Source organism: Miscanthus floridulus, chromosome 17 (assembly GCF_019320115.1).
Source record: "Miscanthus floridulus cultivar M001 chromosome 17, ASM1932011v1, whole genome shotgun sequence".
Lineage (NCBI taxonomy): Eukaryota > Viridiplantae > Streptophyta > Magnoliopsida > Poales > Poaceae > Miscanthus > Miscanthus floridulus.
In genome coordinates, this window is record NC_089596.1 from 96291267 (window position 1) to 96433407 (window position 142141).

Below are 142141 nucleotides of genomic sequence, written 5' to 3' on the forward strand. Positions count from 1 at the left end.
AATACAAACGCGGCCCACTAGGCCCGTTTAAACACGGAATGAGAACGCAACGGTCCATTTCCCAACACAACTGACACAGCTGAAATGATGGATGGCACACTTCTACACAAGGGTACAGTTCAACGGACAGATTTCAGACTTATCCATCCAGCACCACGGTAGAGTTATTATATTGTTACAAAAAGAACTCATCAACCACGAAGCAATGAAGGGTTACCTCACAAGGAACACAAGAACTCGGTTCTTATAGAAAGAACTCGGGAATCTCATAAACAAACAGGACATTAGCAGAAAAAAGAAAGACAACTCAGAAGACAAGATTCTTTCTATTATAAATAGCTTCAAAAAATACAAGATTACACATCTTACAAGACCCAACGAACTCGGTACTACGACGAGCAAGGTAGCAAAAAGGAACTCGGACACAACTAGGCTCTGGAACGACTACGTGTTCTAAATTGCTACTCGGTAGAACAAACCGCACTCGGCTACACTATTTTCTTCAAAGAACGAACACAGTACATCCGAGGTGGAAGTCAGCAGCACGGTAGGACAATATGGACCAGAGAAGGCCAGCAGGCATCTGTCTATCCAAGTCCGATGTGACATCGGATCAGGCATTGATCTGCACCGGACAGTCACAGGGCAGGCAAAGGGGATCTACCCAGAACTGCTGGATAAAGGAACGTATCCCACATCACAAGACTTCCTCCAACTACCATCACGTACCTCCTGGTACAATGTCACTGCGAGATTAGTCTACCTCTAATCTCTATCACAAGACTCCCTTCAGCTACGACAAGATATACAAGAACTACAAGATACGCTCAGGGGCTGCTCTACTTCAGAAACTATCATATTCATGACTACGAAGATTTCAGACCACGTAATAAAATGCTCGATGAATCAAAATAGCACACCGGGAGGGTATTTATAGACCAAAGAAGCGGTGCACATGGATCAGGAGCACCAACAGAACAAACCTAACAAAGGACATAGTGAAAAGACAGAAATCAATGAAAGATAACTCAGGCGTGAAGAAACAGTACTCAAGGACAAGCATATTCGAAAAGATATACCAACACTGTATAACTCATGAACAAATAACATTTACACTCAACCACCACCATACAACTACATCTGACAACAGCAGACTACCAGAGAATATGCTAAGACCCTGCATCCGAGTTCTTTTGGAATAAAAGAACCCGGATAAATACTCGGGGGCTGCAACAGGAGAGGTTTTAGTTCTTTGAATAACTCAGATTAAAGACCCTCCAACTTTTTGTTCCAAATAGCAAGAGGCTCGGGGGCTACACTCAGTGAGTGCACTTTTTTTAAAAAAACGCACATCACTCAGAAGACTTCTTCAAGACAGCAGTTTTCAAACAACATAAGATTCAAGATCCTCCAACTTTTTGTTCCAAATAGCAAGAGGCTCGGGGGCTACACCCAGTGAGTGCACTTTTTTTCAAAAAAACGCACATCACTCAGAAGACTTCTTCAAGACAGCAGTTTTCAAACAACATAAGATTCAAGACCCTCTAACTTTTTGTTCCAAATAGCAAGAGGCTCGGGGGCTACACTCAGTGAGTGCACTTTTTTTTCGAAAAAGCGCACGTCACCAAGAAGACTTCTTCAAGACAAACCACTTCAAGGACTCACGACAAAAAGAAAACGGACCGAGTTATATCCGAGTTCTTTTTTATAAAGAACTCGGGTATATGCTCTGGAGCCCTTCGACGAAGAATCAGAGTAATTTCAAGACAAGACTCTCCAGCTCCTTGTTCCAAATAGCAAGAGGCTCGGGGGCTACATCCAGACGGATGTACTTTTTCTTCAAAAAAGCACATACCACTTGAAGATCCCAAGAAGCGATACACGGTTTTACTCAGGAAAGCACTCGGACAATGCTTGTTCTTGCTCGGCAAGACCTGAAGGAACAAGATGAGGCTTCCAGAGCTCAACCATGAAGTGCTCGGGGGCTTGTCGATACGGGACCCACGGGATACCCTACAGGAAAGGGAGAAGATCTAGTCTAACTAGGATTCTTTCCATGTAATATTAGTAGTAGTATTACTCTGTAATCCTACTATGAACTCTAATTGTAAACTGACTAGGACTCTGGTCTCCTGACTGTATAAAGGAGGGTGGAGTTTCTGGAGAAGAAAGATAACACAACACACTTTACAATCAATCCAACGCAAAGACTAACGCTGATTAGACGTAGGGCTATTACTCGATTACGGTCGAGGGCCTGAACCAGGATAAATCGACTGTCTCTTATGTTTACCGTCGAGTTCTACATACGCCGAAGCCCGAACAAACTGCCCCGGGTACCTCCATGACAGGCTATCGGTGGTGAAACATCGACAATAACATACTGAGGGCTTAGGACGGTACATCACAAATCTTATGTGTTCAGATCAACACATTTGGTATCCTCTGTTTCGAAGTACCGGGACACTTTTGACTAATCCTTGAGTACGAAATGGTCAAAAGAAAGACCTCTGCAAAGTTATTTTAAGCGCATGTTTGGCTGGGAAAGAAGCTGGCTTGTTCGGTTCCTTTTTTTTAGCTAAAACAGTGTTTTTCTCCCACATATTCTAGCATGAATAGTATTTTCTAGCCTCAACAGTAAAAGATTTATCCCAGCCGAACACTGCCTCAGTGTTTCTATGACATCCATGTACTATTTTTATATGGGAAAATGACATACCTTTCGAGAAATAAACGTGAAGCGTGCCAGCTGGTACTTTGAAGTTTGAAACAAATAAAACGGCCAAAATATTGAGTATCATTTGGAAACAGAAGTTTATAAACTTAATTTTATTTTGTGACGTGGTAGTTTTATGTGCTAAATATTGAATTGAGAACTTGCTAAATGTTATTATTTAATGGCTAATAACTTATCATTTGTGAGTGTACAAACCCGATTAAAATGCTAATCGTGTTGGTGTGTGTTAGCCGCAACATGGACTCCAAGATTATTATGTGCAATGCTTGCTATTATTTGTATTCACTTTGCTAATTCTCGGCGAGCATTTCCAACATTCGGAAAATCACTTTCGCATCCGTATCTATATAAGTATGTATATATCCGTTCCGTTCCGAATCTAAGAAAGAGAAAGAAAAATAGGGTACGGGACAGACATTATCTGCTCCAATTTTAATTTTTAATTTGTTAGTATCCCTGTCCAACGAAGTGATACCCAACCTACCAAATAACGTAACGTCTCTTTCCAGTAGCTTTCTTAAAACTACCAGTGTTTTTCTTAAAATAGGGTACGGGACAGACATTTCCTGTTTGCTTGCTCGTAAACGATCGTAAATTTCTAGCTGGGAACATTGTTTTTCTCTCACACCGAACCAGTCAGCAGTAAATAATCCACGATCGTTTACGGCCTCCCGAACATGCGTTAATTTCTCGCTGATCGATTGGACAGGCGAGAACAGTGAATACGTGAAGCGGATGACGTGCTACCCCCCTGCGGCGCTGACAATGCAACCGGGCCGCGTTCGTGGCAGGTTCCGTTGGAGAGCAATCGCGCGCGTGGCCAACTTGGAGCCCTGAGGTGGATGGATGGTTGCCCGGCACCCCAACGGCCCCACCCCATCCGTAACGCCACGGACAACGCCGCGATCGAAAGCGAGCGTTGCGCCGCCGCCGACCCGCCGTTCCCCTCGAATGGCGCCAAAAGCGCGGGGCCGGACACTCCGGAAAGGAACGGAGGCTAACGAGGTAAACGTACGTACCCCCGCCGTCCTGGACCCTGGTGCTGCTGCTGCGGCCGTGCGGCCGTGCGCGCGGCTGGATCGGCGGGGCCGCGGGGAGGCTTCCAAGAAGAGATGGAGGAAACGGCGACGCGCGACGGCGGTCGGATCGTGCCGAATCGCACGGCACGGGCCGTTGGCGTCGGCCAACCGAGGTTACTCGTAGATTCGGCTGGCGCGGGCGAGAGCGAGCGGACCGGGTGGAAGCTTCTGAAATCTGTAATCAGGAAACGGTGGTTGTCGTCAGCTGCAGAGCAATAGTAGTATTTTGGATGCGTCACGCCACGCGTACGTTGCTGTCCCTTTGCTCTCTGTCGCTTGGGTTATCGGGTAATGGAGGATCACGGTATTTTGTCTGTAGTAGTAGATGCTTTTTGGAGCATAGTATGACATAAGGCCAATCTCAATGGAGTTTCATCAGCGTTTCATGGGCATTAAATAGGCTGATGTGGCACCGTATTGATGAAGAGAGAGATGATAAGAGTTTCATGGGAGTAGAGAAAGTTTCATGGGGTGAAACTCTTCTGCATTATTTCCAAAATATGGATGCATTGGTAACAGGGCCATGAAATCCCCATTGAGACTGGCCTAAGGAAGACGATGTTGATTTGGGAACATACGCTTTTTAGTTTCAGCCAGGGCTTATCAGTCAGTCAATAATATTTTTCTCTCACAACAAACCAGTATCAGTCGGACTTATCAGCTCAGAAACTAACTAGCGAACAGGCTCACGTAATCATACTTCCTTTTTTTTGTCATAAAGAGCTTTACTGGTGTATAAACATAAACATGTGCAGCCAGCAAGCAAGAGTAGCATCTAAGGATTTTTTTTCTTTCTTAAAGTTGACCTCGTGCTTGTTAGATACTCTCTGTATCTTTAAATACGTGATGTTCTTGATAAGCTAATTACACTTGTGCAGGTTCTGTTGGCTACAGCTACAGCCGTTGCTGCAAAGAGCGAACTAAAGTCTACTGTAGCTATAGTAAAAAAACAGAAGCGAACAAATTGTATATCTAAATGTCATATATATATATATATTTTTTTAAAAGAGAAAATATCATGAAGCATATATTGGAATGGTGCTGAAATTGTAGAAGCAGAGCATCGAATTTGTGGTCACCAGAGTAATCGATCTTCTTCACACCAAATCGGTGGTCACTAGAGTAACCGATCATCTTCACACCGAATTTGTGGTCACCAGAGTAATCGATCATCTTCACACAGATGAGAAAGCCATGCCCTCATTGCCCCATCTCACTACCCAACTTCTCCATAGCAAGCTTGGTTCCTAGTTCCCATCTTGAACAAGAATGGGAGGGGACTGAAGGAGAAGATGTCCACTCGCCATGACAACCGAAGCATCATCGCTAGAAGGGACAAACTTCTAGTAGGCAACAAAGGCTAAAGTGAGTTGTTAATGGCGGGACCTCCATGAAAGAAAATGACATCGACAATATTGTCATCGTCCATTGGACAAGGTTTTCATTCAAACAACCTAGCCGAGAGAAGGTGGAAGACACCTCGATAAATAGCCCATCTCCCAAGTGAGGTCGTGGCTCCAAGAAATGTTGTGTGCTTTCAGTTCAGATAAATAGATGAATAACACTTTCGCTTAGGGCCTTCTAACCCATCTAGCCGTCACACACAAGGCTAGCAACACGATCGCCATCCTTGCACTTATAGGGCTTTCGTTGGAATGCTTGAGCGACGGCTAGGTGGGAGAATGGGGTGGTCTAGGGTTTAGAGGGTCCGCCCTAAGTTGGCCCTAAAGAGCGACACGTGGCGAGCCTACGGCCTCTGTGCTTGTTTCTTATACTCTTTATTTTTTTATTAGGTGTATTCTCTTGTAGGTAAAAAATACTTTGATGTGCATATATAGGAGTAATTTCATGGGCATGATGTCATTAGTACAGACAACATTTGTACTGGCGGTTCTAAACCTATTTTCACTTGCGTTTTTACCGACCACCAGTGTGAAAAGCTAGTAAAAGTCACGAACTTCACATGCGCTTAAAAAAATAGCAAAAAAATTATCCAAAGAGGCTCGCATGAGGCAACCACGTTCTAGGTGTTTTCTTTCAATTTCGCGATAAATCCATGCATATGCGACCTGCAAGAATCAAACTTAGCACATCAAGCCTCGCACGCTACAACCCTTACCACTGCGCCTAGTCACGGTGACTAAATAGCAAAAATATTCCCTTTGTATTCATCCGGCAGATTTTGAAATGAAAATTTAAAGCCCTAAATGGATTAAAATGGAAAAGGTTTTAACTACAAAGTTGCTTTTGATCGTTTTTTCCATCCAAGGTCATTGGAGAAATTCAAAAACGATATAAATTTAAAAATCATTAACCTTAAAACATAATTTATGTGCCTTAAATGATTTTAAATGAAAAAAATGTCAACTAAAATGTTGTAGATCTTTTTGAATCCTATAACTTTTGTGCAGACCATTTCTTCATCCGAGATCATTTGAAAAACTTAAAAAAAATCAATTTCAACTTATTTGTAGTGGTGCTAGGTTAAGAAAAAACACCAGTATAAATGCATCTGTACAGGTTGTTATCTTAAGAATACCGCCAATAGAAATCATATATTTTACTGGCGAAACAGATAGTAAAAATAAGTTTACATTAGCAGTTCATGACTTAGGCCCACAGTTTTATTTCTAGTGGCGTCTATACAATATGAATCACTAGTAAAAAAAAATAGCAACTATCAGTGAAAATTAATTGTGTACTGGTGCGTAACAACTGCATAAGCGAAAAAAGGTAGAGTTTACATACACCGAGTAAAGTGTAAACCTCCGTGAGAATTGCTGGCACCACCGGCCGCTCGCTGCACATATTGCGATAAGCATACACAGCAAAACAATTTGGTTCGGTTACGTTTCGAAAAAATTAGTGAAAACGACCCAGCTTGATTGCCACTAGCTAGTTTGTTTCCATCTTCAAAGGTCGCGTGCTTCTTTTGTCTCACCCGCACAGGTGCACCGCCCCTACGTAGGTTCTGTTCGTTTGGGCTGTTTTTCCTTATAAGCCATAGCTGAAAGTACCGTTGGCTGATTTAGTATAAGAAAAATACTATTTGTTGACTGATAAGTCATGACTTATAAGCCAAATATGATCAAACAAATAGACTCAGGTCGATCGATCAGCTCAGTTGCGTCTGCGCGCTCTCAACTCATATCTTTAAACAAGGCTAGCTTTAGCTTAAGCTTCGACGGTCATCGATCTAGCCCTTGATTAGTTTCTCTTCTTAAAATTTAGTCCCTATCACATCGGATGTTTGACATATGCATAGAGTATTAAATATAAACTAAAAAATAACTAATTGCACATATTGGCCCCGTTCGCTTCGCTGAAAAAACAAGCCGAGACACTGTTCCGGCTGATTTGTTGTGAGAGAAAAATACTGTTCTCGCTGAATAAACAAGCCGAAAAAGACGGATTATAAGAGAAGTGAATAGGGCCATTGCGACTAAATTGTGAGACAAATTTTTTAAGCCTAATTAGTCCATGATTTGACAATGTGATGCTACAGTAACATATGCTAATGATGAATTGATTATGCTTAATAAATTTATCTTGCAGAGTACTGATGACTTATGTAATTTATTTTATTATTACTATCCGAATACTCTCATGCAATAATCCGATGTAACACCCCTAAATTTTAGTCTCTGGATTTAAACACCATCCTATTCACTTGAGTGGGCAGAGATGTTGATCACTTATCGATGTGTCACGTGTGCGTTATGAGGTAGCTAAGGGGATGTTTGGTTTCTCCTCTTAAACTTTAGTCGCTATCCCATCGGATATTTAGACACATATATGGAGTATTAAATATAGACTAATTACGAAACTAATTCCACGGCCTGTGACTAATTTGCGAGACAAATCTTTTAAGCCTAATTAGTCCATGATTTGGCAAAGCGGTGCTACAGTAAACATACGCTAATAATGGCTTAATTAGGCTTAATAAATTTATCTTGTGAAGTACTAACAGATTCTATAATTTATTTTTTTATTAGTATCTAAATACCTTATACGATATCCTCATGTGACGTCTCTTAAATTTTAGTCACAGATCAAACCCGCAACACACGACGCCTGCAAGCGACGGCAGCGACGCCGACACATGCATCTGCACCCGCCGCCACGCCACCGTACATCTATCGGCGTCGTCTCTGCCCGATGCCGGCCGACCGACGGACCGATCGAGTGAGGCCACGTACAAAGTTCAGAAGAAAACCGCAGGCGGAGCGAGCTGGAGTACGTCCTCAGTCCCCAGCAGAAGTCATCACCCGTACGTGCCCGATCTTCAGCGGGGCTCGCGCCAGCCACAGGGCGGATTCGGCCGGCCGGCGACGACGACACCACAGCTTCGCTCGGGAATCGGAACGGATCGGCCGGCGACGCAGCAACGCACGGAGGCCGGCCGCGAATAAATTCACCCACTGCAGGAAGCTGCGCCGAATCAGACCACCAGTCCGTGCCTTCTAGATCGCGCTTTGCAGGGGAGATAGTTCACGGCGCACGTTTCAGCTTAGCCTGCGTTGGTTACGCAATTTTGTTCTGTTTGAGATCGATGAGGAATGAAGGCGACGTGTGGATCCGAGTTTAATATGCGGTGAGAACAGCCGAACAGCGACCTTGACATTATGAAAAAGGCGTCGTCTTGGACGTTCGTTCAGCTCCATCACCCGAATGATTGTACTTTGCGGTGGGCCTGCCGTCGTCCGCCGGATATGATCGGAGGACGGTGTGGTGAGAACGGCTGTCGTCCTGGCCTCATGAGCCATGGGGGGAGGGGAGGTGCGCTGCGTTCACAGTTCACAGAGAGCGCCCGGTTTCCGTATGCGGATGGCCTTTGCAAAGATTAGCCTCGAACTTTTGATAGTCTGATGAAGAGGTAACAAGTTCATTGTCTCGACTGTTGACATTCTTAAATATATAAACAATATTACTAATATTCTTAGAGATATTAAATATACTAGTAATAAAATTGCTTAAAATGTGAAAACATAAATTATTCTATAGATTAATAATGTGCACTTTTAAAGTCCGATATGTAAAAAATTATTTGTATTATTCTCTGTCAAAGCATTCTTAAAAAGCCAATACTTTTGCTTGGAAATATAAATATTATTTTAATAGTAAGCTGGTACATTTAATTAAAGACTAGGAAGAGAACTAAAAATGAAATTCATTTTTGACAAGACTTGTTTATTGTGTTGATCGACAGAACCGTGTTTTGTTTTAGAAAACATAGTGTATAAGCAGCCCTGTGATCGGATTAGTTACGTGATGACTTTTACTAACGCAGGCAGCTACACTTTTAGCCCAAGCGTTCACTTTTGTCTGCCTGGCTGGGGCAAGGGTTGCCTGGTGCTGCTAATGTTTCAGGATACTAACCAAACAGCACATAGGTATCATACAGTTATTTGTCTTCAAGCTTGCAACCAAACAAGTGCTCACATATGAGAGGCAAGAGAAACGGAAGAAAATCGGTGCGAAACTACCTTCGACCGATTCAGAAACCCAAGCAAAATAAAAGAAATGGTTATCGGCTGATACGTTTCGCTCATAATCCATTTGGCATCATTCCACGAGATTCTCAGAAGAATCGGAACCGATTCAATGAACCAAACGGCCCCTTAATTTAATTAAATTATCTATGAACTTATGATTTAATAAAACATTTACTCAAACTTCTAGATGTAATATATTTTTTGAAAGTGATCAAAATTAGAGGATTTTAACCGGGACATTGGAACGGTGGAAATAAATCATACTAATACTCTATCTATAACTAAAAATTATGTAAGTTGCTACTTTAGGTGGATCTATTATACTTTGAACACTTAAGTTTTAATTGTAGCACTTGAATCTACACTCAACTTCTTTGATGGAGAAGATTCGATATCTCAAGTAATGTGGTCAAGGATGAAATGTTTGTTTTTTATCAATGTAGTAATTGATTGTGCAGTAAGTACTTAGAATTTAGATTATTAATAGAATAAAAAGATGTTTTAAAGAAGAGGTGCAATAGGGGCAAATCCAAGCTAGAAAAAAACTCGACCTGCGGGGTAAGATAGCCCTGGGCATTGCTTAAGAAGAAGATTTTCTCACGCAGATAGAGAAAATCCTCGAACCTCTGCTCTACCCATACGCAGCTGCACCGCAACTCCCGTGAGACTAGGCTAACCTTATTAGACCTATGCTTTGACGTGGGACAGATGAGGGATTTTTTTTCAACACGCAGATATACTGTATCTTCTCCGGCCAACAAATCCACCTCCGAAGGGGTTCGAATTCTAGACGACAGGGTAAAGACACAACCAGACAACTAGTCTAGCGTTCGCTTGCAAATCCAAGCTAGAACACCGCCGGTCTTATCTGAAACACAGAAAGAGGGTGACTCATTAGGTACTACTTCGCCTGTGGTACAACAAGGACAGAAGTTTGAACTCAACATGTGGGGACAATATTTCTTGCAAATATCAACTATGATTAAAATTAAAATTGGGAAGCCAAGAGCAACGGAAAAATAATTCCCAAGTACATGATGCGCACACATATATAAGTGAGGAAAAACAATAAAACTAACTTTGTGCAAGACTAACTTTGCGCAAGGTGTTGGTGCAAGCAAGACCATTAACATAATAAGTGGCCGCTAAGTCCTTCCGTAGATCATAGTTCTGCATAGATTTTCTTTATTTTACATTCCGAATGCAAGCACATGGTGCAATTCACCCGTCCATCCATGCAACATGCATATACGGTCAGCGGCGGATCCAGTAAATATTTCAGGGGACTGAACAACACTACTGCTCGATCTTAAGTCTCAGACCCCCTACACTATAGAACTTTATCTAAAAATTTATAGAGACTCTACAGGAGGTTCTACTGTTCTGATATGGGCGGAGCTTGCGCCCCCTCCCCACCGTTGGATCCGCCCCTGCGTACCGTCGCCTCACCAACCAAGTCCACTGTTCCGGGCGCAGTCGTCGTCCACAATCCCAGGCTCCCAGCAGAGCAGAGCGAGCACCCGCAAGCGGCAATTGAAAACTGCTTGAATCGGGCGGACCGGACACGGGACATCAGACCGGCCCACCCCGCACGGCACTACGTGGCGAAGACCCCTTGAAGTCGTGGCTCCGCAGACATTTCCGCCCCAGCTATAAGTGGCGGGGCACGCCGGGCGGGCAAGCGGCGGCGCGCGGCGACCCCCGCAGCAGCTCCGAACCTTCTCCCCAGCCAGCGCAGGAAGCTCACCGGGAAGCCGGTGCAAAAACCCCCAAGATCACATCCCCCGCTACAAATCCACCCGCCAGACCCCGTCGACATCCCTCACTCCCCCATGCGCACCGGCAGCTCACCGATCCCCGGAGCGGCTACTACTATAAATACAAAGCTTCCCCGGCGGTGGTCTAGCCGGCCATGGCGGCAGTCGGAGCGCGCCCAGTGCTGTACCACCACCCGGCGCCGGCGGGCGACGCCGCCTCCATGTCCTCCTACTTTTCCCACGGAGGCAGCTCCACCACCTCCAGCTCCGCGTCCAGCTTCTCCGCCGCGCTCGCGCCGACGACCACGGCGCTCGCCGAGCAGTTCGACATCTCCGAGTTCCTCTTCAACGACGCGGGGGCCGCCGGCGCGCCAGGCGTGTTCGCCGATGGCGCGGCCCCCGTCGTCGTGTCGGATGCCGCCGGCGCCGGCGCCGCTGGTGGTGGTGCAATCAGCGCAGCCGCTGGGTGAGTGGCGTGAGTGCGTGCGCGTCGATTCAATCGGCACTTGCTTAATTGGCACCTGTTTCTGCTTGGGGCTTTCATTGGTCATCTGAAGTCTGAAGTCTGAACCGTACCCGCCGGGCTGTTTGCGCTGGGCATTTCAGGAGCGCGGCTGCGGCGGCGGAGGCCATGCCAGAGCGGCCGCGGACGGAGCGGATCGCGTTCCGGACGAGGTCGGAGATCGAGATCCTGGACGACGGCTACAAGTGGAGGAAGTACGGCAAGAAGTCCGTCAAGAACAGCCCCAACCCAAGGTATATAATTGTATATCCCAATTACTATCCACCAAGAACACCACACAATTAGTAGCACTAGTACACGCATTTCGCGATCTGGCTGGTGGCTGCAGTCATCTGGATGGATGGATCGACGTTGGCTGAATGGCAGATGACTCGCTCACTTCGCACATGACATTCGTGTGCGCGCCCGCAGGAACTACTACCGGTGCTCGACGGAAGGGTGCAACGTGAAGAAGCGGGTGGAGCGGGACAAGGACGACCCCAGCTACGTGGTGACCACGTACGAGGGGACGCATAACCACGTCAGCCCCAGCACGGTGTACTACGCCAGCCAGGACGCAGCCTCCGGCCGCTTCTTCGTCGCCGGCACGCAGCCTCCGGGTTCCCTCAACTAAATCCCGGTGGCGGCCATCGCGACGATCCGATCCGCACCGGTCCACCGCACAGTGTTTCAATTCCCAGATGGCAGCTAGCTAGTCGATATACACTACTAGTGCTACTGGTAGTAGGATTGGCCGATACCCGATAGGTGATCAGCTGGGTATGGTCGGTTTCCGGAGGTGGATTTCTCGTTTGGGTTTCTAGCGCACCTCTTCTTTTCATGTTAAGATCATGGAAAGGCCCGGCGGCTGGCTGTTGCGATCGAATAGTAAGTGGTGCTGCTGCTGTTCATGCTGGGCTCAATAGAGGTTTAATTTCCCATTGCTTTGAGCTCACCTAAATTAGTCCGGGAAATGTAGCATATACTGCATTGACCGTGCAATAAGATGTACAGAGACTGATACTTATATTAGATTACATCTTGTATGTAGCGCAACGGTGCAAGTGTGGAATGTGCTGTGTGTGTAAGATTGCATATATATATGCAGAACGCACACCGAGCCAGGCATGCCACATACACGAGAAGCATGGTTTCCTAAGGAATTGCGAATCTATTGTTTGTTTCTTCAGATGCCACTTGATTTTTCCTATCGGGTTATTTGGATCCCGTAGTGGATCACACTTAAAATTATAGGTTGGACGAGCGTAAACCTGATAGATCACACGGGCGTATGAAATTTCAGGAATATCTCTTATCGATGCAGCACAGGAACTTGAAAAACAGATCTTCAAATCTACGTGATAAGAAATTAAGAAAAAAATCGTTACATTATGCTATACTTAAATGGATGTGTAAACAATAAATAAAAAAAATGTATAAAACCACTGATCGCACCTCTAATTTTAAATTTCTTTCCCAATTGCGAAACTATCGTGGCTATTGGGTTGATTTTGGGGCACTAACATGCGAGCATGCCTGATGCCAAATTCGCTTAGGTTTAGAGCTTCGGAGAAGGGGAGGTTCCTGCTAGAGGGTAGCTTGGGCAGCCATCCCTCTGGCATATGGGGCAGTCCATCTCTACTAAGATCAAAAGATTGGGGCCATCGTGTTTTCCTTGGTCAGTTGCGTCCTAACACGGGCTCCGTTAACCCCACTGCTGTCGAGACCATCAACCACCACCTTATCATGGTGTGGTAGGTTTTTATCGGAGCTGTGCGCCTATGATCCATTGACATGGAACTTTGATGAGACTATTACACCCGCGACAACCTTTTTTGTACACTTCTTGCCACCGTCTTTGTCCTACTCTCGACTCTATCATAATTCCTAACCACATCCTCACATGTCCTCTATTATATTGTTGTGGTCCACATGTACATCCCACCGTCGAATAAATTGAATACTAGATAGCTCTAAAAATACCTGAATATCCTTTAGTTTACCATATTCCTAATCATCGTAAATGCAAAGTCTTATAATTAATCAATTGAATATGCACCAGGGGCAGATCAAAACAATGAAAAAACAGATGTTGTTGCGATTAAACACTTCCATTTCATATTGGATAGTTTATTGTATCATTCTTGGTTCTAGTGAACCCACCAGATATCTCCCATTTTTTATCTAAGTTGTACCCCATCGGTTTACCTTAGGTTTCATCATATGTGCAAAGTTGTGGATTGATGACGTCAGTGGCTGTTTTTTCTTTTAGCGGATCTTGTTTTGTAACTTTGTTGTGTGTGTTATTTGCGCCTGTGATCTATTAAAAACACCGTTAAATTTTAGAATAAGATTAGAAAAATGTGAACACATGTGTAGTATTTTAAACGGGCTACGAAGAATCCACCACAAATGATCTAATAGACGGAGGTAAAGCTCAGTTCGGTCTTGCAAGTCATCAAGATCAGCGTAACCGTTGTTTCGGACGACATGGGCCCATTTGGATCTTCTCTGGCTCTAACTTTTGAGCTAAAGCTCAAAACAGGTGGCCCAAAGTTAGAGCATCTCTAAGAGTACCATATTTCCCTTCTTAATTCTTGGTTTTTGGTAAGATGAGAAAAAATCCATCTCCAACAACTCATAATCATTTCTCCTAAAAATTATGCAATTGTGAAATCCTCCCCCGTTGCGCGTAACTTTGCGCGGAGTCGCGGTCGCGCGGATACATGCGTATTCTTCAGCCAACTAAAGGTGGAAGGGCAAAAAAGAATAAAGAGTATGAAAGGGTTCCAGATGCAAATGTACAAGAGAGAGAAAAATATAAAATTGATTAAAATAATTTAGAAATAGCATATGATTTCTGATGTAAAATTATCTTCTATATTTTAGGAGTGAATTATTGAAAATTATTGGAGATTATTGGAGATTGCCTTCTTTTTTTCTTCCAATACATTTTTAGGAGTTGAAAAACATGGACTTTTTAGAAGGAAAAATTAAAATACTCTTGGAAATGCTCTTAGTTCTAAACTTTAGTCACCTCACATTAGAACTTTAGATCTTAAAAATGAGCTAAAGTCCTCTAAAATTTTTAGAGCTCTGGACTTTGGAGCATGAGATCCAAATAGGCTCATAGTTTCCTAATGGGTGAGCTGAACCACTAAAATAAGCTGTAGTCTTAACTGTGAAGGACCGGTCCATGCCAGAAGCGATTTTCCGCACCTCAAACCAAAACAAATTGGTACGTTTTGGTCTTAGGATCGGATGGCTCCGTAGCCAGTTCACGGAGCAGTCCAGTTATTCTCGTGTTTATATATGTAATTATATGTACCATGCTATTGTATTTTATCTCAAAATATGTATTTAATATATTTTCGTCCAAGAGAAATTGTGGACGATGCCAGTGCAACACGTGAGCAGTTTTGAAATTCATTTATATAGCTAGCCATTTGCCGTGGCATAGATTTCGAAAGGATTAAGTTTACTTTTGGCCCCTCAACTATCATGTTGGTCTAATTTTGACCTCTAACTATAAAATCGTCAGATTCAGGCACTGAAACTTTCAAAACTGTTCAGTTTTAGCACCTCGGCGCGATTGAGGCGGTTTGTGCTGGCGTGTGTCTGGTTTTAACTCGCCACGCTGGCGTTGACCGACGGACGCGCGGGTCAAAACAGGAATTTGGAGTTGTTGGCCAACGGTGCCCAAGTGGAAGACTCCACTCTCGCCGTACGCTGGAAAGCCGAGCACGGGGAGGGCAGACCTGGCGAGGTAGGTGGTGTTGCGCGCAGGCAAGGATGGGTACGTGGTACCAGGGCCGGCCGCAGCTCAGCGGGAGGCGGTCCATCGTCTGCTGGCCACGCGCGCAGGCCCTGCTGCAGCGGCGCAGCATGGCCGCGCAACGGCGGCGGGGAAGGTGAGAGGGAGGCGGGAGGTCGAGCAAGGAACCGTACGCAGGCTCGCCTCCTTCTTAAGCGCGGCGCAGGGGTAGGGAGCAGCCAACATAGCGGCATGGGCGCCATGGCGAGCCATGTGCCGCACGCACCGCTGGCGGCGACGGGGTCGCTGGGGCCACTGGGGCACCCACCCACGAAGGGATGGCCTAGACCGGAGCCACGCCCGCACCCCGCCTGCACCGGGCCGTCGCGGCCGCTGGGGCCCCCACTCGCGCCGGGATGGCTGGGAGTCCACGTGACCGCAGCGACGACGACGGCGCCTGCTCGTAGCGGCAACGCCAACCGCTCGCACGACGCCATCGTAGCAGCCGCCCTGGTGCGGAGGGGACTCCGGCAGCGACTCCACTCCAGGCTGTGCGGTCCCACGACCCGCTCATCCTCCGCGATGCGCAGCACAAGATCCTCACCACCCCCGCGCGGATCCGTTGTCGGTGGCGTAGGAGCACCCGAGGAGGAGGAGGACGAAGCGCAGAGGGGACGGAGATGGAGATGAGATGGGCGAGCTCTAGCCGTGCGAGCGAGGCCGCCCTATCCGCGGCGTCCGCGAGAGCTCCGGTCGGCGTCCGCGTGAGTCCGCAGCAGCCGCGCCGGGAGGCGGGCGGTGGACCTCCACGGCGTTGAGCGGCCGCGCACTGCGCCCAGCGGCCACAGCTGGAGCACCATGGCGTCAAGGCCGCGGCCGGACCTCCACCTCCGTCCTAGAGAGAGAAAGCATGAGGGAGGAGCAGAGCAGAGCAGAGCGATGGCGAGGAACAGAGGGTAAAAGAAGAGCAGAGCGACGGTAGGAGCTTCGGCTCGGTGGCGCGGCTCCGGCGGGATTCTCGTCCGTGCGGCCGTTGCGGCAAGTCAAGGCGCCGGAGGCGAGGTCAGGAAGCAGCTCCGACGGCGTGGCTTCGGCGAGCATGGCGTGAAGTGCTCGGCAGCTTCGAGCTCCGACGGCGGCAGGGATGGCCGAGCTCCGCGGGCGGCCCTGGTGACGACCGTGCGTGAGCTCCGCATGCAACGGCGCGGCCGTGGCGAACTGGGGCGGATACGACGAGCCGACGTCGAGGCAGCCGTGTGGATGCGACGAACCGGGGCGGAAGACAACGCGAAGGAGTCAGATGCGGCGAGCCCCACGGACGATATCGCCAGGCGGCCTGTCCTCTACCGCGAGCGACGATGCACGCGGGGCATCCACGCACGAGCCGGGGCTCCACGGGTAGTGGCGCGTGTGCAGCACGACGTGCGACGGCATGGACGAGGCGCGCCGCTGGGACCGTCATGGGCATCGCGGCCTCCGTGCTGTTGGTGCCTGCCGAGGGAGATCCATGCGGGCTCCTTAGTGCTACCGTCGACGTTGTCGTGGGGGACGGTTGCGGGCCACCATGTTGTGCGAGGTACGAACAATACTGGGGCAGGCGTACGAGGGATGACAATGAGATCCGACAGCGGAGAGGGCGGAGAGGGTGAACGCGGCGAACCGGGGCAGACGCGAGCTCCGTCGGGCATGGTGGTGTGGCTGCGCTCGGCATCGACGACGAGAAGGAAGTCTCCATCCCCGTGGCAACATCAACCTCGGCTGCTACTACGTCGGTGCTGTTCGGTTGAGTCGATGATGCATGGGCCCCACATTGGACAAAACCGCTCCACGTTGGATAAAACAACCTCACCCGCGGCCAGGTGTTAAAAGTGAATGGTTTTCAAACTTGAGATTCCTGAACCAGACGGTTTTGTAGTTGAGGGTCAAAATTAGATCAACATGATAGTTGAGGGGCCAAAAGTGGACTTAATCCATTTCGAAACTATAGTTTCCCACACGCCAACGGGCAACGGCACAATGCCTGCTGCAGCGCTGCTGCCTGCAAGCCAGCAGTCCGCTGGGGCCGCAACCGCAACCATCGTGTTGTTCTTCCTCCCCCTCACCTATAGGCCATGTTCGCTTGACTTATAATCTGTACTTTTCAACTTGTTTTTTCAGCCGGAACAGTATTTTTCTCTCATAACAAATCAACCGGAACAGTGTTCCGGCTTATTTTTTCAGCGAAGCGAACGAGGCCGGTCTAGTCCAGTACGACACAGGCACGGGACAGGCACGGCCCACAGGGCTTTGGGCCGGCACGACACGTCGTGCCTCCCGTGCCGTGCCCTTACGAGCCTCGTGCCTAGCCTTCGGCCCAAGCACGGCACTACGGGCCGAAATTCATGTCGTGCTGGCCCGCTAAGCACGGTCAAATCTACGGGCCGTGCCAGCCCACAGTCTGGCAACCTAAAAACACCTAAAAAATCATCTCAACCAACGCTTGTCAAAATTCACAGTTTCACATATTCATTCATCCATCGTATCAATTCAAATCACAAATATAAAATCTAAGTTGAAATGACCAAATCCAATAAAAAAGGAACCAAAAAGAGACAGAATTAAGATAAATGAGCTTTGTGCAATGCTGTCTCATTAAAAACCTTTCTACGTAAAACTCACCCTTGTGAGAAACCTTAAAAAGAGAAAAAGATTGCAACACAACTCTTATAAGTCTTTAAACATTGTTCAGAGGTTCACAGATCACAGTCACAGATACACATAATGACAGATCACTCTCAAGTCTCACACTCTCATAACTCTCAAGTCTCACACAGACACTAAGGGTTTGTTTGCTCGAGGCCTTGAGACCCTAGCAAAGCTGCCTGGTCCATGCAGCAAATCCAGCTCCTCGCCGCTTCGTCTGCCTAGGGTCTAGATTGCTGCCTGGCCACAGTTGCCTGGCTCAAGCCACCATCTAAACACATCCTAAGTACCAGCAGAAGCAACAGATGCATATGTGCCAGCCCAGATGTGCCAGCAGAAGCAGCCCTAGATGCATCTTCATCAAGATAGAGACTTTTGAAGGAGTCTTCCAACTATTGGTTGTCAACAGGGTGCTACAATATTCTTTCTTCTAACTCCCAATCCTTTATGCAGGCTAGCATCTCCACAGTTTCAGGCAACAGGCGTCGTCGTCGCTCTTCAATTATCTTTCCTGTTAAGCTGAAACATGATTCCGAAGAGACAGTAGAAATAGAAACAGACATAATATCTTTAGCCATTATAGATATGATTGGATATGTTAGTTTGTGGTCACGCCACCAGAGAAGTAAATCAAAATCATCCTCAGATGGATGAAGGAGGATGAAAATATCACATCAGAATACATCAATGGAAGAAGATAGAAGATGAGGGTTAGGGTTAGGGTTAGGGTTTTACCTGCGCAACTGGAGCCCGGTTCCGGAGAAGACGGCGGCCACCCAGAGAAGACGACACACCGGTTAGCAAGGATGGCGAGCGACGAAGGAGGGACAGACAGGGACAACGAACTCACATAATCACCGAGATCTAGAGGGGAGATAGGGAGACGAAGATGGGAGAGACAGAGAGGTTGCCCACGGCAGGCGGAGGCGGAGTCGGAGTCGGCGAGATCGGACGCCAGCAGACTGCAGACGAGACGGTGAGGTGTCGACCGTCGAGTGGTCGAGACGAGAGCTAGGCGAGACCGCGAGAGGCGAGAGCGGTGAGGCGGTGGCCGGCCAGCTGGGAGGAAATGATTTAGGGTTAGGGTTGAGGAGGGACGCCAGCGGCCGTCGCTTTTATACGTGGCGCACGGGGGGAGGGGGGTTGGTGACGGGTGCGGGGGTGGGCTGGGCCGCTTCGCGCCTTCGCCTTTGTCCACTGCGCGCCGACGCTGGGCCCGCGGGGCCGACCCCTTAAAATCGGCCCGTGTCGTGCCGGCCCATGGGCTTGAGTATCGGCCCAGACATGGCCTGCTCTACCGGCCCGGGCCAGCCCAGGCTCACACACCACCGGACCAAGCCGTGCTTGAGCCGAGCCAAATTTGTGGGCTTCGTGCCGGGCCTCGGGCTACCGCGACATCTATACCCTCACCTTCCGTCTTTCGGCGAACGCCAGGCCACCTCGAATCGGGCGCTCGTGGCCCGAGCGATCAGCCTCCTACCACCCCTCCACCCCAACCCACCAGCGCCAAAAATAGACAGGGGGATGAGGAATCGCCTCTGGTGCATGGTTCGCGCCCCATTCCCCTCCGCCTCCTCCGCTGCTGGCATCGCGCGCCTCCGCACGCGCTCGAGACGGACCGCACGGCGTGCCTACTTGGCGGCGAGGCGACCGGCGACCGGCGCAAGGGAGGGAGACAACGCCGCTGCCGAACCTGATTCAACCTCGCCGACGACAGCCGTAGCGTTTTGGTGATCGCATTACGCATGGTGGGTGTCTTACTGTTTGTACTCTCGTTTTCTCATATGAATATGGAGTCCCGCTGTTCCCTTGTTGGTGGTGCCGTGTGCCGGTGTCGGTGCGCGCGCCCCGTCATGCAGTTTTGCAAGTCACTAGGTTGTCAGACCGGGTTGAGGCAGGATATTGTGGGCTTGTGGCTATTGGTTGTGTACCTGTGTGGCGAGTGCGAGGTGAACTCGTTGGATTCTGGATCCTTCATCGTAGGGCGAGAGGTTCGTTTTGGAGGATTTTGTGTAGGACTGACCCAGTTGATTTGAATTTCAGAATTTCCCAAGTTCACTTGATCATCAGCCTCATTTGATGTAGTTGAAGTGTTGATCGATGGGTGAGCATTTAGACTATCAGTAAGCAGAGCCACATGTTAAAATGCACTTTGAGTTAAAACCTAACCCACTTTGCTCGCACTGGTTGATCCAATTTGACGAGAGGAATCCATATTTCTAGGCATTGTTATGGTATGATGGACTTAATAAGTGTATATGCCAGCCAGAACGAGTAATATCTGAAATTTTAGTTTGGCCATGAAATTAATGGTATACTAGTAGTAGTAGTAGTTAATAGTCTCATGAGGATAGGTATCAACATTCACCAGTCAATATTGTTGTGGGCAAGTAGTTATTGACTGAATGCTAGCATTTTCTTGTTCATGACTGGTTGTCGTTTTTGCTAATCTGTGACCTAGATTCTATGGTGTAAAGTTCATCATTATCCTTACAGTATAATCCAGTTTCTTAAAGTATATCTTTCATGGTTTTATTCTGACTTTATGCTTTTTGGCACAAAATAATTCTGCAATCTGTATCATTTGGTCTTTTTCTGAATCGCAACCTTCTCTCATCATTTGACGTGCCATCCATAGGGTCAGCCAATTTCATCAATGATCCATGCATCATGCTATGTGCTATTCATTATAATATGTAGTTTTTGTCAAACACATTGTAATATGTACTCCCTCCTTTCCAGATTATAAGACATTCTGGCTTTTCTAGATACATAGCTTTTACTATGTATCTAGACATAATGTATATCTAGGTGCTAGCAAAAGCTATGTACTTAGAAAAGCTAGAACCACTTACAATTTGGATTGGAGGGGGGAGTCTTTTCCTGAATTTTATGGTGTTTTGTTCTTTTGCACTTTTTGTATGGAAATTTAACAGAGATGTACATTCATTGTCTATCAACATAGACTTTTCAGACATGCTGGGTGTTTTGACTTGGCTTGTGTGCAGGCTGCCACATTAAAGATTGTTGTAGGCTCCCATATATGGCTGGAGGATAAAGATTTAGCTTGGATTGATGGCGAGGTTTTCCGGATTGAAGGTCAAAATGTCCATGTCCACACTACCAATGGAAAGACGGTATGTGTGTCTGATATTGCTTGTTGATCTTACATGATTCAGTAGTGCATCCATTTCCGCATAATAAGACTCATCTAATTTGTGTCTGTGTCCTATAACTTCCATGGTCTAGCACCCCTCTCTCTCTCTCATCATTCATAATTGCATCACTAACATAACATAATTACTGTGATGTGCAACAGTGCTCCATGCAGCATATATTCTATTATTTTTCATAGAGATCAATGTCTAAACCTAGTCTATACATGATTTGGATCTTGAGCAATCAAACTGGGTGTATCATTTACTGAATTTAAGAGTTAATTTGACAAAACTATAATTATAATTTAAAGAATAAAATAATTAGAAGGGATTTTTCATATTTTGGTGTGAGCTGCATCAGGGTATGCAAACCTGATCCTGTTTATTTTGGGTTGATAGGCTTATCTATATTCATATGTTATATGTTGCACAGCTCATGCCATTTCTTCTATTGCATGAAACCAGGTTATTGTGAGCATATCAGGCATTCATCCAAAGGACACAGAAGTGCCATCTGATGGCATTGATGACATGACAAGGCTATCATACCTGCATGAACCTGGTGTTCTAAATAATCTTGCTGTTCGATATGCAAAAAATATAATTTATGTGAGTATTTGTTCACTCAATCTTATTGTCACTTGGAAATGACTAAAGCAAAATGAGTTTGCGCCCCCATCCCTCTTCTTTCCTAATATTCCAATTTTTCTGAGTTACAGACCTATACTGGCAATATTCTGATTGCAATTAATCCGTTCCAAAGTCTGCCCCATCTTTCTGAACCCCGTACCATGGAGAAGTACAAAGGTGCAAATTTTGGTGAGCTAGACCCTCATGTGTTTGCAATTGCCGATGTTTCTTACAGGTGAACGCCTACAGTAACAGACTAACAGTGGTGAATGATTTCTTAGAATGAAGTACAATGTGGCTGATGGAACCTTTTGTGACATTCTTTTGGATAAGGAAACAGGCAGATGATGAATGAGGGAAAGAGCAACTCCATTTTGGTGAGCGGTGAAAGTGGTGCTGGTAAAACTGAAACCACAAAGATGCTAATGAGATATCTTGCTTTTTTGGGTGGACGGTCTAGAACAAGGGGGAGGACAGTTGAACAACAAGTTTTAGAAGTAAGTTAGGAAACATAATTTCTTATAAGACTTGTTGTTGTTGTTAGTAACAGTGTCCTGCATGTCCAAAAGGCAGTGGAGGCCTTTAAAGTAACGTGCCTGTAGTTTCACTTGAAACTGATCTGTTTTATCTGATTATAATTTTTGTGCAGTCTAATCCAGTCCTTGAAGCTTTTGGCAATGCAAAGACTGTCCGTAACAACAACTCAAGGTCATCTTTTTACACTACTTTGAGTCTTGCAAGAAAATGGTTTGAAAATTATTCAGTATGGCATATTAAACTCTTTAAGTATGGAATAGAAATAAACCTTCATATTTAAGGAAACACTTGTTTGTTTAATATTTCCTCAAACACTTGTTTATTTTCTATGACATGATGAAGTCGATTTGGAAAATTTGTTGAAATCCAATTTGACAAGAGTGGGAAGATATCCGGTGCTGCCATTAGAACATACTTGCTTGAAAGATCTCGTGTTTGCCAAATCAATAGTCCAGAGAGAAACTACCATTGCTTTTACTTCCTATGTGCAGCACCATCGGAGGTAATTTTCCAAGTTCAATATGATTGGCTGTGTCTCTGATTCATTTGCTGATGAATATATACCCTGCTGGCAGGATATCAAAAGTTATAAGCTTGCTGACCCATCATCATTCCACTATCTCAACCAATCCACGTGCATTAAACTTGACGAAATTAGTGATGCTAAGGAGTATCTTGCAACACGAAGTGCAATGAATACAGTTGGCATTACTGAGCAGGAACAGGTTTCTAGCTTGTGAATCTTTCAATTGACTGTAGAACATGTAGATGTGTGTATAGATTTTTAAGCAAACACGTTTGTATTACAGGAGGCTACATTCCGGGTAGTTGCTGCTGTGCTCCACCTCGGGAACATCAGTTTTGTGAAAGGGAGAGAGGTAGATTCATCTGTAATAAAGGACGAGAAAGCTAGGTTCCATCTTGATGCAGCAGCAGAGCTCTTGATGTATGCCTAATATTTCCTCCATGTTTCTATAATTTTCTACAAATTCTGTTTCGTTCTTGTAAAAGATAGAACAGGAAAGGGAGCACGATAAGGAAACAAACTGTAATGCGCATACATTCACATTTATAACCTATGATGCACTATGCCATTCTTATTACAGGTGCGATTGTGGGAATCTGGAGAATGCATTAATAAAGAGGAAAATAAATACACCAGAAGGAGTTATAACCACAACAGTTGATCCTAATTCTGCTACTGTTAGCAGGGATGGCTTAGCAAAGCAAATATATTCTCAACTATTTGACTGGTAGTGAATACAACTGTGTACTTCATTCCTAAATCATGTATACAGTGCAGCCTTGTAAGTGTATTTGATTGTACCATGTGCAGGCTCGTAAACAGACTAAATGCCTCCATAGGACAAGATACATCCTCCGACCGGTTGATTGGAGTACTTGATATCTATGGTTTCGAAAGTTTTAAGACTAACAGGTAAATTATTAATTAAAATATGATTCCAATGTACAATTGAAGACCATTTATAAATGTCTCTTGTCTTGAACTCTTTTTCATACTATGGAAACAGCTTTGAGCAATTATGCATCAATTTCACCAATGAAAAACTTCAACAGCATTTTAATCAGGTATCTGTGGATGTTCAGGATATTATATTTCTCTTTGTTTCTATGGGTTGGTAAAAGAGTTAGTATTTGTCTTGGCAGAATGTCTTCAAAATGGAGCAGGAAGAGTATAACAGGGAGCAGATTGACTGGAGCTACATAGAATTTGTCGACAACCAAGATGTTCTAGACTTGATTGAGAAGGTGTGGGGTGCTCTTGACTCTTTTTTAGTTAGTTTTAAGCTGCTTAGCCATGCATCTTTCCAGTAATATAATGGTCATTATCACTAAAACATTACTTTGTTTCAAGATGGCTTGTAGAATTGGGTAGGGAATAATGTTAGAGGAAGGTGTCTCAACTTGGTTCGAGCCAAGCAGGAGTCTCTGAGCTGGCTATTAGATGTACCTTTGAGGTTTAAGTATTGCTTAAAATCATAGCCAGCTAAGTGCATCTTATCTTTTAACTCGAGGTAAAGCAACTAAAAAATATCTAATTGAGGAGAAAGCAGTCCCTATGTTTCTGCATATATGGGCACTGTGAAGGGTGTGATGGTGCAATTGGACTGCTGTTAACCCTGATCTGACTTTTTGAGAATAAACTTTCCCACAAATTCACTCAAAAGTCAAAACAGTTTTAAGAAAAAAATTGGCCTATGAATGGGCTATTTTGGAGCTTTGTGAATGCAGTTCTATAATCTTCCTCTCTTTTTCTTATCAAATGTCAGTAAACTATCTTTGTTGTTTTGGGGTTTCTCGTAACCTTTTTCCCTTCTTAATATAAAAGATATGCAGCTTTCCTGCGTGTTTGAGAAAAAAAATTATAACGTCATTGAGTATAGTGCCGTTATGTAAATACAATGTGCTTATGTGTTCTAAAAAACTTCATTGAATTACCAAATGTGGCTATAATATTTACTCAATATGTTTTCTCTGAACAATTCTGCGGTACTATGGTTTGTGGACTTGGAGTTATTTGGTATTTTTGAACTTTCATTATAAGAACTAGAAATGTTGTGAGAAGTGCTTTGCAACAGCAAGTGGTGGTCATCTAAAATAAATAAATGTGGGCAGGCTAGGGCTAATGTAAATGTGTACCCTTGTTATACTATCATATCAAATTTTCTTTTCTAATGGTTCAAAAGAATTTTTCTTTTCTAAAGTTCAATGTTCCTATCTCCCTTTTTATTTTTCAGAAGCCTGGTGGAATTATTGCACTTCTTGATGAAGCTTGGTGAGTTTGAACTTCTGTTGCATGAATGTAAAAGGCAGCTGCAAATTGTTTATTTCATGCTATAAAAGAGCACTATTTATTTCTATTTCCAAATCAATTCTTCTAATATAAGTTCTTTGGTTTTTGGTTTATCCTTTGTGCACCAGTATGTTTCCTAAGTGCACACATGAATCATTTTCTCAGAAGCTGTATGAGAAATTTAGGAATAACAAAAGATTTTGCAAACCAAAGCTTTCTCGCACGGCATTTACCATACAACATTATGCAGGAGAAGTAAGCAATTTTCACAACATCGCATTCTTGTCAGTACATTTGCTTGAGTACATTCCTTTCAATTTTGTTTTATTTTCCAGGTAACTTACCAATCTGATCATTTCCTGGACAAAAACAGAGACTATGTAGTTGTGGAACATCAAGAATTACTTAATGCTTCCAAGTGCTCTTTTGTGTCAGGGTTATTCCCATCAGTACTAGAGGAGAACACAAAAGCATCAAAGTCTTCCATTGCTACTCGCTTCAAGGTATGATTCTCCTACCCGATTATTATGCCTGCAATTCCTTACCAGGTCGGTTGGAGAAAAAATCCTTACCAAAGTCCCATTTTTTCAACCTGAAGTTTGGCTTTGGTTCTCTTTTGATAACTAAATTTCTCAGAGATCCATTTGGCCCCAACTCTAGACTTTAGGGTATGTACTTCAGATTTTTTTTTCTCTTTTTACTGAAGATGGTTCTTTTGGCATATGCTTTTATCAAAATGTGTTTATGAGGCTAATTTCCTTCTGTATATTCAAGAAAACAAACTTTCTGTATATTAGAGGAAGGCCAACAGGCTTGTACTACTTGAAATTGATTTACAGGAGGGATTACATATATATAGGGAATACAGGAAAGCCCAAAGGGCCAAGCCAGCCTGGGAGGCTGCGCATACAGCTAGGGGACTAGGGGTAATTAGCACAAGTACCTAGGACTAATAAAAGACCAGCAATGATTAACACAAGTACCAAGGAGATATTCTAACACCCCCCCGCAGTCGGAACGTCGGTAGAACGAACGTTCAGGCTGGAGCGAAAGTCCATAAAAACAGAAGAGGGAAGCCCCTTGGTGAAGATATCGGCGAACTGCGACGTGGTTGGAACATGAAGAACACGGACGGCTCCAATGGCGACCCGTTCCCGGACGAAGTGGAGGTCGATTTCCACGTGCTTGGTTCGCTGATGCTGAACAGGGTTGGTGGAGAGGTAGACGGCGCTGACGTTGTCGCAGTAGACGAGGCAGGCAGACTCCAGAGGGTGATGAAGTTCCTGGAGAAGCTGCCGTAACCAGGAGGCTTCAGTGACACCGTTGGCAACGGCACGGTATTCCGCCTCGGCGCTGGACCGAGAAACGGTGGGCTGGCGCTTGGACGACCAGGAAACAAGGCTGCCTCCAAGAAAGACAGCGTAGCCTGAGGTGGAGCGGCGGGTGTCGGGGCAGCCGGCCCAATCAGCGTCGGTGTACACGACTAGCTGTGTTGGAGTAGATCTGGGAATAACCAGGCCATGGCTGAGAGTGCCCTGGAGGTAGCGAAGAATGCGCTTGGCAGCCACTAGATGAACTTCCCGAGGATCATGCATGTGGAGGCAAACTTGCTGTACTGCGTATGCAATGTCAGGTCGAGTGAAGGTCAGGTACTGAAGAGCTCCCACAAGGCTGCGGTAGTCTGTAGGGTCGGTTACAGGAGGACCAGCATCTGCAGGCACTTTAGCACATGTGTCAACAGGGGTAGAGCAAGGTTTGCAATCGCTCATGCCATGTCGGGCAAGAATGTCCAGAGTGTACTGTCGTTGTGAGAGAAAGAGAGCATCCCTGTGTCGCTGAACTGCCATGCCGAGGAAGTGGTGCAGGGGACCGAGATCTTTCATGGCAAACTCCTTCAGGGCATCAATCACACGGTTGAGGAGCTGCTCAGAGGAGGCAGTGAGGACAATATCGTCCACATACAGAAGCAAGTAGACAGTCTCGGTGCCACGTCGATATATGAACAGAGATGTGTCTGTCTTGGCTTCAGTGAACCCCAGTGATAGCAGAAATGAAGCAAACCGGCTGTGCCATGCGCGCGGTGCCCGCTTTAAGCCGTATAGGGATTTGTTGAGCTTGCAGACGTGTCCAGAAAGGGCAGGATTAGTAAAGCCAGTGGGCTGAGAGCAGTAAACTTTTTCTGACAAAGTCCCATGGAGGAAGGCGTTCTTCACATCAAGTTGATGGATGGGCCAATCCCGAGAGTGAGCCAAAGTGAGGACAGTACGAACTGTAGCCGGCTTGACGACGGGACTGAAAGTCTCATCGTAATCCACTCCGGGGCGTTGTGTGAACCCACGGAGCACCCAACGAGCCTTGTATCTGTCCAAGGTGCCATCTGCATGAAACTTGTGTTTGAAGATCCATTTCCCGGTGACGACATTAGCCTTGGCAGGCCGAGGTACTAAATCCCAAGTATGGTTGTCCAGGAGAGCGGCAAATTCTTCTTCCATGGCCCGACGCCAATGAGGATTGGCAAGAGCATCCCGACAGGACCGCGGCAGAGGGGACAGAGCCTCGGTGTGTAGAGCAAGGCGAGGCTGTCGATACCCAGACTTCGCGCGGGTCGCCATGCCATGAGAGTTGGCGATGGGCGGGATGGAGACAGCTCCTGTTGGCAGTGCAGGGCCACTCTTGACATAGCGCGGTGGAGAGGGAACCATGCTGGAGCGTCGAGGAGGAGCCCCAGCCCCGGAGGGGGACTCGGTGGCGTGCTGGATGTAGGAGCACGTCGATTGTAGACATGGACGACGGGTGGCTTGCTGAAGGGTGGAGCCGGGGGCGCCTGCACAGGGGGCGCCATGGGCGCCTGTACAGGGGGCACAGTGGGCGCCTGTACAGAGGGCGCTGGTGCTGTTGACGCCTGTACAGCGGGCGCCGATGAAGGGGGCGCCGTGGGCGCCGGTACAGGAGATGGCGTGGGCGTGGTGAAACCGGGTGGGGGTGATCTGGACACCGGTGTGCCTAGTCTGGACACCGACAGAGAGGGGGCACGCAGTGGTGCAAGCGCTGGTATGGTGCCAGTAGCTCCAGGGAGACCTGCAAGAGGAACAGGGACTGATGGAAAATCGTCATCAGTTAGAAAATCCAGTTCATGTGTAGGTGGCGAGGGCCGGTGAAGGGAGAAAGGAAACGTTGTTTCGTTGAAAACAACGTGGCGAGAAATGATGACCCGGTTGGTAGTGAGGTCGAGGCACCTGTACCCCTTGTGATCAGGAGAGTAGCCAATGAAAGCGCATAAGGAAGAGCGCGGGGCAAGTTTGTGAGGGGCAGTGGCGGTGAGATTGGGGTAGCAGGTGCATCCGAAGGTTCGGAGGTCGTGATAGGATGGATGAGTGCCATAGAGCGCGAAGAAAGGAGTGCTCATGTTCAGCGTTGTGGTGGGGAGGCGATTTATGAGGTGGGTGGCAGTAGCAAGAGCATCAGCCCAGTAAGACGGGGGCATGGAGGCTTGGAAGAGCAGCGTGCGAGTGACATTGTTGGTGGTGCGAAGCATGCGTTCGGCTTTGCCATTTTGCTGCGAGGTGTAGGGGCATGACATGCGGAGAGAAACACCTTTGGCAAGGAAGAAAGCACGAGAGGCAGCGTTGTCAAATTCACGACCGTTATCACATTGCACGGACTTGATGATACAGCCAAACTGAGTGTGCACAGAGGCAAAGAAGTTGGAGAGGACAGTGAAGGTGTCAGACTTTAGGCGAAGAGGAAAAGTCCAAAGAAAATGAGAGCAATCATCGATAATAACGAGATAATATTTAAATCCAGATACACTGATAATAGGTGACGTCCACAAATCACAATGTATTAGATCGAAATTTTTTGATGCTCTAGACAAGGAACTAGTGAAAGGCAAGCGAACATGGCGCCCAAGCTGGCAGGCATGGCAGAGGGAGTCATCTTCAGACTTGCTGCAGATAATTGAAGAGGACTGGGCGAGGTTCTGAAGAACAGCCTTGCCGGGGTGGCCGAGGCGACGATGCCAGGTAGTTGGAGAAGGAGTGGCCACAAGAGCACAAGGGCCAGAAGGCGATGACGGGAGCTGCAAGGTGTAGAGGGGCCCTGAGCTGTTACATCGAAGGAGGGTGTTCCTGGTACGAAGATCCTTCACAGAAACACCCAGAGGGTCAAACTCCACAGAAACAGAATTATCAGTGGTGAATTTGCGAACGGAAAGGAGGTTTTTAATAATGTCAGGAGCTATGAGGACATTGTTGAGATGGAAAGGGCCAGGAAGAGTGGAGTATCCGGTGCCAACAACCGGGAGAGTGGCGCCATTTCCCACAACAATGGAGGAAGGAAAGGAGGAGGATGGAGATGCGGTAATCATACCAGGGTTGGAGGCGATGTGAGACGAAGCACCCGAGTCGATCACCCAGTCCGATGAGTTCGGTGGCGGGGTGAGGGTGACGGTGCTGAAGGCGTTGGCGAGGGACTGAGGGTCCCAAGGGGACCATGCAGGGGGCGTCGGGGGTGCAGCAGGCGTCCAGGCAGGAAGAGGCGCCTGAGGGGGCACCTGGTGGTAGTAGCCTGGAGGCACGCCGGCTGCCAGCGCGTGCTGCTGCATCTGCGCGTGCTGCTGTACCTGCTGTGAGGAGCTAGGGCGAGGTGGAGGACCGCGAGAGCCACCAAACGTGGACCCGGGCCACATGTGGATGGACCCGGTCCACGGGTTGAAGACGGAAGGCCACTGCGAACCACCAGGTGAGCCGCTGTTCGAGCCGCCTTGGCCACGGCCGCCGCGACGACGTCGGCCACGGCCACTGCCACTGCCAGCCGAGCCCCCCCCCCCGGTGTTCTGTGGAGAACGTGGGGGTGCAGGTCCGGAGGCTGGCTGTGATGCAGGCGGCTTGCTGGACGTAGAAGTAACGAGTGCCGATGGAGGTGTAGAAGGCGCCATGTTCAGCTCGGCCAGGCGCAGGTCGGCGCGGACGTCCGCGAAGGAGGGGAACGGCTTTTGGCGCGTGATGAACTGCGCCATGAACTGGAAGCGTTCGTTGAGGCCTCGCAGTATGTTCAGCACCAGAGTACGGTCATGAACAGGCTCGCCCAAATCAGCCAGTGCATCAGCCATGCCCTTCATCTTGCGGCAGTAATCGTCAATGGAGAGAGCGCCCTGGGAGAGGGTGCGAAACTCAGCATCGAGAAGCATGGCGCGGGACTCACGGTTGTTGAGGAACTGCTGTTCAATGCCGAGCCATGCTGCCCGGGCGGAGATGCCGTCGCGCTCGTGGATGACGTCCAGAAGGTCGGGGGAGATGGTGTTGAAGAGCCAGGAGACGACAACACAGTCCATCCTGGACCATGCCGGGTCGTCGAAGCGAGAGACGTCACTGAGGACGTGGTCCTTCAACTCGAATCGGCCGAGGATGAGGAGGACGTAGCCGCGCCACTTGCTGTAGTTGGATGACTGAAGATCAAGAATGATTGGAATCAGGTTCTTGATGTTCTGGATGGCAGCGGCTTGGCTGTGTAGATGAGCAACAGCCGCGGCTTCAGAGATGATGGAGCGGTCGTCGTCGTCGTGGGAGTCATCATCGCGGAGAGACTCAGCACGAAGGCGGTCCCTGAGAGCAGCAGCTTGCTGTTCCAGGGCGTCGGCCTGCGCTCGCTCCTGCTCGAGGGCGGTAGCGGCGACGCGAACGCGCTCCTGGGCGGCAGCGGCGGACTTAAGGAGTTCAGCCTCGGTCTGGAGCTGTGTGCTGCGCTCGGTGTTGGAGGAGCGCAGGGAGGCGGCCTCATCCTCCAGCGTCTTGGCGGCAGCGAGGGCCTCGTCACGGAGCTTGGCCGCGGTGACAACGGCCGAGGCTCCGGAGGAGGAGTTGCCGGAGGGAGCCATGGACGCGAGGGAAGGGCGCGCGCGCGGCCAGGGAGGCGTGCAGTCGCGACGCGAGGAGAAGGGGCGCGCGCGGCCAGGGAGGCGCGCAGCGCGAGAGGTCGGGCGCGGCTCGAGACGAGCACGCACGCCGAGGGGTGCGGAAGCGGGTTTAGAGGTCCAGGATTAAGCTGATACCATATTAGAGGAAGGCCAACAGGCTTGTACTACTTGAAATTGATTTACAGGAGGGATTACATATATATAGGGAATACAGGAAAGCCCAAAGGGCCAAGCCAGCCTGGGAGGCTGCGCATACAGCTAGGGGACTAGGGGTAATTAGCACAAGTACCTAGGACTAACAAAAGACCAGCAATGATTAACACAAGTACCAAGGAGATATTCTAACACTGTACAATACAGAAGTGCTAGAACAGAAATGTGACTGTCATTCCATATCTTGTTTTTGGGTTTACTTCCAGGTATAGAGTTCCATACATCATCATTTGAGAGAGGGAGGGAGGGAGGTGACAATGAAATTATAGTACCCCAGCCTATTAATAGTTACCTTGTCAAGTTCAGATTAATCCATGGGGATTTTAGGTAGGTAGGGTCAGCTTATAATCCTTTGTGTTCGTAACATAGCGCCTCTGAGTTAACCCTTTGCACGAAGTGAGGACGGATGTGATAGAGGTGCTATGCATGTGAGGGCTCACCTGTTGGGTGCTGAGAGCTATAAGTGGATTTTGGATGTGTGTGTTACAGAAATGGTACTATATTTGCAGAGTATGAAATGCCATATATAGAAAGTAAATGCATATTACTCGATACTTTATAGATAAAGAGAAGAGAACATATGAGTTTGTTCGACCACCGAGTTATGTTTCATGTGAAGTTGTTGGTATTGTGTGCTAGTGCCATTTATATCTGATATACTTCCGTGTTATTCTCAGTGGCAACTCCAAGAACTAATGGAGACTTTGAGTTCTACGGAACCTCATTACATCAGATGTATTAAGCCCAATAATCATCTTAAGCCTACTACTTTTGAGAACGTCAATGTTCTGCAGCAACTTCGGTGTTCAGTAAGAAACAGATCACTAATGGTAAAGTTTCCATAAAACAAAACCCCATTGTATACTCTAATGTTTCGTTGGCATTTCAGGGTGTTCTTGAAGCTATTAGAATCAGCTGTGCTGGATATCCTACAAGAAAAATATTTCATGATTTTCTCTGTCGATTCTGCATTCTTGCTCCTGAAGTTTTCACAGAAAGGTGAACTCACCGTTTGGTAACAAAGTATTTTTCATTGGATCTGCTAATTTTGCCATTCTATCCCGTGTTATAACTCTTTTCTTATATCTGACAGAAACAGTGAAAAGGTGGCATGCCAAAAGATTTTGGACAAGATGGGACTTCATGGTTATCAGGTGAAGAATGCTATAACTAATCCTCTATGTATGTTATATGCCTACATTCTTTTCATTTCCAGTTATTCCAAAAAAAGTCAGTCAAGTAACACACGCAATGCTTCCTCTTGTTGAGTACCTACACGCAATCCATGAGATTTTTTTTTCTAAGAGCTGTTTTATACCACCAACAGATTTTGGTTCAAACCACTGAAAAATTCATCTGTTAACTAATAACTACTCCATCAGATGCCATTACTCTTTTGTTGATTTTCATTTCGTTTGCTTGCCAACAATCACAATATGTAACACCTAACTACTCCTCTGTGGTTTGTTCTTCTACACAATTGCATGGCAGAGGTGTCTGCTTGCAGCATACCCAGAGAAAATGAAATTTTCTTGTGGTATTTAAGTTATTGATGTCCATGACAGATTGGAAGAACAAAGGTGTTCCTGAGAGCTGGTCAGATGGCTGAATTAGATGCTAGAAGAACTGAAGTGCGGAATAAAGCAGCTATAGCCGTTCAGAGTAGATTTCGCACTCATGTTGCTCGTGAGCAATTCCTTGCATTACGCATGACATCAATATCATTTCAATCTTTTGTTAGAGGTAAGCTGTTTTTTTTTTTTGAATCCTATTAGAGGTAAGCTGTTGCTAGTTGGTATCGAAACTGGAAACAATGGTCATCTCAGGTGGAATTATATACTGTCATACTGAGAGTACCATTATCTATTGCAGTGATATTGGCCTGTAAGTTGCATGTTTTCCTCAGAAGACAAGCTGCAGTACTGCATATGCAGAAAAGCTATCGCTGCTATTTTGCTTGGAAGACTTATTCGGAGCTATGTTCTTCAGCCATTACATTGCAGACAGGGTTAAGGGCCTTTGGTGCTTATAACAAATACATTATCAGAAAACAAAATAGAGCTTCTATTTATGTCCAGGTAGACTACAGATTCATTCTATTCTTTTTATCTAAAGGGAAGTCTGGTTATAACTTCCAATTTACACAACAACAACAACAACAACAACAAAGCCTTTAAGTCCCAAACAAATTGAGGTAGGCTAGAGTTGAAACCCAACAGAAACAATCAAGGTTCAGGCACGTGAATAGCTGTCTTCCAAGTACTCCTATCTAAGGCTAAGTCTTTGGGTATATTCTATCCTTTCAAGTCTCCTTTTATTGCCTCTACCCAAGTCAACTTCGGTCTTCCTCTGCCTCTCTTCACGTTACTATCCTGACTTAGGATTCCACTACGCACCGGTGCATCTGGAGGTCTCCGTTGCACATGTCCAAACCATCTCAACCGGTGTTAGACAAGCTTTTCTTCAATTGACGCTACCCCTAATCTCTCACGTATATCATCGTTCCGAACTCGATCCCTTCTTGTATGCCCGCAAATCCAACGCAACATACGCATTTCCGCGACACTTAGCTGTTGAATATGTCGTCTTTTCGTAGGCCAACATTCTGCACCATACAACATAGCAGGTCTAATCGCCGTCCTATAAAACTTGCCTTTTAGCTTCTGTGGTACCCTTTTGTCACATAGGACACCAGACGCTTGCCGCCACTTCATCCACCCTGCTTTGATTCTATGGCTAACATCTTCATCAATATCCCCGTCCCTCTGTAGCATTGATCCTAAATATCGAAAGGTATCCATCCTAGGCACTACTTGACCTTCCAAACTAACATCTTCCTCCTCCCGAGTAGTAGTGCCGAAGTCACATCTCATATACTCAGTTTTAGTTCTACTAAGTCTAAAACCTTTGGACTCCAAAGTCTCCCGTCATAACTCCAGTTTCTGATTCACTCCTGTCCGGCTTTCATCAACTAGCACTACATCGTCCGCGAAAAGCATACACCAAGGGATGTCCCCTTGTATGTCCCTTGTGACCTCATCCATCACTAAAGCAAACAAATAAGGGCTCAAAGCTGACCCTTGATGTAGTCCTATCCTAATCGGAAAGTCATCTGTGTCTCCATCACTTGTTCGAACTCTAGTCACAACATTGTTGTACATGTCCTTAATGAGCCCGACGTACTTCGTTGGGACTTTATGTTTGTCCAAAGCCCACCACATAACATTCCTTGGTATTTTATCATAAGCTTTCTCCAAGTCAATAAAAACCATGTGTAGGTCCTTCTTCTTCTCCCTATACCGCTCCATAACTTGTCTTATTAAGAAAATTGCCTCCATGGTTGACCTTCCGGGCATGAAACCAAATTGGTTCATAGAGACCCGCGTTATTGCTCTCAAGCGATGCTCAATAACTCTCTCCCATAGCTTCATAGTATGGCTCATCAACTTAATTCCCCGGTAATTTGTACAACTTTGAATATCTCCTTTATTCTTGTAGATCGGTATCAATATACTTCTCCTCCACTCATCAGGCATCTTGTTCGATCGAAAAATATGGTTGAACAACTTGGTCAACCATACTACAGCTATGTCCCCGAGGCATCTCCACACCTCGATTGGGATACCATCCGGTCCCATCGCCTTACCTCCTTTCATCCTTTTCAACGCCTCTCTTACCTCAGATTCTTGGATTCTCCGCACAAAGCGCCTATTGGTGTCATCAAAAGAGTCATCCAACTGAAAGGTTGCGTCCATATTCTCACCATTGAATAATTTGTCAAAATACTCTTGCCATCGATGTCGGATCTCATCCTCCTTTACCAAGAGATGCTCCCTTTCATCCTTAATGCACTTAACTTGGTTGAAGTCCCGTGTTTTTCTCTCACGAACCCTAGCCATCCTATAAATGTCCTTCTCTCCTTCCTTCGTACTCAAATGTTGGTAAAGATCCTCGTATGCTCTACCCTTTGCCACACTTACAGCTCGCTTTGCAGTCTTCTTTGCCACCTTGTACTTCTCTATGTTGTCCACACTCCTGTCATGATACAAGCGTCTATAGCATTCTTTCTTCTCCTTAATAGCCCTTTGGACTTCCTCGTTCCACCACCAAGTATATTTAGCCTCGCGTCCCCTTCCTTTGGTTACTCCACACACCTCTGAGGCTACCTTCCGAATGTTGGTTGCCATCTTGTCCCACATATTGTTTATGTCGTCTTCTTCCTTCCAAGAGCCCTCTTTGATAACCCTTTCCCTAAATACCTCTGACGTCTCCCCTTTCAGTTTCCACCACTTTGTTCTTTCAATCTTAGCTTGTTTATCCCTACGGGCACACACCTGAAAACGAAAATCTGCCACCAAAAGCTTATGTTGAGAAACAACACACTCCCCTGGTATCACCTTGCAATCCAAGCATGCTCGTTTGTCCTTTCTTCTTGCGAGGACAAAGTCAATCTGACTACAGTGTTGTCCGCTACTGAAGGTCACTAGATGAGATTCTCTCTTTCTAAAGAAAGTGTTGGCTATCATCAGGTCAAAAGCTACCGCGAAGTCCAGAACTTCCTCCCCCTCCTGATTCCTACTACCATACCCAAAACCTCCATGAACTGCCTCGAAACCTGCGCTTGTAGTACCTACATGCCCATTAAGATCTCCTCCTATAAAAAGCTTCTCACTACTAGGTATAGCTCTAACCAGGCCATCTAAGTCTTCCCAGAACTGTCTCTTAGCACTCTCGTCGAGGCCTACTTGGGGGGCATACGCACTAATTACGTTCAAGACCATATCACCAACGACAAGCTTGACTAAGATAATCCTATCTCCTTGCCTTCTCACTCCCACCACACCATTCTTGAAGCTCTTATCAATCAAAACTCCTACTCCATTTCTATTCGCGACTGTCCCTGTGTACCAAAGCTTGAAACCTGTATTGTCCACCTCCTTCGCCTTCTGACCCTTCCATTTAGTCTCTTGAATGCATAATATATTTACACGCCTCCTAGTCGCGGTATCAACTAATTCTCTTAACTTACCTGTAAGTGACCCTACATTCCAACTACCTAAACGGATCCTAGTTGGTTCGACTAGCTTCCTTACCCTTCGCACCCGTCAACTCTGATGCGAAGACCCTTGCTCATTTTTCACTACACCCGGGCGCCGATGTAGCGCGCCACTAAGGAAGCGACGACCCGATCCTTGGTTACTTGACACCATGCCCAGATCACGACACGGCGCGTCACGGGGGTGACGACCCGGCCCTTGCCCATTTAACACCATACCCGGGTTCCGATATGGCGCGTCGCTAAGAGGGTTACGCCCCAACGATTTTCTTTCGGGTTTCATCTCCATTTAAGTGGCTAAGTTTTTACATTGGCTCGCCACGCCTAACACAACCCTCCTCCTTTACCAGGGCTTGGGACCTGCTATGCTGGGACACCAAAGGCGCCCCACCATAGGCGGAGTTATAACTTCCAATTTACAGATTCATATTTTACTTGTTCATCTCTGAACTGACCCTCTGAGAATGGTTGCCTGCAGGCTTGTTGGCGTTGCCATAGAGATCGTTTGAATTACCTTAAAATGAAAAGATCAGTGTTAATTTATCAGTGTGCATGGAGAAGACGAATTGCTAGAGGAGAACTCAGAAAGCTCAAAATGGTACTTAAGTAATTGTATCATTGTTTTAATCATGTTGATTCTTCTGTATTTCACTTGTACACCCTTTTATTTGTTGATACCTTTTGTAGGCTGCAAGGGACACAGAAGCCCTGAAGGTGGAGAAGGAGAAACTTGAGGAGCATGTGGAAGAGCTGACTAGCCGTTTGGGCTTGGAAAAGAATCTTAGGGTAGATGCTGCTCTTGAATTACGAATTTAAGATAATGTTGATAAATTAACTGATGAATTTATGCTCACATAGTATCACTTTTCAGATTGATCTAGAGAAGAACAAGGCAAGAGAAATTTCAAAACTACAGGCCGCTCTTCGTGAGATGGAGCAGCGGGTTGAAGAAGCCATTGAGATGCAGGAAAGAGAATTAGCCAAAAAGGCTATTGAGGAAGCTTTAGCTCAAGAAAGAGAAAAGATCACTGTATTGACTAATGAAATTGATGAGTTGAAGGTACTTTTTTTCCTAAATCAACTTATGAAATATCCCAACTGTAGATATCTGCAAGGATTTCAGTATTGCATTGTTAACTTAATCAAATCAGATACAGTTATAGCATTTGTTTCAAGCTGAACAGTAAAAAGAATAGCCTGGTTACAACATTTTGATTAGAGTCTGATGGTAGAAGTTATTTATTTATCTGTGTCATGATATTTTCTTTTATGGATGACTGTAACTGACAGGTACTACTATTAAGAGAACGAGAAGAAAACAGTGCAACTAAGAGTGCACTCGTTGTTGCTCGGGAAGAAAATGATGTGCTGAATAAGAAAATTGTGGTTGCAGATGTAAACATGGAGCAACTTACAGATACTGTTAAGAGGTTAGTTACTCAATGACTTTAGACCTTAGTAGACTGTGCCATGTTTCTTTGGCTCTAGCCAAGGGTTTTTGAATTAAATATCTTTAAGTTGCCAATACTAAAAACTAGCATTACTTTCAGAATAGGACTTGAAAATTCTAAACCTTTCACTATAATAGGACGTATCCCTTAATATTGTTGCTTTTATGCAAAGGTCCGACAGAAAAGCGACTGTTGTGAAAACCTCATATGCAATTTATCCACAAAACCTTTCCATGAGCACATGTATCACACATGGATACTGATGCAGTCACACATATTTAAATGTTGACGTTGCATACTGTTAGGATCTGATTTGCCATTGCTAAACCTCATTGCGATACTAAGATAACAGTTGGACGCACTCTAGATTTGTTGGTTGATTGAATTATGTTAGCAGTACTATAGTGGAACATTACTGTTGAATTGGTATAGTGGTATGTGCAGCTACTATTTTCTGCTGCACTTCACGTGAGTGGGGAGGTGAGAGTCTGTTTTTTTGGGCCTGATAAAAGCTACAGCTAGCTGGTTCAAGACTTGCTTGTCTTGACTAAAACTTGTAGCCTAAGACTTAACTAACTTGCAATCTGAGGTAGAGACCTGACTCGTTGACTTGACTCACAGTAACAGAAAACTAACAGCAGCAAGGATTATACTTACAATTACGGACTATCCGAGCTCTTTCGTCATGTTAATTCAGATTAAAAGTCAATGTATGTAAAGAAAGAGGAAGTATGGTTTCCAGCTGAAAGATATAACATGTACAGTTGTAAATAAGATCACACTAGCTGGAACTCAAAAGTGAAATGAAGTGCTAGCAAGGAAATGTAATACTCTGGTAAACAAATGTCTGCTTCAGGAAACTGTTCACATGCACTTCATTATCCTGGTGATTGTTGTGATAGAGTGAGGAGCTCCAATACTAGTTTGTTTCTTTGCTGATCTCATAATATTCCATTTTGTCACATCCTCAGACCTAAAGAATGCAAATATAACTGATGTCTGGCTTTCAATTACTCGTTGAAGCTCAAGGCATAAATGAAGAAATAATAGAGAGTTGAAATTCAGGAGAACATATTTTCTATTAATTCACAAAGGACCACAAATACAATTAAACAACCTTTCTTTTAGTTCCATTTTGCATGCTGTAGAACGTGCTGGTACTTTCCCATATACTTGACCATAACCAAGTAAATCCAGTCTCATCCTTCCTATTTTGGAAAAAAACAACTTTCCTCCTGCCTGTTGAATACAGATTTGAAAAGAATGTGATAGAACTGGAGTCTTCATTGATGATAGAAAAGGAACAAAACACTACAATTAGAAGGGAACTAAATGAAGCACACCAGAGGGTTGAAGAATTACTGAGACAAATTGCAAATGCCAACGGAAAATCCACAGAGCTTCAGACTGCTGTGCAAAGGTCAATTTGGTTTAGTAAGAAATATAAGCTTGCCCTAACTCATGATCTTAACAAAAATTTCAGTCTTATTACCTGTGCAATTCTTGGCAACCACAAAGAATTGTAGGACATTTGGTTGACTTAAAGCTCATTATTTTTTCTTCTTCATGATCACAGGCTGCAAGAAAGTTTAATTGAGGGAGAAACTACTTTGCTTGCAGAAAGAAAAGAAAGTGAAGCAACCAAGAAATCACTCACTGAAGCTCATGTAAAAAATGAGGAACTACTCAATAAAATTGAAGTAGCTGAACATAACATTAGTAACTTCCAAGACGACATCCAAAGGTGATTCATAATGTTGCTTTTTCCTGTCCTTGATTTCACTTCATGCTTTTTCTCAAACACGCAGGAGAAACACATATCATGTTAAGGGGCTGTTTGAATCCTTTCATTTGGGAGAATTGAAATCTACTTAATAAGTTAGGCTATTTGGCTTGGAATTTGACATTCCACCACTTTCCAAAGTTCACATATAAGCCTATCTCAAATTCATAGGGTGGGACATAGAAATTGATTCTATAAATCACCATTCTATGTTTCTACTTTGCAACTTATAACACGCTCTTCAACTCGCTCCCCTACGGTAGAAATGCAACACATAAGTATCTCTCTCGTATAGCCAACAATAATATACAAATATAATCCATATACAACCATATTAGCTTAATTAATATGTGTCTAAATTATGATTATTAAAATGAATTCAATTCCAAGGATCCAAAAGGGGCCTAAGGAGAAAGGAGCCTAGATGACTCGTACAACCCCTATAGGGGTAAAGAAGTTACAAAAAGGATCGATTCACTAACGAACTTTAACCACAACCAGCGGCCGTGAGCAAAACAATTATGGCCCTTCGGATCCCTTTGGCTCCCGTCATACACCATAACATTGCCTCACCTCTAATACCCCACAAATGGCAGCAAGATTAGGAGAAAACCCCTCAAAAATACAGCCATTCATATGTTTCCAAATCCACCATGCCACCAAAACAACCAAGGAGTTGAAGCCCTTGCGAGATAAATTGGGAACCATCTGTAAAACTAAAGCATGACACCACCAATAAACTTGTAGTTCTCCAAGCCTGGGGCTAAGTGCTGCAGTCTGACTATTCATAGCACTGAAAACCACACACTTCTTGCAAACACACAAGAAGTGAGTAAATGTTGCACCGTCTCTTCCTCGTGGTCGCACAGTGGGCAGCGCTCCAGGTGATCAAGTCCATGGTGGGACAAACGATCAACCGTCCAACAACAGTTTAAGGAGGCCAACCAAACAAAGAATCTGCATCGAGGTGGAGCCCAGGCCTTCCATATTTCCCTCCATGTCCCAAATTTCACTGATCCCACAAAGAAATGATGGTTGGCTGATTTTGTTGTGAACTCACTGGATAAGGATGGCATCCATATATGCTGGTCATCTATTGCGGGAGTGAGCTCAAAACTGATTAGAAGGTACCAAAGTTGGAGGTATTCAGATGATGCCAACGCTGACAGCCCACCTCTAATGCCACGAACCCAGGTGTTATCTCCTACCGCCTCCTTCACTGTTCTTCGATTAGCAATTCTTTTTCTCACAGATGCACAAAGAGTAGGTGCAAGATCAGGTACTTGGTCGACTCTGGGTTGGTGTAGATATCCAAGTGCATCCAAATGCATTTGCTCTGTGGTTGGAAAACTATTTTTTAGAGTGACAAGTGGTTTCACTTCATGCTTGACTTGAGTTCGAAACTGATTGCAATTTTGTTACTATTTTTATACTATCATAATCCTAAAACAACAACGCTGATTATTCTTTTTCATTAACGTAGACTTGAAGAAACTGCAGCAGCATTGGAGACTTCATTGTTATCTGAGAAACACCAGAGTACTGCAATCATTTCACAATTAGCTGAAGCACAACAGGGCGTCGAAGTACTGCAGAAGAAATTTGCTGATGCCAATAAGACAATTGATCTGCTTCAAGATTCTTTGAAAAGGTTGACTTCTCATGTTACGTTAATTACTTGATGCTACCATACTTCAACAATTGCTGATGGTATGAGTTGTTTTTCTTTTGCTTGAATGGAATGTTATTAACGTTCTAGTTATTCATATACACAATTTGCATGCATCTAAACTCTACCTTTCATGTTGCTGCATCTCCTGAACCCCCATCCCTCAACATACACACATTCACAAAATGGTGCAACAACAAAATCTAAAAATATCTGTGAGCAAGGTATTTAAAATCTTGATGGATGTTGCAGTCTCTGTGAAACAGCAAAGGAATTTCCATAGGTTCAGTATCAGCGCCTCTTTGAAGATAAACGATTAAAAAGTATATTATAAAACTTTTTTTTCTCGAACATGCAGGAGAGCTGCGAATCACTATATTAAAAAAGAAAAAACCAGGTAGAGAAACCCTTACAAAACACACACTAACACCCCACCACTCTCAAACAACTACATCGCCCATGATACACCACAAAACACCCTTCCTGATCACATAATGGGCATCGAGGGGGATGCTGCAAAACCCCAGGGAGCCAGCTGGTCAGCTGTCCAACATTTGTTATGGGAAACCAACCACATGAAGAAGCAACATTTACCCTGAGCCCAACTCTTCCAAATGCGTTCCCAAAGGCCAAAAGAAACTGAAGAGAGTCATGGCAATTAGGTGTACACAGTATAGGGGATTGATCATAGTTTGGTGGGGGTGCTGTCGTGTACCTGTTGGCATCTCTTTAGCAATACAGGCTCTGCCTTTCTTCACATCTTTATTCCTGTCTTAAATATAGCAAGCTGGTAGTGTTAGAATTTTCACTCGCTGAATACAGGTGTGTGGACAATGCAACCACAAGGGATGCCTTATATGTAGCAGAAAAACAGGAGCATGATCAAACCAAACAAGCACTTTCCAAAGCTCAGGAAAGAAATTTGGAATTGCTTAGGAAAGTTGATGATAGTGAGAAAACTATAAACAAGATGCTGGAGAATGCTCAGAGGTTCTTATCTTGCTGCCACTATCTGTAGCTGAGCTTTCTTTACTCAAGCATAATGCCATATCTGCAACTTAAAAGAGCTACTCCTTTCTTTCAACTTTGTGTGCTAATACATATTCCCTTTTCCTTAATGAATTTAGACTTGAGAAACATGCAACAGCAAGGGAATCTTTGCTTCTTAAGACAAAGCAGAATCTTGGCTGCACTACAAAAGCACTAACTGAAGCACGAGGGAGAAACCGAGATTTAGTGACAAGTTTTGAGGATTCAGCTAAAAAAGTCAATATGCTTGAGGATTCACTTAACAGGTTAGATTTCATTTGTTACAAGCATTTGTGATCTGCCCTTTGCTTGAGGATTTTTTTTCTCTCTTTACTCATAGACTAGAAGAATGCACAGCAGAGAAAGACTCTTTGTTGGCAGTAGAAAGACAAGAAAACAAAAGGACCAAAGAAGAACTGGCCAATGCCCAGAAAACAATCAATGAATTAGTACACGAGTCACAGCAGTCCCAGGAAATAAGAAAACAATTGGAAGATACCATCAAGAGGTCTGATGTTTCTTCAGAGGATGTGTCCCAACTTCTTTCTCGATATCATCATTACTCTGTGATAGTGATTTTTCTGTGTGATTTTGAAAGGTTTGAAGCAGAATCTACTACCAGAGACACAATATTGTTATCAGAGAAACAGGCACATGAGACGACCAAGAAAGTTCTAACTGAAATTCAGTGGAGAAATGAAGAGTTAATCAAGAAAATTCAGGATTGTGATAAAAATATTCTTCAGCTTCAGCTAACTGCGGAGAGGTCCATAATCGTTCCTTATTGTCTACCTAGCAACCTCTAGGACATGAATTCTGTCAGAAAATTATCTGTTTTAATCTTTGAATCAATTCCATATCTCTACCATGAGTATAGGCTTCAGGAAAACACATCTACTACAGACGCTTTACTGTTGAAAGAACGAGAACAAAACAATGCAACCATGAAGGCACAAGCTGAAACTCAAGAAAGAAATTTGCTGTTACTAAACAAGCTTGAGGACGTTGACAGAAAAATTGGTCTTCTTCAAGGAAGTGTACAAAGGTACTCTATAAGTCTGTTGTTATATTTGACAGATAAGTAATCCCTGTGTTCAGTCAACCTCATTAGTGCTAGTAGTTGCTGCTTCTATCATGTAGGAAGGACAACACCTTACTCTTTTGTTTGACAAGCTTTGATCAGCAAAAGTTGGCAGTAAGGAGTAGAGTAGTAGTTGGTAGATGATTTAGCTACAGTAGGAAGTGATATACACCATACCTGGGAAGGTATACAGCTGCCCCTTTGTATGTATGTGTATATATGTATGCAAGGATGCAATGCAAGAGCAGCTTAACAGCTCTAAATTCCTTAGTGTTGTGCCTCCTACCTCCATTGCCAACATTATTAAGCTGTGTTTGGCACTGGGGATGCTTGCTTATAGCTAGTGAGCATGTTTACATAATGTAGATGCTACTGCTAGCCATAATAACTGATGATCAATTTCAGGCTTGGTGATAATACAGCGAAAGACACTTTGCTGCTATCTGAGAAACGTGAGAAGGATGCCCTGAAGGAAGCACTTACCGAGAGTGAATACAAAAATGAAGAGTTACTGATGAAAACTGAAGAAGCCAACAAAAAAGTTGAGCATCTTCAAAACACTATAAATTCGTATGTACCTTAAACAATTTTTTATAGATATTATATTACAACTACAGGCATGTAGTTCTCCCTTTTCAGCATGAGATGTTTTTTTTATTTCCTGAAATTAAATTCAAAATGTAAAATAAAGGTGTTTTCATATATGTTTAAAATGACCGCCCCATTTTACTAAACCTTCTAACTATCTCAATAGTTGTGCCAAATTCATCGTTTTTTTTTTTTGGAATTTCTTCCCATGCTACAAGATCAGTGGTATGAGGCATGTGGTTCCATACTAAAAACTGCACCTATTTGACCGCACATGCTGTTAATATAGCACCTAGTTGTGTCTCTTCATACTAAACATAGCTTGACGGTTATATTGCCATGATCAGACACTCTTATATCACACTACCTTTTACATAACATTAGAATGGATCAAGGTCACATGTTCTAAAAAGATATACATGCAAAGGGAGACATTGATGTCACATATGTGCCACGTGCATGCAGAATGTCTTTGGGTCTCACAAGAATATCAAATTTCAAGGAATGGTAACAGCATAAAGTAAAAATAGAAGTGCATTTATGAATATCTGAGATAGATCGAAACAGTTCATCAATCTAGGGCTATGTGGCATGCATCACAATACCTAGGTTTTGTGCATTTCCCCCTTTTTTTGCTTAACCCAAATAGTTCTTCCTTTTGTTCATTACTACTATTCAACATTATGAAGTTGTAGTGTTGTTTTTGCCCCATAACAGGCTTAAGGAGAATATGGCAGCTTCTTTGGAAGCTGAAAGACAAGAAAATGAAGCAATCAAGAGGTCCCTTGTTGAAGCTCAGGAGAGAAACGATGTATTATTTAAGAAAGTTAGGGATAGCGAATACAGGGCTCACCAGCTTCAAGATACTGTCCAAAAGTTGGTATCTTAAATATCTTTCTCTAATTGTCGACTACAATGCCATCATTACAGATCATTTGTCAGAGACTAATGTCTGTATCAATTAGGCTTCAAGTAGATGCCATATCTAGACTGTCTAACTTTGTAATGGAGAAACAAGATGGCGATGGTGTCAAGAATGCATATACTGAGGCTCATGGAACGAATGAAGATCTAATGAAGAGAAATGAAGACCTCCTAAAAAGGAATGATGACTTGGTGAAGAAGATTGAAGATTCTGCTATACTTGTTACTGAGCTTCGAGGGAACTTAGAAAGGTATTTTACCTAGACAAATAACTCTCTGTTGTGGTAATTCATTTCCTTTGTCTACATCTTGTGCTTATTTATGGCCAATTTTAAATTGTTTCTGTCCTTCCACAAATACAGGTTAGACGGGAAAGCTGCCAACTTAGAGGCCGAAAATCAATTGCTTCGCCAACAAACAATTGCAACTCCTCCATCCACAGCAAAGTCTTCTCAAGCTGCATGCTCTAAAATCAGTATGATCCATGTAATATATCATCAGTAGTGCTCAATTTGAATTGCTGATAATATTCTAATCTGAACTGGTAGATGCATTTCAACAGAGATGTCAAGAAAGTGGTCATATTTTAAATGGCAACGTAGCATATGCTGAAATGAAGTCCTCAACCGGTCCAACAGAAACGAGACCCTCAATGGTAGTTTAACCAAGTATATGGCTGCATGCCATTCTTTTTTCTCAAACATGGCTGCATCTCATTCCGATTTACTTTACAAGTCAATTGATGTATTGCATATTTGTTTTTAAACATGCAGGGTAGTTCCCTTGATTTGATTAACCACAAGGATTATGAAAATGGGCAAAGGTTATTTAATGAAGTGTATCAGGTGTGTGTTTGCTATTCTCTACTAGTTCATTCTATCGTAAACCCTCAGCATTGAATGGTAGCTCCGTTTGTTTTTGGTATCCTTCTCAGCACCAGCAACCCCAGAATCATCAGCAGTTATTGCTGAAGTATATTACCCAGTATCTTGGATTCTTTGAGAGAAAACCTATTGCTGCTTCTCTTATATACTACTGTCTTCTTCATTGGAGATCTTTTGAAGAAGCAAAGACAAGTGTCTTTGACAGTATTATACAAGTTGTAAACTCAGCAACTGAGGTTTGTAGCACTTCTCTTGAGTTTTTTAAGCTCCTTATGCTGTAGTGGTACTCCAGTAGCTCATACTCTGCAGTCTGCACCTTGTAATTCTATATGACACAGCTTTATGCATCCAATTTTCCAGTACCTGTAATATTAATCAATGTTCTTACTTCAAGGCTCAACATGATATGAGAGGCTTGGCCTACTGGCTGTCCAACTTATCCACATTGTCAGTTCTCCTGCAACGCTCATTTAAAGCCACCAGGGCAACTGTCTCAACTCCACATAGACGAAGATTTTCCTGTGAAAGGATTTTTCAAGCCAATCAAACTTCAAGCAGTGGACTTGCTTGTCTCAGTGCTCAATCAGTGGATGGAGCTAGGGTGTTTCACCAAATTGAAGCAAGATATCCAGCTTTGCTCTTCAAGCAGCAGCTAGTGGATCAGATTGAAAAGGTGTATGGAGTGATAAGCGACAAAATGAAGGAGGAGTTAAATCCATTACTTGAGTTGTGCATACAGGTACCTCATTTCTTGAGCAAAGGAACCATCCACTGACAACTTTTCCTATTGAAAATCTGGGGAATTTCTAAATCTTTAGGATCCAAGAACTTCCTACTCAAATCAAGCAAAGGCCTTGATGTCTCCTGCTAGTGGCTTGGGCCAACAGGACCAACTCATGCATTGGCTGAGCATCGTGAAAATCTTCAACAGCTATTTGCATGTTCTCAGAGCCAATCATGTAGGTGCTAAATGAGCACAATCATCAATGCAATATCCATTTGCAGTATTTCAAAAACAATGTTAATGTGGTTACTTTGTAGGTTCCCTCAATTTTGGTCCACAAATTGCTTACCCAAATATTTTCTATGGTCAATGTGCAATTGTTTAACAGGTAAGTTTTGGGTCATCCTATCATATTTTCTTCTTGGAAGTATGAACAGTTCACTTCTGTTCCTGGGGCATTCTCTTATTTGAAAACAGGCTCCTCTTGAGGCGTGAGTGCTGTTCCTTTAGCAATGGGCAATACATCAAAGATGGGCTAACTCAACTAAGATATTGGTGCAATGACGTCGGTCAAGAGGTGGTTCACTTATCTATTCTGTTGTAGTAGGATACATCGTGAAGGGTAAATTACATAAGAACACCGGTTCACTGTTCTTAGTGTTTAACAAAACCCAAACTTTAAAACGTTACACCCAAGCTATCAAGAAGGGGCTTTGTTGTCTCTGCCCACTCCACTTTGCAATAGGAAATGTGGAGCTATGGGTGGGCTCTGTTAGTCAGCCTAGGTTTGGATTTCACCACGGTGGGGTTACAAATTTCATAAAACTTTAGGGCTATATATCTGGCATTTTATGTCACAATTCGAGATATATCAGGTTTTTTGAAACTAGGACCAAGAACGTGTTTTTTGTAACTCTCATTTTTACATGCCTTTTCTTAAAATAGAAATTTTATAAATCCTTTTTAATTTATGATTTGTTTTGACCCAGTTTGCAGACTCGGCATGGGTAGCACTGAGGCATATAAGACAAGCTGTTGACTTTGTGGTTTGAATCATTTTCCCCTTGAGAAGCAAACCTTTGTGGCTCTTGTACACAAACTGAACTATATGAAACTTTGATACTTTTTTTTTCCTCAAATATACCCCCTCCCCCTTCCATTTATCAGGTAATTTCTCTGAAGCCAATAAGGACATGGGAAGAAATATGCAATGATATTTGCCCGGTAAGTGTTTGCTTTGTCCATGATTCTTGTGTCATTTTCTTAACACTATTTCGTACTCATTTAGCTATTTGTTTAGGCTCTCAGTTTGCAGCAGCTAGAGCGGATAGTCGGTATGTATTGGGATGATTTAAATGGAACAGATGTAACTTCAGCCGAGGTAAGACGATACATTTAGTCTTGCACTGTTTGGTTCGAAATGCTATAATGTCCTTTACTATCCATAGTTCATATCAAGCATGAGAGCTATGCTGCGTGAAGAATCAAATAGCGTCTCCAGCTTTTCGGTCCTGCTGGATGATGATTCCAGGTCTATTCCCTGACAATTTATAGGCTCTATTTTTCATGCCCCCAAATGATATTTGTTCAGTTACACTCTTTCATACTTTCATTTCTCTTGCAGCATACCTTTTTCGCTTGAAGATATCTCGAAGTCGATGCCAAACATTGAGGAGACGTCAGTTAATGACCTGCTACCTTTTATCCGCGAGAACCAAAATTTTGCGTTTATATTGTAATAGAGAATGTGTAGCGGTTTCTTTACAAAGCCTCCCGTTTTGTATAAGACTGCAAAGTTCTGGGTGGGGTATGAGATTTATACACGCGGGGACCTGCAATACACAACTTACATCGGATAGAGACATATGGGTAGGCCTTGAATCATTAAGGTAACAATATGTTAATTTTAGTGACCGTCTCAGCCGCTTGGCTCTTTACAAGTTCGACTATCATACAGCATTGGGGACTATATCAAGTGCCAGGGCTCAAGGTAGAAGCCGATTGGAGAATATTTAAACCACCAGAAACCAGATTGGGATTAAGCATCATAACCCTCTATCCAAAACGCATCTAGCATATACATGTACAATTCTTGAGGCCCAACGAAAAAAAACTGTGGGTCAAGTCTCATGCGGACGACCAACTAGCAGTAGAAGTAGAAGTCTTCGGACATCATGGTAAGCTCTACTCTGATGGATCCAGCTCAATGTTATGGGTTGCTCTTGAGCTTCTTTCGAGGTTTCAAGTCAACCACAATTACAGTGATATTGTCCTCAGTACCCTTCTTCAGTGCGAGCCTCATAAGATAATCAGCAGCGGCTTGTGCAGCAGGATCAGTGGATTCATCACTCCCATCACACAATGATGATGTGACACTATTGTTCTTGTGCCACATTTGGATTTGCCGACGCGCAACTTTGCATGCCTCTTCATTCGTCACTACATCCCACAGTCCATCACTTGCAAGAATGAGACAGTCGTCATCTTTCGCCCTAGGAAAGACTGTAACTTCTGGTTTTGGAATGACGAATGGTTTCAAATACCGGTCCCCTGCAACAAGTGTTTCCAAGTTTAAGTTAGCAAAATGTGACGAAAATTGGACAAATGCTATCCAACCCAATGAGAAGTCAGCTGAACTGTTGGTTCAACTAAATTTTGTTTTGAAATTGGAGGAACAATATTGTCCAAGAGTTTAGCACAATGGTGCATCTGATTTTAAGATGGCAATGAATGTTAACATTTCCAAACAAGATCCATTGATGGTTAGCCATGGTCCAAGCTGCAAGTGCCACTTGCAGGAATCATGACATGAGGTACCTTTGTCTTGTCAATTAAAGATGGCTTTTCTACCGCGGAGAACTTCATTTCCTAATCACATCTGCATTCTGTGTTATATACCATAGAAATATACTTAAAACTCATTTTACAACTTCACTGATAGGATTAGAGCCAATATCTAGACAGTCAAATCCCAGAACATGATTTCAGTAGAGTTTTAAGTCTATCATGCTTGCTATCTCGGATAGAAACAAGCAGTTTAAACCAAATCACTGATAAAGGACTTTTTTTTAATATATAGAACAGCTACAACATGTTAATTGTAAACGAGGGCGGATAAAAATAGCTATCTTCCTAAATGGAAGCATGGCATCTAGCGAAATCACCATGCTACAGAGTATAGTACAGAGTCTTTCAACAAAATGACTTCTAGGGAAAAATTGCCTAGGTCAATATGAAACCTTACTCACTAGATTGAAGATGATTCTCTAGATCATATAGAGCGATAATAATACCAAAAAAAAACTAATTCCTACAGCAACTGGTTGCTTAGATTTGATCTCAACCTGTTCGTTTCGTCGTAAACGATCGTGGATTATTTACTGCTGTCTGGTTTGGTGTGAGAGAAAAATACTGTTCTAGCTTATAATCCACGATCGTATACGAGTTGCTGTTAGATACACCTAACTAAGATACTTTACAACATGCAGCAACAGCATAAGCATTTTCATGTTGCTACAACTGTAATTTCCATCCCACTTAAAAAAAGTCATTCTACCAAGATCTAGCTGAGGAACCAATACACATACCAATCGATCTCGACATAGCAAGTATACCGGAGACCCGGTAGCCGTTCCATTGGATGACCTTGCCTCCCAGGGCCTCAATCCTCGCCCGCTCATCCTTCCTGTCAGGCTGAAGCAACCAAGGGTCAATCACATGAACACCATAAGCATCATGACTAAGAAAATGAAAAAGCTCACCTTGTGATCAATCGACAGCTCTATGGGCTCTTTTCCACGGCAGAGGACGACACGCGAATCCCCGCAGTTGGCGACCACCACATGGGACGAGCACACGACGGCGACAACCGCAGTCGAGCCCACGTTCTCGGCAGCCACCGGCCGTGACTCCTGGACTCCATCGACGAGCCTGCTCGCCTGCCCCGACACCTCGTCATCTAGCCTCTTGAAACACCTGGTGAACAGCTCGTCCCAGTGCTCCTTCATGTCCACCTCGCTTGTCTCCCCCAAATCCTTGCCGAGTACTCTCAGCTCCTGCCGCAACAGCACCTGGAGCCTCTCCCGGCAGTAGTTGGCCACCTGTACAGCGCCAAGAAGCGACGGATCAGGTGTCAATCGATGGAGCGGCTTTTGAAGATTCCCCAAGCTCGCGGGCGTACCTCGGCGCCGCCGTGGCCGTCGAAGACTCCGAACAGGTGCGCCGGCAGGCGGAGCGCATCGGCGTCGAGGCCCAGGCCGTCGAGGTCGCGGCGGCTGGCGAGCAGGCGCACCGGCACGTCCGCGAAGCGCGGGGCCGCGGCGCACGCGTCCTCCATCTCGGCGCTGCGGCCGCGCGTGGACGCGCAGCCCCAGACCGGCGCGCAGTCCATGAGGTAGACGCTCCTCTTGCCGCCGGCGCCGGCGCCGGCGGCAGCGAGATCCAGCTTCTCGATCCCCGGCGCGCATTCCGAGGCCGCCATCACGAAATCGCAGCAAAAACCCCCGCCGGTCCCCAACCCGCTCGTCCGCTGCCCACCGCGGCGCCGGAGAACCACCGCCACCGCGAGAGGCGGCCACCAGGCACGCACCTGAGACGCGAGGAAGCTGCGGGCGGACGGGCCGGCCTTGCAGTAGGAGGAGCGGCGTGGTATGACAGACTACAGTCTCCGTGGGGTGGGTGATGAGGAAGCCGAGGAGGAAGGTGGGGTGGTGGTGCGCGCGCGCGTGGGGAGAGAGAGGGGGAGGGGGGAAGGGGAAAGAAGCAGAAAGGGTGGGGGAGGGAAGGAGGGAGAAGAAGGGGAAGAAGCGTGGTGGGAGGAGGGGATTGGCCCGGGGTCCGCGCCGTAGCGGGCAGGTCTCCCCGACTCGTCACGCCGCTGGGGAGGGTCCGCGTGGCGGGGCGCTTGATATTGTCGCGTACTAGTACTCGCGTGCGCGCCCCCTCTCTCCTCTCTCTCTCTCTCCTAGTCAGGCCAACCCGATTCATCCCTGGGCCATGTTTAGATTGTAAATTTTTTCAACCCGATGAATAGTATCATTTTCGTCTTATTTAGTAAATATTGTCCAATCGTGGACCAACTAGGCTCAAAAAATTCATCTCGTGTTTTTCAACTAAACTGTGTAATTAGTTATTTTTTTTACCTACATTTAATACTCCATGCAAGTGGCTAAAAATAATGTGATGGAGAGAGTGAAAAAACTTGGAATTTGGATGGTATCTAAACAAGCCCTGGTTTCTGCTACCTTCACGCCACCCCCGGGGCACACCTGTTGCGCTCCCACTCGCTCGCATGTGGGTCGCTGTGCGTGTGCGTGACCACTTCGTGCCGGTTTGTCAGCGCTGCGGTAGGAGTGGCACTGCTCTGCTCTGGTCCTGCCCTAGGCGCATGTTCGATCTTCACGAGAAGTCTGACACTTGGAGGGGGTACGGATTTTTCCTGGTAGGACACGTACTGTACATGTGTGCAGCGAACTGTTTCGTGTTCCCGGTGCTCACCTACGCTTTGATAAGATATTTGTATCTGCAACATACGGAGTATTTATACAACATAAACATATTTTCTGGAGTTCCTATAGTATTTAGTAAGTTCTTTATTGGTACTTTGGATTTTACACATTTCTTTTTGACAGACCACTCTTTGAACTCGTAGCATGCTCAAGTAAAATGCCAATTGTACTTGTCGCTTTGTACTTACGGGTTATGGAGTATATATCAGTTATCATATCAGTCTAATAAGAATCTTGCGCGCTATCTTCGCTCATAATGAATATTTGATATGTGAGCTAGGCTGCATATGGAATTATGGATCATTATATATTGTCCTTTTCATTCCGCTCGCTTATGTTTTTCGCTCGACAAGTTCAATAGCGAAGCACGAGTTGGCTTATTCGATTATGGTGTTTATTTCGGTTGTCATATTTATACAAGTCATATCATATCTAATGCCGCAACATCAAGAATTTCCTGGAGTGAGTATTACTTAGGAATATCTAGACTTCAAACCTACCGTATTTGCAACTACTATCATATAGGAGTAGTTAAGCTTTGGCTACGTTTAGATGGAAGAATTTCATGGACTTTCATATAGGATTATATCCTCCTCGGGCTATTGTGAGTGATGTAGGACAAGAAATCTTCCTCCCATTTAATATTAATTAATATAGAGATTTATGGGACAACCCATATATAGATTATTAGAGCCAGTACAGCTCGAGCTAATCGACATGTGTTGGCTTTAGAAAAAAAGTGATAGGATAGGTAGATAAGGCAGCTGTGAAACTACCATCGTTCCATCAGAAGCTAAAATTCACCGCTCGTATTTTGGCCAGTTGCCGAAATTTGCCCGGAGGTCTAGGGGCAGAATCTAAATGCGTCCTAAGTTCTTTCCTGCCTAGATTTTTTTTTTTTTTTTTTTTTTTTTTTGCAAAATCATGTCTTTTACCACCATCATGTCTTTGTCCCGAAGTCCACAAGGACATTTAGAGGTCACAAGATATCTCCCAAGGACGTTGATCTCAAGACACCTCTCACCATAGGGCGACACGTAGCATTCGTCGTGTTATCCCTCCCAAAGCCCATGAGTAAAAATTGTTGTCTATTCCAATATAGTACCGAGTGAAAAAAATTGACTTACTTTCTATAAAAGGTATCAATATTTATGGTACTAAACAATTCTTCATTGAATATACAGTATCTATTTCGTACCATAATAAATTCTAATATGTCTTGAGTGAAAGCATCTTAAATTTGATTTAGTTTATATAAAAATATCAAAATTCATTGTACTATATAAACAATATTATTATTATATTCTTCATTGAATATATCTATTTAATGTTATAAATTTTAATATATTTTTTTCTATAGAATTTCATTGAATATAAATTTTAATGTTATCAAAAGAAATTCGCTTGAGCTACTTTTCAGCCGTGAAACAATGTTTTTCTCTCACAATATTTCAGCATATAAGCATCAACATAAGCCAAATTTCGGCATAAGCAAACAGGGATTTGTGACCAGGGTACCTTGTCTGAGTTAAGACATCACTCAACCGGAAGCGTGCCATCCAAAGTTCTAAACAACCTTGATTGAATGAATATTAAGGGCACAATCGGAATTCCTTTCTTTTCATGACACACCAGCCAGGGACCAGCCAACGCATGCGTCCGCGCGTGGTAAACGCCTGTGGTGCCGCTAGCCCCTATCCGAGATCTCCCCATCCCGATCCCTTTCGCCCTTCTACGACCATCGCCCCTCCGCCTGACACGTTGCGTCCGCTCAGGTCGGAGACGGAGCCCCACCTCTCATCTTTCAAGGCGTCCGGGACCCACGGCTCCCTCAGCGACCCAATCCGAGCCCGCCACTTGTCCACGTCGGACGCGAGAAAAGCGTGCCTTTTCTTTCCGAAGAGAGAGAGACGATCAGACGAACGACCGCGATCGCTCGCCTGTGCTTTACGCCGGCGGGCCGGCGGCGGCTGCCGTGTGCGACGCGCCGATCGCCCCACGCTGTGACACGCCAGCTAGTAGTATCGCCACTGCCGGCCGGAACGGATAGCGCTCGATCGCGTTACTGTACCGGACGGACGTCGGGATCATCGTAGCTGATGCTCGATCGACCCCGTCACGGGCGCCGACAGCGACGCGTACGTATACACAGTTACTATTCTTGTACATACATGTGGGTACACGAAAAAGGGGGCCGTGCGATGCGAGCAGGAAAAGAGGGCGGGGAAGGAGGATGGAGCGGTTTGAGCTGGTAGGTTCGTCGTGCCGGCCGGGTCGTATCGTAGTGCTATCCATTCCATATACAGTAGTACGCGCTTTAACTTTACTTTCCTGTACTAGCTGAAAACGGCCTCCCTCCTCAACGGGTTTTTTTTGGGGGGTTCTGGAGAATGTACGCTGTTGTGCGAGAGGGAGGTTGCCACGTACGCTACAGTTGGCGAGGAGGAGGATGCGTGCGTGCGTTACCCCGGGCGATCCGATCCAGATCCGAAACCCAGGACGGCACGTGAGCGTTCGCACTACCAGGCGGCGCGCGGTCGGGAGATGAGGAGATGAGCTGGGACGACGACCGAGACCGAGCCCACGGCGACTGGGACTCCCTGAGTCTCCGACGCACGCACCGCCGGGCGGCGGCGGCAGCGCGGTGAGCCAGCCGGTGACGCGGCCGGGGTCGGGGTGGGTGGCGGTTTCTCCGGACTCCGGGGGGTCGAGTTCGGGGTCCGACAAGGCTGGTCCAGGCGCATGATTGACGAGTACCGACCGATCACCTCACGCCCGATGATGATGACTTGTCAGGTGCCACGCCATGGGTAGACCCATCCATTGGACACTTGGCGCCCGTTCGTTCCAGCAGGAAAGGAAAGAAGGATGCCCATCAATCATCATGCCGTGCGTCCTTGTCTGCGGCTGGATGTGTCCCTCGTTCTCAACAAAAATGTGCTCCTAACTCTGCTTGCTGTTTTCCATGCAGTTTTTATTTTAACTAAATTTATAGAAAATACTAAATACAGAATAAATATCATTTATATTGATTAATGTACTCAATGCATTTTTATAGTATATCTATTTTAGATTATAAATATTAATTAACCATATCTTTATAAATTTAGTGAAATTTAAGAAAGTTAACCTATAATTGTATCCTTTAACTCCATCCGCTGCGCTCCCTATGCATCTCCTGCACTCCTCCCATTCAACTTCTCTCTCCTTAAAAAAAAACTCGACCCTCGGACGGCTAGACAGCCCTAGAGCTTTGCGCTTTAAGAAGGAGACCTCTCACGCAGGTCGAGAAAAAACCCCGAACCATTACCCCGTAACTCTATGAGTTGGCCGATCTGCAACCTGTGCTTTGGGAGACGCTGGACAGGTGAGAGGATTTTTTTTCCCCTCTGGCCAGCATAAATCGCCCCTGAGGAGGATCGATCACTAGCCGACAGGGTGCCACAGGAGCGCTGCGTCTCTCTCCTTAAAAATGATGTGATTGTAGGCTCAAAGTTGATAGGTATCTAGGACACATACGTTATTTTTCACCTCCACTAACCCGTTCTTGAGAATCTAGACTTGTATTTTTATTTCTACGAAACGAGGGAGTAACATAGGGGTAGCTTTCCTTTTCGTTAGTGTGAAGGAAGACAGCAAATTACGTGCTCTACTCGGGACTCTCAAAAGCGAGATGAGATGAGAAATTCGTCGCCAAAGATGCAAAGAGAGAGATTTTTTCCTTAAAAAAAAGAAAAGAAAAAAAACAGAAAGAAAGAAAAGATCTGGGAAGCCTGCCTGCCTGCCGGCTAACGTGCTGGGGATATGCATCTGCAGGAGCCCAGTCGCCGTCGCCGATCGTTACGTGCCCCTCGCCGTGGCGCCCCGCCATTGGCCCAAGTGTCCCTGGACGACCTTTTTGTGCTGTGCGTGTGAACGGAGCTGCCAGGTGCCAGCGCCGGCATCTTTTTCTGCATCTGTGGGCACACGTAGCTCTCGTACACCACGTACCTTGTCCAAGGCATGCAGCGCATAGCTAGCTCGCCCTTTCTGGAGCACAAGTTCGGCGGGGTCGTTCACCGGAACGCTTCAGGGACCAGACAGCAGGGCAGCCGGGAAGAAGCTAGCAGCATGCGAAACATATGCCCGGGAGGCCACTGGAGGGACCCGGCGACTTGGTGTGACCGGCTGCTTCGTCCGTCTCCGTTCGCACTTGCCTTTCATTTCATCAAGAATGAAGGAGAATCCGAGGGATCGGTGGTTCGTTCGGTTCGGCGGAAAGAAAGGTTGGGTGGGTGCTGCCGTGCTGGGGTCCGGGTCCGGGACGCCCAGCCGTGCACGGCATGGAGCGCGGAGACGTGGAGGCGCCGGCGGCCGCCGCGCGAGGTGGGGGCGGGCTTGGAAATGGGAGTGCCTTGTGAAGTTTGTGATGGTGTTTGGTGTGGTGTCACGTTGATACGTTGCTGTGGAGCGAGGGCCTGCTTCGTTTGTTACCAAAAATATATCAAAGATTTGGAAAGCAAACGTTAGTAAAGTTGGGTAAAAATGTTTGCCACCCGAATGAAAGATGTTGACAAACTTTTGTATAGACTCAAATCGCTGATAAATTTATTGACCCCTAGGGCGCTGATAAGGCGTATTGTAACCAATATTTTCTCTACCTTAATACAAATATGTGCAAACCTTTTGCGAGAAAAAAAAATCGCTGATAAATTTTAGACATCAAGCAATAAGGCCCGGACTCCCGTTGCGCGTTAGGTTGGGCTGATGGAAGCGTGTGTGGGCTTTGGTCCTTGTGCTTTGTTGGTTGGGCCTGACACTATCTCGCGAGTTACTACTTCTCCAGAGCTCTTCAAACGTAATCCAAACCACAAGTATATATAGCTCAGACACAAATTTGGATCCACACCATTTCCGAAAATGCAAAGCTCGGCGGCACGGCGTGCCATTAACGTTCTGTGGTTGCAAATATACAGGGCGGTCATTAGCCATGGTGACATGGTGTGATTTAGACATTGACATCGCAGAATGATGAAGGGCGCTTGCATCTTCTGAGAGAAGCAAGAGGAAGGAAACCACTGCACTGCACTGTACTATGTAGTATGTACACCACGTGGCAGTCACGTGCAACCCTTTTTACTGGTTCGGACCGCAAGTGAAATCCGGATCCGTAACAAAATCGATAGTGAGCTCAGGATTTAGATCATGCAGTTCAAAGATTACCTGAAGAAAAACAAAGATAATGTTGCGTATGTTAGTTCTTTCATCAATCATCACCTACTCAACACCTAAAGATGAGTAATCATCTGAAAATAAATCTGCTAAGGCGTTAACATAGGTTCCTAAATTTTGCTGAGCGTTTCTTGTCCTCCTTTCATTTTGACAGTATGGATTAGAACAAGAAAATACCAGATCCAGCTACGTTGGATTTTTGTTAAAGAAAACCTTTCTCTGCATAGAAATGTGGATTAATACTATTTCTCCATAATTTTGACAAAAAAAAGTACAGTAAAAGCCGAAAAGTATCATAACCAGACAGCGCATTAACGTTATAAGGAGAGAGAAACTACGTACAACAATGTTGTCTCCAGGTTTGAGGATAGGAGCTGGAACATAAAGGGCACATTGTGGTCCGCGTGCCTGGAAAAAAATCAATTTCAGCTCTAATGAGCAAACACATAGATTATTGAAATTAGACTTCATAAACAATGTGCAGAACAAAACTCTCAGGATTGTACCGGCCAAAATCTTCCGATGTTGAAGTTGTTCACAAAAGCAACACCCTTGTTCCAACCACGAAATGATATGAATGTATCCTTTATCTCACTCTCATGGTCAATATGGAAATGGCCTTCATAAAACGCAGGTAGTGCAGAAATGCTTCCTGTTATAAGATAATGCAAGGATATTGAGTTTCAAAGCAGCATGTTTCTCAAAACATAAAGTAGATATGACATCCAAGAAGAAACCAGACACAGAAACATGTTGATTAAAAAATTATGAAAGAAAAGGTACAGTTCAGTTAGTTGTTCAATCCATGTGTAGCTCAGCTAAAAAGAATATAAGGAATTCCAGAAGATAAGAATGAACCCCACGTGTTACAGTAACCCACCTAGGAACTACATATGACACATAGATAGTTATATCTTGCTCCAGATCAGTACTCCCTCCGTTCCAATTTATAGGTCGTTTTGGCCTTTCTAGATACACAACTTCTATTATGTATCTAGACATATCGTATATCTAGGTACATAGCTTTTAGAAAAGCCAAAACGAGTAAACCACCTATAATTTGGGACAGAGGGTGATATTTCCTAGAGGTAAGCTGTTCTCATGCCATGAGCCCATGATGGACCATAAACTGTGCCACACTATTTTACAAATACCATAACTGCATGAGAATTAATTGTCTGACCCTTTCACTGCTTGCAGAACTGTTTGAATGTAGAGACTTACCATTTGAATAGGATGACGATTCCTGCAAATTCTTTTCTGAGTCTCCATGAATGGACATTTTACTGGCTCCAACATAAGGTATTTGAGTGATTAGTTGAAGTTTTGGAAGGTTGTCCAGTGAATTGAGTGCAAGTGGATACATTTTCCAGTGACGGATAGTAATGCCATCTATTTGAATAGGAGATAGTATTCCCTGTATTTCAGAACTGGTCACTGATCAGCAATAGAAGCCTATAACCATGGTCCATGCAGACGCTGCAGCTAACGAGAGGCAATGTGGTACTTACCTTCCGGTCAAAAATATATGGCCCATAATTTACACGACCCATATTTTCTACCTGCAGATGAAACACAGATACGGTAAGCAACAAACCATTAAGATTGTAAGAATTTTTCTTGAAGTAGGATTGCAAGAATAATTTAAGGTTGAAAAGGAAACTTGGAGAAACGTAACCTCTGTTCTTTTTTTAGTTGATGTTTGAGGAATGAAAAAAGAATTCATTTTAAGGCGTAACACTAAAACTCGAGTCAATTAACAATAGTACTACAACGCTAGAAAGAAAGTTCTGAAGAAAATGCAAGAAAGATTACCAGGATATATAGGCTGGTAGTAGATGAACATCTTAAGTTCGGTATCTCTAGTGTTTTATTAGACCATCTTTCAATTACACCACCATATCTTAGGTTTCTGAAACCATCAACTGAGCAAGACACAAACACCTGAGCTCTGTCATGTACCTGCAGCAACACAGAATTCACATCTTAGAAGAGATGATCTTTCTTTCATGCCAACAAAATGAATATGAAAGCCACAACCTTTGGAATTGACAGGATGCTTGATGGGAGTTTCCCTTCGTATTCTGACATGTACAAGAGAAATCCAAACATCTGACAAAATAAACCCCATGACAGATACATGAAACATAAACTTAAATGATAAGTTCAGTAACAATAACGGAAATACACATATAATTACATTTGTTGATACCTGGCCTATCTGTTCCATATAAAGTGGATGCTCCGAAACAGAAACTTTCAGAGGATCACTGATATTATCAATGATATCAAACAGAGAAGCAACCTTTTGTAATTTCACAAGCCCGTAACTTGCTTTTTCAATGTCAGAAGGAAGTGGATGAAGAGGAGTCCCAGTACATTCATGTATTACTCTTCTCAGTGCTGCTTGATAATTGCAATGAGAAATCAAAATATAGAAATAAAACAGTGCTTAAAAAGAAGTTATATGCATATAAAGTTCTTTTTGGGAATTTGCCAGAGATTCAAATGAAGTAGTTCCTACATCCACTAATCTACATTGGCACACACTATGCACAGGTTAGGATCTGCAAATAAAAAACCATTGAGTATTCCATTTTTATCTCATGCTGAATTTCGCAGGCTGAGACAAAGTGAGCTGAAAAAAAAAACGTTCCATGTAAGTGAATATCTAAATTGGATGCATCACAGAACTGGTTTTCTTTAGTTGAGGTCGAGGTTGTTTTTGTTGTATAAAAAACGAGCGTATGTTTGCATAGAAACCAAGTGTGCTTGGGTGTGTGTTGTAAGGGTTCTTGCCCCTTTTTTCTTCTTAATATAAAGATACACAGCTCTCCTACGTGTATGAAAAAAGGTCGGGGTCAGGGAGTTTTTTCTTTTCTGTTTCAGGCTTTTTTGACTTGTGATGTACTACAAAGCTTCCTTGTCTCATAGTTGAGACAGGGAGGTTGTTTGTAGGGGCTCGTTATTTCTTCTCTCCATAATATAAAGATGTGCAGCTCTTCTGCGTGTTTGAAAAAAAAAAACAGCATGCCTTTGTATTTTCCATTATGCACATCTCCATGCTCCTTAATTGGTGCATCCTGCCCAGTAAAGAGGTCACGTAAATAAGTTGACATGCAAAAAGGGATCAATAAATGAAATGAACTATTTGGAGTGATACTTGCATAGTCATAAGAAGTGAGGTCTGGCTTGTAATCAGATTCATCTTGACCAGTATTTGCACCATTATAAAATCCAAAATTGGTCCCACCATGAGCCATCTGGACAACCTCATGAAGAAATAGAATTAATAGACCTAGACTGCAAATGCAATGCATTGATGAATGGGCTCCAGTGACAGACATAAAGTACAGCAGAACCATTGTGGCACAAAATGGTTTTAAGGGCTTTAGCTGTACTTGTAGCATCTGTTGTTGCGATTCTTTCACCCCAGTGTGTTAACCATCCAGTATAAAATTCCCTGAAAAGTAAGAGGTCCCAACATTAGGTAAAGTCACATACAAAAAATACACGACAGAGAATATTTGACATCATGTGTATTGTAGCCAACTTACGAACTTAAAGGGGCTGATTTTCCTGGCAAGTTGTATTTCTTCTGTAATCTGAATATGGGCCATGGATTGGATCCAGTTTCAAAATCAACAGCTGCACATCAGCCATATTATTATTAGCTAAAGTGGTTAACTGATGAAAATCAGGTAAAATATAAGTTTGGAAATATAGAAAGTTAGGCATGTCAGCATATTAAGAAAACATAATTATTTACCGAAGGCAACAAATAATCTACATCACTGCACAGCTCAGTTATCATATTTTTACCAGCGAAAACATCATCTTGAGGAATTGATCCATTCTTTAAATTACCCATGGCGCCCCCATCAGTTGTATAACTGAAAGAGGAATTAAGAGTACACATGATCACGACTTTGGTAATTAGAACCAAATCATATGAAACATTAATCGGATGAAATCATCTAGGAAACACTTCAAGCTAGCAGAACTCTCAAAAAGTCTGGACTCATTTTTCCTCTTTCTTTCTTTTTGTCACATTGTGATGCTATTGTATTGGGTCCATTTTTTACAATCGAAGATGCTATTGTATTGTTGCATGTAGTGTGTGACAAACATTTGAAGTTATATCAGAACACTTTTTATATACTATTTGAGAAATCTAACAGTTCAATATTCCCAATTTCCTAATATTTTTTCTCGAATACGTAGGGGAACTGCGTATCATTGTATTAATAGTAGAGAAAAGGAGTCATATAGAGACCCAAACACACACACACACCCGCTTACTGACTGAAACTAATCGCCTATGACAGAGATGAACGACCTGACCAAAGACCCTCTAACCATCATCCCGAGCTGTGTGCAGGGACAGTCCCTTAGCACCAGCTATAGACCATAAAAGGGCTTCCTCCCGAGCCAGGTTCAAAGCCGTAGACAGTCTAGGGGTAGCTCCATTGAAGACACAGTCATTTCGATGCTTCCAGATGGTCCAGGCGCCTAGGATGATGAGGGAATTCAATCCCTTTCGCGCATCTCCGCTTACTGTCAAGACCATTGAATTCAATCCCTTTCGCGCATTTCCTAATATTGACTGATTAGCATGTAGGCAGTAGCATTTCAGCCAAATTCTTATAGCATCACCACTATCGACCCCACACATTGGCTTATACATAAGATTTGTGCAGTAAACATCTGTAGAATTTCATAAGGACACAAAACAACAAGTACCAAACCTCTATCATCCCGTACATAATCACTCCTAGAATTGGTATATCATAACTTCTAAAGCCATACAAAATGGACATGACTGCAAATGCTGAAAAGAAAACTGCACTGATTTGTATAGCTAAAAGTGTGAGCAGAGAGAACTGTGTACAGAATAATGTCGTTTCCAAGATATCTTCTGGCCAGTTGAACAAGGTAATGAAGGTAATTCTTATCGTCTCCAAAAGAACCAAATTCATTTTCAATCTGCCAAACATGCTATAGAATGAGGCTCTTCCATATATACAAAAGCTACATACACTAGAAATGAAAATGAACTGGAAGTAGTAAAGCAACTTAAACTCTGATGAACTTGCCTGAACCATAATAACTGGACCTCCATTATTGTATAATAATGGTGCCACTTTCGGAAGTAGTACTCCCCACCATCTCTCCACCTTGAAAACATCGTAATGTTGGTCAAAATATCTCCAGAAACAACTAAAACCAGTGCTATATACCCAAAGATTTATCATGCTTTGATAAGAGTACCAAGGAAAGATAGGACGAATCTGATGATCGCAGTTTAAGGGCTGGTTCTATGGTGAGCAACCAAGGTGGAAAACCTCCTAGATCCCATTCTGCAGTGCACCATTACAAATCATAAGTTCTAATCCAAGCACATGCAGCATCACAACCCAATCAAATTTGAAAACGATAATCATGACATTACTTCATCACGTTTGGGACAGCTACATGGTATCAAAATGTAAAACTGAGTCACGCTCATGCCTTTTACAAATAAGCAGAGGAAAGCTTTATTTCTTCGTCCACAGATTCAATGATCTATCTTTTATGTACTATTGAAAACCAAGAAAATTGACTCTTCTGATTTTCGTAATGACCATTTGACGTTATAATGCTATTAATCCTCTGCAGCAATAATAATTCTATTTGTTCAATGCAGTATAAATATACAGCTATATCTTCAGCCATTGGCATCCTGAACATATACGGATGTCAACTTACCTCCACAAATGTATGGACCTATACGAAGCATGACCAGCATTTCTAGTTCTTGAGCAAGTCTCAGATATGATTCAATATCCGCGAAGCCCTTGAATTCCCAGCTCTGTGGTTCTGGCTCATGCAAATTCCAAGGTACATATGTTTGAATTGTGTTCAAGCCTAATGCTTTTGCTCTTAAAAGGCGATCCTTCCAATACTGCAAGCACCAGTGCATTGCAGAAGGTCATGATATTGTAATAAAGATATATAGAACATGTTGGCCCGAGCTGATAAAGGTCAATTACATAGTTATGTGCACTTTTTAATTTCCATATCAACGAAATAATGTCATTTCTAGAGGATTCTTTAAACACTTTACATGTTGGTGTCTGTCAAAAAAAAACTAGGCATATCATAGAATACTAAATATATGAGGCAATGATGTATAGTATTCTGGTAGTTAGTATTATCAAGATTTTGGAAGTTGGCGTCTTCAACAATATTACTGGAAAAAAAACAAAGTGTAAGTAGAACAATTGGAATTCAAACTCCAAACAACTAGGACCAATTGCACATATGCATGTGTGGTACTTAGCACTGAAATGTTTTAGTTGCTGAAACTCCTCTTTGTACTAACAGTGCTTCTGACCTAGATGGGTTCACTCCAGTCCAAGCAGAAATAAATTGGTTCAACACCAGTCTATCAAATGGCAACCTCACTAAGACTCAAGTCACTCAACTACATATTACTCCTCTAGAGAAGCACAAAATGAAAATCTCACCTCAGGAACAATGCGGAAATAATGAACGTCGCCGCCGACGATCTGGAACGGTGCCCCATCCTTCCTAAAAGTGTCGTTCTCGATCCAGAACCTCCTCGACGCCACGCCACCAACCTAATACCCAACCATCCAGGGGCACCGCGGGCCACAGCCACCGACACAACGAAGCAGTGCCACCAATTCAGCAGGGCCTCGACATGGAATCGCCGGACCATCGCACCCCAGGACGGCACCGAAAAGCGCGACCAGCAATTGAGCATACGTACCAACGAGGCGAGCGCGAGGCAGAGGGGGAGCACCAGGAGAAGGTTCCGGAAGGTTCCACCGGAGGCCATCCCTGTCCCTGAACTCGTTGAGCTCCCGCTGCTAGGTTCCTCTCCGCCAGCGCCGTGGGTCGCACTTGTACCGCGGGAAGCGTGCCTTACGAGCCACGCGTCGGGGGACGCCGTGAGCAGGACGCCCTTCTGATCGACACCCCCGTGACCGTGAGAACGGGGCCAAGCGCGAGGGCGGCAGCCGGCAGCGGGAGGAGGAGGGGCGAGTTGCCGAGCTGGGTCCGGACGCAGCGGGCGTCGGGTGAGGAGACCTCGTGCACAGCTGCGGGCGCCGGTGGCGCCGGTGGTTTGACCCTGGTGCCGACGGGAGTGATGGACTGATGATAGTGCTCACTGCTGGACAAAGATGTGGGCCATGCTGACCTGGTATGCCCGCGGGCCACCGTTCGATCGTGTGTGCCGGCAGATCTGGCCCGTGCGAGGGTTCCTCTGGTCACTGAATTCCTAACCGATCTGTTCCTTTCGGCCGTGGTTGTGTCGTTTATTATGGCATGTTATAGAGTAATTAGCATGACACTGGAGTCTGCTGTCGCAAAAAAAAAGACACTGGAATCTGCATGTTCAACTCCCATCATACATGGACTTCAGAATTTTAGTTACATAATTCATGAGATTTGATCGGGTTTTCGAGCGTTGCTAAGCATGTGATTGGGTTTGGAAATGGAGTGCCTTGTGAAGTTGTGGTGGTGTTTGGTGTGGTGTCACGTTGCTGTGGAGCGAGGCACAATCTTTCCGGTCCGAGCGCTCAGACCGGAGCACTGTGCCGAGCGGTCTCCTCTGCGGCGCACCTTTTTATTGAGCCCCTTTTTTTTCTAGTGGCCTGGCAATAATGTTTTATGTTTCGATAATATTTAAAACGGGCATCCGTCCGTGACTCCCGATAGAACGTGGCTCCGCAGGAGCAGGCCCTGTCTCTCTCATCTCATAAACAAAAAACAAAAAATCCCCACTTCTTCGTATGCTTATCAGCCCGACGCCCACTCCCATATACTTATCCGCCCTACGGCCGAAGCAGTGTGGCCGCTCATCCATCTGCCCCCTTCCCTTACCATGCGCTCGTTGGGCTGTGTCGTGCCCTTCCCCCCACGCCGGCCGCGCCACGCGCCCTTGCTCCCTGTGCCGCTCAGATACATCCAGTCACCTGCGTCACTCGCTCCCTCGCCGTCCGTCCGTCGCCCATCGCCGCCGGGTGTGCCGTTGACCCTGCCATGGCCACTGGGGGCGCACGTGCCGGGCGCCTCAGGTTTTCCCCGACTGAGCCAAGGGAACCCACGAGCGTGGCCGGTGTAGGTGGTGCGCGCGCGCCGCGGCTCGCCACCGACTCCTATAGATGGTCAACGGGCCGGTCCGGCCCATGCCAGGCACGGCTCAATGGGGTTTGGGCCGACACGGCACATCGTACCTCCCGGGCCGTGCCGAGGCGGGCATCGTGCCTGACCTACGGCCCAGGCATGGCCTGCTGGGTCATTTTTCGGGCTGGCCTGGCCCGAGAAGCACGACAAGTCCAGCATGTCGGGCCAGCCCGGGGCCCATGAGGAAGTGCGAGCAGCCAGAGAGAGAGGGGGAAAGGGAGGAAGTGTGAGGCCGCGAGCAGCCGCCAGCCGGAGATGGTAGTGCCACCGACGAGCTTACCCTTGGGGCTGTTGACAACGGATCTGGCGTTGGGACGGAGCTCGGGGCCGGCGCGCTCGTTCTCGCGGTGACCGAGGCCTGTTCCCAGCGATGTCGCTCGAGGAGAGGGAAGGGACGTCAACGTCCACGCTCGGTGTCGGCCGTCGACGGCGGCGCTGCGAGCGAGGAGGTAGCGCCGCGCGGTGTCGCGAGCTGGAGGGGATGGAGAAGAACTAGTGGCGTGCGGCGAGGAGTCGTGGGTGAGGGAGTGAGGGGAGGAGCGCGGGAGGAAAGCGGCGCGACGTGGTGCGAGTCATGACTCACGACTTCGCGAGCAGGAGTCGAGCGGCGCGGGGGGGGAGTGGGGAATTGGGATAGTTAGGGTTATAGTGTGCACAAGACTTGGCCTCTTAACAGGCCAGGTCATGGTTGTTACCAGGCCACCACCGGGCCTGCCACAAAAATGCGGGGCGTGCCATGCCAGCCCACATGCCTAGGGTATGGCCCAGGCACGGTCCTGTGCATCGGGTCGTGCCGTGCGTGGGCGGGGCCAAAAACCCGTGCTTCGGGCCGTGCCGTCGGGCTACGGGTTGCATGGACATTTATACTAACTCCCACCCCGACGGCCAAAATCGACCGGCCTAGCCTTCCTTCCCCTATGTTGCATATATATGTTTCAAGTGTTTCAGACATTTCAGATATATGTTGCAATTATTTCATCTTGATGTCGCAAAAGTAGATCGGGTGATGTTGCAAATTATGCAAGTGTTTCAGAGGCATGTTGTAAGCGTTTGTTCAAAATATTTCATCTAATTTTCAGACATATATTGCAGTCGTTTTTTTATTTTGATGTTGCATATGGTTCACACATATTTTGCAACAGTATGTTCCAAATATTTTCAGCTGTTTCAGTCTTATGTTGCAGAAAGTAGTTTCATGTTGCAAGTTACAAGTGTTTTATTTGGATGTTTCCTGTGTTTCACACATATGTTGCAAGTGCATGTTCCAAATGTTTCATCTGCCGTATTATGTTGCAAGTGTTTTACGTTGTTCACAGTGGGTGACTCGGGGGGGGGGGGGGGGGGCATGCGGACGGGGGCGTTGGGGGTTGGTGGACGGGGGTGCTGCGTGTCGGGGGAGCACTGGGGATGTACTCGTCCTCAGCCTCTCATCTGGCTCCTGAGTGTCGCCCGTGCAGAGAGTCGGAGAGAAAGGAGGGGGCTAGGGGAAGGACCCGCGGGTACAAAGACAGGGACGGAGTGCACTTGCGGGCAGGCCGACGGCGAACAAGATGGGCTGCGCGTGCGTCCGAACGTGCGTGTCCCTCTGGACGTCCGGACGCTAGGCACGGCGTTTATGTTTTGTGTCAACTCTGTTGCTAGGCCGTCCGTGCCATCGTGTCATCGTCCGCGTCCGATTATGCAAAAGTCGATAGCGCCAAGCCATCGTGTCATCGTCCGCGTCGGATTATGCAGATGCTGATAGCACCAAGCTGAGCCGACATGCACACAAGCTCGAGTAGCTAGCGTCGAAGGGCTAGGGATGTGTTTGTTTTTTTTTTTTTGGCAAAAGTTTATCTCTATCACGTCAAATATTTAGGCACATACATGGAATATTAAATATAGACTAATTACAAAATTAAATGTACAGATTAAGACTAATTTGTGAGACAATTTTTAAGCCTAATTAGTCCATGATTTGACAATGTGATGGTACAGTAAATATGTGCTAATGATGGATTACTTACGCTTAATAAATTCGTCTCGTAGATTACTGAGGACTTCTGTAATTTGTTTTATTATTTCTATCCGAACACTCGATGTGACACTCCACGTGACATTCGATATGATACACCTAAACTTTACTCTCTGGATTTAAACACTACTAGTAGGGCAGTGCTCACTGTTGTCGCAGACGCAACACAAACCTTAACACTCGTCGGTTTTTTCTTATCCTTTTCTTTTTTTATTCTCTTATTCTATTCTTTTTAGTTCTCTTTCCATGCTTATTTATTTTCTCTTTTTCTTTTCTTATTTGTTTTTTTTTATTTTTTTTATCTTGTTTTCCTTTGTTATCTCTTTTGTTTATTTGATTTCTTTTTCTTTTATTAAAATGAACTATTTCTCTTATTTGTGTTTGGTGTGGTATCACGTGAGACTTTGGCATTTGACCCATCATGAGAAACATGTTTCGTAGTTTTACCATCCTCAAATTGGTTTCGCAATTTAGCCATTATGAAACAAATGCAACCCGCTGGAATACACTTTGTGTAATTTGAATTCGTGAAAAAAGAAGAAGACGCCGGCTTCCATTCCTACCCCTGGCGCTGTTACTTTTGTTTCATCAGAACGGATCGAATAAAACGGATCGGCCCTCTCCTCCATCCCCATTGCTGGCCTTCCCCACGCCGCTCCCTCCCCGTGCCGGCACCGGCGCTGGCCTTCCCCATGTCGCCCCCTCCCCTACCGGCACCGCCCTGCCACCACGCCGGACCCCTCCCGTGCCGGCGCTGGCCTTCCTCCACGCCGCCCCCTCCCCTGCTGGCACCACCCTGCCACCATGCCGCATCCCTAGGCCATCCAAGCGCCGCCTCCGGCCTAGGCCAGCCTCAGCTCCGCCCTAGGCCGTGGGCCAGGCCTGTGCCCAGGTTGCCGCGCCAGGCCGGCGCGTCCCCAGCCGACGCGTCCACTAAGCTGGCGCCTTCCCCATGGACTGCAGTTGGAGTGATCTAATTCCTCGGTATGCACTCTCTCTCTCTTGTATTTGTAGTCCACGAACGTAATTCGAAACGCTGATAGAGTTGTTCGAATAGAAATTTAACTATATTTCTTGCATTCGCTTTATCCAGGCTCGATGTGGAGCCTGAGCTTAGATTAGAGTCTATAGCAGACACTTGTCATGTTGGTCACAATGCAAAGGCTGTAGACCATGGATGTGGTGATGTTAGTGGCAATGCATTGGCTATAGAATATTATGGAGGTGTTGAATCAGACAACCTGCAGATTGCTGACACAAATGATGAAGAGGGTGAGGGCAGGCAAGAAATAATTGATGAGGATCAATTATTTCGTCTTTTGGGTTTGAGAACCGAGGATGATGAACATCGATCTCAAGAGCAGCATGCTTCTACAGAGATGGAAAATGGGCCTGAAAATAGGAATGCCACTATTGAGGAGGAGATTGACACAGCTGGAGCTGCCATTCCTGTTGACGATCATGTGCCAGGGGAGAGAATTTTAGTCTATGACCCAAACAATCCTTGTATGGACATTGGCACTATGTACCTTAACATGAAAGAATTCATATTGTCTATGAGGCAGTTTGCAATAAATGAGGAGTTCGAGCTGCACATAGTGAAATCTGAGCCACAACGGTACATTGGGAATTGCAATGCAGAAGGTTGCCCGTGGCATATTGTTGGAAGGAGGCAACCTGATGGGGCAACCATTAAGGTGTTTAACTAGTGGCTAACATTTTTCTACATTTTTTTGTTGCTAGTCAATATCTAATTCATTGGTTTTTTGCAGGTCACATGTTTGATTTCTCGGCATACATGCTCTTCTAGTGCAAGGAGGAAGACCACCACTCCAACAAGTGGCTGGGTAGCATCAAAGGCTATTCACCACCTTAAGAAGACTCCCAACATGGGCCCTAAAGAATTGCAGAAGAAGCTACAAGAGAAACACAAGTGTGAAATTCACTATGACACAGTGGCGAGGGAAAGGAATATTGCCTTGAGGGAAATATTTGGCAGCTGGGAGGAGAGCTTCCAAATGTTGTTCAGCTGGAGGGCAGAGGTATTGAAGCGGTCACCAGGTAGTGTGATTGAAATTGACTTAAAGGAGGTAGATGGCAAGGTTTACTTCCACAGATTTTTTTGTGCATTAAGTCCTTGCATTGAGGGTTTTTTAGAGGGCTGTAGGCCTTATCTGAGCGTAGACTCAACTGCACTTAATGGTAGGTGGAATGGACATTTGGCTGCAGCTGTTGCAATAGATGGTCATAATTGGATGTACCCTCTTTCTTTTGGTTTTATAGATGGGGAGACAATAGATAACTAGACATGGTTCATGACTCAGCTACACAAAGCAATAGGAAACCTACCACTACTTGCTATTTGCACTGATGCATGCAAAGGTTTAGAGAAAGTTGTTAGAGATGTCTTCCCTAATGCTGAGCATAGAGAATGTTTTAGGCATCTAATGCAGAATTTCATAAAAAGATTTGGTGGAGACATTTTTTCAAAAATGTATCCTGCAGCTAGGACATATAGGCCTAAAGTTTTCCAATATTTCTTCCATGACATTGTGACTGCTTGCCCTGAAGTATTGGAATGGCTTCATAACCACCACAAATTGTTGTGGATGAGAAGTGCTTTCAATCAAGAAATTAAGTATGACTATGTTACCAACAATCTTGCAGAGTCTTTTAATAACTAGATTAGAGATTAGAAGGATCTTCCTGTAGTTGAGCTTGCTGATAAAATTAGAGAAATGTTAATGGTATTATGGAACAAAAGAAGGTTGATTTCAGAGGGACTTGAGGGTAACATCCTACCTGGTATCCTAACTATACTAAAAGCAAGGACTGGAGGATTAGGAAACCTGACCGTTGTGAAGGCAGGTTGTTTTGCTGTAGAAGTACATGACACTACCAGCACACATAATAGACATGTTGTCAAGTCATCCTTGCATGAATGTACCTGTCTTGAATGGCAGCACACTGGAAAGCCTTGTCGGCATGCTTTGGTCTTGCTAATAGCCCAACAAAGTGCTGATGTAAAGTTGAAGGACTTCGTTCATGACTATTACTCTATGCAGAGGTTCAAAAATGCATATAAGAGGCTTATAGAACCACTTTCAGATAAGACACAATGGCCAAAAGTTGATATTCCTTTTCCTGTTGAGGCACCACTTGATAAAAAAGATGTTGGAAGGTACAGGAAACTGATAATTAAAGGTTGTTTGGAAGGAGGCAGTGCTGACAAAACCAAAAAGGTTGCCAAAGAGGCTACAAATGAAGCTGACAAAGATGCTGAATTGGAGGCCAGTGAGGCTGCTAAAGGTAAGAGGCAACTGATTAGAGGGAAAAGGAAATGCAAGAGATGTGGAGAATTGGGACATGGAGAAACTAGTTACAAGTGCAGACTTAATGGGACTAAGAAACCACCAAAAAGGAAGGCTAGGCCGAATACAACTAAGTATGGCAAAAATGTTAAGGTCCCTGTAAAGAGGGCAAAAAAGCATGTTTCTGGGGAGCTTGACAATGAATGTGGTGAAGCCCCACCAGTCACAAGTCCCACCGGTCACAATGAATATGGCCAAGTCCTACCAGTCACAAGTCCCACCAGAACAAGGGAACACACAGCTGCAGGATAGTCCTAATAGGTTGACATGAAGGTACAAGTGTCCAATATTTTGTTATTCATTCATATGTCCAATATTCTATTTCATTAATTCTCCTCTTTTTTTTCCAAATGTCAGACAACTTAATCTTCTAATGGAGGAAGAAACAAGTCCTTAGCCAATGCACAGTCTGATGGGAGAAGACACAAGTACTCCCAGCAAGATACAAGGAAAAACAATGAAGAAGACAATTGCAAAGAAGCTGATGCCAAGGAAGAAACAAGTCCTCAGCCAACCCAGGAGTTGAACCTCCAGAATTTGCATAATGTAGTCTGTTTCCACAATCTGTTGTATGTGGTATTGTACTTGACAATGTAGTCTGTTTCCAGAACTTTGATTTCACCTTTGAAACTTGTGTCGTCTTGTGGAACTGAAGTATGTGGTATCGTACTTGACAATGAATCTAGAAATTGCATAATGTAGTCTGTTTCCAAAATATGCAAAAGTGTGGCTGCTGTTGAAACTGTAAACTTATTGATGCTCATGCTAGTGGAGTTGGAGTCATGGAAAGCATTCCAGATTGAGTCATGCAAAGCATTCCTATACTGTTCTCTGTTTGCATCCATGTTCTCTGTTTGCAGTGAATCAAGGAACAGCATGCACAAAATAGCCAAAAGCTTTGGCTGTTGGATAACACAAATGACAAAAAGATAGATGAAAATGGTAGCTGCAGAACTAACAGGATCAGACCGAACTGATAAGATCACGTTCACAGTAGCTACAAAAATTTCAAAAAAAAACTGAGTTTATTAACTGAGATTACTAACTGAGAATGTGCCATGAGTAGAGTATGAACTGTAGTTTCTAGAGCAGCTATTGTATTACCTTCAACAGATCAGTAGCAGTTGCATTACCTTCAATAGATCAGTAGCAGCTATATATGTTTGATTTTTGCAGGAGGCTTAAAAATCCAGTCACCAGCATAGCAGGTACAATGAAGCAACTAACTTCTTTCTTAGCTTATGATACACACAGTAGCAGATGCCATACAGTTATGTCAGACAAATGGAAACATGTACAGAATGACAAATGTCACACAGAGATAGGAAAGCATTCCAGATTCATGACACAGCACACAAAGATAGGAAAGCATTCCAGATTCATTTATTTCAGCACACAAGTTCTACAATTACAGAAAGCACACTCATCACCCACTCTTAACAATTCCATACAAATTGGTCACTAATACAAGTGCACAAACTAATATCAAGCATTTCAGCAAGAACACAGTCTCTCTAGCTATTCCTGTCAGGTACTTCAACTGCTCTAGTTGTCCACCATCTCCCTTGGTATGTTTTTCTGGTTGTGGCATCTTAGTGCTCTAAAAAACAGGCTGATAAGTGGGTGGCACATGCTTGTTATCAACTAGCCATTGCTCATAGTCCTCCTCCCACTTCTAAAAGTCACATCCACCACCATCCATCTATCACCAATGCAAAGAAATTTCAATTGACTGAACAATACAACACATGAATTACAAACAAAATGGAAGAAGTCATAGAACCGTTCGAGTTGAACAGATGTAGAACATGCGCCCATAGTTCTTCTCTGTCTTTGCCATCAATGCCTTAACAATGCGGCATTTGCATTTATCGCAGTGGACAAGAGGGAGAATGACTCTACTCCCAGCCCTCTGGATGGCCCCCGTCGAACTGCTGCTCCCATCTATTTGGGCGGCGTCGAAGTGGAGTGGTGATGGCTGGCGCCTACAGTGGAGGTGGAGGCATGGGGGCGAGCCTGCACCAGCAGGGGATGAGAAGGCGTGGGGGCGGGCCTGTGCCGGCAAGGGAGGAGGCAGCTTTGGGGAAGCCCAGCAACAGCACGGGAGTGGACGCGTCGGCTGGGGACGCGCCGGCCTAGCGCGGCAACCTGGGCGTAGGCCTGGCCCACGGCCTAGGGCGGAGCTGAGGCTGGCCTGGGCCGGAGGCGGCGCTTGGATGGCCTAGGGATGTGGCGTGGTGGCAGGGCGGTGCCAGCAGGGGAGGGGGCGGCGTGGGGGAAGGCCAGCACCGGCACGGGAGGGGTCCGGCGTGGTGGCAGGGCGGTGCCGACAGGGAAGGGGGCGGCGTGGGGATGGCCAGCGCCGGCGCCGGCACGGGGAGGGAGCGGCGTGGGAAAGGCCAGCAATGAGGATGGAGGAGAGGGCCGATCCGTTTTGTTCGATCTGTTCTGATGGAACGAAAGTAACAGCGCCAGAGGTAGGAATGGAAGCCGGTGTCTTCTTCTTTTTCACGAATTCAAACTACACAAAGTGTATTCCAGCGGGTTGCATTCGTTTCATAATGGCTAAATTGCGAAACCAATTTGAGGGATGATAAAACTGCGAAACCCGTTTCTCATGATGGGTCAAATGCCAAAGTCTCGTATCACGTTGACACGTTGCTGTGGAGAGGGACCGCTTCGTTTGTTACAAAAAATTATATACCTTATACCAAAGATTTGGAAAGCAAAATTTATATACCTTATACCAAAGATTTTTTTTCAATAAAGTTGGGTAAAAATGTTTGCCGCCCAAATGTAAGATGTTGACAAACTTTGGTAGCAAATCAAATCGCTGCGAAAAAAAATTGATTTGCCATATATTTTGTTAAACAAAATTTGGTCATCAAGCAATACGGCCCTGAGTCTCATTGCGCAATAGGCTGGGCCGATGGAAGCTGTGTGTGGGCTTTGTTGGGCCTAACACTATCTTCTGAGTTACTACTACTCCAGAGTTGTTCAAACGTAATTCCAATTTTCCAAACTACAAGCAAATATAGGCTATACTGTATATATAGCGCAAACGCAAGTTTGAATCCACTCCCTTTCAGAAAATACAAAGCTCTGCACGGTGTGCCATGAACGTGCTGTGGTTGCAAACACACAGGGCAATCACCGATGGTGTGATTTGGAAATCGCAGAACGATGAAGGGGGCGCTTGCATTCTTCTGATAGCAGCTGAGAAGCAAGAGTATGTAGAATGTACACCACGTGCAACCTTTTTACTGTTTTGTACCGCACGTGAAATCCGGACCCGTAACCAAATCGATAGTGAGCCTATTTACCTGAAGAAAACAAACATAATATTGCGTATGTTAGTTCCTTAGAGCAACTCCAAAAAAGAACAATTCAATTTCAGCTCTAATGAGCAAACACATATATTATGGATTGAAAATAATGTCTGGATTTCTTAAACAATTTGCAGAACAGAATTTTCAGGTTTGTACCGGCAAAAATCTTCCGATGTTGAAGTTGTTCACAAATGCAACACCCTTGTTCCGACCACGATATTGTAACACCCGGTTTTAAGGACAAAACCAGATACACACCATATGTGAGCCTAGGAAGTCAAATCTCACATATAGCTACAAATAAGGGTAATATCGAAAGACAATGCTAAATACATAACTTATTAGTATAAAGAATATAACCTCAGAGTACAGACAGCGTAAAGTGTGGCAGAACCGCCTAATCTAATGCCTCACAGGAGTGCTCGTCTTCCATTAGACACTAAGCACTCAAGGGAGAACACTAAATTACTCGGTTCCGTCGGACACACCCTAGGGGAGAACCCGAAAATTCACATTTTTGCCATCAGGATCACAAATGAGAGAATAAAGCTTACATCATTCTTAACAATTTCTTACATCACTTTTAACACAACATCAGAGTATAGCATTTATTATTATAACAGCGGAATGAAATCATAATATCAGAGTTATAAACAATTTAATTGAACAACGGAATATAAACATGTGAACAGAGTTACAGCAGAAATAAAGAGCTATTAATGTCATGATGAAATATTGATATATAGACTATAACAACAGATTATGAAACTTTCGTTTATAAAAGTATTTGGTGAGAGTTATAAATAACAACTACGCTCGCAACGTAAAGGAAATCCTCTCTGGGCCCACCAGGAGGAATCCACACACAAAGGTCAGCTCAAGCCTTCACCTATTACCTGCAACAGGGGGAAATAAACCCTGAGTACTCAATTGTACTCAGCAAGACTTACCCGACAGGAGAAAAGAAAAGACTCCAAGGATATGCAAGGCTATCTGGCTTGTGGGTTGCATATTGCAGGAAGCATTACTAAGCGTGCATCCTTATATTCGATTTTCATTAATAGCCGCATTGGTTCATTAACTAACCATTCTATGTAAGCACCTGTGCTACTTTCAAGCAGGTGGTAAGCAATCAGATTACCTTTGTTCATCTTCCATCTTTCAGTTCTTACTACAATGCTAAACCATAGACAAGCCGTACCGGATAGCCCGGCAATTCACGAATCAATACTCCCAGCTGGGTACCCCGAAAACACATGCCCCGCTTGTACTCCGGGCACAAGCAGGACCAACCCATCACTCTCCTGTCCCGGTTGTCCAGGTCCCCGTCCAAACTAGGACTCCAAGCCCTCGCCCCTGAGTCCTGGACTCAGCGCGGTGCAAGGACCCCCTCCACCAAAAAGAAACCCTAACAGTCGATCCGGAAAGAGCCGGATCCACGATAAGAGAGCAACAAGTCTTCCAAGCGCCTATACATAAGTATGTGCTCGGGATAATAAGTCTGTCACCTGCCCAGAGTCATATGCAACGATCGATCCTTAACCGACCAGACAGGGAAAAACGGTGTAACCAAGCTATAATCCGCCTCCACGACGACACAACTTCTTACACCCACCAATACCCAAACCATATCCCTGCCCGGTCACCATTTTCCCTTCCACCATCTTTATATTTTCCAAGTGATAGTAATCCAATAATATATTTCCTATCTCTCGTGAGTGACAGACAATCACTCGACTTCTACCGGAGTCCTGTAGCATAGCATTCTATACGATCCTGTCATACTAGTAAGACTCATAGGAATAAAGATATATATACAAGTGGGTTTCATTCAACTCCTTAAAACTTAATGCACAACTATAATTTAAACTGCAGAAAAGTAGGGGTTATGCACCGGGGCTTGCCTGGGTAAGATATATTAAAAAGTTAGTATCTGCATCTTCAGATCATCCACCATCAACGGAATAGAAACCCCATTGCATTATCTCCTGGAGAGAATACCATTACACCATCTTCGGATTTCCAATCATCCTCCAATTAATCCGTTGATCCATCATCGCACCTATATGATATGCAATGCGATGCAATGCAAAGACATAATTAATCGATTGCAACGGGATTTGTAAAATACGATTTACGCCTTTCAAACTAACGAGCTAGTTTTAACGACGACCATACTTATCTACGTATCCATGTTGTCGAATAAGGCGTTATTTTCCAACAATAATTTTATTTATATAAACCTAAGTTGTTTCTTTATTTCATTCTATCAATTTAATCTTTATCTGGAATAGTGCATCGCTATCTATCTAGCATCTAATTATTCTGGAGCTACAAAATTTTCAGTGAGTACCTAATATTGCTAGGACCCTACTGTAAAGATTTTAGATCCAACCTTATTACCAATTTATCATAATAATTCATATAAGTTATATTTTTACAATATTAAGTATCCCAATTTAATTATATAGCTCCTAAGAATATCATCAAACTATGTGAACAAAATACACTATTGGATGGATCATGATTTTAGGAACTCAACCAAACTGGTTTCGTAATTTTTGGACAACTACACAATTTGCTACTGGTTTTACAAGTTTGCTTCAGCAGTAAATTAGAAAATACCTTAAAAATGAAAAAGGCCGACGACAATGAAACTAGCCCAGCAGCCCAGGCGGACGGGCGCGTGGCGGCCCAGCAAGACCGGTGGCCCACGTAGACACGCGGCCCAAGCGTGGCCTACTACCGGCGAGCGCGACCCAGACGCGCGTGGCACAAGACCGGCCCAAGCAGCCAGCCGGCGGGACGCAGCTGGAGCGGGCTAGCCCACGCGGGGCGTGCGGCACCAGGCCTATCGAGACATACGCGCGGCCCAACAGGGCTGGCAGCGCAGACGGCCCATCGGCAGTCAGCACGGATGGCCCAACGACAGGCAGTTCTACTATGCGAAGCACGGACGGACGCACGAACAGCACGGATCCCCTTTTTCTTTTCCTCTTCTCCCTTCGATACCAAGCAGAGCACGGACGGGGAAAAATCACCGACCGACGGCGAGACAGCTCCGGGACGGGCGTTTCGCCGGCTCCAGGCAGCAGGTAGGCCGGCATCGACGACGACGGGGCAGCGCGGAAGGGCAGCGCGGCTGCTGCGGCGTGGACCACGGCTGGCGAGGCGCGGCCTCACGACAGCGCAGGCACGAGCGACCACAGGCGCAGCCATGGCGGGAGCGCTTCACCGACGCGGGTGACGGCGGGACGACAGCGTGCTGCGGCTCGGGCACCGAGGAATCACAGGACCATGCGGGGCCAGGGCATGCGGGGAGGTGAGGCGGTGGCGCTATAGCGGTCGTGACGGCCGGCTCCACGGCACCCGCTGACATGGCGCGGGAGCAGACGACGGCAAGGCAACCGCTCGGGAGAGCAGCGCGGCTCGACGAGCGGGAGAAGCGCGGCAGCACTCCAGGGCGCGGTAGTCGTGGCTGGTGAGACGGCTCGGAACGGCGTGCTCGCGCGCTGATGAGGCAGCGGGGCACGGTGCCTGGCCACGGCGGCGGACCGAGGCAGAGGGGAAGGAGAGGGGACACCGGTGCGGGATGCGTGGGTGCTCACGAAGGACGGCAGGCGAGGGGGCGGGTCGTGAGGCAGAGCTAGGCGCGGCCATGGTGGTTGCGGGCATGCAAGGGAGCAGGAGGAGCCGCAGTGGGCTCTGGCGTGCTGCGCGCGCAGAGGCAGCGAGCCGCGAGACGATGGCGGAGTAGAGCCGCGCGCAAATGCTGGACGGCCATGGCGGCTCGAGCGAGCAAGAGGGAGGCACGAAGCCGCGCACGGGCTCAGGCCGGTGAGGGGAAAAGAGGGCGAGCTGGGGAGGGGAAGCTCACAGCGGACCGTGGGAAGAAGAAGAGGACGCCGGTGCTCGCGGAGGAGCGGGGATGGCAGCACGGTGGAGCGAGGCGAGGTACGACCATGCGCAGGGTGACGGCTCGAGGAGGCGCAGCGACGGCGGCCCGGCCGATCAAGCAAGCCGAGAGAGAGCGGGGAGGGAAAATGCCTTTTTCAGCAGTGAAGGCTCGACCGCGGCGCTGTAAATGCGCGCTGGCCGCTGGTGCTCTAAAAAGGGAAACGTCGTACGTGCCAGAGGATGAACGCGGGGACAGGACGAGACCGCGTGGCGTGGCCGGCAGGATTTGGCACGGACAGCGCCACAAGGTGCGCCTGCGCACAGTCAAATGCAACAGCGGCTGGCAACACGACGACGCCATGACAGGGCGAGGTAGATAGGACGAGTAGCAAGGGACGATCAGAGACAGAGCAAGGTACGCGAGACAAGACCGCGCAAAAACAGGTAAAGTGACAACGGAGTCATTGAAAAGCAGGCGCGTGAGAAAGAGCGGGGAAAGAACAAGGACGTGCTGCAGCCTAAATGCTCGGTGCGACTGCCGCTCACCTAAAAACATCAGACACGGTAGCTTATACTCGTACCAGCCCATGAAACAAAATATTAAAGCGTTACGTGATTATTTTACTCAAAACAATTCGCCACAAACAACACTTTAAACTATACTTTCGATTTTTACTGTTGACGCGAAAAGCTGGATTTTTAAATTCTTAAAATCTAAAAAATCGTCTCGATAATTTTTCTTAGGCCTTAATCAAGGTGCTAAGCGAGATCATAACACCGGGGTGTTACAGAAAGACAACTTCGTTCTTCAGGCGAGTACTCCAAATCCACAGGGACAACTGACTGGTTGATCACAAGCCTAATTCCTCCAAACTCTAGCAATCTAGTACCCATCCGGGATTTTCATCCAAAGATTTAAAAAGTAAAGCAAGCGTAAGTACATTTCGTACTCAACAAATATAACATAGGGTTCATGAGGCTTAAAAGACTAACACTGGTTAACTGCGATTAGCTTTTAATTGTCATCTTTTAGCAATTGGGTGGCAACAAGTTTATCACAAGCCCGTATAAACACATGATCAGGTAAACATGAATAATAAATAGCATAAACAGTCATCATTAGTGAGCATTTTCATCATCAGTGAACACGGCTGATATACCAGTTTTATACTCTACAGAGGTTGTACACTTTCACTGTGAGTCGTGATTTATCCTTTCGCCTAAGGCGGCCAACCTCTTGACCCACTACCAAGAAAAGTCGGCAGGGTTCACTATGAAGCATTTCAAAGGTTCGTCTAACAAGTTAGGGCCATTAGATTCACTCGGCAAACAGATGTAGGAACCCCCTATCGAATGACACAATTCCTTCATGGCTATACACATAAGAGTAGAGGTTGTCCTATACCTGATTCGATAAACTATTCTTACGTCAATAAAGGTAACCACTAACAAGCTAGAAAAGATCCTCATACTGAGCTAAAGTCAGAGCCATGTAGCCCTCACAGCTGTACTGTAAGTCCCGGATGATCACTTACAGATAAGTCCTTAGGGAGAGCAATCTAGAGCACCATAAAAATAGCCCAATGCTCTAGCCCTCTTGTTCCATGTTGCTAAAAAACATCTTTTAGTGTTTATTGCATATACCATTAGTCAAGTTACAAGATCATGACTTTAATTGAGCACTAGCATCATACTACCCAATACAATACCTTATAGGTAACAAGGCACAAGTACAAAAGACTAGAAATTCCTTAATGACAGTCAAGGTAGACACATGTAGTATGAATTAAATGATTAAAGGTGAATAGGTAACAAGAAAGATCCCATGCTATACTTGCCCTAACTTGCTTTTCCCCCAAAGCAATATGCTCAAAAGCCTTTAGTATTCAACTTTCAATCTTCTGCTTCCAATTCTTAGCTTCTAGTCTTTAGAGAACAGCTTCTTAATCACCACGTAAACCTCACCGATTGACTGAACCATATATCATCACACAAGCATTCATACAATCATACACGAAGCAAACAATAGATTTAAATTAAAACAGTACACCAAACATAAAATCAAGATGAAAAGTTTGTGAAATGAATCTACGTCTCGCTACGAACATAAAGACGCGAGAAGCACGCTAATCGGAGCTACGGTTAAAAAGATACAACTACCGAGAGATCTGCTCATAAAACTATTAGCTTCATGTGTTTTATTTATATAAAAACATATATAAGGTATTGTATAGATAATATAATTTAAGTCAAATTTAAGTTTGAATTATAATACTAAAGTGAAAGAAATCATATTTTATTTATAAAACCTAGTTGCATAGTTATTATTCAAGATATGATTTAAATCATGAAATTCTAAAAATAGTAATATGATAAACACTGTTGCTAACGCGTAGATCTCATCGCTATGAATCTAACGCAACTTGAATGGGGCAAAACGGATCTAAAACGTAGAAGATATGATTTAAAAAAGTTTTCCTTTAATAAAATAATAGATTAAATCTAATCATGAATTTTAAAAGTTGAAAACACATCTAACAGTAGTATGAACATGTACATTATGAAATTATGAACCTAACATAATTTAAACGGATCAAATCGAAGTTAAAACGAAGAAGCGGTGATGATCCATTATTAATTATAAGTGGTGTATTTCTATAATATTGTTGGATTTGTTTTTCTATAAGAAAACGGCCATAAAACATATACGTGATGTCATGTGATGTCATCCAGCTAATTGGGACAGCTAACTGGAGCAGGGAGCACGCAGATCAAGCAGAGGACCGCAAGGTTCAGTGTAGCAGCAGTCCCGGACTTCTTCAAGCAGAGAGATGTGTGCCACGGGTGAAGGAAAAGGAAAGGCCAACTTGTAATGTACATGAACGTGAGGCACACAGATGATTTCTTTACCTTCAGCCAATGATGAACGACAGCGAGACAAACGACAACATTGCCTAACTATGGTGGTGACGGGTTCGTCCTCATGGGCGCAGGCATCAACAAGGTAGCATTAAGCCTTGCTGCAGAAGTACAGATCAAAATAGAGGTCGGCCTCCATACGTAAATATGGAATAAACAGAAAGAAAAGAAAGGAAAATCTCACGCTAAAGTTGAGAAGGAATTGAAGACAAAGCCAGCGAACGTTCCGACGAGGCTACCGTGCTGACATTACGTGTCCGCTGTGGCACACATGGAGGAGCAGATCGGCGTTGACAGCTATTCAGCATGTAAATCACGACGTGGACAGTACGGGTTCCTCCAGCGACTCGGCGGCGTGCGTGCGATGCTGTGATGGATGTCGTCGGCACGTACAGTCGGCGAGGCACCATGTGATTGTTGATAAGCAAATAGCATATTGCCGGGAATAAAGACTCGATCGGACGCAGCCACGTTGGAGATCGGCAGGAACATGGCAGGCGGCCTTACTTGTTGCCGTGGAGAGGATGGCCGGCGTGCAGAATAGCAAACAACGGCGACATGCAGAAGCTGATTTCTAGAGGCAGAGCAGATGAACAATGGTGACCACCAGGGCTCTGACTGGCGGCCGGCACGACGATTCCAAGCCGGCAACGAACCGGTGCCGAGGAGACGAGAACGCTGACACGGCAGCTTGACGAAGCTTCTTCTCGACGTGGTTTTCTCAGGCTTGGGTTTGGGCGTTGCTGCAGCAAGATTCATGGTCAGCAACGAGAGAACACGGAGGCAAACATGAATACAGGGCCGAACAGCAATATAGGATCACTTTGAGCAGGACTACCCTCACCTTGCCAGCAACGAACGGCAGTGGCTCGGTCATGGGCAGGGCTCGGAGAAACGTAGAAGATAGATGGAACAAGGGTGTTGCGTGGGGCACTTACCGATGGTCGAGAAGCAACGAGGATGACCAGGCTGGGCAGCGCGGCGGCGACGACAACGGCGAGGGAAGGAGGGAAAATATAATTTACTACACGAGGGATTTTCTAAACTAGGGGCTCCTCATACGGTAGTTTTAGTATGCTTTGCCTAAGGGGTTGGTTGATATATATATAGGAAGAAAAACTCCCCACATCTCCGTCAACTAGCGATATGGTACTAATTGACGTTGCACCATCCACCTGCACTAATGGGCCTAAATAAACATTAAAGCCCATTAGTAAATAAATGCATGGGCCTTTGAGATTTACTAGGATTATTGCACATGGGCTTTGAGCGTTGGGGAAAATGAGAGATTTATTATTTTCGGAATTAATTAATTTCATGGATAAAATAATTCTAGAAAAGTCCAGAATTAATATTTAAGCCACGAAAAATATCCCGAGACCTCCTAAAATTTGGAGAAAATTCTCAGAGACACTTTGGAACATGATGAACCTAAATAAAGTATTTGGAGCTCATAAAAAGATTGTTGGAAATTTGGAACATAAAGATTAAGGTGAAGGAGGTAGGAATTAAATTCCAGAAAGAAGCTGGAAAATTTTTAGAGATAGATATTTGTCTCCTAAACGTATAAAAAACAAATATTTTGCACATAGAAACACTAGGTGCGACCAACATGAATGCAACAAACACGTTTCTACCTTATGATAAATTTTAAATTAATGAAAATTTTTATTTTCCTATGTTTTCATGTGCACAAAAATTCACAAATAAATCATTTTAACTCTATTTTCAAAAGTGGCAAATTTTGGGGTGTTATAGATATGATATGAATGTATCCTTTAGCTCACTCTCATAACCAATATGGAAATGGCCTTCGTAAAATGTAGGTTCTGCAGAAACGCTTTCTGTTATAAGATGATGCAAGGATATTGAGTTTTAAAGCAGCCTGTTTCTCAAAAACATAAATTAGATGTTGCATCCAAGTAGAAACCAGACACAGAAACATGTTGATTAACAATTCTGAAAGATAAGATACAGTTCAGTTAGTTGTTCAATACATGTGTAGCTAAACCAAAAAGAATATAAGGAAATCCATAAAGATCTAAATTTTTACTAGGATTTCCAATTTCAATTATCCGTTGCATTTCATTCTGGCTATGGACCCGCTTCAATGCTTGCTTGACCAAGCAACCCAACATGGGATACTCACCCTCTTACCCATCATGGCGGCAAAATGGAGAACCTATGCAGACGATGCAGCTATTTTCATCAACCCAATAAAAAAGGATGTAGAAGCTGTCAAAATTATTCTCCAAGCATTCGGCTCCTTCTCAGGACTCCATATTAATCTAAAAAAAAGCTCCGTGCATCAAATCAGATGTGAAAATATCGATCTAGACCAAGTCCTATCACCCTTCACCGGTAGTAGAGGTGACTTCCCATGCAAATATTTGGGGCTGCAAACTCCACACCAGATCACTACAAAAGGTCCATGTGCAACCTCTCATTGAGCGTATTGGACAAAGGTTACCCAAATGAAAAGGAAGATGGTTAAATAAAGCGGGACGCCTCACTCTAGTAACTTCAGTCCTCTCCTCCATGCCAACCTACCACCTCATAGTGTTTTCCTTGGCGGCATGGGCTAAGAGGAAGATTGACAAAATCAGAAGATCTTTCTTGTGGAAGGGGGAGGAGAATGCCAATGGTGGACACTGCCTGGTTAACTGGCCAACAGTTACCAGACCCAAAAACCTTGGTGGCTTAGGCGTGTCCGACCTTGATAGATTTGGGAGAGCCCTCCGGTTGCGCTGGCTTTGGCAAGAATGGGTGGAGGACTCTAAGCCTTGGATTGGCTCAGAGCTTCCATGTACTAATGTTGATCATCTCCTCTTCAACTCCTCAATCAACATAACTTTGGGTGATGGTACAAAGACTCGGTTTTGACACCATAATTGGCTTGAAGGAGAAGCTCCAAGGTACCTAGCCCCGAATTTGTTTCGGCTTGTTTCGAGGAAAAACCGAACAGTGCAACAAGAACTCCGGAACAACAATTGTGTCGGTGTTTTGGAACCGGGGGTCCCTCAACCAACGAGTGAATTTGTGCTGCGTGTCCCTAATCCCGGATGGTGATGCAAAGAGACACAAGGTTTATACTGGTTCGGGCAATCGAGGCCCTACGTCCAGTCTGAGAGATCGATCTTGTATTCCTTGCACCTGAGTGCTCGTAGTAGGGGTTACAAGCTAGGTGAGAGAGGGGGCTAGCCCCAGGTCTCGGCGAGGGTGGTGCTGGCTGTTTGAGACGTTGTTCTCAAGCAGCGTAGAGGTGTCCAGTTCTATCGGTGTGTTCGTCCTTCTCCCTCCCAGAAATGGCCCTGACTACCTCCTTTTATAGTTACAAGGAGCAAGCCAGAGGTACATGAGAAGACTACTATTTGCTAACGTGTTCTGCTCCTCGGAGCAGCGTGGCGGCGTGGGAGTTCCCGTCGGTGTCTAGTCGGTATGGCCTCCGGGCTGGCGACCTGCTGCGCTCCTGTACATTTGTTGACTTGGTGGAGTGCCGAGGCCTGGGGTCTCCTGTGGTCGGTTGTGCCGAGGCCGAGACCCGCTTGTGTCGAGGCCGAGACCCGTCGTGCCGAGGCCTTTGTAGACGGTAATGCGGGGTCTTGGCGGCCATCGTTGTAGTCAGCGCGGAACGTGCGTCTACAGGATATGGTACCCTGTATTGCCAGCAGGGGGTGGTAAAAAGGTGATTTGACCGTTGTCCCGTCGCTCCTGTCGCGGTGCGCTGTGGCTTACGTAGTGGGCGCGGTTGGACGCATTGATTGGATGTGATAGCTTGCCAGAGCGGCTTTTGAGGCGGAGGCGACGAGGTTGCGGGACGAGCCCAGCCTCGGACGAGGCGGAGCGTGGCCAGCTCGCCTGAGGCCCTATCGGTAGTCTCGGGCGAGGCGGAACTCGGTCAGTTTGCTGGTCCTGAGGTCACAGGAACCCAGTTCTGATTTCCCATGTTGTGTTCGTCCTTGGTGCAGGAGTTTAGGCAGCACAGTAGCCGGTAACCTCTGCACAGTCCCATCGTGGATGGCAGGGCGCTGACGTGCTGGTCTGTTACGTTGCCGTACTGTGCCGTCGTGGGGCTCCAGTATGGCTTGATGCAGGGCATGGGAGGCGACGTGCTGGTCACCGTGTAATGACGTCGTAGGGGTCAGCGGCTCTGCAGATGCCGAGGCCGAGCCATCGTGGGGGGCTCGGTGGTCATGAACCCTCAGACTGCCGAGCCCGTGAAGCAAACTGTCGAGGCCTTGGGGGGAGTTATTAGCCCTGGGTACTGATTCCGAGGCCACAGTAGTCCAGACGTGGCTCCCCATACCGCGTTGTCCTCGGTGTAGGAGTTGGCAGCATAGTGAGGCATGGGCGTCAACCCATGTGCACGGTGGTTAGCATAGTGGCGGGTAACCCCTGCCCAGTCCTGCCTCACGTCCCATCGGCCATTCTGCTGTACTGTGTCGGGCACGCGGCTATTGTCAGGGGCAGCAGTTGGCTGAGTTGATGCGACACGACGTTTTGCCAGAGGAACGGGAGAAGGAAGAGGTAGCGGAGTGCTGCCGAGCCCGCCATGCGCGAGACGGAGGGTCGGTGGCACGGCCGAGGCCGTGGTGAGGGGGCCTCGGGCGAATCGGAGAATCGGCCGAGGCTCGCGGTGATGAGCCTCGGGCGAATCAGAGAATCGGCCGAGGCCAGCAGCGTTTTGGCTGGTTTCGATCTTTACGAAGTCTAAGCAATCGTTTTTTGGATCTTGCTTAGGGTACCCCTTCTCACGGTATCCGACAGTAGCCCCCGAGCCTTGGGGGGAGTGGAGGCACTCCCCCTGAGGTTCTGGCGAGAATTGACTCCTGATAGTTCCTGTCGGGATGGTGTTTTTGTTTTCGAGGCTTCGGTGGGTGCGCGCGAGCGCACCCGCCGGGTGTAGCCCCCGAGGCCCTGGAGGAGTGATTTCACTTCTTCAGGGGCTTTTTTCTCTTTTGTGTGAGGCGTTTTCATCGTGTTTGCCGGGCCCGTGGGTGCGAGTTCGGATCGCAGGGCCTCGACGATGTTGCGGGAAGAGCCCCTTAGCCTCCGCCTGGAGCGAGAGGGCCGTCAGGGGTTCACCCGGCTTTTTGTACGACCCTCGCGCTTCCTTTTCGCTCGGAAGGAGGGTTTGTATTGCCGAGCCCCCTCGTGTGTGAGCCCAAGTCGCTGGGTCTCGGCAAAGTTTGCAGGAGGAGCCCCCGAGTCCCTCGCACGGAGCGAGAGAGCGGTCAGAGGTCCCCCTGGCCTTCAGTTCGCCCCTCGCGCGTGAGGGTCTGTCGGCCGAGGCCCCCTCGGGTGCGAGCCTAGGTCGCGGGGTCTCGGCGTCTTTTGCAGAAGGAGCTCCCTAGCCTCCGCATGCAGCGAGAGGGCCGTCAGGAGTCCTTCCGGCTTTTTGAACGACCCTCGCGCTTCCTTTTCGCTCGAAAGGAGGGTTTGTATTGCCGAGGCCCCTCGTGTGCGAGCCCAAGTCGCTGGGCCTCGGCAATGTTTTTGCAGGAAGAGTCCCTTAGCCTCTGCGCGGAGCAAGAGGGCCGTCAGGGATTCTCCTGACTTTTTGTTCGACCCTCGCGCTTCCTTTTCGCTCGGAAGGAGGGGTGGAAGATGCCACGCTGCCCTCGGTGGGCGCGAGCGACGGCATCTCCGGTGAGCTGTTATCGGGTAAGTCCGAGTGGGGGCCCGTACCCCGTTCGCTGGGGGTCGGCTAGCGGTCCGGAGACGCGCTCCAAGAGTACCGGAGGGTTTCTCTAGTGGGTGCCGAGGCCGTTCGCTGGGCCTCGGTGGCTCGGTGCCTCCCTACGGTGGGATCCCATTCGGAGACTTCCCTGCCGGTCTCGGACACGACACAGGGCGTCCCAAGCGTTTCGCTTGCTTGGGCCTCGGCCTCGTATAGGCTCGCCCGTAGTCGTCCCTGACTCTTTTGCCCTGGGGCGGCTGTCGAAACCCCTGGGGGCCCAGCCTTCGAACCCCTGGACCGTAACGGGCTCGGTTCGCTTGTCTTTATCTCGGGTGCAGGAAGAGCCCCCGAGCCTCCGCACGGGGCGAGAGGGCGGTCAGGGGTCTTCCCGACTTTTTTGTCCGTCTCCCTCACGTCCTTTTCGCTCGGACGGGGGCTGTTTGCCGAGCCCACTCGTGTGCGAGCCTGAGCCGCTGGGTCTCGGCAAAGTTGCAGGAGGAGCCCCCGAGTCTTTCGCACGGAGCGAGAGAGCGGTCAGAGGTCCCCCTGGCTTTTGGTTCGCCCCTCGCGCGTGAGGGTCTGTCGGCCGAGGCCCCCTCGGGTGCGAGCCTAGGTCGCGGGGTCTCGGCGTCTTTTGCGGAAGGAGCTCCCTAGCCTCTGCGCGGAGCATGAGGGCCGTCGGGAGTTCTCCCGGCTTTTTGAACGACCCTCGCGCTTCCTTTTCGCTTGGAAGGAGGGTTTGTATTGCCGAGGCCCCTCGTGTGCGAGCCCAAGTCGCTGGGCCTCGGCAATGTTTTGCAGGAAGAGTCCCTTAGCCTCTGCGCGGAGCAAGAGGGCCGTCAGGGATTCTCCTGACTTTTTGTTCGACCCTCGCGCTTCCTTTTCGCTCGGAAGGAGGGGTGGAAGATGCCGCGCTACCCTCGGTGGGTGCGAGCGACGGCATCTCCGGTGAGCTGTTATCGGGTAAGTCCGAGTGGAGGCCCGTACCCCGTTCGCTGGGGGTCGGCTAGCGGTCCGGAGACGCGCTCCAAGAGTACCGGAGGGTTTCTCTAGTGGGTGCCGAGGCCGTTCGCTGGGCCTCGGTGGCTCGGTGCCTCCCTACGGTGGGATCCCATTCGGAGACTTCCCTGCCGGTCTCGGACACGACACAGGGCGTCCCAAGCGTTTCGCTTTGCTTGGGCCTCGGCCTCGCTATAGGCTCGCCCGTAGTCGTCCCTGACTCTTTTGCCCTGGGGCGGCTGTCGAAACCCCTGGGGGCCCAGCCTTCGAACCCCTGGACCGTAGTAGGCTCGACGCCCAGTTCCTTTGCCTGAAAGGAATCGGGTGGGGGTTACCCCTCTCCCTGCGGTTAGCAACGGCAGGCGCGCCTTTTGAGGCAGCCTTTTCGGGGAGGTGAAACGGCGCCTGCTGCTGCTGCGGTTGGGCGCGACGTGGCGTCAGTCGACGGGACGTAACTGCACGTGCAATAAATGAGGAGGGAGTGGGCGATAAGACCGGATCTGGATAACCGCGCCGGATTTTCTGGGGGAAACTTCCCCGATTTCGTCGTCCGGCGGTTTCGATTCGTCCCTGCATAAATACGCAAACAGCCTTGCCCTCTCCCTCCTTACCTTTTCCGCGCTCGCTTTTGCTGCCTCCGTGCCGTCGCTGAGAGCGTAGAGCGCCGGGGAAGAGAAGTGCGAGGGCGAGAGATCGAGAGAGAGAGAGAGAGAGAGATTACCGCCGCAGCAGCGTCGTCCGCCGCGCCATGGCTGGTGGTCCCGTCATCCTCCCGGCGAATCCCTGGGAGCGGTCCGACGTTACCGAGGAGAAGCTGGAGTCGCTCGTGGAGGCCGGTCTTCTTCGCCCAATCACCGACCCCGACGAGCCGGAGTGGATTGCTCCGGGGGACGAGTCGGAGCCGAGGCCGCGCGACGGTTACGTGGTGAGCTTCGTCGTCTTCCACGAGCGAGGCTTCGGGTCGCCGGCGGATAGCTTCATGCGGGCACTCCCGCACTACTATGGTGTGGAGCTGCACAATTTCAGCCCCAACTCCATCGCGCAGGCGGCCATCTTCGTCGCCGTCTGCGAGGGGTATCTGGGGATCGCTCCCCACTGGGAGTTGTGGCTCCATTTGTTCCGAGCGACGTTCACCTCCAAGCCGGGGGGAACGAGGGGGGCTCGGAAGGCGCAGAGGGCCGGCGGCTGCACCCTTCACGTGCGCCAAGACCGGCAGTCCCTCTACATCCCGGCCCAGCTGTCAACGTCCAACCGTCGTTGGTATGATGGCTGGTTCTACCTCCGCAACGACGGCGGAGGACTTCCCCCTTATACCGGGCGGGTTGTAGAGAGTCAACCGGAGAAATGGGGATACGGCGTCATCAAGGACAACCAGCCTAGGCTGGAACCGCTCTTGAGGGCCTTGGGGAAGCTGCGTGACTGCGGCCTTTCGGCGGCCGTGGTCGTGGCGGCCTTTCACCGCCGGAGGGTGTTGCCGCTGATGGCCCGGCGGCGGCGGTTGTTCGAGATGACCCCGGGCGATTCGATCGTCGGCGTCAAGATGTCCGCCTTCGCCCTTACCGACGACGAGACCCTGCGTCGGGTGAGGGAGGCGGTAGACGGGAAGCCGAGGCTCGATGACTTGATGCCGTTCCCGATGCGCCCGTCGCGGGGGTATGTCTCGCTGGTAAGTTGGATGTCGTCGAGGCTTTCGCGGCCTCGTTGTTTTTCGCCTTTTTGGTCGGTTGTCTTACTTCGTCGTTCTCGCAGGGGATAAGAGACGTGCGAGGCTCCCCGCCACCTGTTCCCGAGGACGCCCGGCGGCGATCCGTGAACAGGGCGCGTGCCGAGGAGGAGAAGAAGAAGAAAGATGCCCGGGAGGCGAAGCGCACGAAGAAGATTCTTGCGCGCGAAAAGCTGGACGCCCGTCGCCGGCGCCAGAGGCTCGACGGTCTCCCTTTGGAGCCGTCTCCCTCGTCGTCGGTGTCGGATTCTTCGAGCGACGGCGGCGGGCGCGAGGTGGGGACGGCCTGCCTGGATCACCTCCCCGACATCAGGGAGATGGTTCCCGGGGCGCTGGCAAGGAGCCTGACGCCCCTAGGAGGAGGAGGAGGTGTCCCGGGGCCAGTGGCGGCCCGTCCCGGGGCCGAGGCCGACACACCCGAGGCGCGGGTGTCGGAGGAGCGTGCCGTCGGCCCGATGGGTTCGACGGTGGTGGTGGAGCGGGTGACGGTGGGGGCGACCCCATCATCTCCGCGAAGGGTCGGGGAGGCGCCGGGGTCCGACGGAGGCCAGCTGGCACTGGTGGACACCGAGGCCGCGCTGCTGCCACCACCGCTGCCGTTGCAGAGGAGGCTGGCGGTGTCGAAGCGGTTGCATCCCCGTTCGCGGTAAGCGTCTTCCCTGGTGGAGTCCGCTTCTTGTTTGCCCCTTGGTTGCATGCTGACCTTGGGAGTGTCCTTTCTTCCAGACAGACGCTTCTGGTGGGAGACCCTCCCTTGGCGCCCCGTAAGGCGCTCAAGGTGAACGTTAGCTCCTCCGCCCATCAGGCAGCGGAGGCGCAGGCTGGCGTGCGACGCGGCGCGGCGCCGGGCGAGGCCGTTTCGGAGGAGACGGCTGCCCAGGAGAAGGAGGAGCAAGTGGAGGAGGAGGAGCCCATGCCTCGCGATGTTGTGGGTCTTGGAGCGGAGGCTGGGGCGTCTGCTGTTGCCGAGGCCACTGAGGGTGAGGCCGGAGCCCCCGAGACCTCCGACGTCAGGGCGGTGGACGCCGAGGCCATCGGGGTAGCGGTGGCGGAGGCCAGAGCCCCCGGGTCCGTCGAGACCGAGGCGATGGAGGTGGAGACGGGGCAAATTTTGGCGCCGCCCCTGGTTCAGACAATCTCGTCTGATGATTCCTCCCGAGGAAAGGAGGCGGCGGATGTCGAGGCGGCCAGTACCGCGGAGCAACCAGTCCCAGATCCCCGCCGAGGGGAGTTCGGCTCTAGTCCGGCTACGGCCCGAGCCTCGCGGGTGGAACTTCCCGCGCGTTTTCTGGCGGAACCGGGCTGACCCCGAGGGGGAGCCCGTGTTCGCCCTTGAAGATACCGCAGAGGGGGGGCATTGGGGCACCCTCGAGCAGTACCGCCAACTGGCAGTGCGGTCGCTGCAGACAGCGATGACTATTATGGGTCAGGACTTGCCCGGTGTCACGCGGGTAAGTACTTTCCTCTTTCGTGCCGCGTTATTTTCTCTCCGAGCCCCCTCGCAGTGTTTGACGTGCGTTTTTTGTTTTGCCTTCTTAGGAGCTCGAGACCCGATCCCTTGGGAAATCGGTGTTCCTGCGAAATGAGAGGGATATCTGGGACCAGCTCCGGCGCCAAAAGGGCCTGCTTGCCGATGCCCAGGGGCTATTGTCGGCGCGGAGTGCGGAAGTGGAGGACCTCCGCCTTCGTTGTGCTGACATTCAGGCCGAGTTGGCCACGGCTAAGGAGCAGTCCGCCCCTCTGGTGGCCAAGATCAAGGAGCTGGAGGAGGAGCGAGACTCCTTCAGGCTTCGGGCCCAAGAAGCGACGGCCTCTGCTAAGGAAACAGCCGGGCAGCTGGGTGCGGAGCAGAGCGAGCATCAGGCGACGAAAGTCGCCCTGTCAGAGGCTACCAAGGCGGCCGAGGCCTCTCGGGTCGAGGTCTCAGCCTGGAAGAGCAAGGCCGAGGGTAAGTTCCGCTGAACCATGTTCCTCGCTCCATTTGCTCTTCTTGTCCTGGTTCGCGCTTGACTCCTGTCCCTTGTTGCGACGTAGGTCTGGAGAAGGAGGCCTCCCAGGCGGCTGAGGCCTCCGTCGCAGCGCAAGCAGCGCTGGACGTCGAGGTCCGGGAGCACGAGGCGCTGCGCAGCGCTGTCCGGACCGCCTGCGAGGCCCTTGACGTCGAGGAGGTCCAATCAGCTAGCTCCCTTGGGAGCCGCCTGATCGCGTTGAGCGGCCACGTTCGCGAGAGACTCCGAGGGGCGTTGCACACGGGTGTCAAGCGCGCCCTGGCCGTCGTCTCTTCGCACTACGCCATCAACCTCGAGGCTGTCAGCGACGGCTATGTGTTGCCAGAAGATGACGAGGAGGCTGATGCAGAGGTCGTGAGGCTGTTGGAGGCGGCCGAGGCGCCTGGCACTGCGTTGGCCAAGCTGTTCGAAGAAGAGGTTGTCCCTCCCGCGCCAGCCGCCGATCCTTGAGCTTTGACCTGGGCCAAAAGGGGCCATGTAACCGGATTGAGTTAGTTGCCGAATCGTGACGTTTTTCGTGGCCGTCGAGGCCCTTAAAGTATTTGCGTATGTGTGTTTCTTAACCGTTTTCCATTCTATTTCTAAGTCCGTGCCCTCTGTCTCGATCGCGAAGAGATCCCTCGGAACCTAAGCCGTCCTTCGGCGAAGGGTGGTGAGGGAGCTGCCGTAGCCCAGAGGCGTAGGCCGTTCTCACGACTCGGCCGGCCCTTTGGCCTCCAGACAGGCTTTTGGTCTTTGGGTTTCTTGCGGAGGTCCCGTCGGAGCGCGAGAGAGTTTGGCGTGGAAATTTTCGGAAAACGGTTGAGAAATGGTGTCCGGGACTTAGGGGGGTTCCCCCTTTTTAGCCCCCGAGGGAGGCTCGACTTTGCAGAGGCAGAGCCGAGTCTCCCTTATTGCGTTATAGTGACGTCGAGCCCCTATCGATAGACAACCTCTCTGCAAAGAACTTCCTCAGAACCTAAGCTGTCCTTTGGGCGAAACGGTGGTGAGGGAGCTGCCGTAGCCCAGAGGCATAGGCCGTTCTCACGACTCGGCCGGCCTTTTCGCCCTTGAGACGATCTTTCGGTCCTTAGGTTCTATACAGTCGACTTGTCTATAAGGGGGTTCCTCGAAAGATGATAACAACTAAAGAACGCTTCTTTATTGTATTTCGAGAAACAATGTAAACAACGTTTGGAAATTTAAGGGTAGAAACGACGTAGCTGTTCTATGTTCCAAGCGTTGGTGAAGATTTCGCCCTTCTCGTTGGCTAACTTGTAGGTCCCGGGCTTCAGCACTTGAGCGACGATATACGGCCCTTCCCAGGGTGGGGTCAGCTTGTGGCGGCCCTTGTTGCTCTGCCTCAGTCTCAGCACCAGGTCGCCCACCTTCAGGTCCCGGCTTTGGACGCGCCGGGCTTGGTAGCGTCGTAGGGCTTGCTGGTACCTGGCTGAGTGTAGTAGCGCGACGTCGCGGGCTTCCTCCAGTTGGTCGAGGGCGTCTTCGCGGGCAGTGCGGTTGCTTTGCTCGTTGTACGCCTGTAGCCTCGGGGAGCCGTATTCTAAGTCAGTGGGGAGGATGGCCTCGGCCCCATAGACCAGGAAGAACGGTGTGAATCCCGTGGCACGGCTCGGGGTATTTCTTAGGCTCCAGATGACTGACGGGAGTTCGGCAAGCCATTTCTTGCCAAACTTCTTCAACTGGTTGAATATTCTTGGCTTAAGGCCTTGCAGGATCATGCCGTTGGCACGCTCTACTTGGCCATTCGTCCTTGGGTGCCCTACGGCCGACCAGGCCACCCGGATGTGGTGGTCGTCGCAGAACGTTAGGAACTTTCGACCGGTGAATTGTGTCCCATTGTCAGTGATGATGGTGTTAGGAACCCCGAACCTGTGGACGATATCCGTAAAGAACAGCACTGCTTGCTCGGATTTGATCTGAGTGATTGGACGAGCCTCGATCCATTTGGAGAATTTGTCGATAGCTACCAGTAGATGGGTATAGCCCCCGGGTGCCTTCTGCAGAGGCCCAACCATGTCCAGCCCCCATACAGCGAATGGCCATGTGATGGGGATGGTTTGGAGGGCTTGGGCCGGGAGGTGCGTCTGTCGAGCGTAGTACTGGCATCCCTCGCAGGAGCGTACTAGCCTCGTGGCGTCGGCCACCGCCGTTGGCCAATAGAAACCTTGGCGAAGGCGTTACCCACGAGCGCCCGAGGCGCCGCGTGGTGCCCGCAAACTCCCAGCGTGCAAGTCCCAAAGTAAGGATTGGCCAGCCTCGGTGGTGATGCATCGTTGGAGAATACCGGACGGGCTACGCCTATACAACTCGTCGTCGCAGAGGACGTAAGTCTTGGCGCGTCGCGCGAGCCGCCGGGCTTCGGTTCTGTCAGCAGGAAGCTCTCCCCGAACGAGGCGATCAAGGAAAGGGACTCGCCAGTCCGTTCCTCGATCGGCCTTGGGAGGCTCTGCGTCAATCGCCATGGCCTCGGGCTCGGCTGGCGGGGTCTCGGCGGCAGAGGCGGCCTCGGGCCCTGCGGTGGGCTCGGCCGATGGGTCCTCTTCCGTCGCCGAGGCGTAGTCGACGGATGGCTTGTGGAGGTCTCTGGCGAAGACGTTTGGAGGGGCCGGGGTCCGTGCCGATGCCATCTTTGCCAGTTCGTCCGCGGCCTCGTTGAACTTTCGTGCAACGTGGTTGAGTTCGAGACCGTCGAACTTGTTCTCCAGACGACGTACCATCGCGCAGTACGCCTTCATTTTGGGGTCGTGGCAGCTTGACTCTTTCATCACCTGATCGACGACGAGCTGCGAATCACCCCGTACGTCGAGACGTCGTATTCCCAGTTCGATGGCGATTTGCAGGCCGTTGACGAGGGCCTCGTATTCGGCGACATTGTTGGAGGCGGCGAAGTGAAGCCGGATCATGTAGCGTATGTGTACTCCAAGGGGCGAGACCAGGAGCAGGCCCGCGCCCGCCCCTGTCTTCATCAGAGACCCGTCAAAGTACATGGTCCAGCATTCTGATTGGATTTGAACGGGTGGCAGCTGTGTGTCGGTCCATTCGGCTACAAAGTCAGCCAGGACCTGTGATTTGATCGCTTTCCGAGGCGCGAAAGACAAGGTTTCCCCCATGAGTTCAACAGCCCACTTGGCTATTCTACCCGAGGCCTCCCGGTTTTGGATTATCTCTCCCAGAGGAAAAGACGACACCACGGTCACCGGGTGAGACTCGAAGTAGTGACGCAGCTTGCGTCGAGCCAAGACTATGGTGTAAACCAGCTTCTGGATGTGGGGGTAACGCGTCTTAGTCTCGGAGAGCACTTCGCTGATGAAGTAGACAGGTCGCTGGACGGGTAGAGCATGTCCCTTCTCCTGCCTCTCGACTACTACGGCCGCGCTGACCACTTGGGTTGTCGCGGTGACGTAGAGTAAGAGGCGCTCGCCCTCGGTGGGCGGAACCAGGATGGGGGGGTTGGTGAGCAGCGCTTTGAGCCTGGCGAGGGCTTCCTCGGCCTCGGTGGTCCAAGAAAAGCGCTCGGACTTTCTTAAGAGGCGGTACAGGGGAAGGCCTTTTTCGCCGAGGCGCGAGATGAAGCGGCTTAGGGCCGCGAGGCATCCCATGACCCTCTGTACCCCTTTAAGGTCTCGGATCGGGCCCATATTGGTCACGGCCGAGACCTTCTCCGGGTTGGCCTCGATTCCACGTTCCGAGACTATGAATCCCAAGAGCATGCCTCGGGGAACCCCGAAGACGCACTTCTCGGGGTTGAGCTTGATGCCCTTCTCTCTGAGACATGTGAAGGCAGTCTCCAAGTCGCCGACGAGATCACCGGCCTTCCTGGACTTGACTACGATGTCATCCACGTAGGCCTCGATGGTTCGCCCGATGTGTTTGCCAAAGACTTGGATCATGCACCGTTGGTAAGTAGCCCCTGCGTTTCTGAGGCCAAACGGCATGGTTACGTAGCAGTACATGCCGAATGGAGTGATGAAAGAAGTCACGAGCTGGTCGGACTCTTTCATCTTGATTTGGTGGTAACCGGAATACGCATCGAGGAAGGAGAGGGTTTCGCATCCTGCAGTGGAGTCGACGATTTGGTCAATTCGTGGTAGCGGGAACGGGACTTTCGGACATGCTTTATTTAGACCAGTGTAGTCCACGCACATCCTCCACTTGCCACTTTTCTTCCTGACTAATACGGGGTTAGCCAACCACTCTGGATGGAATACTTCCTTGATGAACCCGGCTGCTACGAGCTTCTGCACTTCTTCGCCGATAGCCCTGCGCTTCTCCTCGTCGAACCGGCGCAGGCGCTGTCTTGCCGGTCTGGAGCCCGCCCGGATATCTAAGGCGTGCTCGGCGACCTCCCTTGGTATGCCCGGCATGTCCGAGGGGCTCCATGCGAACATATCGACGTTCGCCCGGAGAAAGTCGACGAGCACGGCCTCCTATTTGCTGTCGAGGGTGGCGCTGACCTTCAGTCCCCGGCCGTCGGGGACGGTGGGATCGACGGGGACGAGCTTGACGTCCTCCGCGGGTTCGAAGGTCCCGACGCGCCGCTTGGCGTCGGGAACCTCGTTAGCAAGCTGGTCGAGATCGGCGATGAGGGCCTCGGCCTCCGCGAGGGCCTCGGCGTACTCGATGCACTCGACGTCGCAGTCGTATGCATGTTCGTATGTGGAGTCGATGGTGATGACGCCGTTGGGGCCCGGCATCTTGAGCTTGAGGTAGGTGTAGTTGGGGATTGCCATGAACTTGGCGTAGCACGGGCGCCCCAAGATGGCGTGGTAAGCCCCCTTGAATTCAACTACCTCGAAGGTGAGGACCTCCTTACGGTAGTTGGATGGAATGCCAAAGCAGACGGGTAAGTCGATGCGCCCGAGGGGTCGTGTGCGCTTCCCTGGCACGATGCCGTGGAAGGGCGCGGAACCGCCTTGAAGCTGTGACTGGTCGAGCTCCAGGAGCTCCAGAGTGTTGGCGTAGAGGATATTGAGGCCGCTGCCTCCGTCCATGAGCACTTTGGTGAGCCGGGTGTTGCCAATGATCGGGTCGACGACAAGCGGGTACTGCCCGGGGTTTGGAACATAATCGGGGTGGTCATCCCGATCGAAGGTGATTGCCTCCCGAGACCAGTCGAGGTACCGGGGGGTGGCCACCTTGACCGAGAAAACCTCCCGGCGTTCCCTCTTTCGCTGGCGTGCCGTGAGGCATGCCGAGGGTCCGCCAAAGATCATGAAAGCGTTGCGTACCTCGGGGAACCCGTCGTCTTTTTCCTCGTTCCGACCGCCGGGGCCCTTCTGCTTGGCGTCGTCGTCGGGGAGCCCGAGCCTGGCGTAGTAACGCCGGAGCATGGTGCACTCCTCGAGGGCATGCTTTACCGGACCTTGATGGTAAGGGCAGGGCTTCTTCAGCATGTCGTCAAATAGCCCGGGGCCGCGGGGGCCTCGGGGATTCCTGCGATCTGTTGCGGCGACGTGAACGGCCTCGAGGACCTCCTGCTTCCCCAGGCGACCCTTCTTCTTTCTCTTAGGGGCGCGGGTGGGCGAGGCCTCGGGGGCCTCGTCCTTCTGCTTCCCCTTGGCGTCGTTGCTTGGGAAGATGGCCCCCACCGCCTCTTCGCCCGAGGCGAAGTTGGTGGCGATGTCGAGGAGCGCGGCGGCAGAGCGCGGGACGTTGCGTCCCAACTCTCGGACCAAGTCCCGGCAAGTGGTGCCGGAGAGGAAAGCCTGGACGATCTCCGAGTCACCGACGCTGGGTAGCTCGGTGCACTGTTTGGAGAAGCGCCGGATGAAGTCTCGGAGAGACTCGTCCGGCTTCTGGCGGCAGCTCTTAAGATCCCAGGAGTTCCCAGGGCGCACGTAAGTGCCCTGGAAGTTCCCGACGAAGATCCTAACCAAGTCGCGCCAGTCGTGGATTTGCGAGGGGGGGAGATGCTCAAGCCAGGCTCGCGCCGAGTCCGTCAAGAGCAAAGGGAGATTGCGGATGATGAGCAGATCATCGTCCGCGCCACCTAGTTGGCAGGCCAGGCGGTAATCGGCGAGCCAGAGTTCCGGGTTGGTCTCGCCGCTGTACTTTGCGAGGTTGGCCGGCTGTCGGAACCGGGCGGGGAAAGGAGCAACGCGGATGGCCCTGCTGAAGACCCGAGGTCCTGGCGGCTCAGGAGAAGGACTGCGGTCCTCTCCACTGTCGTAGCGACCGCCTCGGTGTGGGTGGTAGCCTCGGGCGGCTCCGTCGTCGTGGCGCCGTCGCCTGCCAACTACTTCGTGGTTGCCCTGTGCCTCGCGTTGGTGTCCAGGTCGGTCGCGCACCGAGGGGGCCCTGTTGACCGTCGGCGCGCGAGCGGGTTCGGGACGGACCGAGGCATCCTGGCCTTGGTGAGGTCGTGCCGTGGGTTGCTCCGAAGTGCCTCCGCGCCGGCGGGAGGCGGAACTTTCGGCCTGCTGTACTGCTGCGGTCTCGAGGAGGTCGCGGAGCTCTCCGCGGACCCGTCGCCCTTCGGTGGTGGAGGGCTCGGGCATCGCTCGGACCATCATCGCAGCAGCTGCGACATTCTGGCTAGCGCGGTTAAAGATTGGGGGTGGCTCTCCGCCCTCGTCGTCGTTGATGCGGTGATGGACGTCGCGGGCCCGCCCTCGGGCTCCTCCGCCCTCACCGCGCCCTCGCTGCTCCTGCTCGAGAGTGTCTCGGAGCTGTTGCAGAAGGAGTCGGTCCTGTTCGACCTTGGCCTGAAGCTCGCGGAGCTGCTCCAGGTCTGGGCGACGATGCCCCCCGCGAACAGGATTCTCGTTCCGTGCTGCCGGGGCTACGAGGCGCGGAGGTGTGGCATCACCCGCCCCCGCCCGGGGTGGTGAATGGTTGCCTGTCCTTTCTTCCTGTTCGCCCGCCGTTGGCATCCCGAGCCCGACGTGGAAGCACTCACGGGATGGATCGTAAGTTCCTTCGTCGTCGGAGTCGGAGTAGCCGAGGCAGTAGTCGCTTGCGGCCAAGAATTGGCGCAAAGCCCCAGGGTTGTGGAGTTCGGAGAAATCCACCCCGGGCCACGCCTCGCCCTCGTCCGAGGGGTCGGAGTGGGTGCTCAGGTCGAGAGCGAAGCGCTGGCGGCGTTCCGAGGGGTGCTCGTGAGCGGCAGCGTAAGCGTAGGCGTAAGAGGTGGCGGCATTCCTCAACCCAAAGGGGTATGGGAACGGGGCCGTCTCCAGATTCTGCCCCGCCGGAGTCGGCTCTTCAGAGAGTGGCGGAGCGGGGTTAGATGACTGGGCATCGCCGTAAACTCCCGGCGATTTCCCTTTGTCCAGGCTCAGGTCAGACAGGTCCCCAGCCAGGGACCCCGTACCAACAGCTGGTCGTAGGGTATCGGCGGGGAGTGGCGTGCCGCCCCGGGCTCGCGTAGCGTCGGGGTGGCCTTGCTCGCGCCGTGCCTGGCGAGCGTGGCGAGAGCGGCCGCCCGGGCGCCGCCTGCGCCTGGGCTGCCGGGGCGCGACTTCGTCGTCGGACGGTGGGGTTCGAGGAGTGAGGAGCACCATGTCGTACTCATGCCCCAGAGATATGAACTCTAGGCTCCCGAACCAAACTATGGTGCCGAGACGCAACGGTCGTATGTGGTCTGCCATCCGGAACTTGCTAGGATGACGAAGCTGACACGCAGAGAGCCCCTACCTGGCGCGCCAACTGTCGGTGTTTTGGAACCGGGGGTCCCTCAACCAACGAGTGAATTTGTGCTGCGTGTCCCTAATCCCGGATGGTGATGCAAAGAGACACAAGGTTTATACTGGTTCGGGCAATCGAGGCCCTACGTCCAGTCTGAGAGATCGATCTTGTATTCCTTGCACCTGAGTGCTCGTAGTAGGGGTTACAAGCTAGGTGAGAGAGGGGGCTAGCCCCAGGTCTCGGCGAGGGTGGTGCTGGCTGTTTGAGACGTTGTTCTCAAGCAGCGTAGAGGTGTCCAGTTCTATCGGTGTGTTCGTCCTTCTCCCTCCCAGAAATGGCCCTGACTACCTCCTTTTATAGTTACAAGGAGCAAGCCAGAGGTACATGAGAAGACTACTATTTGCTAACGTGTTCTGCTCCCCGGAGCAGCGTGGCGGCGTGGGAGTTCCCGTCGGTGTCTAGTCGGTATGGCCTCCGGGCTGGCGACCTGCTGCGCTCCTGTACATTTGTTGACTTGGTGGAGTGCCGAGGCCTGGGGTCTCCTGTGGTCGGTTGTGCCGAGGCCGAGACCCGCTTGTGTCGAGGCCGAGACCCGTCGTGCCGAGGCCTTTGTAGACGGTAATGCGGGGTCTTGGCGGCCATCGTTGTAGTCAGCGCGGAACGTGCGTCTACAGGATATGGTACCCTGTATTGCCAGCAGGGGGTGGTAAAAAGGTGATTTGACCGTTGTCCCGTCGCTCCTGTCGCGGTGCGCTGTGGCTTACGTAGTGGGCGCGGTTGGACGCATTGATTGGATGTGACAGCTTGCCAGAGCGGCTTTTGAGGCGGAGGCGACGAGGTTGCGGGACGAGCCCAGCCTCGGACGAGGCGGAGCGTGGCCAGCTCGCCTGAGGCCCTATCGGTAGTCTCGGGCGAGGCGGAACTCGGTCAGTTTGCTGGTCCCGAGGTCACAGGAACCCAGTTCTGATTTCCCATGTTGTGTTCGTCCTTGGTGCAGGAGTTTAGGCAGCACAGTAGCCGGTAACCTCTGCACAGTCCCATCGTGGATGGCAGGGCGCTGACGTGCTGGTCTGTTACGTTGCCGTACTGTGCCGTCGTGGGGCTCCAGTATGGCTTGATGCAGGGCATGGGAGGCGACGTGCTGGTCACCGTGTAATGACGTCGTAGGGGTCAGCGGCTCTGCAGATGCCGAGGCCGAGCCATCGTGGGGGGCTCGGTGGTCATGAACCCTCAGACTGCCGAGCCCGTGAAGCAAACTGTCGAGGCCTTGGGGGGAGTTATTAGCCCTGGGTACTGATTCCGAGGCCACAGTAGTCCAGACGTGGCTCCCCATACCGCGTTGTCCTCGGTGTAGGAGTTGGCAGCATAGTGAGGCATGGGCGTCAACCCATGTGCACGGTGGTTAGCACAGTGGCGGGTAACCCCTGCCCAGTCCTGCCTCACGTCCCATCGGCCATTCTGCTGTACTGTGTCGGGCACGCGGCTGTTGTCAGGGGCAGCAGTTGGCTGAGTTGATGCGACACGACGTTTTGCCAGAGGAACGGGAGAAGGAAGAGGTAGCGGAGTGCTGCCGAGCCCGCCATGCGCGAGACGGAGGGTCGGTGGCACGGCCGAGGCCGTGGTGAGGGGGCCTCGGGCGAATCGGAGAATCGGCCGAGGCTCGCGGTGATGAGCCTCGGGCGAATCGGAGAATCGGCCGAGGCCAGCAGCGTTTTGGCTGGTTTCGATCTTTACGAAGTCTAAGCAATCGTTTTTTGGATCTTGCTTAGGGTACCCCTTCTCACGGTATCCGACAAATTGGATGCGCTCGCTAAGAGGGAAAATCACCTCGGCTGTCCACATAGAGGAATTTGTGTCCCTTTGGATACGAAGGGCGTACACCTGTAGCAGGGCGTTCAGGACTCCATCACCTAGCAATGGACCCAGGATGGGACTTACTCCACCCGCTCAGCTTACAGAATTCAATTCAAAGGCTCGCTCATCCTGTTTCGTACTGAACTCATTTGGAAAGCACAAGTGGAGAACAAATGCAATATCTTCGCCTAGATTTTGGTGCAAGATAAAATTCTTACGACGCATAACCTACAAAAGAGAGGATGGCCACACCAAGAACCGGCCTCCACCTATGTCTATGTTGCCCTTTTGTTAATGTGGTTTGGGATCAAATCCTCTCTTGGAAAAACTTCACTCATCTGCAACAACAGCCCCAGACAGACCCAATCCATATCAGAGCATGGTGGGAAGAGGCGGTAAGGAAAGTGCCAAAATCTGAACGTAGACGACTAAACGGGATAGTAATCTACACCTTTTGAAATATTTGGAAAGAGAGAAATAGAAGAATTTTCAACAACGAGATAGAAACGGTGCCACAAGTAGCCACAAGGATAAAGAAAGACATAGAGCAAAGGAAGAGAGCACTCGCTTATGTTTAGTTGCTGTTTCCCCTCGGGGTGTGTGTTTCCCTCTTATCCCTACTTCGGGGGAGGGGGGCGCTTTAAACCCTCATCTGGAATGTCTTTGCTTGTATATAAACTCTCTTTTTCTATCTTAATTGAAAGGCAGAGCCCCTACCATTGCGTTAAAAAAAATTATTCGTTGCCTGGCACAGAAAGGGCTCCGGTGCTCCACTAGCTTGTCACGATCCAAATGACAAGTGGGGCTAACCTAGCCATGAGATTCAGAAAGTGATAGCATGATCCTTACGACTATTATGTGAATAAATTTGGATTACTTCAAAATTTCACACTCGTATGGCAAACTATATGCAAAGCTGCAATCATGTTATTTCATAATGTGATGAACCTTAGTTTGGTTCATCAGTGGGGTAAGCACCACCAGGAGGATGACTGGACGGCGTCGGCTGCTTATACTGGGAGGAGACTTGGATTGGGTGATGAACTGGGGAATGGGGCTAGATTGATTTCTTCTTGCTTCCCATTGACAGATGCTTGAAATACAACAACAACAACAAAGCCTTTAAGTCCCAAACAAGTTGGGGTAGGCTAGAGTTGAAACTCATCAGAAGCAATCAAGGTTCAGGCACATGAATAGCTGTCTTCCAAGCACTCCTATCTAAGGCTAAGTCTTTGGGTATATTCCATCCTTTCAAGTCTCCTTTTATTGCCTCTACCCAAGTCAACTTCGGTCTTCCTCTGCCTCTCTTCACGTTACTATCCTGACTTAGGATTCCGCTACGCACTGGTGCATCTGGAGGTCTCCGTTGCACATGTCCAAACCATCTCAACCGGTGTTGGACAAGCTTTTCTTCAATTGGCGCTACCCCTAATCTCTCACGTATATCATCGTTCCGAACTCGATCCCTTCTTGTATGACCGCAAATCCAACGCAACATACGCATTTCCGCGACACTTAGCTGTTGAACATGTCGTCTTTTCGTAGGCCAACATTCTGCACCATACAACATAGCAGGTCTAATCGCCGTCCTATAAAACTTGCCTTTTAGCTTCTATGGTACCCTTTTGTCACATAGGACACCAGACGCTTGCCGCCACTTCATCCACCCTGCTTTGATTCTATGGCTAACATCTTCATCAATATCCCCGTCCCTCTGTAGCATTGATCCTAAATATCGAAAGGTATCCTTCCTAGGCACTACTTGACCTTCCAAACTAACATCTTCCTCCTCCCGAGTAGTAGTGCCGAAGTCACATCTCATATACTCAATTTTAGTTCTACTGAGTCTAAAACCTTTGGACTCCAAAGTCTCCCGCCATAACTCCAGTTTCTGGTTCACTCCTGTCCGGCTTTCATCAACTAGTACTACATCATCCGCGAAAATCATACACCAAGGGATGTCCCCTTGTATGTCCCTTGTGACCTCATCCATCACTAAAGCAAACAAATAAGGGCTCAAAGCTGACCCTTGATGTAGTCCTATCCTAATCGGGAAGTCATCCGTGTCTCCATCACTTGTTCGAACTCTAGTCACAACATTGTTATACATGTCCTTAATGAGCCCGACGTACTTCGTTGGGACTTTATGTTTGTCCAAAGCCCACCACATAACATTCCTTGGTATTTTATCATAAGCCTTCTCCAAGTCAATAAAAACCATGTGTAGATCCTTCTTCTTCTCCCTATATCGCTCCATAACTTGTCTTAGTAAGAAAATGGCTTCCATGGTTGACCTTCCGGGCATGAAACCAAATTGGTTCATAGAGACCCGCGTTATTGCTCTCAAGCGATGCTCGATAACTCTCTCCCATAGCTTCATAGTATGGCTCATCAACTTAATTCCCCGGTAATTCGTACAACTTTGAATATCCCCTTTATTCTTGTAGATCGGTACCAATATACTTCTCCTCCACTCATCAGGCATCTTGTTCGATCGAAAAATATGGTTGAACAGCTTGGTTAGCCATACTATAGCTATGTCCCCGAGGCATCTCCACACCTCGATTGGGATACCATCCGGTCCTATCGCCTTACCTCCTTTCATTCTTTTCAACGCCTCTCTGACCTCAGATTCTTGGATTCTCCGCACAAAGCGCCTATTGGTGTCATCAAAAGAGTCATCCAACTGAAAGGTTGTGTCCATATTCTCACTATTGAACAATTTGTTAAAATACTCTTGCCATCGATGTCGGATCTCATCCTCCTTCACCAAGAGATGCTCCCTTTCATCCTTAATGCACTTAACTTGGTTGAAGTCCCGTGTCTTTCTCTCACGAACCCTAGCCATCCTATAAATGTCCTTCTCTCCTTCCTTCGTACTCAAATGTTGGTAAAGATCCTCGTACGCTCTACCCTTTGCCACACTTACAGCTTGCTTTGCAGTCTTCTTTGCCACCTTGTACTTCTCTATGTTGTCCACACTCCTGTCATGGTACAAGCGTCTATAGCATTCTTTCTTCTCCTTAATAGCCCTTTGGACTTCCTCGTTCCACCACCAAGTATCTTTAGCCTCGCGTCCCCTTCCTTTGGTTACTCCACACACCTCTGAGGCTACCTTCCGAATGTTGGTTGCCATCTTGTCCCACATGTTGTTTATGTCGTCTTCTTCCTTCCAAGAGCCCTCTTTGATAACCCTTTCCCTAAATACCTCTGATGTCTCCCCTTTCAGTTTCCACCACTTTGTTCTTTCAATCTTAGCTTGTTTATCCCTACGGGCACGCACCTGAAAACGAAAATCTGCCACCAAAAGCTTATGTTGAGAAACAACACACTCTCCTGGTATCACCTTACAATCCAAGCATGCTCGTTTGTCCTTTCTTCTTGCAAGGACAAAGTCAATCTGGCTACAGTGTTGTCCGCTACTGAAGGTCACTAGATGAGATTCTCTCTTTCTAAAGAAAGTGTTGGCTATCATCAGGTCAAAAGCTACCGCGAAGTCTAGAACTTCCTCCCCCTCCTGATTCCTACTACCATACCCAAAACCTCCATGAACTGCCTCGAAACCTGCGCTTGTAGTACCTACATGCCCATTAAGATCTCCTCCTATAAAAAGCTTCTCACTACTAGGTATAGCTCTAACCAGGCCATCTAAGTCTTCCCAGAACTGTCTCTTAGCACTCTCATCGAGGCCTACTTGGGGGGCATACGCACTAATTACGTTCAAGACCATATCACCAACGACAAGCTTGACTAAGATAATCCTATCTCCTTGCCTTCTCACTCCCACCACACCATTCTTGAGGCTCTTATCAATCAAAACTCCTACTCCATTTCTATTCGCGACTGTCCCTGTGTACCAAAGCTTGAAACCTGTATTGTCCACCTCCTTCGCCTTCTGACCCTTCCATTTAGTCTCTTGAACGCATAATATATTTACACGCCTCCTAGTCGCGGTATCAACTAACTCTCTTAACTTACCTGTAAGTGACCCTACATTCCAACTACCTAAACGGATCCTAGTTGGTTCGACTAGCTTCCTTACCCTTCGCACCCGTCGACTCAGATGCAAAGACCCTTGCTCATTTTTCACTACACCCGGGCGCCGATGTAGCGCGCCACTAAGGAAGCGACGACCCGATCTTTGGTCACTTGACACCATGCCCAGATCACGACACGGCGCGTCACGGGGGTGACGACCCGGCCCTTGCCCATTTAACACCATACCCAGGTTCCGATATGGCGCGTCGCTAAGAGGGTTACGCCCCAACGATTTTCTTTCGGGTTTCATCTCCATTAAAGTGGCTAAGTTTTTACATTGGCTCGCCACGCCTAACACAACCCTCCTCCTTTACCAGGGCTTGGGACCTGCTATGCTGAGACACCGTAGGCGCCCCACCATAGGCGGAGTTGATAGATGCTTGAAATATAAAACTTAAATGATAAGTTCAGTAACAATAACAGAAATACACACATAATTATATTTGTTGATACCTGGCCTATCTGTTCCATATAAAGTGGATGCTCTGAAACAGAAAGTTTCATAGGATCACTGATATTATCAATGATGTCAAACAGAGAAGCAACCTTTTGTAATTTCACAAGCCTGTAACTTGCTTTTTCAATATCAGAAGGAAGTGGATGAAGAGGAGTCTCAGTACATTAATGTATCTTCTCAGTGCTGCTTGATAATTGTAACGAGAAATCAAAATATAGAAATAAACAGTACTTAAGAAACAAGTTATGCACATATAAAGTTCTTTTGAGAATTTGCCAGAGATTCTAAATGAAGTAATTCCTACATCCACTAATCTGCATTGGCACACACTATGCCCAGGTTAGGAATTTAGGATCTGCCACTCAAAATCCATTGAGTTTTCCATTTTTATCTCATGCTGAACTACAAAAAAAAACATATTTCAATTTTTGAACCACATGTATATATGATAACTGATAAAACAATTCCTGATGCACCCATATCATGTCTGAGAAAGAGCGGAACATTAAAAGGAACAGCAGTGAGACCCATAGGAACAATAGCGAATTCTTCTTTTTTTTGAGGAAAACAATAGCGAATTTTGGTTCACATCTATTCATTACAATCTTAATATCTAAAGAACTAATTCATTCTATGACTCAAAAAGCTTTTGATTTGGAGCCAAATATGTTTGTAGCCCTCATGCTTTCAGAAATGCTAATTGTTGCCGGTCTTCAGAAGTGGTAGTCTCTTGATAGTCTTTAGACGCAGCAGTTTCAGAATCACCATGGCGAGCATCAAATCCCTGCAGACCATCAGATGGCACGTATCCAGGTTTCTGTCTATAAAAGCCATTGTTATTTTGGATATATGGCATACCAAAACTTCCCTGGTGATGTGGTAACTGAGATTCATGTGACTGCGCTTGAGGACCACGTCCACCATATCCCAGTTGCCCTTGGGTTGATCCATAACCACTTGAGCTCCAGCGGGTGTCATATGAGGGTTGGCTTGAAGCCACATATGCAGGTTGTGCTACTCGATTTCCAAATCCAGCCTGTTCTTGTTGGAGCTCAAAGCGATATCCTGACTGAGGCAATTGGGCACCATACCCAACTTGTGGTGGATGGTTGCTAAATTTTGGTTCTCTCTGGGGAGAACCAAACTGACCATGCTGATTTCCTATGTTGCTATATCCTGGTTCACCCTGAGAAGCACCAAACTGTGGCCGGGGTGTCTGAGATGAACCAGCTACAGCCTGTACAGGCTGAGGTGCACCATATCCAGGCTGCACTTGAGGAGCACCAAAACCTGAATTCCATGAACGAGATGAGCCAAACTCAGGCTGCTGATTTGGAGTGTTACTAAGTGTTGACTGTTGTGGCTGAGAGTAAACAAATTCAGGTTCCACTGCTGGAGCAGAGCTAAAGCCAGGTTGTTTTACTTGACCAGCACCAACTGCATTGCGAGAGTGATACGCAGTCCTCAACTGATACTCTGTCCTAGGCTGAGTTGTTGGCATAGGTTTTTCTTCAAAAGCTTTCTCAATTTCTTCCTGTCGACCAGCTTTCTTGAAAAAATTAACAACAGACTCACGGAACTCTGGAGGAGGCACAATACTACCTCTTACCATGTCCATCACTAGGCCCCTTGCTTGATCCAAGTCCCCTTCTTTGCATGAGGCTTTGACAAGGATTTCAAAAGTGGTCATGTTTGGTTTGATCTCCTTGTCAGGCATCCTCCCGTACACCTTCAAGGCATCATCAATCCGGCCAGCTTCTGTAAGCCCTTCAAACATGCGGTTGAAGAAACCGATATTGAACTTTGGCCCATGCTGCTTCCCATCTGCCATTTTGTAGAAATATTTCATTGTATCTTCCACACGGCCTTCCTTGAAGCATGAGTCAACAAGGTAAGTGTAGGTGTACACATCTGGAAGGACTGACTTCTTCTCCATCTCCTCAAAGAGCTTTTCTGCCTCAGCTAGCATGCCATTCTCACAGAGTTTGCCAATGATGTTGTTGAAGCAGCCGACGTCCATTTGGACATTCTTCCTGGGCTGGCGGTGGAAGACCTCAATCGCGTCCTGGAACTTGCCCTCCCTGAAGCACTGGTTAACCATGACATTGTAGGACTCGGCGTTGATGCCGATGAAGCTTGGCGGGGTGTGGTTGTCGATCATGGTCTCCCATAGGTCGTTGGCCTCCTTGTGTTTGCCGTGCTTGAAGAGTGTCTCAAGCAGGACGTTGCAGGTGGCCGGCGTCATCTTGAAGCCCCGATCAAGAAGGGACTGGTAGTTGTCCATGGCCTCCTTGTCCTTGCCCTGCCTCCAGTAGCCCTCCATGAAGGTGGTGTGGACAACACCGTCGTAGACAAGGCACCTCTCTGCGAGCTCGTTAAAGAGCTCGAAGGCCCTGCCCCAGTCGTCGAGGTCGATGTAGCCAGAGATGAGGTTGTTGTAGACGAGGGAGTCGGCGCCAGCGCCGCGGTCGAGCATCTCGCGGAGGAGGTCGAGGGCGTCACGGATGCGGCCAGCAGCGACGAGACCCTTGGTGAGGTGGCGGAAGGTGACGGCAGAGGGGGAGAAGGGCGCAGACGCGAGCATGTCGTGGTAGACCTGCACCGCGGTGTCGACGCGGTCGGCCTCGCAGTGTGCGAGGATGAGAGTGTTGTAGGAGACGATGTTGGGGACGATGTTGGAGCGGCGGAAGAAGAAATCAAAGAGGGCGACGGCGTCATCGTGGCGGGCGGCGCGGACCATGGCCGCGGCCACGGCGTTGCAGGTGAAGACGGTGGGCCGGACGCGCGAGGAGACGGCGGCGCGGGCGGCGACTGAGGCGCCGTCTAGATCACCCGAGCGGATGAGGGACTGGACGCGGTTGTGGAGGCTGAGGCGCGGGCCGGTGAGCGCGGAGGTGGTGTCTGGGAGGCGGGGCGCGTTGGGGTCCCGCGGAGGAGGCGGGCCGCGGCGGAGGGTGTTCATTGGAGGCTCGATGCGGAGGCGGCGCTTGCGGCGGCGGCGCTCGGCGGCGGCCTCCTCGGCGGACGAGAAGGCCAAGTGGCGGCGCCCCATGGGGGTGAGGAGCCCCGCAAGCAGTGGCGGATGCACGATGCGGGATAAGGGGCTAAAACAATGGAGACGTTGATTTACACGAAGATTTAATAGTGAAATCAAGCTTTTACTACAGTAATTAGGCTTGAAATCAAGAAATTAGGGGGCTGAGGCCCCAGCCCCCTGTGGATCCGCCGCTGCCCGCAAGGGTGGGTGGTAGTGAGGAGCAGATGGCGGGGGCGGGCGAGGGGTGGAGGTGGGCGAGGCGGCGGAGGAGCAGGACACGACGGTAGAGCGCCATCTCCCCTTTGGAGGAAGGGAACGAGCGTTGCGCTGCCTTGGTCGGCGCCGGCGGCGGAGGAAGGAAGGAAGGAAGAGGAGGCGGAGTGATCTGCTTCTGCCCGCCTGCGTGGGAGTGCCCTGCGGCTGCAAAACCCTCGCTGCCTAATGTGGGTGGGGCCACCGTTCGATCGTGTGTGCCGGCAGATCTGGACCGTCCAGAGCGGCTTCTTCGGTTCTTCCTTGGGTTCCTTCCCTTCTTCCTTCCCCTGTTCACTCCTTAACCACCTGACGGGGACCGCCTCTGCTCGCAACGCTTTTCCTCCCTCCTCCGCGACCGCGAGCGGCCCTCCGGCGAGACGCGTATCTCGTGGCCGCCAGCGCTTTGAGGCAGGGCAAGCTGGTCGGGGTTCGAGAGCTCCTCCCTCACCTGCCGTCCTCGTCCACATGCCGCTGGAGAAATGCCCGCAGTCCCCAGGTAGGAGGTCCCTCGCGGCCCGTGCGAGCTCGAGCGAGGGTTCCTCTGGTGACTGAATTCCTAACCGATCTGTTTCTTTCGGCCGTGGTTATGTGGTTCATGGCATGTTACAGAGTATAGAATCTGCATGTTCAACTCCCATCATACATGGTGGACTTCAGAATTTTAGTTACATAATTCGCGAGATTTGATCGGGTTTTCGAGCGTCGCAAAGCATGTGATGGCCACTTCACAAATGTTCCACTTTGCAATTGGTCAGATTATGAGTCCACACTGGGTTAAACAAGCTTATTTTAAGCCCTATATATGTGCTTTGTACTGACTCGGTTCATTATGTGAAAGGTTATGAGTATTGAGCTGTCAAAAGTCTGTCCATATTCAAAACCTTGATTTATACCTGATTACACGTTTGTTTCAGAATGTTGTTTCCTACTCTGATTTGTACTTGTATGACGATTTGAACATGTGGCTTACAGTTATTTGTGAACAAAGAGTTCTAATTCCAAACGAGCATGGGGAGAAGCTTGTTGGTTTATTACATCAAACAAGTTCAAAGAAACTTGTGATCCTTTGCCATGGATTCCGAGCCACAAAGGCAAGTCCGTACCATCCATGGGAAACTTTTGCATTTAAGTATATTAGACTAGATTAGATATTGAGTTTAGCCCTATGTTTACAGTCTTTTCCCCCCTACTTGTGTTGCTGCCATATAATATACCCTAGGAACAAAATAGTTTAATTGAGTATCTGATTCTCTTTGGTACTAATTCCCTGTGCATGTACTTTATGAGGATGTTGAGTGAAGTGATAAGCAGGAGTATAAATCCAGCTATTTAAACATCAAAGATCTGAAGATTCTTGTATGTCTCCATTTGGTAAGCCATTGTAACATCTTGTGGTGATCATGGATTCATGGCATATATGAGAGCATGGTATCAATGTCGTGGGAGATTTCTAATGTTACCGTTGAATTAAAATGTTGCCATGCCGTTTATAACATGCCAGCAAGTAGCTACAGCCTGCAGCTATCATTCTCCAATTCAATGTATAATTCTTTGAATAATTTCTGTTCTGAGAACCACGTTGAATTTGTCTTTCTGTTTATACTTATGTGTCCTCTTTCTCCTTTAAAGGGAAAGTGATGGTGAATTCCAGTATGGAAGCTACAGAAAAGAGGCAGCTAATTTGCGCTCTGTAGTATTACATTTCTCAGAACAGAAATATGACATAATTGCTCTTATTGGGCATAGCAAAGGTAGGAAAGCTACTGTTTATATGTATTAAGTTCTCATTTTGTGTTGATGCCTATCATGCACAGTATATGTTCATGCATAGAAAATTGCATTAACATGCAAAATTGGCATCAAAAGTCGGTTGGGATACAAACTTGAACTACTGCTTTCTGAGTTTGTTGCTTAGTGGAAAGGCAAGTTGAGGAACATTCACTATAACTGAAAGTAATCACTTAAGTAGTTTAGTGTTTCGTACCTGACATGCATATAGCTTCTGATCTCCATTCCTTGCTTTTTTCTTTTCTTTTCTTTTTTGTGTGTGTAAATCATATGTCAGGTGATCATGGTAGTAGACAGCACACGGCAGCCTCTATTTTTTTGTCCAACGAGGCAGGAGAACTGCATATCATTTCAGTATAACAAGGAAAAAATACGAGGAAAGGCTAGAGGGCCAGTTCCATAGATGTATAGTTGCAGGCGTGTCACTTAAACTAGAAAACCTGACCTCCACGGCTCCACCACACACACCCTGACCTAATTGTCAAGGATAAGCCACCTGATGAGTAGCTCGTGGAGGGCTGAAGCACCACAAGCTACTCTCATTCACCACCGACTGTAACACACCCTTAGCATTGCAGTGTTTCCATATCTCCCAAACCACCAGAATGATGAGGGAGTTGAGGCCTAAAATCCTTGGGCACACTTCTGACAGCACTATTCCACCAATTAGAGAAGCGCCTTGCATCAGGCTGAGGGGCAAGAGTTACCAGACCCCATTTTTGGAGGATGAGCTGCCAAACTTGTCTGGTGAAGACACAAGAGACCAGGATATGCCGGATTGTCTCCTCTTCTTGATCACACAGGGTACACGTAGTGGGATACGGCAGCCCTCATTTAGCCAGTCGATCGGATGTCCAACATCTATTCTTGATTGCCAGCCAAATAAAGAATTTGCAGCAGAGTGGAGCCCAAGGTTTCCAAATCCGTTTATATGGCGCAAACTTGATGGAACCAAAAGGGTAAGCATTATAAGCTGACTTACTAGTGTATGACCCTGGTTTAGTTAGGTGCCAAATTATCGGGCACATTTTGCCGAAGAGCAAAATTATCCACCAAGTCCCATAAATGGAGTTATTCGACAAGAACTTGTACAGAAAGTGCTCGACATTGCAGGAGAATTATTTTACTTGTCATTTACTCCTATAGTTCAATATACTTGGCCAAGTTTGCATGATCATTCCTTTTCCGATGATGTGTTTTCATCTTTGCGTGCCACCCATGCTTTTCATTCAGGTAACACACCATATATAGTATATGGTCTTACTACTTGTATTCCTTTTCTTCAGGAGGAAATGCTGTGCTTCTATATGCTTCCAAGTACCATGATGTCCCTATCATTGTGAACATTTCTGGCCTCTTTGCATTAGAGCGAGGCATTGAGGGGCGCCTTGGGAAGAATTACATGAGGAGAATAAACAAAGATGGATACATCGATGTGAAGAATAGAAAAGGTCTAGCCTTTCTTTACTTGATTGATATGGCATTCTTTGTCTGTTAATCTTATGAGTCTGATTCAATGGACCATCGCTTAGCTTTCTAATTAATTAGCACAGGGTGAGACAAATGCATCTGATCTAGTGTCAATCTTGGAAGTATCCAAAGTTAAACTATAGGGTCGGTGTTTCTGCTCACTCTTTCCAAGCCAGGACACATGGCAATGTAGTGAAACGATTATAAAGAGGATCATTCATCGCTATTGTTTTGGTGGTTGTGCAGGGGAGCTGGAGTACCGGGTGGCGAGAGCGAGTCTGGAAGACCGGCTTAGCACCGATACCCTTTTCTCCAGCGTCCAGCCGTGCCATAAGCAAAGACTGCAGGTGAGAGTGTGAGACACCTCTTACACACGCATGGACTGACACGGCTATATATACAGACACCTTCCGTTGATGGGGATGGGGGGGGGGGGGGGGGGGGGGGGGGGGCACACTCCTGTGATGTACTGATTTGTAGGGTTCTCACGATCCACGGCGCCAAAGACGAGATCGTCCCGGCGGAGGACGCCCGCCAGTTCGCGGCGAACATCCCCAACCACGAGCTGCGCATCATCGCAGAGGCCAACCACCGTTACACCGGGCACGGGGAGGAGCTGGCCTCGCTGGTGCTGGACTTCCTCACGTCCCATCTCCATCAGGGCACGTCGCGCTTGCGTCCGAAATTGTAGAGCACATCCACTTGACCATTTGCTAACAGACCTGGAGAGAGAAAAAAAATCCCCTGTTCCAATCCAAGATTGTGGATATGGTCTGTACTATCTGGATGTGTTTATCCACTACCAGAACCCGAGTTGCTAGAACATCTGCCGTCCAAATCAGCGTGACTCGCTGGCTCTAGATTTTCAAAAAGTCAGTGCCAGACTGCCAGGCATCTACTAGGAGTAATCCCCTCATCATTGCATTGCGCCCAAGAGGAGAGACCACCGGTAGCTTTGTGCACAGTGACAATGGCAGGTGGGCCCCGCATGGCAGGCCCTTCCCTATTCCCCTCTCCCACTCCCATGGAATGAGGAGAGGATAGGATCGATGCACGCACGGGGGACACGCAAGGCGAAAGCCATCCCGATGCGCTCGCGCCCAAGCCCAAGTGCCCAACCGACCCGAGTCCAAGTGGTGGAACGACCCGAGCCGAAACAAAGAGGCGCCGTCTGGTAGTGGTAGACTGGTAGTAGTAGTTGTTGTTCAGGGGGGCTCCTCCTCTAGGCGGTAGGCGCCGCGCCCGAACAGGCCACAGCCCGCAGCGCACAGCGCAGCGCAGGGGGTGGCGAGGAGGGCCAGAGGCTGGTGAGTCCAAACACCAGAGGGAGGGGGAGGGCAGGCGAATGAGCGAGGAGGCGGCGGCGGCGGCGGCGGCGCGGGCGGGAGTGGAGGAGTCCATCGGGCGGCGGCCGCGGCGGGATGGGCGCGGGGAGGCGGCGGCGGGGCGGGTGTGGGAGTTCGAGAGGGGTCTGGTGGCCGGGGCGCTGATGGGGGGCGCCGTGCACACCGTGGTGGCGCCGATCGAGCGCGTCAAGCTGCTGCTGCAGACGCAGGACGGCAACGCCGCGCTGCTGGGCAGGGCGCGCAGGTTCCGGGGCTTCGCCGACTGCGTCGCGCGCACCGTCCGGGACGAAGGTGTGCTCTCGCTCTGGCGCGGCAATGGCACCGCCGTCATCCGGTACTACCCCTCCGTCGCCCTCAACTTCTCACTCAAGGTTCCTTCCCTTCCCCGACCCGCAAACACCCCCCTTGCCGTGCTTTTATCTATTCCCTTTCTCGTTCGTGCATTACAAGTTATTACTCCATTAGTACACCTGTCATTTCCTTGAGATGGTATAGAGGGCATTGCATCAGATGCAAATATTATTAGGTTCGTGGTTCAACTCATTGTTTCGTCCATGCGCTTGGTGCGGTTTATGATGTCAGCCTGTGAGGAAGGTATGGGGTGGTAGTTGGTTTGCTTGGTTTAGGACTGTGCGGGGGGCATCGAGTACTGTCCGTGTTTATGCTTGCAGGTTGCAGTGTGTGGTGTGAATGAAAGAATATTAGGTCCCTGCATTTGGTTGTGTATGTTGATCTCTGTTGCCAACAGATGAGATTTGGTGGGATTTCACTTTCAACAGGTAAATATTTGCCACCACAAATGGAAAAATGGAATGAGAGAATAAAGGGATCATGTGTCTCATCATAAAGAGCACTACATACTACCAAGTACCATTGGAATAGTTATCGGTGTCTTTTGGGCATATATGCTTGCGCTTTATATCTATTTTTGACTTTGCAGTCATCTTTTTTTCTTCTGTCGAGGATCCGGGAGTTAAGGATTATTCATGATCAGAATTTTGACGATTGGCCCCTGGCTGGGATGGTGTTATGCTTGTTATGTTAATACTGTTCTGTTGTCATTTCTTGTTGGGCTGACCTACAATGAGTATTTGGTTTCATGATTCCATCAAAATTGTTTAGCATGTAAAAGAATCTGGGGGTTTACTTGTTGGTTCATTGGGTACTTATTCACCGTAATCTAGTGACATATGGATCCCTATAAACTAAAATTTATGTAATTGTTTATTATGAAAGCTTGGCTGTTAAAGTTTAGAACTGTCGAACAGCTTTGGCACAAGATGACAAAAGGCAATGCAGAAAGATAGTGCTTGTATAAATAATAGTTTCCACAACATCTATTGGACTTGCCATTTTTTCCATGGGTTCTGGAAGTAATGAATGGCATAGATTCATAATGCCGTACTTTGATATTTTATTGCAATGGCCTAACAGGTTTTGGAAGGTATGTCATGTTGTGAAGTGGACTCTTTAGTAGTTTTATGATTATTATTATTACTGACTGTGACATTCATAGTAGACATACTATCTATGTTTTACCAAGACTATTTATGTAACCAGTAGTGATACATAAATGTAGCTGATATTCTTTACCGTCACATAGTTTGAAAACCCTTCAGTTAGAAGTTAATGGATGTTTATGATTAGGACGCCAAATGATACACCATATTTGGTCGAAGTCTTGGAGACCAGCTTGAACTTACACTGTAGATGGGCATTGTCTTTCATAAACCCTATCATGTTTTTAAGATAATGCTGGCATCAGCCTCTTGCAACTAGCATGTTACATGTTCCTTGTACATGAGTACATATGTTCAATTTTCTTAATTTATCAATAAGTACATGAGTCAATTAGAAAGTTTGATGAGTATGTCTGATTTTGTAAGAGCATCCTATCACAAGTCACAACTCGTCAACTCGGATTGTTGTCTCTAACCTGTTACCATTATTCTTGCAGGATCTGTACAGAAGCATACTGAAAGATGCTGGAACCTCAGCAGACAATAAGTTCACTTCTATTGCTCTTAGCAACTTCCTTGCTGGTGCTGCTGCTGGATGTACTACCCTGGTCCTCATCTATCCACTCGACATTGCTCACACCCGTCTTGCAGCTGATATCGGACGTACAGACACCCGCCAGTTCAGAGGCATTCGCCACTTCATCCAAACCATCTACAAGACAAACGGCATCAGAGGCATCTACAGGGGATTACCAGCGTCACTCCAGGGGATGGTCGTTCACCGGGGTCTGTACTTTGGCGGCTTCGACACTGCCAAAGATGTCCTGGTGCCTCTGGAGTCCCCCCTGTGGCAGCGCTGGGTTGCAGCGCAGGCCGTGACATCCATGGCAGGGCTCATCTCGTACCCACTGGACACGGTGCGGCGAAGGATGATGATGCAGTCAGGGATGGAGGTGCAGATGTACAGCAGCACACTCGACTGCTGGAGGAAGATATACAGGCTGGAGGGGATCCGGTCATTCTACCGCGGTGCACTGTCTAACATGTTTAGGAGCACTGGTGCAGCCACCATACTCGTTTTGTATGATGAGGTCAAGAAGTTCATGGACAGGGGTAGGTTGTAACAGCTATAGAGGGGTTTCTTCACAGATTTTTGGATTCGATATGGGGAGTGGGATTAGGCCAAAGGTACAGGGAGCAGCAGCTCGAGCATTTTGTAACTGAATGCTGGTTTCCTCCTGCCTACTAACTAGCTCGATGTAGCCGAGCCTCAAGGTTCTGACTCGTGAACTGTGGCCTGTTTTTGTTATGAGAGAAAAATACTATAGATTCAGCTGATAAACCGGTCGTTCAAGCTCGGTCATTTCACGTCATCGTAGCTCTTGTTCTTTCGCCTGTGCTGATACGTGTGCTTCACCTCATCGATGTTCTAGCATACCATTGACGCTGCTGCCCCAGCATAAACTTTGCCCAAATGAATCTCATTAATGCCGCTTCCATCCTATCAATTCTTTTCTCATCTGGTCCCACTTGTTCCCTCAAACAATCGGGGCGCGTGAAATCGCTTGGCGATTTGTTTTTTTGACAGAAGCTTGACGATTTTTTCGTGGCTAGCTAAGAGCAACTCTAAGAGAGTTGCTATTTCTACTTTAAACTCTAATTTAGAGTTTCTGCTAAAAAAATCAGCCTTCGACAGTTGTTCTATCTAGGATTTCAAATTAGCTAACCAGTCATTCCGTCCTTCTTAGTGGCTAAAGAAAGCGAGCCTCCACGGCTTGCCATCCGCTGCCTCCCCGCGTGATTCCCGTGTAGCGTTCGTCCTTCCTGCACCCCGAGTCATGCTATCTCCACCTCTAGGCGGCCTTCTCTTGGGTGTCGCACGGTCGGAGCTCCGCGTCAGCGTCCGTGAACGCATGCGGGACGTGCAACTGAGGCCCCGCAGCAGCGTCGCGGAGCTTGCTGAGGCCGAACGAGTGCAGTTGCAGCGGGCGCGCCGTCTCCCTGTCGCTGGCCTTTATGCTGCCGTCTTTGTCAGCTATGGTGGCCGACGCCAGGCTGTTGACGAGGGACAAGAGGTAGCTCAAGGACACGAGCCGGCACAAAGAGCTTCACTGCTGTGGCCGGGACTGCGCAATGCTGTCGGAGGCCACCGCTGTGTCCTCCGCCGTGTGGCACTTGGTGGCCGACGCGACTTCGGCATCGTGTGAGCTGGCTAAGTTGAGCCATGTAGGAAGTAGCTAGCTTAGCTTGGTGCGTGTGCGTGCCAGCAACTGGAGGGAATCAGTTCAAGTACGAGACGGACGAGAGTAGTTGCCAAGTTGGTCAGTGCTTGTTGCCTGTTCGACGAAATGTGCCAACCAGTAGAGCTTGTTGCCCATTGACGTAGCGGGTTGAATGTTGAGATAGCTATTTTTTTAGAGAGCCTGTTGGAGTAGTCTAACTTTTTTTTAGGCATTTCTATTTTACAGAATAGCTAAATCAGAAATTTTGGAAAGTGTTTTTAGCCATTCTCTTGGAGTTGCTCTTAGGTGCCTCCCTCCTTTCTTCGTCTTCCGTGTGGACCTAGGCCGGCGACGTCGCCCGCCGTTGCGGACGCCCTGAGGGGTCTACGCCATGATTAAACCCATTTCACGTATTTGGCTACCTAGCTTCCGTACTTACTTGGCTTAACCGGTCCGCTGGCGCTCCTTAAAAAGAAGGGTCTATTTTGCCATTGAACTATCGTCAAGTTTGTTTATGCGCCCAGTTTGTTTGGGCTTATTTGGCTGATAAGCCATGGCTAAAAATACCGTTGGCTGGTTTGGTGTGAGAAAAAAATACTGTTTGTTGGCTGATAAGCCATGGCTTATAAGCCAAATACGACCAAGTGAACAGGCGGCTAATCGCTAAACTTGAAAACATGATTTTTTGTCCAGTCAGCTCTCAAAAGGCAGGTATACTTGGGCACTGCGCCCATTTGAACCCCCCCATTTTTTTTATTTTTAACACTTTTTAAACTATTTTTAAATCTGACATTGTTTTTTTAACTAACACTTTTGTACGTGCCTCTTCGCATGGCGTGGCGAAATCATTCTGCCGCGCCATGCATGGAGACGCGGCGAGGGTGCCACTATGGTAGTCAGCCACGGCGCTGACCGCTGACGCAATCGGGCTGCCGTGCCACCGACCACGGCACGGGGCTGACGATCCATGCATCACGGTGCGGCAGCCCCATGTACAGGCCTACGGCCCGGCCTCGCTTCCCTTCCTCTCTCTCTCTCTGTCTCACTCGGCCCGTTTGAACCGGTTGGAGAGAGGAGCCACATTGCGCCCGTCGCCGCGCAGCGCCCGCCACGCCCGCTGCCACCCTCCCTCACTCTTCACTGTCGCCGTCGCCCTCCCTCACTCCTCACAGTCGCACCGCCCCTCCATGTCTCCCCACTGCCGCGCGCCCCTCCCTTTATTCCCACTGTTGTGCCACCCGTCCTCGTCGCCAGCGCGGCGGCGCCCTGTCTCGCTGCCTCCCTGTGTCCCCATCCCCTGCCACCCCATGTCGTTCCCGTGCACCAACTGTAGGCGTTAAAAGAAGCCCGCCGCCGCCCGACCATTGCCACTGCTGGCCATCTCGTCTCATTTGGTGGATTGGGGTGAGCCCCAATCTTCCCTCTTGTTTGTCGAGGTAATGTTCTTCTGCATTTGTTGCTTCAATCAAATTTTTGTTAGCTAGGGTTAGGATTCAAATTTAGTTTGACTGGATAGCAATTTATATAGTTACTTAGGAAAGTTATTTAGTGAAGTTAGTAAAGTTAAGTTATTAATGGTTAGTTTTGCAGTTAGCTAGATAGGTATAGTTAGTAAAGTTACTCAGTATAGTTAGTATAGGTATTAATATTAGTGTAGTTATTTAGCATAGTTAGTTAGAATTGTTGGTATAGCTATTAATATTAGATTAGTTAGTATAGGTGTAGTTAGTATAGGTATTAATATTAGATTAGTTAGTAGACACGACGATTTCGACGATTTGATGAAGTTTCTTGAAATATTTTTGTAGATGGATTGTTGTATCATAGTATTTTACGGAGGAAGTATTAGGAGACAAGATGGTATGTTTGAGGATATTGAAGAAGAATTGGAATGGTTTGATGAACCTCCTAGCTTTAGTGATCTTTGTGTTCGTTTGAAGGGAAAGTTTGACGGTGATTTCACACTGAAGGGGAGGTTTGATAGTGAAAAGACTAGGTCACACTACGTGCTGATGCTCTTGAGCGACCATGCTCACTAGTCCCGCTACAATAGAGTAATTCAAGGTTCCAATGTGGCCATGGCTGAGGTGGTGTTGGAGAATGGGTACATGATGCATGGTCTCTAGGAGGGACCGTCCTTTGACGGTGATACTCAACAAGAACGTGGGGTCTATTTGGAACCAACTATGGGTACTATGGATTTAGATGGTCAGTTGACATAGGAGCAGCTTCATACAACTCTAGTAGGCTGTATAAGTAATGACTTTGATGTGAACGAGTTCGAACGGGAGCAGGAGGAGGAGGACAGGATCAGTGATGTAGTTACCAGTGATTTAGACGATTCGGATGATGAACAAGGAGATAGAGATGCTATGCCAACACTGGTTGATGCCATGTCAGTACCGGTTCATGCTATGCCATTACCAGTATCAGCTAAGGTACTTCATGCTATGTCGGCTCAGAGTAGACTAGTCATAGATTTGCTAGAGGACGATACCCCATATGATTCATGGGGTAGAATTAGCAAAGCACAGCAGTATAGTCCACCACCACCTTACACAACGACAGAGCTTATGCAACTGAGATCGATGAACGTACCTTTTAGTGGTGTTCTGAACTATAGGGATGTCAACATGATGGATATGGCAGTTTGTGACACCGGTCTGCAGATGTGTAGAAAATTATTGTATGACCATGAGAATGAAATCCTTATCAAGGGGATGATATTCAATACAATGTCATAGATGAAGTTGTTCCTTCAGGACTATGTTGTTTATCACCATAGGCCGTACAGTGTCACTCATTCGGACCAGATGTTGAGGTACCACGTGATATATAAAAATAGTTGTATGTGGAGGTTAAATGCACGAAAGAGACAGAGTGATGGCAAGTGGAGGATGAGTAAAGTGGTCGAACCCCACACTTGCCTATCAAATAAGGGGAAGAAAAATCATCAGTAGCTCACTGCACGTTACCTTACCCATCGTATATTGAGGCTTGTTGATGACAATAACGACATTTTGGTGTCTTTCTTACAACAGTCTATATCCGGATTCGTTAAGTATGATGTGAAGTACGGAAAGGCTTGGCATGCTAAGCAAATTGCCCTGGCGATTCGGTGGGGTAGCTGGGAGGAAGCATACAACAGGGTTCTCTGAATATTATATGCAATGCATTACTATAACCCTAGCTTGAAATGGTTTATAGACACCGGGGGATGTATTTTGAGAACCCGTTCGTGCAGACAGAACATGTATTCCAGTATTGTCGGCTAGTCGTACTTGTTAATGGCATGTTCCTGACCAGAAAGTACAGAGGCACCTTGATGATGGTTGTTGCTGTTGATCCGAAGGACCAGATAGTCCCATGGCTTTTGCTTTGGCAAAGGGAGAGAACAATGAATCGTGGTCATGGTTCATGCGGCTTCTACGTGTACAAGTACTTGGCCCATCTCGCACTACATTTAAAAGCAGGCAACAAAAATAACAAGGCTTTCAGTCACTCACTGGCACACAACATGGTCGTTCAAGACCTGCATGTACTCTTGCCTCCTCCCTTTCCTCCTTCATTGCCCTCTTGTTCTCTGCCTTCCTCCGTCTCTCCAACCCTCATTTGTCAAGTCTAACACTGATCGGTTTATAAAAACTACGCTGTCTATCAAACTCATGCATCTTCTTTACGTGGCCTTTAACGAAGAGCTCGACGAACTGAGGTCCATAACCAAACTTCCATGCAATTATTTGCTTCGTCTTGATTTCATCCAGGAACTTAGCTTGACCATCATAAGATTCCCACTTGCATTTCCTAGTGCTTTGTTCAAATGAAAAAATAGATTATAAGTCTTCACAGAAGAAAATATGATTCCATGTTTTTCACAACAGTAACCAACCTCATCATAGTCAACCATATGGCTGCACAAATGGCCTATTCTAAGCTCTGAAGAGACTAGGCCGTAATTGGTTTTAACACCACATTCGCATATGACAGGAGGTGCTTCGATGATTATCCTTTCTTCCTTCTTTTCCTTTGCCTTTGGCGGCTCCAGCCATTGATTCTTAGGACCATAGAGCCACTTCTTGAAATGACACTTCACAAATTCAAAGCACTAGAAGAGAATAGATTAGTACATGCACACATAGAGCTAAACATTTAAACAGATCCACTTTCCACTTACTTCGTATTCTCAGGGTTTATCATAGCTCGATCTCCGCAATCGCACATAGGAGGTTCCTCCAGTCATCTAACTGCGGCTAGGTGCTTCTCCTTAGCCATCATTGGCGAGAGGTTAGGGGGAGGTGGAACCCACCGCTCAAAGTGCTTACGTGGATATCTCCCTCTGCACCAATCATCGAAAAGGAGATACCTTGAGTCAAACTTGTCTAGACCGTCGATCCACTGAAAGAAAAAACACATCTCATAGGCCTACTGAAAGCTCTAGTTTGATTTTGGTGAATTGATAAAACTGTAGTTGCTAACCTAGTTTATCAAGTGATCATGCGATAGGTAACACACTCCAAGTGATGAAGCAAATAAAGATCATGGCATGATGATGATGATACCATGATGATGATCAAGTGCTTGGACTTGGAAAGAAGAAAGAGAAAAACAAAAGGCTCAAGGCAAAGGTATAAACCATAGGAGCTATTTTGTTTTGGTGATCAAGACACTTAGAGAATGTGATCACATTTAGGATTGATAGCTATACTATTAAGAGAGGTGAAACTCGTATCGGAATGTAGTTATCAAAGTGCCACTAGATGCTCTAACTCATTGCATATGCATTTAGGATCTAGTGGAGTGCTAACACCCTTGAAAATGTTTGTGAAAGTATGCTAACACATGTGCACAAGGTGATACACTTGGTGGTTGGCACATTTGATCAAGGGTGGTGAAGTTTGGGAGCAAGGGTAAGAAACTCCACCAGCGGAGTGTCTGCCCGTTGAGTGCAGACAGTCCGACGGTGCCACCGGTGCCCTAGACAGAAAAGACGGAGGTCACTGGGAGTGACCAGACGTTGGCCACGGTTGGACTGGCGCGTTCGGTCAGATGTATCAGCGAAGACGCTGGCGTCGGTCAAACGACCGGACGCTGGGTCGCTCTACGACCGGACACTGGCAAGGTGCGTCCGGTCAGTGCTGACGTACGCTGACGTGAGGCGCACATAGGAGACGTTGAATGACCGGACGCTGGGTGAGTCCGATCAGGCATGACCGGACGTGTTCGGTCATGAAAATTCATGTTTGGAACCTTACTGGAAACGACCGGACGCTGAGGTCCAGCGTCCGGTCACTTTCTAACTGACGCGTCCGGTCAACTGATGACCGTTGAAATCTGATGAACAGTATTTAAAGCAGGGGACATGTGGCGTGAATCACGTGACCAGACGCTGAGGGCCAGTGTCCGATCGATTAGACCGGAGTGTCTGGTCACCCCGCGTTGTGCCTAGTGAAAGGGTACAACGGCTCTATTTTATGGGAGCTTCTATTTAAGCCCCATGACCGGTTGAAGCTCACACCTTTGACCATTTTCATTGATATAGCAACCTTGTGAGCTTAGCCAAAGCCCTCCCACTCATCTCCATCATTGATTCATCATCTTTGTGAGATTAGGAGAGAATCCAAGTGCATTGCTTGAGTGTTTGCATCTAGAGGCACTTGTTGTTTGTGTTTCGCTGTGGGTTTCGCTTGTTACTCTTGGTGGTTGCCGCCACCTAGACGGCTTGGAGCAGCAAGGATCATTGAGTGGAGGGTGGTGATTGTCTCCAGCTTCAATCGTGGTGATTGTGAGGGGTTTTTGACCTTTTCCCAGCGGAGAGCCAAAAGGTACTCTAGTGGATTGCTCATGGCTTGTGTGATCCTCATATTGTGTTGGTTGTGCGGCACCCTATTGAGGGTTTGGTGTGTGAAGCCAATTAGCGCATGAACCTCCAAGTGAGTAAATCGCCACAACGAGGACTAACTTGCTGACAAGCAAGTGAACCTCGATAAAAAATTATTGTGTTCATCATTGATTCCGAGATGATTGGTCTTCATTGTTATTCATCCTTATGATTGATTGGTTCCTTCATCAACGCGGCGGTATAATCTTCTTGATCACTCTTTTTACATTACTATAAACTAGTTGTCAAGCTCTTTAGTGTAGCTAGTTGTGAGAGCTTGCATGCTTGGTTGGTGTCGCTCTTTAGTTAGCCTTTGAGAGCACACTAACATAGAGTAGTGTCATAGCTATTGTGTGAATAGACACTATCTAAACTAGAATTGTGATAGGTGGCTTGCCTTTTGAGTAGGCTAGTGCAACACTTACTTCACCTCATAATTGTCTAACTGTTTTGTTAAGTGTTGTTGTAGAAATTTTTAATAGGCTATTCACCCCCTCTAGCCATTAGGACCTTTTAAGTGGTATTGGAGCCGAGGTCACCGTGATTTGAGCCTTAACAACCTTCGATGTAAAAATAGCTCAAATCAACAACACCAAGAAGCCACCTCAATTTGATAGCTCAAATTATCCTTATTGGAAGGCTAAGATGACAACATATATCAAGTCAATCAATAGAAAGATTTGGAAGGTGGTAGAAACAAAAATTGAGATTGAAGATGCTCCCACCGCTGCTGAAGAAATACTTCTCCAAAACAATGACATTGCTCTTAGTGACATACATGATGCTTTGGATGAGAGAACCTTTGAGCAAATAAAGAACATTGAGAGAGCTCATGAGGCTTAGAAGAATTTGGAGGAATCATTTGAGGGCACTCAAGCCGTGAAGGGTGCAAAGGCATATATTCTTAAAGAGAAGTTTGCAAGCTTCAAGATGGAGGATGAAAGTGTGCTGGACATGTTCCATCAGATGGAGGTGATTGTCAATGATCTCAAAGCACTTGGTGAGAAGGTAGAGGACAAGGATTTCTCTAATAAGTTCTTGAGATGTTTACCCGTAAGATTTGGCATGTTGGTCACCTTGCTAGTAAGGACCGGGTTGGATACAATGACACCAAACCAACTCTTAGGAGATATTATGACCGATGATGCTTATAGAGATGATGATGAGAAGGAAGAAAAGAGGGAGAAGAAAGATGACAAGAAGAAGAGCATGGCATTCAAGGCCACATCATCCAAGGGCAAAGCCAAGCAAGAAACATCAAGTGAAGAAGATGATTTATGGGATGATGATGATGATGAGAAGATGACCCTCTTTGTTATGAGATTTGGCAAGTTCATGGTGAAGAAGGGCTATCGTGCTAGAAGAAAGAAGTCTTCATCCAAGAACAAAGAAGAGTCAAGAAGGTGCTTCAAGTGTGGAAGCAAAGATCATCTTGTTGCTCAATGTCCATACAATAGCGACAATGATGATGACAATAAGAAGAACAAGAAGAAGGACAAGAAGGAAAAGAAAGAGAAGAAGAACAATATGGCCTTCAAGAAGAAGAAGGGTGATTCATAAGTAGTCACTTGGGATAGCGATTCCTCATCAAGTGATGATGATGATGATAGTGATGATGTCAAGACCACCAAGAAGAAAGTTCTTGCAAGCATTGCTATGTGGCAGAACCACCCGAAATAGTGTACTTATAGAGGCGCTCGTCTTCCACCAGACACTAAGCACCCCGAGAGCAACTACAGCGAGCGGTGTCCGTCAGGCACACCCCGAGGGAGAACCCGAAAGATCCACATTTTTCCCAAGAATCCAATAATGAGAACGAGTTACAACATAAGTTCATTTCATACATTAGAGTTTCTTAAAAAGTACATTATTACAATACCAAATACAGAGTGCGGAACGATAAACAACGGCATATTAAAAGATAACATCTAACAATAAGAATAAGATAACGAGGATTTTGTCTGAGCCCACCAGAAGAATCTTCCACACAAGGTACTCCTCAAGCATCACCTACAGCAGGGGTAAATAAACCCTGAGTACACAATGTACTCACAAGACTTATCCGACCAGTGGAAATACTTTTCTGACTCCAAGGAATATGCTAGGCTTTATGGTTGTTGGTTTTCTTTTAGCAAAAAGCAATACTAATAGTGAGTCCTTATTGATACATTATTATCATCAGCCGTATTAAGTTTTCATCTAGGCAATCTATATAAGCACATGTTCTACTTTCAAGCAAGAGTTGAGCAATCGATACTGTTTCTTCTCCCTTTTTCCACTTCTAGTTCTTACTACGGTGCTAAACCACAGACAAGCCATACCGGATAACCCAGCAATTCGCGAATCAATGTGCCCAGCTGGGTGCCCCGAAGACACACGCCTCACTTGTACCCCAGGCATAAGCAGGACTAACCCACCACTCTCCTGTCCCGGGTGTCCAGGTCCCCATCTAAACTTGGACTCCAAGCCCCCACCTCTGAGTCCTGGACTCAGTGCGGTGCAAGGACCTCCACCACCTCCTCTTCCCATCAGTCGGTCCAGAAAGAGCCGGATCCGCGATAAGAGAGCAGCAAGCCTTCCCTATGCCCATACCCAAGTATGTGCTCGGGACAATAATCTGTGACTTGCCTAGAGTCATATGCTATGACCGGTCCTTAATCGACACAGACAGGGAAAAAGTGTAACCAGGCTATGCCCTATTGGCCGTAGGACACAACCCCTCACACCCACCAGTACCAAATCCACATCCCTACCTGGTCACCATTTTCCTTTCTATTATTTCATCATGATATCATAGTTTAATCACCTATTTGCGAGTAACGGCAGGTTACTCACGCTATTGACATCCTGAGCATAGCAGCTACTCGACCTGTACTAGTAGGACTCATGGTGGATATATTTATGCATATGGTTTCCATAAAATGCCTGTAACGTAAATGCATATCATATAAATATATTCAATAATCATTTAAAAATAGGGGTTATGCACCGGGGCTTGCCTTGGGCAAGTGCAGGGTCAGCAAGGTCAGTACCAATAGGCTCCTAGACTCCCTCCTGTGCGAAAAGCTCCTCCTCGTACTCCTTGATCACCTCGTCGTACTCTGGCTCACAAACGGGTACAAAGTCTACCTGTTCGTGATCTACATGAAATGATGATGCAATGATTAACACTACGGCAACAGCAACTCTCAATGCAAAAGTACCTCTATTAAACTACTAAGTGAGATCTACCCACTAAAGTCTAAGCTACGTACCAGCACACCTAACAAGTATGAACGTGACATACATTCTTATGACGACTACGAATATTCCTACTCCTAATGCCAATTTACGATACATACCTTACAATAAGGATAATAACTACGCTATTAAGCAACTCGCTCTACGGCTACCAATTTTACAGCAAGTACATAATATCCTAGTGAACATACTGTAAAATTTCTAAAGCTAAAACTATTACCGATTTGCCACAAGAATTCCTACAAACATTAATCTACATAATGCTAAGTCTTCTAATTAGAATATATGAGCCTATAATCATAACAGCTAGCTGTGAACTAAGTACACTAACAGATAGATGATATTTTTGCGATCCTAACAAACTTAGTTTCACTATTTTTGGATAACCATGCAATTTACTACGATTTATCGAAGTTGAATTTATTATAGAAAATAAATAAACATTTCTATTCTCAGGAAATAAGGAAAACTGGATTCTCCTTTGTCGGCCCACACGCATGGCTCGGCCCAGCGCGCCATCCTGCCCGCGCGGCCCACGCGGAGGCACGGCCCAGACGGCCAATGGCCCACGATGGGGAAGGCCTGCGCGCGTCGGCAAATATGCACGGGCACCCCCGACGTCCTAGATAATCTTAGCGAGCACCAGAGCACTATTCCCTCAGTCTACCGTTTTACATCTGCACCCTCCCAATTCTATGTCTTCACCGCGACTAAGTCCCTGGCCCCTAGGGCGCGCACCGGCGTGACGGCGCGGGCACTAAGAGACCACACCGGCCTCACCCGAACCTCTACTGCCTACCTAAGGGGTCGATAGGTACCTTGACGACAAGTAGAAGCTACTAGAGGCGACACGGCGAGCAGAGGCTCAGTCACAAACTCCCTCCCCGGCGGTGGCCCTTGACCTACAAAGGCAGACACATTCCCGTAAGCAACAGCGATGGCAAGGCCAGCACACGAGCTAGCGAGCACCAGGGAGTTCCCATGGATACCTTCATGTTGACGGTTCGGTCGGAGGTGGTCTAAGTAGAGCTAGCCATGTGCGCTCGCGGCGGTGCCCGACGGTGGCACTACCACGGTGGTGGGGGCTGGCCTGCTGCGATGCTACGACTGAGGTGCACGGGGTGCTTAGGAGGATACGGCGAGACTGTGGGTGCACTGAATTGCTACAAGATGCACTGTGTGGCTGGCTCACCGTCGAGGAGTGCTAGCGCGGTCTTATGGACCTGGTGGCGCGGGATTATGAAATCACGGCCCTGTGCAACGGCATACACCGCGAGGTGGGGACGGGACGCAGCCAGATGCCTAATGAAGTTGAGCCTAAGACGAATTTGAGTATACTTCTACGGTTAAGGCGAATTGAAGAGAATCGCCTCGGCGGCCAAGGAGTCAGCGGAGACAGGGGAGGTCACGGCGCGGCTTGTCTGCGGCGTCAATGCACGAGCCAACATCACCACTATGGAACAATAGGACAGACGGGACGTACCCACAGATGACTGCCTACATAGCCACAGTAGCAAAGCGATGAACGTGGTATGACGCCATTGCTGTGGGCAGCGCCAGACAACCGACGCAGAGCGATACGACGCGGAGGGTATGGCGGGGCAGGCGGACGTCCTTCGAGCGCACAACCAAGGAGTCAATGGAGCAGAGCTGGCCTTAGCCACTGGCGACATGTAGTGAATGACCTGGCGTGCTCCCGGCCAAGACAGTGCAGAGCAAGGTATGGCGCGGTAGTTTGGTCGGCGGGTAGCAGCGTGGCCGTGACCGGTAGTGACTGGGTTCATGGACAGCGCAGTGGCAGGCGGCCTTAGCGCGCGATGCCAGAGCAGCGCACGTGGCCGGTGGGACGGTGGATGCGGTGTGTGTGCGAACACGGCTAGCACGGTAGAGCGCTGGCAATGCCAACAGCGTGCCAGGCCATGGTGACCGCGCCTAGTGCCAATTTTAGTGACACGCACGCTTTTTAAAGCAGTGAGAAACCTTGTACGCAATGCTCCAATCGCTAAACTAATTGCTCGATGCGCAAGAAGGTACACTAAGCTATCTAACGGGGCCAAGATATCGTCCTACTGCTAAAGTCGATCGTTCCACAGAGCTTGCCAAAAGTGGCATCATCGGCCACTTCCGAAACTTACGCGAACGACGTTGAAACGAACGATTCCACGTCGGAATCCCAAACCCAGCCTACGCGAGGTACTAACCAGCTATCCTTGTTCGACCACACCTATTTTATCGCCGTTAGCCAAACATTCCTTAGCCCTTTTAGATTCCAGAACAATGCGATTACACAGTATTATATGAAACGTAACCATGGACTCATGTTTCGTACGAATGTTTCAAGTGCCGAACATCGAGGTATACTTCATGTCATACACATATGCACATAATTCCAGATGCTTATGAAATGTTTAAGCGAAACATTACAATGTAACACCAGGGTGTTACATGCTATCAATGAGAAGCCTTCTCTCTTCGAATCTTCATTATGCTTCATGGCTAAGGCCACTAAGGTACAATCTTGTGATGATGAAAGTGATGAAGAACATGATGATGAAAAAGAACATGAAAATGATAGTGATAGTGATGATGATGAGCCTACCAAAGATGAATTATTTGATATGCTAAAAGATGCTAAAGAACATTTTAACATTAAGAGAAGAGAATACAAGAGCTTGAATAAGGAGGTAAAAGCCCTTAAGCAAGCCCTTGATGAGCTCAAAGCATGTCATGAGAGGCTAGAGGAAGCCAATGAGAAGCTTGGCAAAGCTCACAAAAAGCTTGAAAAGCTCATTCATCTTTGCTTAATGAGCAAAATAAAAAGAAGCATGTTGAAACTTGTAATATAGGTTTAACTTATGATATAATTGATGAATCATTATCTATGCCTATCATTGTTGCTCCCACTAACCCTTCTTGTAGTACTTCTACTTCCACCTCATCTAGTAGTGACGGTCTCACTTGTGATGCCTCACTAATGGTTGAGAATGAGAACCTCAAGAAGAAGGTCGATAAGCTCACTCACACCTTGGCTAAGGCCTATGGTGGTGAGGACCGCTTGCTTATGTGCTTGGGTAGCCAAAGAGCTTCTCTCTATAAAGAGGGATTGGGCTATACCCCCAAGAAAGGCAAGACGGCCTTTGCTCTTCACAAGACTAGTGTTGTAAAGAACAATAGTCGGTTTTGCACTAGTTGCAAGCAAGTTGGTCATAAAGAGCATGAATGCAAAAACAAGAGCAAAAATGCTAATGTATCATCAATTAAGATTAATTCTTTCTATGTGCTTACTAAGGGTATAAATGGTGTAAAGGCTAAGTTCATTGGTAAACCATGGATGTGTTCAAAGAAGAAAGCTATTTGGGTACCAAAGAGCTTAGTGACTAACCTTCAAGGACCCAAGCAAGTTTTGGTACCTAAAAAGAATTGATCTTCTCTTGTAGGTCAATTACAAAGCTGGAGGAAGGCATTGGTTTCTTGATAGTGGATGCACTCAACACATGACCAGTGATGCAAGAATGTTCAACTCAATCAACACCAATGGCAATGATGGTTATGATAGTATCATATTTGGTGACAATGGCAAAGGCAAGGTCAAAGGACTTGGTAAGATTGCAATATCAAATGACATGAGCATATCCAATGTGTTGCTAGTAGAGAGCTTGAACTTCAATTTGGTATCCATGGCACAATTGTGTGATCTTAGATTCAAATGCATATTTGGGGTAGATGATGTAGAAATCATAAGTGTAGATGGCTCTAATTTAATCTTCAAAGGTTTTAGATATGAGAATCTATACTTGGTTGATTTCAATGCTAGTGAAGCTAGATTATCTACATGCTTGTTCACTAAGTCTAGCATGGGTTGGTTATAGCATAGAAGGCTTGGTCATGTTGGAATAAAATAATTGAATAGATTGGTTAAGCATAACTTAGTTAAAGGCTTGAAAGATGTTGTGTTTGAAAAGGATAAGCTTTATAGCTCTTGTCAAGCCGGCAAACAAGTTGGAAACACCCATCCCAAGAAAAACATGATGAGCACTAGTAAAGCATTTGAGTTATTGCACATGGATTTGTTTGGGCCAACATAATACACTAGTATCGGTGGAAACAAATATGGCTTTATGATAGTGGATGACTACACTAGATACACATGGGTATTCTTTTTTATGGACAAAAGTGATGTGTTTACAACATTCAAATCATTTGTCAAGGGCATTCACAATGAGTTTGAAACAACCATCAAGAGAGTTAGAAGTAACAATGGTAGTGAGTTCAAGAACACTAGAATTAATGAGTTGTGTGATGAATTTGGAATTAGACATCAATTCTCAGCCAAGTACACATCTCAATCAAATGGCCTTGTTGAGAGAAAGAATAGAACATTCATTGATATGGCAAGGTCTATGCTTAGTAAGTACAATGTGAGTTAATCTTTTTGGGCCAAAGCTATCAAGACGGCTTGCTATTGTAGCAATCGCCTCTATTGTCATCGATTGAAAGAGAAGATACCATATAAGCTCTTGAATGGTAGAAAGTCAAACATTGCATATTTTTGGGTTTTTGGTTGCAAATGTTATATCTTGAAGAAAGGCACTAGATTGGGCAAGTTTGACAAGAAATGTGATGAAGGATTCCTACTTGGTTATTCTACTACAAGCAAGGCATATAGAGTTTGGAATTTGGATAGTGGTACTCTTGAGGAAGTTCATGATGTTGAATTTGATGAAACCAAGGGTTCACAAGTAGAGAATGAGAACTTGGAAGATGTTAGAAGCATTCAACTTTCAAATGCCATGAAGAACATGGATATTGGTGAATTGAGGCATAGGCAAGTGAATGATGATGAAGATGATCAAGTGCAAGTGCTCTCTAACTCAAATGTGCAAGATGATACAAATCTAGTTAGTACAAGTGGCTCTCATAATAATGAACAAGATCAAGTGGCTAGTACATCATCTCAACCCAATGATCAAGCAAGTGTAAGCAATTAAGTTCTAATCCTCCAATCAACCAATGTTGCAAGGGATCATCCATTGGACACTATCATTGGTGATATTTCAAGAGGTATACAAACAAGATCAAGATTGGCTTCATTTTGTGAGCATTTCTCACTTGTGTCATCCATTGAACCAAAGAAGATAGATGAAGTATTGAAGAATGTTGATTGGGTGAATACTATACATGAAGAATTGAATAACTTCACAAGAAATCAAGTATGAGAGTTAGTAGAAAGACCAAAGGGACACAATGTGATTGGAACCAAATGGGTTTTTAGATACAAGCAAGATCAAGATGGAATAGTAGTAAGAAACAAAGCAAGATTGGTAGCACAAGGCTATACACAAGTTGAAGGTCTTGACTTTAGAGAAACATATGCCTCGGTTGCTAGATTAGAAGCAATTAGAATCTTGCTAGCCTATGCTTGTGCCCACAACATCAAGCTCTATCAAATGGATGTTAAGAATGCATTTCTAAATGGCTACATCAATGAAGAAGTATATGTTGTGCAACCTCCTGGTTTTGAAGATGATAAGAAGCCCAACCATATATACAAGTTGAAGAAGGCTTTGTATGGCTTGAAGCAAGCACCTAGAGCATGGTATGAGAGATTAAGGAATTTCCTACTCTGTAAAGGGTTCACAATGGGCAAGGTTGACACCACTCTTTTCGTCAAGAAGATTGGAAAAGATCTATTTGTATTGCAAATATATGTTGATGATATCATATTTGGATCAACCAATCAAGACTTTTGAAATGAGTTTGGAAAGATGATGGCTAATGAGTTTGAGATGTCCATGATTGGAGAGTTGAGTTACTTCCTTGGTCTTCAAATCAGGCAATTGAAGAATGGTACTTTTGTGAGTCAAGGCAAGTACATCAAGGACATGATCAAGAAGTTTGGATTGAGTGATAGCAAAGTCATTAGCACACCAATGGGAACCAATGGCAACTTGGATAGTGATGCAAGTGGAAACATGGTGGATCAAAAGTTGTATCGGTCTATGATTGGAAGCCTACTCTATGTGGCCACATCAAGGCCGGATGTCATATTTAGTGTATGCATGTGTGCAAGATTTTAAGCCTCACCAAGAGAAAGTCATTTGAAGGCTACAAAGAGGATATTGAGGTACTTGAAGCATACACCAAATGTTGGTTTGTGGTATCCCAAAGAAGTAAAGTTTGCGCTAGTTGGTTACTCCAACTCGGAATATACAGGATGCAAGGTTGAAAGGAAGAGCACCTCAGGCACATGTCAATTGTTGGGAAGATCACTTGTCTCATGGTCATCATAGAAGCAAAATAATATTGCATTATCAACCGCCGAAGCCGAATACATATCCACCGGTAGTTGTTGTGCACAAATACTTTGGATGAAGGCCACTTTGAGTGACTTTGGAATCAAGTTCAAGAAAGTGCCATTGCTATGTGACAATGAGAGTGCAATCAAGTTGACAAACAATCCGGTTCAACATGCAAGAACAAAGCACAATGATATCCATTACCATTTCATAAGAGATCACCAACAAAAAGGGGATATTTGCATTGAGAGTATAGGCACCGAAGATCAACTTGCCGATATATTCACCAAGCCATTGGATGAGAAAAGGTTTTGTAAGCTAAGGAATGAGTTGAACATATTGGATTTCTCAAATATGTGTTGATGCACCCCCACTCCTATGACATGCCTCTCCTTCAAGCAATCCAAGGTAAAAGATGATTGGCATGACATATATCCTTGCTAAGGACATGTTTAGTGCATCTAGTCATCTCTCCATTTTATTAGGCTCATTCATAAAAATCAAACGATTTTGATGTTTATATGGTATCACTATTGCTTCTATGCTTGACTTGATCTAGTGGTAGCATATAACATGTTTATGGGTTTGTAAACCTAGTGTTTGATCTAAAAAATGAGCTCTAAGTGTTTAACTCAACATGGTATAAGATAACCCTTATTTGGAGGTGTGAAGAAGCTTGTCCTTGGATCAAACCGGGTTAAATATCTTTGGCAAATGATCTAGATTGGATCAAATTTGGGAAAATGATCCTCACCCCATTGATTGACATTGATAATCTCTACCTATCTATATTTTGAACCTTTGTGGTCATTGATGACAAAGGGGGAGAGAAACAAAGATATAAGTAATAGGGGGAGAGTTTAACATAGGGGGAGAGATATGACAAAGGAAATGGACCAATTAAAATTTTGAGCACACAAGTAGGGGGAGCAAGCTCATAAACTTGTATGGTGCATTTGAATGTGCATTTCATATGTTTGCTTGCATGGCATAAGTTTTAAATTCAAAATATCCATGCTTATGTGATATATGCTAGTTGTAAGATTGAATGGTGAAATGAAATCACTATATAACTTTCTTTTCTAAGTAAGTTTTTACAAGTGGTATCTTTTCAAAGTATGTTTCCAAGTGATATAAAGCTAACCATGGTGCTAAGGATGGTATAATGGTGCACTCCGATTGGTATCATGCTTCAAAGGTCCATCTTTTATACCTTAGCATCATTTGGTAGACATTGTCTCCTATATTTCCTATCTAAGCATATGTGCAAGCTACAATCCAAACTCTTAGCACATATGTAGGGGGAGCAATTACTACTATTTGGGGTTTATGAAACTTGTCCATATCCTTTTACACATGGTAAATATGCTTGGGCAAGCAATAAGGATTCAATTGAATTTCAATTCATATCTTTGTGAAAGGGTTGTCATCAATTACCAAAAAGGGGGAGATTGAAAGCTCTAGTTTGGTTTTGGTGAATTAATGAAACCCTAAGTGCTAACCTAGTTTATCAAGTGATCATGAGATAGGTAACACACTTCAAGTGATGAAGCAAATGAAGATTATGGCATGATGATGATGATACCATGATGATGATCAAGTGCTTGGACTTGGAAAGAAGAAAGAGAAAAACAAAAAGCTCAAGGCAAAGGTATAAACCATAAGAGCTATTTTGTTTTGGTGATCAAGACACTTAGAGAGTGTGATCACATTTAGGATTGATAGCCGTACTATTAAGAGGGGTGAAACTCGTATCGAAATACGGTTATCAAAGTGCCACTAGATGCTCTAACTCATTGCATATGCATTTAGGATCTAGTGGAGTGCTAATACCTTTGAAAATGTTTGTGAAAGTATGCTAACACATGTGCACAAGGCGATACACTTGGTGGTTGGTACATTTGATCAAGGGTGGTGAAGTTTGGGAGCAAGGGTAAGAAACTCCACCAGCGGAGTGTCCGCCCGTTGAGTGCAGACAGTCCGACGGTGCCACCGGCGCCCTAGACAGAAAAGACGGAGGTCACTGGGAGTGACCAGACGTTGGCCACGGTTGGACCGGCGCGTTCGGTCAGATGTATCAGCGAAGACGCTGGCGTCGGTCAAACGACCGGACGCTGGGTCGCTCTGCGACCGGATGCTGGCAAGGTGCGTCCAGTCAGTGCTGACATACGCTGACGTGAGGCGCACATAGGAGACGTTGAATGACCGGACGCTGGGTGAGTCCGATCAGGCATGATCGGACGTGTTCGGTCATGAAAATTCATGTTTGAAACCTTACTGGAAACGACCGGACGCTGAGGTCTAGCGTCCGGTCACTTTCTAACTGACGCGTTCGGTCAACTGATGACCGTTGAAATCTGACAAACAGTATTTGAAGCAGGGGACACGTGGCGTGAATCACGTGACCGGACACTGAGGGCCAGCGTCCGGTCGATTGGACCAGAGCGTCCGGTCACCCCGCATTGTGCCCAGTGAAAGGGTACACCGGCTCTATTTTGTGGGGGCTTCTATTTAAGCCCCATGGCCGGTTGAAGCTCACACCTTTGGACATTTTCATTGACATAGCAACCTTGTGAGCTTAGCCAAAGCCCTCCCACTCATCTCCATCATTGATTCATCATCTTTGTGAGATTGGGAGAGAATCCAAGTGCATTGCTTGAGTGTTTGCATCTAGAGGCACTTGTTGTTCGTGTTTCACTGCGGGTTTCGCTTGTTACTCTTGGTGGTTGCCGACACCTAGACGGCTTGGAGCAGCAAGGATCGTTGAGCGGAGGGTGGTGATTGTCTCCGGCTCCGATCGTGGTGATTGTGAGGGGTTCTTGACCTTTCCCCGGTGGAGAGCCAAAAGGTACTATGGTGGATTGCTCGTGGCTTGTGTGATCCTCATCTTGTGTTGGTTGTGCGGCACCCTATTGAGGGTTTGGCGTGTGAAGTCAATTAGCGCATGAACCTCCAAGTGAGTGAATCGCCACAACGAGGACTAGCTTGCCGGTAAGCAGGTGAACCTCGGTAAAAAATCATTATGTTCATCATTGATTCCGAGGTGATTGGTCTTCATTGTTATTCATCCTTGTGATTGATTGGTTCCTTCATCAACACGGCGGTATAATCTTCTTGATCACTCTCTTTATATTACCGTAAACTAGTTGTCAAGCTCTTTAGTATAGCTAGTTGTGAGAGCTTGCATGCTTGGTTGGTGTGGCTCTTTAGTTAGCCTTTGAGAGCACACTAACATAGAGTAGTGTCATAGCTATTGTGTGAATAGATACTATCTAAACTAGAATTGTGATAGGTGGCTTGCCTTTTGAGTAGGCTAGCGTAACACTTGCTTCGCCTCATAATTGTCTAACCGTTTTGTTAAGTATTGTTGTAGAAATTTTTAATAGGCTATTCACCCTCCCTCTAGCCATTAGGATCTTTCACCTACACAACAAGATTTAAACAAAATATTAGTAACCTACTAACACAAATGAAGAAAAAAAGGTACGGAAAGAATTACTTACATTAAAACGACTGCATGTGTAGAAGCAATGCGCCGCTGTGTCCGGATGTCTCGATTGAAACATGTCGACCGAGAAACCACAATCACAGTTAGAGACAGGGAGGTCAGGAGGGACGAGGGCATCTTTGCTAGACGCGTTGGGGTATAATTCTCTAGGACGACCCCGTTTTTACCACAACTGCTCCCGAAACATGTCTTCCATCTAATAAAACGGATGTAATTTAACATCAATCAAAACATCACAAATCACTTAAAAGGAGAATCATTTGCATTACAACTAAAGTAATATAACCAACACTTGTAGGAACAAAAATAAACCTTACACTAAACATGGTAATTACAACTAAAGTAGTATAACCAACATTTATAGGAACAAAAATAAACCTTACACTAAACATTGTAAACATACTTCTAATCCTTGAATCCACCATTCAAACTAATATTTTCCTCAAAACCCTTACTACCAATCCTAATCCTTAATCCACCGTTCAAACTACTAATAAGAGCACCGTTACCTTGACCAAGGCTGAGGAGGAGCTTGGGGGAAGGTACGGAGGGGGGCGGCAAGGGAGGGAAGGGTGGCGGCCGGGCGCGAGGGAGTTGGAGGCGGCGGCACGGGCGCCTCGAGCGCCCTCACCTTCAGTCGGGCAGACAGACAAAGGAAGGGAGCCAGGGAGGGAGCTCGCGGCGCAACAGTTGTGTCGGGCCTGGCCGCGCCATGACCGGCACCGCGGCACCGACGCGCCATGATCCACGGCGCGGTAGCCCGGCCACGTCATCAGCCAACGCCGCTGCTGCTTGACACGTGGCTACCCCCGCCGCGCTGTCATGCATGGCGCGACAACGTGAATTTGTCGCGCCATGCGAATAGGCACAGTCAAAAGTGTTAGTTTGGGGGGGGGGATGAACAGTGTCAGATTTGAAAATAGTTTTAAAAAAAGTGTCGCGTATCAGTCTCACAGAGTGACCACAGACAACGGCTGTAGTGCAGAGCGGAGGCGTGTCGCGGAGGCCCGTGGCTAAAGTGTGATAGGATGGGTTGTAGAGTGCAATGCGCAGACATCCGTGGACGCCACGCCATGGTGCATAATCTCCTGTTAGCGTGGCCACATTTCAACCATGAGCCTCCGCACCACGCCTCCACACCGTACTATACCTGCTGTAACTCTATGCCCAACCTAGGGTTCGACTCTTCCACGAGGATACCGAAGGGGAACCTAGGGTTCCATTCTAGGCGAGGGAATCTAGTATCAAGGTGCTACGCCCAACCTAGGGTTCGACTCTTCCGCGAGCATACCGAAGGGGAACCTTGGGTTCATTCTAGGCGAGGGAATCTAGTATCAAGGTGCGCAAGGAGAGGATACCAGAGAGGAAGACGGAGGGCCCTAGCTGAGTCAGCAATTTCCAAGTTCATGACCAAAACCAGGCTTAAGCGATATTTCGTGATAAAAAATGGACTTCACAAATAGCTTTCTTTATTTCTAATAGTTGCCGAGCTGAACTTCCTTCAAAACTCGGAAACTGCTGAAATGGAGTCTGGAAGGACTAGGTCATTGTGTAACAACGGACAAAATGGTAAATGCAAGACCATGGCACGATGCAATTCGCAAAACATTTTCAGGCAAAAGGGTAGCCTTTCCCCTAGAGCAAAACTTCTCAGCGGCACGGCACGCTTGATGAAAGTACAGCACACTATGCCAGTGGTATGCACAATAAGACATACCAGAGTGGCAACCATCTTCACTCCAAGCATAATAAGAGCACATATATAATATCTGAAACCCAATACAGCAAGTGACAAAACTACCACATATAACACCATGTCCCAGAAAATCCCCCCGCCAATTCCATAAAACCAACAAGTGCCCCCTCAAGGGCTCCACAAAACCAACTCAATGACATTGCATCAAGCACAACCAAACTAATTGCTCCACAACCAATGCCTGCCAATATTCGATGTGCAGCACCTTACTGCTGCTTGCACTCTGCAGGTCGTTCTCCCTGCTGCCCTTCCCCTCCAGCAGTTCCCTTGGTCTTCTGTTCCAAAGAGAAAAGGAGAAAAATGTCAAAACATACTCAGAAGCTGGAAAGGGTGTAGAAGTGATATTCCTCATTAGAGATAAAAAAAAAGGTTTCCATACCTTTGTGTCGTAATCATCATCATCTTCATCCTCGTCGTCTTCGTCTTCATCGTCATCGTCTTCGTCATCATCGTCATCCTCACCATCCATAACTTCGAAGTCCTCATCTTGAGCAGCCTCTCCAGTGAACCACGAGACAGCATGTGGGATAATCTTGTCTCTGATGGTAGATCTGGCAGATATAGAAAGGATAGTTTAGAAGAAATAAACAAACCCTCAATCTTGGTGCATCAACAGATTGATCAAATCCCACATAACAACATACCCAATATCATAATCTTGCTCCATTTGGTTCTGCAACTGTTCAGCCTATTGAAAAGGGAACATCAAGTCAAATTCAATCATGTTCGTGTATACGTTTAACCATAAAAGCAGGTACATATCAGCTAAAAACTTACTGTATCCTCATCAATTTCCTCGTCGTCATCAGGGACTTGAGGTGGACTGAAGAAGTTGAAGAAGCTCTCACAATCTTCAGTTTTTGTGATAGGTTTAGTGTTCTTTGACCCCTTCCGTGGCTTCTTTTTTAGCACCTTTTGTGTCAAGCACTTCCCAGGGTACCATTCAATTTCAGTACTGAAATTGATGAACATAGGCATTACTAAAACTTTCTATCCATCCAAAAGAAAACTTAACTCCACGAGGAAAATATTTAATAATTACCCAATGGCTTTCTCCAGAATTGGTTCATCCTCATCAATCATGTGATATGTTTTTGTAAGCACTGAATTCTTGAAGAACGGATTTGTATCAAACTGAAATTCAAGCTTAAAGCCCTTTGGCTCGCTGATCCTGTACCACTTGATGTCCTTGAGGTACTTGAGAGTGTCCTCATCCCTCTCCTGGATCTGAAATTGAAGGACAAGAATTATTTAAAGCCAGTAAAAGACTCGTTTGTGTAAGAATGCATTACAACAAATTGGAACACAAAGTAACGATGGCCCTCATCAGAATAAAAACAACAAGTAAAAAAGATGCAAGACTTCACCTCCTCGGCCAGAATTTCATGATTCTTCATTGCATTAAGCCAGAAAGCTGGTACACCTTTTTCTTCTGCAAGGAAGCATTGTGATTGAAGTCAAAACAAAAGTCAAGAGGATATGTTTCTTCTTTAATAGAGTTCCATTATCCAATGGAGACCAGAGATCTTAATACAGGTGGAAACTATGTTCACCTTTTTGCTCAGCAGAGGTCTCATCTCCACTCTTTTGTTCTGCAGGGGTTTCAGCTGCACTTTCTTCTGTGACACCCTCAACCTCGACCACACCATTGACAATTTCGTAACGCTGTCAATTTCAGGTCCAATAAAACAATCAGATGGCTCATGGCTCATGGCATCAAATAGGATGCAGCAATAGTGAAGGGATGCCTGTACTTTATGGAGCATCAGAATACATTACTAACCATTTCTTTTGCATACATGCTAAAGAAGTGTCTATTGCTATGGTAGGCGTATGAATTCTCAGAGCAGTTCAGAAGTTGAAAAAAATAGCAACAGTACAAAACCGAACACAACATATATAGAGGCATCATTGTATCAAAACATGAACAAGCTTACCTTTGAGTAAAGTGGTTCATACAACTTCTGATACTTAGCTTCTAGAGCTGCTCTCTCCTCGAAAAACTTTGCCTCAAGTTCATCGTGTTGGCCCTAGAAGACAGTACACAATGGTAATGAACTAACGGCAATTGTATCTAGAGCATCAATTCAACTTGCCCAAGTGATTACTATATAATAATACGGAACCAAGTGGTAAACCAATCAGCGAGAGATCTGCATGACGGAAAGGCAGACATATGTTGCACAAAGTAAACCCAGTCTAGACACATGCCTAATAAGAGAGCTTCTGTCTGATACTTCGATCTAAACTAAGGTCTTCACATGGTTAGATTTAGATCTATAAAGATAATGTGTATCAGTATCATACCATTTCCAAAATTCTCTAACAAAATCCCAATACACCTCGAGTTCAGGAGCCAAATGCTCATTAGTTATTACAGGCAAAAAATAAATCTAGAGCTCACGACCAGGCATCATAAATATCATCCAATGTGTGACACAAACATTCACAGTGGCTGGCAGTTCTCCAGAATCTCCAGTAATAATAGTATCCAACAGTGTCCTAGCTCCTATTAGGATTGGAATTGCTGGTGCTAGTGCACACCAACCATACACCGTCATACCACTATGACAAGTATAAACCCAATCACATAATGCATCCTTTATTAGACACAGACAATGATACAGGACCACACAAAGCTCCCTACCAAAGCATGCAACAACAGCAGAAACTATCACAAAACCAACATCATAGTCCCACAAGTGTAAGCAACTTTATACCTGGATCTCCCTGAGCTTCTCGACGCGCTTCCTGACCTTGGGCTCGAGGTTCTCGAGCACGTCGGTATGCCGCGACGCCAATCCCTCAAGCGTGTTCTAAACAAGTGCGAGAAAACACCGAATCAGCATAGGCTCACTATGAAATCCCCAAAAAACTGCCCAACCCGACCACAAGCCCGCCAAAACTGCAACAAAAAAAAACAGCGAACCGCCGCCCGGGAATGCAATAGAAAACTCACCTTGATCGACGCCACAAGGTGAGCCTTGTCCTCCGCGCTGAGCTCTGCATCGGAACCGCCGCAAACCAATCAGACAAAGGCACCGCGCCCAAGCAACGGCAATAGAAATCGAGAGGCGAAGCAACGAACCGGCCGAGTTGGGGATGGCGGCACCGAGGGCGGAGAGGTCGAGGGAGTCCTTGCCGTCGCTCATGGCTGCGGCGCGAGGCACTGGAAGCTTCGGGGACGATTTGGGGGCGGGCGGGGAGGGGAGGAGAAACCCTAGCGGCGGCGGGGGGAAGGGGAGCGCTGGGTTTGAGGGGAGAGGGAGGGGATGGCGGAGGAGGGGATAAAAAAAGAGCGAGGGATTGAGGGCTGCGATTTGGTTTGTACAGGCGCTTACCAAAATTCGTGTCACATTAAATATTTAGACACATAAAATATTAAATATATATTAATTATGAAACTAATTACATAACTTATAACTAATTTATGAGATAAATCTTTTAAATCTAATTAGTTCGTGATTTAATAACATGATGCTACAATAAATATGTACTAATGACACATTACTTAGGCTTAAAAATCGTCTCGCCCCCATTTATATAATTAATTTTATAATTAATCTATATTTAATGTCTTTTTATTAATATCTAAATATTTAATATGCTATTAATTTTAGAAGCAACTAAATAACCCAACCCCCCTTAGCAGCGTGGGAACTCGAGAAGACGTGGGGGAAGCGCCGGTTTGGTTTGGAGTTTGGACTCCGCCAGTTGCGAGCGGGGAAGAGCGGGAGAGAGAGAGTACCTTTGGGCCCAGCTGTAGGCCAGCGAGACGCTGGAATATGCCTGCACGCTGTCACGGTCCGTACGCTATAAAAAAGTCACAATTCAAGAACTTTATTAGTTGTAAAATAAAATTTTATTCAGACTAGTTTTTCAATCAAGTACTCCCGGTCTCAAAAAGAATGCAATTCTAAAACATGTTTTAGTATATCACCTTTGATCAATTATAGATAAAAAAATATAAATATTTATAATATAAAATAAATATCATTAGATTAATTACGAAATCTATTTTTACAATAAATTAATTTAGAGCCATAAATGAATATTATTTATTAAAAACTTGATCAAATGTGTAGCACTCAAAATGGTACGTAATACATAGTTGTATTCTTTTAATAACAGAGATAGTACTCAATTAATTCATTATTAGATTTTTTTTTTGGTATAGCTCTAAACAACTTCGGTTCCATAGTACATAAATCGTTGCCGGAGCCAGAGCTAATAAAGCCAAGATGGCTCCTGTTTATTTTGTGCAGGGAAATAAAAACAGCTAATTATTCTAGTGCATAAAAAATATAAAACTGTAGCTAACTGAAAGTCTACCAAATGGGGTCTTACGTTTTAGCCTTATGCTGAATTTATAGAGCTCACAAAAAACGATTGAAATTGGATACCAGCAAACTAGTAAGCACTAAACCTATTAGAATTTATAAGATAACCACCTGCTACTAATATAGGGGGTGATTCGAAAGGAATTATAGAGAAAAATGTGCAAAGAAAAATTCTATTGTGTGTTCGAGAATTATGGCAAAGCTCGATATTTGAGAATACCTTTTGTAATTTTTGAAAGTCTGAATGAGTGAA

The 142141-nt window shown here is 47.2% G+C and overlaps 7 protein-coding genes and 2 pseudogenes across 22 annotated transcripts; 5 read left to right on the forward strand and 4 right to left on the reverse strand.

Annotated features, from left to right (window-relative positions):
* The first annotated feature begins 10936 nt into the window (after positions 1–10936).
* On the forward strand, positions 10937–12347 carry LOC136516911 (probable WRKY transcription factor 51). The gene is made up of 3 exons (XM_066510413.1): positions 10937–11534; positions 11675–11824; positions 12003–12347. The coding sequence occupies exons 1-3, from the start codon at positions 11224–11226 to the stop codon at positions 12202–12204; spliced, it is 663 nt and encodes a 220-aa protein (XP_066366510.1). The 5' UTR covers positions 10937–11223; the 3' UTR covers positions 12205–12347.
* A 7074-nt stretch (positions 12348–19421) lies between these two features.
* On the forward strand, positions 19422–48221 carry LOC136518401 (myosin-17-like). 14 transcript variants are annotated; one of them, XM_066512052.1, is made up of 49 exons: positions 19425–19754; positions 21015–21143; positions 21630–21773; positions 21884–22029; positions 22135–22291; positions 22444–22502; positions 22674–22833; positions 22907–23056; positions 23141–23277; positions 23438–23584; positions 23668–23769; positions 23864–23921; positions 24000–24101; positions 25091–25128; positions 25275–25401; positions 25482–25649; positions 31951–32082; positions 32163–32272; positions 32367–32427; positions 32839–33016; positions 33146–33351; positions 36808–36927; positions 37017–37115; positions 37201–37389; positions 37620–37759; positions 39033–39200; positions 39357–39524; positions 41047–41214; positions 42055–42222; positions 42360–42527; positions 42602–42769; positions 42860–43027; positions 43139–43306; positions 43748–43883; positions 44646–44806; positions 44896–45105; positions 45217–45329; positions 45403–45509; positions 45628–45699; positions 45789–45974; positions 46133–46477; positions 46557–46697; positions 46780–46850; positions 46940–47039; positions 47452–47508; positions 47630–47686; positions 47763–47843; positions 47911–47993; positions 48087–48221. In XM_066512052.1, exons 1-49 carry the CDS (start codon positions 19752–19754, stop codon positions 48199–48201), a joined length of 6441 nt encoding a protein of 2146 aa, XP_066368149.1. In that variant the 5' UTR covers positions 19425–19751; the 3' UTR covers positions 48202–48221. The 14 variants fall into 14 exon arrangements, 11 of the variants coding, with proteins under 11 accessions (XP_066368157.1, XP_066368151.1, XP_066368149.1 ...); XM_066512050.1 differs by having other exon boundaries at positions 19426–19754; positions 43748–43912; positions 44648–44806; XM_066512051.1 differs by having other exon boundaries at positions 19427–19754; positions 43748–43912; positions 44648–44806; positions 45217–45340; positions 45417–45509.
* A 252-nt stretch (positions 48222–48473) lies between these two features.
* On the reverse strand, positions 48474–51311 carry LOC136518403 (protein phosphatase 2C 50-like). Of its 3 annotated transcripts, none has more exons than XM_066512062.1 (5): positions 50643–51311; positions 50224–50562; positions 50050–50155; positions 49280–49340; positions 48879–49012 (listed from the first exon to the last, which is right to left on the reverse strand). In XM_066512062.1, exons 1-4 carry the CDS (start codon positions 50940–50942, stop codon positions 49324–49326), a joined length of 762 nt encoding a protein of 253 aa, XP_066368159.1. In that variant the 5' UTR covers positions 50943–51311; the 3' UTR covers positions 48879–49012; positions 49280–49323. The 3 variants fall into 3 exon arrangements, 2 of the variants coding, with proteins under 2 accessions (XP_066368158.1, XP_066368159.1); XR_010774485.1 differs by having other exon boundaries at positions 48925–49012; positions 49280–49347; XM_066512061.1 differs by lacking the exon at positions 49280–49340 and having other exon boundaries at positions 48474–49012; positions 50643–51309.
* Positions 51312–56807: 5496 nt separating this feature from the next.
* LOC136516939 (beta-galactosidase 8) lies at positions 56808–64386 on the reverse strand. The gene is made up of 19 exons (XM_066510442.1): positions 63956–64386; positions 63690–63803; positions 62929–63124; positions 62452–62540; positions 62277–62357; positions 62072–62166; positions 61003–61073; positions 60738–60828; positions 60526–60643; positions 60348–60443; positions 60215–60263; positions 59393–59583; positions 59221–59292; positions 58996–59142; positions 58692–58742; positions 58405–58597; positions 57687–57832; positions 57523–57588; positions 56808–57171 (listed from the first exon to the last, which is right to left on the reverse strand). The coding sequence occupies exons 1-19, from the start codon at positions 64022–64024 to the stop codon at positions 57085–57087; spliced, it is 2022 nt and encodes a 673-aa protein (XP_066366539.1). The 5' UTR covers positions 64025–64386; the 3' UTR covers positions 56808–57084.
* Positions 64387–68754: 4368 nt separating this feature from the next.
* On the forward strand, positions 68755–71013 carry LOC136516034 (uncharacterized; annotated as a pseudogene).
* A 34704-nt stretch (positions 71014–105717) lies between these two features.
* LOC136519118 (pentatricopeptide repeat-containing protein At1g10270-like) lies at positions 105718–109953 on the reverse strand. Its single transcript, XM_066512771.1, has 2 exons — positions 108539–109953; positions 105718–108375 (listed from the first exon to the last, which is right to left on the reverse strand). The coding sequence occupies exons 1-2, from the start codon at positions 108622–108624 to the stop codon at positions 105972–105974; spliced, it is 2490 nt and encodes an 829-aa protein (XP_066368868.1). The 5' UTR covers positions 108625–109953; the 3' UTR covers positions 105718–105971.
* A 60-nt stretch (positions 109954–110013) lies between these two features.
* Positions 110014–112533, forward strand: LOC136519117 (uncharacterized; annotated as a pseudogene).
* A 652-nt stretch (positions 112534–113185) lies between these two features.
* LOC136519116 (probable ADP,ATP carrier protein At5g56450) lies at positions 113186–115990 on the forward strand. The gene is made up of 2 exons (XM_066512770.1): positions 113186–113559; positions 115146–115990. Exons 1-2 carry the CDS (start codon positions 113188–113190, stop codon positions 115770–115772), a joined length of 999 nt encoding a protein of 332 aa, XP_066368867.1. The 5' UTR covers positions 113186–113187; the 3' UTR covers positions 115773–115990.
* Positions 115991–137538: 21548 nt separating this feature from the next.
* Positions 137539–140790, reverse strand: LOC136516850 (nucleosome assembly protein 1;2). The gene is made up of 11 exons (XM_066510346.1): positions 140637–140790; positions 140508–140551; positions 140269–140364; positions 139486–139578; positions 139102–139213; positions 138916–138980; positions 138591–138775; positions 138326–138503; positions 138193–138236; positions 137928–138099; positions 137539–137823 (listed from the first exon to the last, which is right to left on the reverse strand). The coding sequence occupies exons 1-11, from the start codon at positions 140698–140700 to the stop codon at positions 137755–137757; spliced, it is 1122 nt and encodes a 373-aa protein (XP_066366443.1). The 5' UTR covers positions 140701–140790; the 3' UTR covers positions 137539–137754.
* Positions 140791–142141: the final 1351 nt, after the last annotated feature.

Coding starts and splice junctions, on each gene's coding strand:
- LOC136518403 (XM_066512061.1), bottom strand. CDS start 50,942: ATGGCGGCCTCGGAATGCGCGCCGGGGATCGAGAAGCTGGATCTCGCT. Junction 50,563..50,642: donor ACGGCCACGGCGGCGCCGAG/GTACGCCCGCGA, acceptor GGCGCTGTACAG/GTGGCCAACTACTGCCGGGA. Junction 50,156..50,223: donor AGCTGTCGATTGATCACAAG/GTGAGCTTTTTC, acceptor TGGTTGCTTCAG/CCTGACAGGAAGGATGAGCG.
- LOC136516939 (XM_066510442.1), bottom strand. CDS start 64,024: ATGGCCTCCGGTGGAACCTTCCGGAACCTTCTCCTGGTGCTCCCCCTC. Junction 63,804..63,955: donor GCCTCGCGCTCGCCTCGTTG/GTACGTATGCTC, acceptor GTTGGGTATTAG/GTTGGTGGCGTGGCGTCGAG. Junction 59,143..59,220: donor GCATCCTGTCAATTCCAAAG/GTTGTGGCTTTC, acceptor GTGTTGCTGCAG/GTACATGACAGAGCTCAGGT.
- LOC136519118 (XM_066512771.1), bottom strand. CDS start 108,624: ATGGCGCTCTACCGTCGTGTCCTGCTCCTCCGCCGCCTCGCCCACCTC. Junction 108,376..108,538: donor GCCATCTGCTCCTCACTACC/ACCCACCCTTGC, acceptor CCGCATCGTGCA/TCCGCCACTGCTTGCGGGGC.
- LOC136518401 (XM_066512049.1), top strand. Junction 25,129..25,274: donor GCACTTCTTGATGAAGCTTG/GTGAGTTTGAAC, acceptor TTTGTGCACCAG/TATGTTTCCTAAGTGCACAC. Junction 42,528..42,601: donor CTTGAGGATTCACTTAACAG/GTTAGATTTCAT, acceptor CTTTACTCATAG/ACTAGAAGAATGCACAGCAG.
- LOC136516911 (XM_066510413.1), top strand. CDS start 11,224: ATGGCGGCAGTCGGAGCGCGCCCAGTGCTGTACCACCACCCGGCGCCG. Junction 11,535..11,674: donor GCAATCAGCGCAGCCGCTGG/GTGAGTGGCGTG, acceptor TGGGCATTTCAG/GAGCGCGGCTGCGGCGGCGG. Junction 11,825..12,002: donor AAGAACAGCCCCAACCCAAG/GTATATAATTGT, acceptor GCGCGCCCGCAG/GAACTACTACCGGTGCTCGA.
- LOC136516850 (XM_066510346.1), bottom strand. CDS start 140,700: ATGAGCGACGGCAAGGACTCCCTCGACCTCTCCGCCCTCGGTGCCGCC. Junction 138,981..139,101: donor GACCTCTGCTGAGCAAAAAG/GTGAACATAGTT, acceptor GCTTCCTTGCAG/AAGAAAAAGGTGTACCAGCT. Junction 137,824..137,927: donor ATGATGATTACGACACAAAG/GTATGGAAACCT, acceptor TCTTTGGAACAG/AAGACCAAGGGAACTGCTGG.
- LOC136519116 (XM_066512770.1), top strand. CDS start 113,188: ATGAGCGAGGAGGCGGCGGCGGCGGCGGCGGCGCGGGCGGGAGTGGAG. Junction 113,560..115,145: donor CCCTCAACTTCTCACTCAAG/GTTCCTTCCCTT, acceptor TTATTCTTGCAG/GATCTGTACAGAAGCATACT.